The sequence below is a fragment of the Grampus griseus genome (assembly GCF_964374135.1).
Source record: "Grampus griseus genome assembly, chromosome: 6".
NCBI classification, from domain to species: Eukaryota; Metazoa; Chordata; class Mammalia; order Artiodactyla; family Delphinidae; genus Grampus; species Grampus griseus.
This window is the reverse complement of record NC_139000.1, coordinates 90,610,100-90,730,219: the sequence shown is the minus strand read 5'-3', so window position 1 is coordinate 90,730,219 and position 120,120 is coordinate 90,610,100. Positions and strand designations below refer to the sequence as shown.

General features: G+C 45.0%; 1 protein-coding gene, 3 long non-coding RNA genes and 2 pseudogenes across 7 annotated transcripts; all 6 read left to right on the top strand.

The window, feature by feature from the left end:
- The first annotated feature begins 4,672 nt into the window (after positions 1 to 4,672).
- On the top strand, positions 4,673 to 40,290 carry LOC309823886. Its single transcript, XR_014296881.1, has 9 exons — positions 4,673 to 5,027; positions 19,720 to 19,847; positions 21,525 to 21,631; positions 22,657 to 22,732; positions 23,718 to 23,848; positions 26,837 to 26,960; positions 35,711 to 36,029; positions 38,728 to 38,818; positions 39,797 to 40,290. It is a non-coding gene; the product is annotated as an uncharacterized lncRNA (long non-coding RNA).
- A 1,015-nt stretch (positions 40,291 to 41,305) lies between these two features.
- Positions 41,306 to 45,367, top strand: LOC309824197 (uncharacterized protein; the record flags this gene model as incomplete). Its single annotated transcript, XM_082656917.1, has 6 exons — positions 41,306 to 42,258; positions 42,675 to 42,874; positions 43,346 to 43,478; positions 43,907 to 44,459; positions 44,554 to 44,637; positions 45,325 to 45,367. The coding sequence occupies exons 4-6, from the start codon at positions 44,095 to 44,097 to the stop codon at positions 45,365 to 45,367; spliced, it is 492 nt and encodes a 163-aa protein (XP_082513043.1). The 5' UTR covers positions 41,306 to 42,258; positions 42,675 to 42,874; positions 43,346 to 43,478; positions 43,907 to 44,094.
- An 18-nt stretch (positions 45,368 to 45,385) lies between these two features.
- LOC309824196 (serine/arginine-rich splicing factor 3-like) lies at positions 45,386 to 49,985 on the top strand (annotated as a pseudogene). The gene is made up of 2 exons: positions 45,386 to 45,503; positions 49,169 to 49,985. The product of its transcript is annotated as a serine/arginine-rich splicing factor 3-like (transcript).
- Positions 49,986 to 56,824: 6,839 nt separating this feature from the next.
- LOC309823686 lies at positions 56,825 to 79,101 on the top strand. The gene is made up of 6 exons (XR_014296855.1): positions 56,825 to 57,183; positions 71,935 to 72,062; positions 73,744 to 73,850; positions 74,878 to 74,953; positions 75,939 to 76,069; positions 79,057 to 79,101. It is a non-coding gene; the product is annotated as an uncharacterized lncRNA (long non-coding RNA).
- An 8,536-nt stretch (positions 79,102 to 87,637) lies between these two features.
- On the top strand, positions 87,638 to 97,600 carry LOC309823685. Of its 2 annotated transcripts, XR_014296854.1 has the most exons (7): positions 87,638 to 88,249; positions 90,948 to 91,038; positions 92,017 to 92,274; positions 94,895 to 95,094; positions 95,566 to 95,698; positions 96,127 to 96,857; positions 97,545 to 97,600. It is a non-coding gene; the product is annotated as an uncharacterized lncRNA (long non-coding RNA). The 2 variants fall into 2 exon arrangements; XR_014296853.1 differs by lacking the exon at positions 92,017 to 92,274.
- Positions 97,601 to 97,605: 5 nt separating this feature from the next.
- LOC309824194 (serine/arginine-rich splicing factor 3-like) lies at positions 97,606 to 102,197 on the top strand (annotated as a pseudogene). The gene is made up of 2 exons: positions 97,606 to 97,723; positions 101,381 to 102,197. The product of its transcript is annotated as a serine/arginine-rich splicing factor 3-like (transcript).
- Positions 102,198 to 120,120: the final 17,923 nt, after the last annotated feature.

The window sequence follows — 120,120 nt, the reverse complement described above, 5'->3', positions numbered from 1 at the left end:
TGGGGTGCATGTATCTTTTCTTTCTTTCTTTTCTTTCTTTCTTTTTCTTTCTTTCTCTCTTTCTTTATTTTTTTGTCACACAGTATGTGGGATCTTAGTTCCCTGGCCAGAGATGGAACCCATGCTCCCTGCACCAGAAGCACAGAGTCTTAACCACTAGACCACCAGGGAAATCCCAGGGGTGTATGTATATTTTTGAATTAGAGTTTTCTCCAGATCTATGCCCAGGAGTGGAATTGCGGGACCCTATGGCAGCTGTATCTGTTCTCTGCACGTCTCACATCAACCACCTGCACTCCACTGCTTGCTCTCAACGTCATCTTCGGGGAACACAACCTGCGACAGGGACCTTGACAAGAAGAAATGGCTCAGGGAAAAGCTACCTGCACAGGGAGGAGATAGAGGCCATCGACCCTGGGGTGCGGCGGGGAGAGTGGGCACGGAGATTTGTCATTTCATCCCTGATACTCAGCCCTCCTGGCTGCCCCACTCTAGGTCACCTCGGGATACAGAGGTGACCCGGTTAGAGTCCCAGCCTGTGCAGGAATCTAGGGGCACCAGCGGGTCTGAATAATATTAGTGCAGGGTCTCCCCCATGGCACTGGGGTTATTTGGGGCGGGTCATTCTCTGCTGGGGGCCCCTCCTGGGCACTGTGTGGGGTTCAGCAGCATCCCTGTCCCCACCCATTTGATTCCAGGGGCCCCTTCCCCCCCAGTTGTGACAACCACAGATTTTCCCCAGACATCACCGAAGAACTGGGTGAGGCAGAAGCAGGATGGCCCTGGGTGAGGAGCTGTGTTGAAGCAGCTGTGTTGAAGCAACCAGCCTGGCTTAGGGCAAGGTCTGCCCCGGTCCCGTCTGAGCCTGCATTTAGAACTGCCCCTTCCCTCTCCCACCTCCCATGCCCTGCAGTGGTCTCCGAGACATCATCCCCGTGTAACAAATCACACCTTCTCAGTTTACTGTCCCCAGCACCTAGAAGAGTGTCTGCTATGTAGTAGATGCTTCCTAAATACTTGCTGAATAAAGGAGTTGAATAAAGGGATAAGTGGATGAATGAATGAAGGTTACCATGGAAGGAGGGGGCAGATTCCCTTTCTGGCTCTCGGGGGTTGGGATATCAAGTGAAAGATCCATCCTAAATAGGCTGACCAGCCTTCTGGGGTTCCCCGGAAATGAGGGTTTCCCCACAGTTCCAGCGCTCAAACCTGAGCGGTCCTGGGCAAACTGGGGGCGGGTGTTGGTCACCCTGTGTAAACACAGTAACAATTGCAACTGCAATAGCAATGGCCGAGGACCTCTACGGTCTTATTGACCAGGCCCAGTTCTTTACCTGGCGGGGAAGGGTGGGCCGGGATTGGAATTCCAGTGATCCAGGGTGGGCGGGTGAGGGCACACCCCGGGCTTGTGTAGGGGAGTCCAGGAAGGTTCTGGAGGAAGTGACAGTGACACAGGAGGGAGGGAGGAGTCTAAGGAAGAACATCCCACACGACAACGTGTGCCAATGGCCCTGGGCCCAAGGTCACACCTGACCAGGGCTTGCTTTTTTTCTTTTTTTTCTAATTTACTTTTTCCCACATGGATATGCAATTGTCCTAATGCCATTTATTGAAAACTCCTTAATTTCCCCACTTTCTGTCATATCAAGTTCTCATCTATCTGTTTCTGGACCTTTATTCTCTACCATAGAGGAATACGTCCCATCCTTGCACCACTAGGGCTGTTTCATCACTATAACTTTATTTTTTATTCATTTATTTCTTTGGCCATGCCGGGCAGCATGTGGGATCTTATTTCCCTGACCAGGGATCGAACCCGCACCCCTTGCAGTGGAAGCTCAGAGTCTTAATCGCTGGACCTCCAGGGAAGTCCCCAGGGCTTGCTTTGACATCCATCGAATGGTGGCGGGTGGGCACGGGGAGCAGCTGTCTGTGAGCCATCCTGTGTAGAAATGCAGGGTGGAGGGCAGGAGAGCTGGAGCGGGAGGGGAAGAGGCGGAGGAGGGAGGGAGGGATGGCGGGCGGGCGAGAGACAGACAGACAGTTTCCGGAGACACTAGCTCTGGCCGTGTCCTAGGGCATGAAAGCTGAAAATAGCTCCTAGTGCCGGGAGCCTTGGAGCCGGAGCCTGGGAGCCAGGGTGACTGGCTCTCCTCCCTGGTGTGTGTGTGGGGGGGGAGGGGGGTGGGCTCCGGACTTCTCAGGCTGGGAATGGGGTGCACGGAGCAGGGACGGAGCAGGGACCCTTCTCTCTGGGACCTCGCGGGCCATCCTTAGCTCACAAAGCTGAGCCACTCCTGGCCCTACGAGTGGGGGGCTTATCCTCCCTGTCCCCTGGATCACACCCCCTCACACACAACTTCCCCTTGTGTGCTCCCAGCAACCAAGATAATCTGTTTTTAAAAGATTTGGGGGAGGGGGGTAAACATACAAACAAGAGCAGAATGGATACTTTTTCAGAATGGGAATGGCTCTGTGTAACCCCATCCCCAAGGTAACCAGAGTCCTGACCTCTAACACCCTTGACGAGTCAGCCTTGGTCTGGGCTTGCAGACCCACGGAAACTTCCTCATCCCCTCCTTCAGACCCCGTCTCTCCCTCGGCGTCTTTGTGAGAGGCACCCGGGGAAGTGGGACTGCTAGGCTGTACTGCTGCTAGAACTCCACCTGGGCTCCACCAGGCTCCAGCCCCCCGCCCTGTGCACCTCTCTGACCCTGAGGCACCTCAACTGGTAGGAGCGGCATCACCTTCCCTCCCGGGACTTGTGACACTTAAGGGAGACACAGAAAGGACAAGCGTTTGGCTCCCTGGCTGGCAAAGAGCAGGTGCTCAATTGTCATAAGTGTCCGTATCAGTGAGGGTTCTCCAGACAAACAGAATCCATAGCCTCTGTGTGTATATACACACACACGTACACATGTACACGCATACAAAAATATACAGCTGTGTATATATGCAGTACGCATACAGACATATACACATATAGTATATGCAATACGCAAAGACATATATACACACATATATATAATGCATAGTTTGTATATATACAGTATGTCTACACACATATACACATAATATATACAATAGACACATACATATACACTATACATACACACATATGAAATGCATAGTTTGTATATATATATACAGTATGTACACATTCGTATAAGATATGCAATATACACACCTAGGTTCGTCTATATCATACATATATACACACATACAAAGATATTTAGGTGTGTATATATACAGTATACATACATACACATATAATATATGCAATACATACACGTACATACATATAGACACACATATACACCTACATATAAAAGCATGTAGAATAAAAATATATGTACTGCTTCTATAAATTCGTCGTATATATACATACACATATCATATATAGGATACATACACATACATATATACAATGTATACACACACACCTATATGTAAATATGTGCATGTACATACACATATAAGTACACACGCAAGTGTGTATATAGAGTACATACATATATACATATAATACCTATACACATACAGGTATACAACATACATACACACCTATATATCAATATACACTGTATACATACATACATACAGTGTACATATACTGTACACATACACACCCATATATCAATACATGGGTGTGTGTATATATACAGCATGTTCACCTTCATAATATGTATACTGTATATATACACATACATACATGTATACAATATATACACACAAATATATAGGCTTGTATGTATACTGTATATAGTACTTACACATAGACTACAAACGCATGCACATATAAACATGTGTATACATATATATATCATATCTATACACACATATACAAATTAATAGGCTTGTATATATTCAATATTTTTACATATATAGTTTCGTTTTAAGGAGTTGACTCTTGTGACCGTGAGGCAGGCAAGTCAGGGCAGGACTCTGGGCTGGAGACACAGGGAAGAGCTGATGTGCCAAGTCCATTGGAGGAAAACTTCCCTCTTTCTAGGGCACCTCATTTTTCTCTCCAGTCCTTCAACTGATGGACGAGGCCCACCCACGCCGCGGCATTGACAATCTCCTTTACGCAAAGTGGACCAATTTCAGTGTTAATCTCTTCTGAAGAATACCTTCCTGGCCACATCTGGAATAATGTTTGTGGTTGCCGGGGCCCCACGCAGTGCGCACATGAGATTAACCATCCCCGTGGCGATGATGACACTTTATTTTCTCCCTTGACCATTGTCACTACTATTCCAATTAAAATGGCAGTGCTATGAGGGCAGGGCATTTCCTTTTTTGCCAGTACTGAGCGTCCGCGGTCTGGTGCCTAGCATAGGCTAAATACACGGCATTTTTGTGAACAGAAGCCGGGATTCCAGCTGTCATATTTAATAGGAATTATAGTCTTATTACTGTGTGTGTGTGTGCGTGCGTGCGTGCGTGCGTGCGTGTGTGTGTGTGTGTGTGTGTGTGTGTGTGTGTGTGTGTGTGTCACGGTATGTCGAGGTCAGGAGTCGAACCCGCCACCACTGGCCCTGAGAGGTTTGGCCGGGTCCCCACTTCGGGCCGGTGGGTGTGGCCAGGGGCAGCCGATGACGTGCGTGCGTGCGTGCGTGCGTGCGTGCGTGGGAGCGTGCGTGCGTGTGAGCGTGCGAGTCCAGGAGGCGGGCCGCGCGGGCCGTGAGTGTTTCAGTCCGGCCCCCGGCTCACTGTGCTCGCCTCACGCCGGCCCGAGTTCGCAGCAGCGCTGGGGGCCCCGGGCCTGTGACCACAAAGAGGGAGCCGGGGCCCGGACGGGAGCGCGGCGGCGGCAGCTGAGGCCCAGGCCAGGCCCCGTCCCTTCAGCCGCCCGCCTGCCCGTCTGCCCCGCCCCCGCCGGCGGCGCCGCGCCCCTCCCCCAAGCGCCAGACTAGCGCGGTGCGGGGACCGCGCGCGAAGACATGGGGGAGAAGCTGGAGCTGAGGCTGGAGTCGCTCTTGGGGACCGAGCCCGCCGTCTACCCGTGGCCGCTGCCGGTCTACGTAAGTGCCGCCCGTCCCCTCCTCCCGGACCCCCGCCCCTCTTCCCCCACGGCGCGCGCTGAGCCCACCGAGAAACGGAGCGACTCGAGTCGCCAGACCCTCTTTGGAGCCCTCCTTCCCGCCCCGCCGTGGTTCTCCGCGGCAGTTTCCAGCCCCCGCGCGCAGAGTGGGCAGAGGGGAGCCGGCGCCGGCCGGGGGCGTCGACTCGGCCGCGGGGACCCCGCGTTTCTGCGGGACGCCCGAGCCGGTCTGCGGTTGGCTCTGCAGGGCTGGGGACCCCGGTCCCCCCGGGCCTGGAATGTCGGCGGACTTGCCCTTCTGTACTTTAGGATCTGACATGTAGGGTTTCTTTTTCCTGGTAGTTTATTCTTAGCGGTATCAACGTGCTTAGTTTTCTTTTTTTTTTTCAGGGCACCCTTTCCTCCCTCTCTCCAGTTTTTTTGTGTTTCTGTTTTGTTTTGTTTTAGTTAGGCATTTTGTCCCTCTGATATTGAGTGGGTGGGCTGGCAGGACACTTGGAGAGGAGGCGTTCTGTCCCCTGACCTTGAGTGGCCTTTGGAAAATGACAGGCCAGACGGAAATTTAACTTAATTGATATATAATATTGTATCTGTCCAAGGTGTACAATGTGATGATTGGTATATATATAGTGTGTGAAATGATTACCACAATAAGTTTAGTTAACCTTAATTCACATAATTACAAATGTTATCTTTGTGATGAGGACTTTCAAGATGTACTCTCTTAGCAACTTTCAAACATAAAATACGGTATTGTTAACTGTAGTGACCGAGCTGTACATTACATCACCATTACTCCCTTGTCTTATAACTAGAAGTTTCTACCTTTTGATCGTCTTCCCTCATTTTCCTCACCTCCAACCCCCAGCTCTGGCAACCGTCATTCCATTCTATCATGAGTTCAGTATTTTAGATTTCACATATGAGATCATAAAGTATTTATCTTTCTCTGTCTGACATTTCATTTAGCATAATGCCCCCCAAATCCACCCATGTGGTCACAAATAGGCAGGTTTCCTTCTTTATCACGGCTGAATAATAGTAGGTTGTATGCATCCCATTTTCTTCATCCATTCATCCACAAAAAAACACTGAGGTTGTTTCCATGTCTTGGCTTCTGTATTGGGTTGGCCAGAAAGTTCATACAGTTAATGAATACACTGTTCAATAAAACTTGGTGAAAATGAGTCTTTCATTTTTACTTAAAATAAATCTTTGACAAAGCCAGCTAGGCATCCCTTTGCGTAATGGCTTATACCACATTGAAATATTTTAAACATATGAACAGTAATAGCTGAAATGACAAATGTTACTAATATTGACACAATTTATCAAGGAGAATATGTTAGAATATGTTAAAATGCAGATGGACAGTGAAAGAACAAATATAACTTTTAACTAAATATTGTCTTGATATTTAGACCATTGGTTAAAATCATGATAACAGGTTTCATCCATTTCAAGAAAGCAGAATATTTGCAGATCACTTAACATTTACTAGGTATGTTCTCAGTCTGGAAGGATATATTTCACTGACATGTGTCATTTAATTTAACCACATCCCTCTGTAATAGATAGTGTTATCCCTATTTGCAGATAGGAAACAGGCTCAGAAAGATTAAGAATGTTACCTAATTCTAGTAAGCAGCCAAACCTAAACTGATCTAATTCCAGGGCAAAGCTCTTTCTGACACATCAGTGTGGGTCTTTATCTCTTTGAGAATTGTTGAACATTAAAAGCCTTCTTCCAGTTAAATGCATAAAGAAACAACATGAGCAATGACATAACAATACAAGTCTCACGAAATAATTGGTGTGTTTGGCCTTGCTTTTGTTGATTGATCTTTTGCAAAATTGCTTTTCTCTTGAGATATTTAAAGTGGACTTTAACTATTTTCTTGGAAGACTTTCCTAAATTATACCTATCAGAAAGCTGCTTTGCTTTAAGGCTGAAGAAAAATGAAAGCTTACTTAACTACACTTAGGTGCCAGGGTCATACTATGAGCTCTACACCTGCCAGGATTCACGCTAAGATAGATAGGGTGGCTCAGCAAACTGTCCATAGTCCTGTGATTCCTTTCTGATATTCTGAAGTAGAAATAATTTAATAACTGTTCACAAAAGAGAGAAACACTGTTTCTTGGTCCTCAATATCATGCTGCTGTAGGCTAATTCTTTCTCTCTTCTGTCGCCCCTTAGTATAGAGAGTGTGTTTTGGGGACCCTCCTTCACGATCTTCTGCATTCCAAGAGCATCTTACATAAATCCAGGACTTCTCAAGCAGCCAGTTTTGCCAGATGGTCTTAGGGTTGGTTGTACCCCTATATGTATAATCCTGAACTTCTCAAGTAAGGTCCTTAGAGAGCATAATGGCTAAGAGAATTGGTGCTGATACCAGACCTGAGTCCAAATACTGCCTATGCCCCTAACTAGCTGTGTAACCTTGGAGAAGTAACTTAAGCCCCTTAAAGGGATTAGATTTCTCACCCGGAAAATGGTATAATAAATGCATCTACCTCATATGGTTAGTGTGTAAATTAATGTAACTTGAGATGGTGCATGTTAAGCATTAGCACAGTGCCTGTCTCTTGTTAGTAGTACCTGCTTTTATTATTAATTATTCTCTTTATATTCCCAGTTCCAGCTAGGTGCCTAACATATAATAGTTGTTCAGCACATATTTACTGGATTGAACCAGCTCTGAAATTTAAGCATTGGGTCAACAGCAAAGTAGTCACCCCACCATCATTTCTCCCAGAGAAAGGGAGAATAGATGGAAGCCAGCCATCATACTTTCTTTTCTTATTCTAAACTTCCCATCCAGCCCCAGCAATAAAATAATCTTCCTGAACCCCAACAATTTCAAGAATTTTTCAAATCACACTATTTGAAAATAGTTGGGTTGCCCAGATCTAATATGTCCCAGGACCCCAAGGTCACCAAGCTTATATTAATGAAGTCTAGTTAAGATAAATGATTACAGTTAGTAAACCAACTGCTTATGAGCTCATTGGGCTTTTTAAAATTTACTATCTGCGCTTCATAGAGACACAAGTATTTTGCTTTTGTAGGACGCTCAACAGTCAAAGTAGTCTTTTAAAAAGCACAAATCAGATGCTATTATTGCACCGCTTCTAACCTCTAAAGGCTATCTATTGTAAAGAGATTAAATTTTCAACTACTTAGCCAGGCTCACAGAGACCATGTGCTCTGGTCACTTACTACATCTTTCCCTGACCTTCATGGGGTTCGAGGCACAGTTGTCTTTTTCAGTCCCTCAGATGCAACAAGCTCTACTTCTTGCTCTCCCAGCTTTAGATTGGCTAATCCATGTACCCAGACCAATTTCCCTCTTATCATTAAGGTCTCGGTTCAAACGCCACCACTGCTATCTTGACCAAAGAGACCTGCCTCCTCAGTGCCTCTCCATCCCTTTGTCCAGTCGTATTTCTGTCACCGTACAACATTTATTTACATGTTTACTCTGTCTTCCTCCACCACTGGACATTTGCTTAAGAGCAGGGACTTTGTAATTTTTTGCTCACCACTGAATCTTCCAAGGCTTGCAGCACACACTGGCACATAGGTGTGTAGGAAATGTGTGTCTAATAAAGAATAAATACGTGAATAAAAAAAAAACTGTGAAACACTAACACAAGAATATTCTTCTTTCAAAAGAATAATGAAAAATAATTTCATTCAATAAGAGTCATTCTTAGTTACTGATACGTGACTTAGTAGATCCCATTCAATTTAAAATGTTCCCTTTTTTTCTGATACTTTCACAAGTCATTGATTAAATGTTGCTCACTTTTAAGGCCAATCTGTGAGACATTATTTAACTTGTCTACTCTAAAGTTCCAGCATTAACTCAGGCGGGGCTTCACCAAGTACTGACCATGTGACCTTGGCCTCTCATTGCCTCAGTTTTCTCATTTGTAACATGGGTATAATAATCGGCTTATTTCATACGCCTATGAGGAGGAGAACTTTACATATATGTGTGTGTGTGTGTGTGTGTCTATATATATGTATTTAAACAGTGTCTTAGAATAGTGTCTGGCACATGATAAGCATTATAGAAGTATTGACTGCTGCTACTAGTACTGTTATTATGAGAACTAACTGTTGAGAATAATCCTTCATATAGTGGTTTATTCCACTGAAGATAAAGGAAACTCATAGAATATTAGAAATCAGATTAAACACAGAAAGCCAGTAAAATATACCAGGACAGAAGATGATGAGAGTGTGAAAGCATAGAGGAAAAAACATGGTTTTTGTATTTCTTTTTCTTTTTTAAAGAAGGAAAGAGCCTAGAAATAGGACAAAAACTATTCATTGGCTATACTGACATGGAGACCCCTGGTGACCTTCATAAGTAAAATTTCAGGACAGTGGGCAGAGAGATTACGGTGAGAGAAGTCAGGTGGATGTAAATTATAGAGTAAGTGGGACGTGAGGAAATGGAAACAATACATGATGATAACAATTTTGAAAAGTTCAGACATGAATTGGCTAAAGAAGATATGCAGGGATTAGAGGAGGAGGGAGGCTTTCGTGTTACACGTACAGTTTTCAACATTTTAAGTTGGAGTTACTAGTCTAGAGTGAGGTTGAATTTTGGCAAGAATCATGCATAAGGAGTAGAATGGGTTGTAGAAAATGCAGTGCTGTGAAGTAGTTGAGAAGATGAGAGAAAATGAAATGCTGTCTGTAGTGCACGTGGCCTTTGAACTTGAACTCCTGTAGTGAAAGGGAATACAAAGATCAATGCAAATGCTAATGAATTAACGGATTTGGCAGTGGACTATTTACTGACTTCTGTGTTCCTAATGAGTTAGGAAGCGCCTCACCAGCTCAGAGTGAAGGAAGTAGAGAGGATGGAGGAAAATTTGAGGAGGGTAGGGAAAGCTTCTAAGAAAATAGTCCTTAAGGAGAATTAGAAAGAACTTACTGTAAGTCAGAGCAATATTTCCAGTCTCGAAAATCCATTTGGAGTTGGTGATTATTAATTTATTGGAATACCAATTTGCCCTGCCACATGAGTTTTCTCCGGCTACCTGGATATAAGTTACACAGAGGCAGAAAAGAATGAGAGATAACAATCGAGGGAAAATACAATTAGTATTTTTGTTTACCGTTTTCCACTTCCCCGCTCCAACTCTGGGGAGCCTTCATGGACATGGCTGCCCTCCCAGCCTCCAGCAGCACTCTGTTATCAAAGAATTCAAAGAAATGGAACATAGGTTTCCAACTTATTAATTTAGCAAAATCAAAAATTGTGTATAATGTTTTCTGTTGGCAGAGATTTTTGCAATATAATTTGGTTCCGTCTTTTGACAAGTAATTTGGCAATGTCTAGCAAGATAAAAATGTTAATAGCTTTTTACACGTTAACTCTAATTCTGGAAGCTTATGCCGATAAATAATTTATAATCCAGAAAATTATTATATAAAGATGCTCATTGTCATGTCATTTGTAATAACAAAAAATTGGAAACACCTTTAATTGTTAACAATAGGAAAACAGTTTAGGAAATTATATCCACTTAGTAGAAAGTGACACAGTTACTATATTATAATTACACGATGATGGAGCAAAATAAAATAATGCTTACTAAAGAAAGAATGAAGAAAGCTGACCTAAAATTGTGTCTTCCTTGTGACAGTAATTATGTAAACATATCAATATTTATTAAAACTTAAAACCAAAATAAAGTTTTAAAAGCTCTGTACCAGTAATGGGGATTTTATGTTTGTTTCAAAATATTTTTTAACATAACTCGTATAATTTTGTTTTGTCTACTCCTTTTCTTAAGAATTTCTGACTCTTACCTCATTTTTCATTTCATAGTTTCAAATAAAGTCAGCAATTTTATCATCAGAGAAGATTAGACTTATTTGACAGTTCATAATTCCAAGTTATTTGGTATAAAAAGACCATATACACTTGTAGGTGCTTTCAAAATAAAATTTCGAGAATTTTTTTTTTTTGCTTAGTCTTTCCTAGTATGGAGATGAAGCAAACTACCTAAAATTGCTAGCCGTTCTTTTTTCATTTTTCTCATTTTATTGATTTATCTTGCCCTTCACAGAAATGATAACAAATGAGTCTGCAGTTGCATCTGCCAATTTCTTAAATCCTCTATTATCCACATTATGAAATCATACTAGTATGAATGCTTCCAGTATTTTCAGAGCTCTTTAGTTAGTATACTTTAGCATTCTGTATGAAGTATCTTATGTAAGTGTAAAATTTAGACTCAACTTCTGGAAGCTTTGATTTCTTAGTTCAAAAGTGAGAGATCCTTAGTTCAGCCATATGATTAACAATTACTTGTATAGTAAGAAGCTCCTAATTTATTGTTTTATGGATACCTGGCAGTTTTCTTGCCATTTCTCGGAAGTTCTCTATTAAACACATTCTCTCTCTGTCTCTCTCTGTCTCTCTCTGTCTCTCTCTGTCTCTCTGTCTCTGTCTCTCTCTCTCTCTCTCTCTCTCTCACACACACACACACACACACACACACACACACACACACACACACACACACACACACACACACACACACACACACACACGGTGATTAAAAGCACAGATTTTGGCATTATGAAATCTAAGGTTCAATTTCCAGTTCTGTAGTTTCTGGGCCACTTCACTTTAGGCAAGTAACCTAATGTCTCTGAACCTTGTTGTTTTCATCTGTAAAATAGAAATTATAATTATATCAGACAATCCTCAAAACATCCGTAATGATTTTAGAGTTTCAGAGTCAGGTAAAAGCAGGCACTCAGTAAATGGCTAGTGCTTTTATTACTTTATTATTATTTCGGTCTTGGTTTTCCTTGAGTCTGTGAGTCCCCATAATGAAATGTAATTTCCAGTAGATTGAGTAACACCTGTTTTCACCAAAAATTTTAACTGAGTTCATTACTTTCTGTGCAACCCAGATTAGTTTTCTGCCTCTTTTTCTGTGCCGTATGTAGGTGTTCAGTAGATTTATTTAATAAATGTATGAATGCTTGAACGCGTAGATGAATTTTTAAATGCTTCTTTTTGAGAAGGTAGAACAAATGTGACACAGTAGAACACATAAGAAAATAATCCATGGAAAAAATGGCAAAGTCTGTATGTGCCCAGGGCCAGCCTAAGAAGAATTGCTTTTTTTTTAGGAAAAATGTGTTGAATAGCTTATTTTAATTATTTTTAGAAGTTAAGTACAGGGACTTCCCTGGCGGTCCAGTGGTTAAGACTTCGCCTTCCAATGCAGGGAGTGTGGGTTCAATCCCTAGTCGGGGAGCTATGGTCCCACATGCCTCGCAGCCAAAAAACCAGAACATAAAACAGAAGCAGTATTGTAACAAATTCAATAAAGACTTTAAAAAGTGATCCACATCAAAAAAAAAAAAGTTAAGTACAAAAATTTGCTGATGATTTACATATTTAGGACCAATAAAATAATGTGAGATTAGCTGTACTAAAACAGAATGTTGAGCTACATTCACATTAAGTGACATTATATAGTCTAAATTTATGGAAAACTTCTGAGATGGTGAGTGACCTTTGAGCAGAAAAAGACAGAAGGGGAAATGGCCTTTTCTACATTCTATTGTGCCTCTAAGTAAAATGCTTGGTAATCTAGCTACAAAACTCTCTGTCATTTGGCTTTAGGCACCTACTGTGATTTACCTTGTGAAGATCAGATTTTGCCATGGAGAGGATTTGTAAAAGTATCACACGTTCCAGTACCGTTGGCAACCACAGCTACCAAAAACTCCCATTTAAATTGATGAACCTAATATCAGATGATAGTATCATTTCCTTGTGGGTGTTCTGGGGAAAGGTGGGTAAGAAATGTATACAAGTGAATACTTTATTGACTGAAATAACAATTCATCATTTTGAAAACATAAAATACATTAAAGTTGTTATAGCATCATCCATTAATATTTCACTGTAGTTTAGACATGGCCTACAATCAATGTTTTCTGCCCTTTGAAACAGAACCATGCTTGTGGTATGCATTAATCATATAAAAGATGAAACACTGAAAAGAAATTCAGCCTTTAAAGACAATTTGCTTTGATTTATTCAGTGGGTTCTCCTAAAAAGTTAATACCAAGAATTATTGCTTGTTAAATTGGAGTTAGAAATTCTTTCAGAGTTACTTAGTATTTTCTTTAATATCAGTATCAAGGAAGGCAAAGCAAATTTGCATATTTATTAGGAAATACAGGCACATAATCATAAAACAAGAAAACACAACGTTTTTATAGACTTTATTTTTTAGAAGTGTTTTAATTTTACAGAAAAATTGAGAAGATAGTATAAAGTGTTTCCATATACACTATACCCATTTCCCTCTCTGATGATCAATTTATATTAGTATGTTCCATTGTTACAATCAATGAACAAATATTGATACATTATTGTTTACTATAGTCCATACATTAGTCCAGTTCCTTAGTTTTTACCTAATGTCCTTTTTCTATTCCAGGATTTCATCCAAAACATCACATTATATTTAGTTGCCATGTTTCCTTAGGCTCCTCTTGGGTTTGATAGCTTCTCAGATTTTCCTTGCATGACCTTGGCAATTTTGAGTAGTTAGGTTTGTGTAGGATGCCCACTACTAGAATTTGTTTGATGCATTTTTCATGATAATATTGGGATTATGTGTTTTGGGGAGGAAGACCACAAGAGTAGAAGGGTTATTTTGTCAGATCACATCAAGTGTACAAAGTATCAATATGCATTATGAATGCTGAGGTCGACCTTGATCACCAGGCTGAGGTAGTGTTTTTCAGGTTTCTCCATTGTAAAATTACTGTTTTCCCTTCTCCATATTGTACTTTTTGGAAGGAAGTGAATATGCTCAGCCCACAACTAAGGAATGGAGAGTTATGCTTAAGATGGAGTACTACATAAACTATTTGGAATTCTTTTGCACTGGAGATTTATCTATTCTCCCGCATTTATTTACATATCCAATCATTTATTTATATCAGAAGAACTCATGGATTTTTATTTTATACTTTGGGTTATAATCTAATTCTACGTTAGTTACTTTGTTCCTCAAATTGCTCTAGTCCTGACCCTTGTGAACTCTTTTCAGTTCAGTGGCTCGTGTGCCACTCTGAGGTATCCCCATCCTATATATTTTTTTGGAACTTCCTTACTTTCTGACACTATAAGATGGTCTTGTATATAAATCTTGTATATTTACTGCCCCAGTCCTAGAATCAGCTACTTCTTCAAGGATAACCAGGTCTTTTTAGTGGAGCACAGTATTAGACAGCAGGATCTGGGTGTGGGGTGTGCTGATTGCTGCCCGGATGTCATTGTTTCTAGATCTTCTCAGCTGACAGAGCAAAGAGATAACATGTGTGTACATTACCCATGTATATGCACACATCTATAAGTATCTCTCTACATAACCATGTGTATTAAGGTAATATGAAGCAATATTAAGCTAAACATGAATGTATATTGATGTTTCCAACTTTAATCTGTTACCACATAGACCATCTTAGCCTCATCTCTTGCTTATCTTTAAATTTCAACTCCAGCAAAACACTTGACTTTTAGAAGTATGGAAATCAAATTGTAGCTACTTTGGGAAGCCACATCATCTAGCAGAATAATTCTGAAAGGGCAAGGTGTATATCATCAAATTTTAATTTACAGTCAGCAGCACTTTGTAACATCCATAGGCCTCCAGACCTCTGCTTCCAAGAAGATGAAGTAGCCCATTTCTCCCAGGTTCTTCCACTTAAAACTAAAACCCTGAACATAACAACAGACAAACATAGGAAGACACTGAAAGGTGGAAATGAGAAGGCAGACTTAACTAGGGACTTTGGGACTTGAGGAATAACATGGTGATGAGTCCCCTGTGTTTCCTGTTGCTTCCCATACATCCTGGAGAGGGTATACAGGAACCCCCAATCAATAACCACCAACAGAACAACAGACGAAAAAGCTTCAAAAAAGAAAACACAAAACCCCCGTTCCCCCTAGCCAAGGTGTGAGGAAAGGGGTTGCCAAAGAGAGAAAAGCATTTGGGCAATAATATACACACTACTCGAGCCAAGTGCCAGTGGAATATTGCACCCGTCCCCTATGTCCTGTGGTTTCAGTTGGGCCAAGCTAGGATTTGATCTTCCACACCACCCCACTCCTGCCCTCCAGAAGAGGCAGCGCTCTGATTCGCCACCAGGGCTGTTTCAGTATGGTGCAGTGGTGAGCTGAGCCTCCACCCCTTTGCATTAGCAAAGAGACTTTCAAAGGTGGTGCCTGACAGGCTAGTTAACACTGGGCTGCCCTCACACAGTCGTGGGGTCCAATGGTGGGACCTAGCCTCCGTCTCTCCCTGACATCGGTAAGAATAGGATGTTACAGGTTGGAGGGAGTAGGCACCCCACTAACCCCCAACACATGGTGCCAGTGAGACCCAATGGGGTGCTGAATCCTCATAACCGTCCTGAGGCAGTAAGACAGAATGAGATGGCACAAGCAGGGCTAGTTGGCAGTTCTCTTCCTCTTACCCTGGTGTCAGTGGGGCCAGCAGGTAGCTGACCCTCTACCCACACCCGGCATCAACAAGAAGGAATGAAGTGGGAGGAAGGACAGCAAACACTTCACTTCTCCCTTCCCCTGGTGTCAAGAAATCTACTGGGGAGATGAACTTCCACTCCTACTAAAAGGCAACACAATGACATTAATGTTCCCACTTTTGGGGGGAAGGTGTCAGGAGGGCCAATAGGATAGCTGAACTTCTACTTGATCTGTCTGCAGTGAGAGAATGTAAGTGCCCACTTTTGCTGGGGTATTGACAGTAGGGCCCAATGGAAATCTGTACGTAACCCCCCAGTCCTCATACTACACCTCCAATAGGATGACTTCCTTCTAAAAAGTAATAATAAAATTAAGTGGGATACAGAGTCATGTAATAACTCACAATGTTTAGAATCCAATTGAAAAATACTCATGGCACCAAGAGCCAGGAAATCACAGAATAAATGAGAAAAGACAATAAACCTACACCAGCACTGAGATAAAACATCTATTGAAATTATCAGACAGGGATTTTAAATAAGCTGTCACATAAATGCTTCAGTTAGCAATTATGTGTTCCTTGACGGAAATGGGAAAAATAGAAAATGTAAACAAAGACCTAGAAGTTATAAAAATAAAAACAAATGAGAACAGTAGAACTGAAAAATACAACAATCAAAAAACTTTGCTCAAGAGTAGACTGGAGATTACAAAGCATAGGATCATGAACTTCGAAGAGATCAATACAGTGTACCAAATGTACAGAGAAAAATAGGCTGAGGGGTAGAGATGGGAGAAAGAACAGGATCTCAAGAACCTGTAAACAGTAACAAAAGCACTAACATTCATATCATCAAAGTTCCAGAATGAAAAAAGAGAGCACGTAGGACTGACAAAGTATTCAAAGAAATAATGACTAAAACGTTCCCAATTTTTTAGAAGACATAAGTACACATTCAAGAATCTGAGCAAATCCAAAGAGGAAAACCACAAAGGTATCCTTGTCAAGACGCGTCGTAATTAAACTTCTGAAAAGTAGAGACAAAACAAATCTCGAAAGTGGACAGGCAGAAACGATGCATCACTTATTGAGAAACCAGTTCCAATGACAGCATATTTCTTGTCTAAAATTATGGAGTCAGAAGCATTGACATAACATTTTTCAAGTAGTAAAAGAAAAGAACTCTCAGCCACAAATTCACACTTTTTATATCCACTTTCTTGTGTGACTTATATTAATGGACTACTAACTCATCTTTCTATATCCGGGTCTGCCATCACACTTCTCCAAAAATCTAGTCACAGTATTTCCAGAGTGATCTTTCTGAAAAAGAAGCAAATTTTTCTTATAAAAATACCTGACTGTGTTATGAAACTTTTCTCTCTTCTAAGTTACCAGGTAAAACCCTTCAACGGATTCCCATCTTTCTTGGAGTAAAAGCTCCCATCCAAACTCTCTTTGTCCTTTTGGGCTGCTGTAAGATTATCCTGCAGCTTGGGTGGCTCCTAAACAACAGGAATTTTTTTTTCTCACGGTTCCGGAGGCTGCAAGTTCAAGAATAGGGTGCCAGTATGGTCAGATGAGGGCCCTCTTCTGAATCACAGACTTCTCATTGTATCCTCACATGGCAGAAGAGCTTAGGGAGCTCTGTGGGGTCTCTTTTATAAGAGCACTAATACCATAATCATTTCCCAAAGGCCCCACCTACTAATACTATCAGCTACGGAAATTAAGATTTCAATGTATGAATTTGGAGGGGAACACAAAGACTAGACCATAGCACTTACTATACATACATGGACCATGCATGATCTGGCTTCTACCACACTCTCCATTGTCTTCTTTTCCTACACTCCAGTGAGCATTTCTCTGTTTTTTTTTTTTTTTTTTTTTTTTTTTTTTTGCGGTACACGGGCCTCTCACTGTTGTGGCCTCTCCCGTTGCGGAGCACAGGCTCCGCACACGCAGGCTCAGTGTCCATGGGTCACGGGGCCTAGCCTCTGCGCAGCATGTGGGATCTTCCCGGACCGGGACACGAACCCGTGTCCCCTGCATCGGCAGGCGGACTCTCAACCACTGCGCCACCAGGGAAGCCCCAGTGAGCATTTCTTATACTGATTATGAATGGAACTCCTTTCTGGACTGATCCTTAACCATTCATTTTCTGGCAACCGTGAATTTATCTTCTCTTTTCCTCAAAACTTCACCCTTCCTTCATGTTACATATCCATTTCAATTGCCTTCTACAGGAAGCCCTACTGATATCGCCCATATACTACTGTCCACAGCGTGAATTAAGGTCTTACCGTGTCTTCCTGTAGCACTCTGTAATATCTTGTACGGTAACTATGGATTTTCTTATTTGAGTGTCACAGTACATTGAATTCTAGGTGGCACTCTAATGATTTTAGTAACAGTAACACTGGTGCCTAGTTTAACCCGTGACATACTTTAGGTGTTCAATAAATGTTTGTTGAATGAGTGAATGAATGAATGGTCAATTTGAAATCTTAATCATGTTACCTTTCCAAAATCTGTTAAAAGATACCACCGTTTTCCAGAAGATTAGGGATTGAGGACCTTAAACTTGATTTAACAGAGGAAATTTTTACTCATACATCATGCTTAAATACCTCAAAGTAAAACCATAAACCCAGGAATTTAAGGTTATCCATTTGGACTTTCTAGCCAATAACTGATATCTCCTGCCCCGACTGTATTAGATGGTTTTGATGCTCCACTCATATCTCCCCAGCACTCATCCTTCCAGTATATGCTGATAGAATCATGCTGCCACCTGCAATTATCCACCTTAGGGCAGGCCAGAAGTGTACAGGAGTTAATGTATCTGGGTGTAGCTTTCAACCAAGGACAGAGGGGACTGGAAGATAGGTACTTCAAGTTTCTCACCGATTCTTGGGATAACTCTGAGACATGTTCTGTAGAGTTTCACAGAACTCCCCTGAAGTACTGGCAGCAGTTCCCTGCAGGAGTAATTTTTATTCGGTAATGCACCTCTGTTGGCTGCCTTCCATGCCTCCATTCTCAATTCCCACTCCACTTCTGAGTTTTCTGAAAGCACCTCCCAGATAAGCAGTTTGCACTCAAATTATTGCCTCAAGTTCTGCTTCTAGGGGAATTCAATTGATAGCCTCCTAACAACCCAGTGCTGCTTACACAGCCGTCACTGGTACAAGTACCAAGGCACGGCACATTATGTATCACTCCTCCTAAATCCTAATATTTTTAAACAGATAGGAAAGAGCATGACCTTGAAGAGAAAAAGAGTTTATATGAGGACGGCCAATGGATAAAGGGAAGGAGAGACAGTGCCATTTGTTTTCCATTAATGATGGTGTGAAATGTATGGGCAGATGGTCTAACAGGTGTGACTATAATTTGAGGAGCCTGCTCCCTTGGTTACAGAAGACTGCTGTTGTTATTATTATGGAACCACAACCTCATGACTTTATTGTTTCACTTGATGTAACCTTCTCCTTTACCCTTAAATCTTTCTACATCACTGAATTGCAGCCAATAGATTTATTTTCTCCCTATGGCTCCATCACAAAAAAAGACACACATGTGCGCGCGCGCACACACACACACACACACACACACACACACACACACAGAGTTTTGTGTATGCCAGTGCTAGAAAAGACAAGCTCATGGTGCATGTATGCAATGGATATTGTACATTACACGTCTGTGTGAAATAGTCTTCTGCAGGTTCCTATGTTTATTTTATGAATAATTAACTTTAGTAAAGTTAATTTCCTGAAGATCTTGTTGAAGACTGAAGAAAGCAAGTAAATTGTAAAGAAAAAGACTTTGACACTTGCCCTTTTTGCCCTCTCTTTGTGTCTTAATGAACAAAGGATAACTGGGCCTTTTTTGAAGCCTTTGCTTGAGTTGAAGACACAAAATGCAACCTGTACTCTTATCGTAATATGTTCAGTTCATGAGTACACAAACTTATAAACCGTGAATTTCCCTAAAGTTATTATACCATTTAGAAGATGTTTGCTTGGACGTTTACTTAAAACCAAACAATTGAGGTCTATATGTCCAAATAATTTCCTTCTCTCTTGCTGTCTCCATTTCAGTTTCCTGAGTTTCTGGGAAGGCCTGGTTTCCCCAAAGGAACGATTTCTGGTAGAAGTCTGAAGGTCTGACCCAAGAAAAACAAATCCAGTACAGCCAATGAATTGAGGACAAGAAGGTTTCCAATCAGGTAGGAACATTTAATCTCATACATTACGATCACCTTAAGTAAGGTGTGCTGATAGCTGGATATGATTTAACTGCTTGGAAAAAGATGCATATATATTATATAACCTACCCCACAAGGAAGCTGTTCTCAATTCCCTTAGAGGTTGTGGTGCTTATCAGAGAGTGCCTTGGGGGAAAATGAATACAATAACAGTATGATGCTTTTTTTTTTTAATTTTTAGCTCATTGTTGCCAAGTACACTTGGTGATCTTGGTGCCTGTGGTTGAATCCCAGGAGGTTAGACATGTGGAACAGCACATTAACCCACTTTAGTATTTTCTCCCAAGACAAATCATTTTTATAGGTTGTCTCCATGGTCTTCTAGTTGCTTATCAAAATTAAGCATCAAGTCTTCTAAGTGAGCAATAGCCCCAGTCAGTGTGAGGAAATCAGCTTGGTTCTTATTGGGGCACAGCTTCTTGGTCTTGGCACAAAGTGAGTTCACATAGGGAGTTAGAAGGAGGAGAATGGGGCATGTGAAAGGGGAGTTCTGTGTTCTCATTGACCTATGCATGTTGAAACTCCACTAACAGCTTTATTTTCATTAGCAATTTGTGATAAAAACTTAGGGTAAAGGGAATAATGAAGCTGTCCCATTATATGGCAGGACAAAAGATAGTAGTGACATCAAAATCAGGGCCTATCCATCTCGTTTGCAGTTATATACTGAGTGTTTAGCATAGCATTTGACCCCTCATCAGTATTCAATAAGAAGATGCGTGTTGAATGACTTAGGGATGAATTAATGAACGAAAAAATTTAATATGGTAGAAAATGTGTTTTATCCTTGTATTTTCGTGTGTTGACTTCAGTGCACAACCTAGAAATTGAGAATTACGTTTTATGTGGAGGACATACTGAGGACTGAAATCAGGAGACAGCCTCTCAGATAGCTGTGAAGAGGTAAGGGAGGGCGCAGGGTATTTAGAGGTTCTTCCAAAAAAAAAAACCAGGTAGTTGGAACATCAAAAGATTACTGTTAATTAAAGAAACTAGACATCTTAAGTTAATAAATGTAGCACTTTTCTATATATGGTGAGATGCAAGAATCTGGTCTCCTGGAAATCAGTCCCTTGATGTTCACTTTAATTATCTAGGGCCAGTATCCTGTTTTCTCCATCCTGAATCCCCTCAGGGTGCGGCTTTGGGTGTGGCTTCAGTGGCTGATGGCTTGATGGCTATAACATCCTGTGTTACCGATAAGGCTGGCTACATTCTTTGTCTACATAAATGACTTGAATATGGATAGCAAATCTGTGGATTTGTGTAATTCTTGGAGCACTTTTATAAGGACAAAGTTAAGGCAATTTCAGAATCACTAGCGGCTACAATTGCTACTTACACTTTTCCACTGGTAGGTAGTCATCTGCTGTTGCTGTCTTCAGTAATCTGCTGTTGCTGTATTCCCAAGGGATAACAAAAGCCATTTAATTCAAGAAAGATGTAAAATTTAGCACAATGCAGCTTCCACAAAACCAAACACACAAACACACACCCAACTCTCGCAGATATGAAGTAGTAATCTAAAATAGAATCCTGGAACTAATTGCAAAACAAGAGCAAATGTACTCATATTGGATCATTTTATTCTTTTATTAATGTTTGATACATATATGTATTTATTATTAAAATTCAAAGTTGCTATATGGGCCGCGCGCGAAGACATGGGGGAGAAGCTGGAGCTGAGGCTGGAGTCGCTCTTGGGGACCGAGCCCGCCGTCTGCCCGTGGCCGCTGCCGGTCTACGTAAGTGCCGCCCGTCCCCTCCTCCCGGAACCCAGCTCCTCTTCCCCAACGGCGCGCGCTGAGCCCACTGAGAAACGGAGCGACTCGAGTCGCCAGACCCTCTTTGGAGCCCCCCTTCCCGCCCCGCCGTGGTTCTCCGCGGCAGTTTCCAGCCCCCGCGCGCAGGGTGGGCAGAGGGGAGCCGGCGCCGGCCGGGGGGCACAGACTCGGCCGCGGGGACTCCGCGCTTCTGCGGGGCGCCCGAGCCGGTCTGCGGTTGGCTCTGCAGGGCTGGGGACCCCGGTCCCCCCGGGCCTGGAATGTCGGCGGGCTTGCCCTTCTGTACTTTAGGATCTGACATGTAGGGTTTCTTTTTCCTGGTAGTTTATTCTTAGCGCTGTCAACGTGCTTAGTTTTTTTTTGTTGTTGTTTTTTTCAGGTCACCCTTTCCTCCCTCTCTCCAGTTTTATTGTGTTTCTGTTTTGTTTTGTTTTAGTTAGGCATTTTGTCCCTCTGATCTTGAGTGGGTGGGCTGGCAGGACACTTGGAGAGGAGGCGTTCTGTCCCCTGATCTTGAGTGGCCTTTGGAAAATGACAGGCCAGACGGAAATGTACACAGGCGTCCGGTGATTCCAGAAATGCAGCGTGTCCGGCTAGGTGGGCGCCCGGCCTCTCGTCCCCCGTGGCGGTGTGGTGCGCGTGTTCCTTGTGTCAGGGTTTACGCTTGGGCCCCGCAGCCCACCTTCCGAAGGGAAAGCGCAGCGGGCGCCTTGGGCCGGCGCCTTTGGGGCGCCCTTTCGTGCGCTCGGCTTGCGGGGGACCGGCCTCCAGGCGACCCGGCGGGGAGGCCCGCGCGACCCGGCCCTCGCGCGGGCTCCGTGTGTGTCAGTTTGTGGAAAGTGTGTCGCGGCCGGGGTCGGGGTCGGGACGCTGGGACCACCTGGGAGCCGATGTAGAGGGATATGATTTCCATTTTCAAGGCGCATTCATCCTATGCAGGGAAACAGCCTAACATACAATTTGCCTAACAAAAAATATATTAACAGGTGGAAAGACTATCTCCCAGTTGAACAGCGGATGCCTGGGACTCGTTTCACTGCTTTCAAAGTTCCTTTAAAAAAGGTGAGCAAAAGTTAATACCGTATTCTTCCAGAAATCTGAATTCACCATATAGAGCCCTGGCTCTCAACCCTGTCGTACTCCATTTTCCCTTTTTATAGCAAATACTTTTTAATACCTCTTTTACTATCCAGAAATGGGATTCATAGACAAATACAACCAACTTTTGTACTTAATTAAAAAACAAAAAAAACAATGCAATGCCCTAACTATAAATAAAGAATAAAGTAATTTATAAGAAAGTAATATGTATCTCAGTATGTAAATGTTTGGGGATGACTATACTAGAAATAAAGAAATAGTCAGTTACTTGTACCATGAATGCAATAAACTATGGACTTTGATTGGTAATGATGTGTCAGTGTTGGTTCATGAATTCTAACAAATGAAGCACACTGGTATGGCATGTTGATAATGGGGAAGGCTGTGTGGGGTGAAGGAGAGAGGGTGTAAGTGGGAACTGTGTACATTTTGCTCAGTTTTGCTGTGAATCTCAAACTGCTCTAAAACGAGTCTACTAATTTTAAAAAAAGTGTGTGTTGCTGACACTTGAATAACCAAAGAGATCAATGGAACAGGGTACATGTATAAGCCAAATACATGAAAGAATATTTAGCAGTGAAAGCCATCCTTCCTATATGTAGATATTCAAGAAGTATTTATTTCTGTGTCTTATTTTCAGGCACTCTGCTTGGAGCTGGCAATACAGTGGTAGGCAAAATGGATGTGGTCCCTGCCTTCTGGGAGTTTAGAGTCAGGTTAGGAGACCAACATGAAATAAACAAACACAGAAATAACTCTATAGAAGTGAGCTTATTTTCTTCCGTCTAATCTCTCTGGAAGAAAGGATTGTAATATCGCTTGTAAACTCCAGAGGAGGAAACTTTACTTTGAATCTCATATGTTAGCATCACAGGGTTTGAATAAATGGATAATGTAGTAAAGGATTTTAAACATATGTTCTTCCTTATTTTATTCTTTCTGACAGAGTTTTGAAAAGAATCTTGCTCCAGAAGAACGTTTCTCCCCCTTGGATCTCTTAACAAAATCCAAGGACAGAATGAAGAACTTGGGCTGATTATTGACTTAACAAATACTCGCCGCTATTACAAGCCAGAGGTAAATGGAAGCCGTAATTGAAAATGACCTTCTTTCTGATACTGTAATAATTCATGGTAGTTCAGTAATTATCATCTTATGCTAAGGTGAATCCTGGCCTTCTCTCGTGGGTTCAAAAAGGGAAGCTAGTGGTTTCCTTAAATACACATTTGTAATTGCTGTTTCAAAATGAGATTAAAGATATGAATTGAACTATAGTATTTGGCAGTAGGCTCTAGATATGCTTAAGAAATTCTATAAGCTTCCATGTTCTATATTTTGAAAATGAAGTAAACTTTTAGTAGTTACAGTAGTATCCTAAAAGGAAAGGTATGTCCATTATGTCTTTAGCACTTACTTTAAGCAGTTGCTTGAGCGTGTTTAAGCATCACTGTAAAAGACAATTGTTCTCTAAGTTTTATGCTTCCTTTTCCTAATGCCTTCTGATATAGTACAGAAACCCATAGATTCTCTTGGCCCATGTAGGACATTCCAGTGCAAAAGAATTATCCTTCTTCTGACCTGTTCCATGGCCTTGGGAGACAGTAACACCTAATGTCTTTTAATATTTGTAGAGCAGTTTGCCATTTAGAAAGTTCTTTCATATCCATTGACTTAGTTAATCTTCACAGCAATCCTTTGTTCTTGAAGTGGAAGTAGTACTGCTATCTCCTACTGAGTGCTTACCCTGCACTAAGCTCAGAGGATAGACAACTACAATTACTAATTTTACAGACGATGAAACTGACTCTCGGAAAAGGAAGAATTGAAATTTCAGCTCTGTTATTCCTTTTTTTTTATTGTGGTAAAATATAGAGAAATCATATTTATTTTAACCATTTATAAATATGCAGTTCAGTGGCATTAAGTACAGTTACAGTGTTGTGTAACCATCACCGCTGTCTATAACCAAAACTTTTTCATCATCCTCGACAAAAACTCTGTAACCATCAAACAGTAACAACCCCATTTTCCCTCCCACCAACCCTTGGTAACCTCTATTCTATTTTCTGTCTCTGTGAATTGGCCTATTCTAGGTACCTCGTGTAAGTGGAATCTGCAGTATTTGTCCTTCTGTGTCTGGCTTATTGCACTAAACATCATGTTTTCAAGGTTTATCCATGTTATAGCACGTAACGAAATGCCGTTTCTTTTTTGGCTTAGAAAATCGCATTGTGTGTATATAGACCATAGTTTGTTATTCAACGGTTGATTGACACTTGGTTGTTTTCCACCTTGTAGGTATTGTGAATCATGCTGCTATGATCATTGGTGTACAGATATTTGTTCAAATCCCTGCTTTCAGTTCTGTTAGATGTGCAGCGCAGGTAGTAGCAGAGTTGTTGGATCATACGGTAGCTCTACACTTAACCTTTGAGAAAGTGCCAAACTGTTTTCTACAGGGTCGTCTTGTTTTTAAACAATTATCACAAATTTTAAGCATATACAAAAGTATAAAAGTACTGTGAGTGTTCCTTGTATACCCATGAACTCATCCAGCTTTCTTATTTACCAACTGATGGCTGTCATGTTTTATCTGTACCCCCACCTGTTTCACCCCATTCCATATTATCTTGAAGCAGCTCCGAGACAGCATGTAATTACACCTGTACGTTTTTGGTACGTGCATTTAAAATATAGGACTTTTATTCCTTAATATCATTTTTAATATTAAATACCCAGGGAGTGCTCAAATTTGCAGTTGTCTCCTAAACGTCATAAAAAATGGTTTATAAGAATTTTGAATTAGATCCCAATAAGGTCCACACTTTGCCGTGGATTGTTAGGTCTCTGAAGTCTTGTTTAATCTATAGGTTCTCCCTCCATGTCTCTCTCACTTTTTTTTCCTCCTTGAATTTTGTTTTTAAAGAAACCAGGTAATCTTTCCCATCTAGATGTCGATGATTACATTCCATGTGTTGGTAACATATTCTTCAGTCCTTTTATTTCCTGTAAATTGGTAGTTGATCCGAATGAAGCTTGCATGTTTTGTTTTGGCGAGACAGTTTCATAGGTGATGATGTGTTCTTCCATGGAGACATATATAATTGTGTCTTTCTGTGGTGTTAGCAGTCACTGATGATTCATAGCTACATCCATTAATTCAGTTGAGGCTTCAAAGAATGGTGAATTCTGTTGTTCTTTTTTTCACTTATTAGCTGGGTATATTTGTACGAGGAGAAGATTCCCCTCATCAGCTGTTTGGTTGCCCAGTTGTAGAGGCATGATTCTCTTCTTTTATTTAACAGTTTTCAGAATAATGAGTTGATTCACAAATATCCTCCAGTGGTGAGCAGTTTTGTAAAATTTTATTTATTCCTATCACCGTGGACTCCGTTACAGTTATTATTCTAACTGAGGCCCTGTCTTTGGCCAGTTGGAGCTTCTCGGTGACTCCTGAGTCCTTTTGACATGACATCAGTTGTTTCTAGACTTTTTCAGTGGTCAGAGCTAGGAACTATGTATGTTTGTTTTTAATATTTTTAAAATACGTCATAGGTTCCTGCTGCTACTTTCCATTTAAATTCAGAACTAGAGAATTTTCACTTATCCTTTTCTGTCTTCTATTGATAGTCTACTTTCTCCCACCTCAAGAATACCAGTTCTCAACAATGCCTGAAATTGCCTCTATTTCCTAATTCGAATCCAAGTTCTTCCGACTCTGTTCTACTACTCTCCTTAAATCACAGCCGCTTTATGGCCCTTGAAATGTAAGATAGAACATAAGTGTAGGTAGACCTCTTTATATCATTTTGAGTTACATGTGCATTCATTCACATAGATTTGCTTTTCCTTTTGCATGCCTGGTAACTGTCCGTTCTGCAGTTTTAATGAAAATCAAGTGATAATTACTGGTTAAAGCAGCTTTGGAAAAAATGGCTCTCATCAGAATGACTGACATACAAAGTTTAATGTACTCTCCTGGTTTATAGTCTGCCTTCTCTAATTAATTTTTTATTCTTTCCCTACAAAGGAAATAATACATATTTTCATGGTTTTGCCTTATAGGACTTACCAGAAACTATTCCTTATTTAAAAATTTGTACAATTGGGCATCAGGTGTCAGATGACGACGCTAGTTTTAAATTCCAGTGTGCTGTTAATGGGTTTCTGAAAGAACATAAAGATAACGGTGAGTTGCTTTTGTTTTTGTTTTTGTTTTTCCTTTACCTGAACTTTGGTATGCATTTTGAGTGGGCTTGGGGGTTTTTAACATTTTTAATAGTTCTGACATTAGTGTCAAGTTGTGTTTGGTAACATTAAGGTGGAAATGTCAGATGGTGCTAATAGAGTACGGTGTTTTTCCTGTTTATGGTCACAAACAATTTAGTTTAGTTTGGAAAGTGATTTTTGTGAGAAATATGAACGGAGCTAGCTTACTTATCTCTTTTTTAAAAATTTGAATGGAAAATACATAAAAACATAAAAATGTTCTTGTGTCCTATTTATTGGTTGAGAGGTGGAAGAAAAGGTTAAGACTCTCGGGTTCTTAGCGTACATAAAAGAGAAAACAAAAAGCAAAGGTTCCGAGTGAGACAGATCCCTAGAAGCAAAACAAAACAGAGTGGACCAGAAGAGCGGCTTCCTCATCATATATGTGTTGAAGATATTTTTGCCGCTTTTACACTTCGGTGCAAGTGAGGAAGAACACTACCACCTCTTATTCTTATCTTCAGACAGGAAGAACTTAAAAGGCTGGTGTTTTCTTGTTTCCGCTTTAAGATCTACTCTGTTGATAGTAGGTCTTAATAGCGTGTGAATTTTAAGGATCCACTTGCCTTTTTCTAGCATCTAACTATCAGAAGGAACGTGGTGTTTGCCATGTTTTAAGGCTGAGGAATCTTTTGTCTTTGGAACACCACTGACGCCCATGCGAAAGTGTTCATTTTGTCCTCTTTCTAAATTTAGCCTGAGGAGTGTGCACTTTATTAAATAAACGTAACAGACAGTAAATATTCCATGTATATATAAAATGATGCACGTATATACATAAAACAGGGAGTAGGGGAGAAGGAATAGAGATGGAGGTGGGAAGATAGGGGATAGGAGGCGAGAGAGAGAGGGAGAGACAGGCATTTCAAGATAAATTTTCATTCTATAACCTGGTTGCTTAATGCAGGTACTAGCTCTTAAATATCTTAAGCCCTCTTCACAGATCTTCCGTGTACTTTAGCTTTAAAACTTGAGAGGCTTGGCCTGTCCTGTGATAACCAGGGTGTCTAGAAAGGAGGCGAATTATCTGATTTGTTTAAACTGTAGTCACAGAAATGTTCCCTCTTAAGATGTTAGGGCGCAGCTGCCGGCCTACTCACTTCCTCCAGGCTCCTTTGTGTGTGTTCTGTCTGTTCCGCGTGGGCTAGAAGATCCTTACAAGTGCATGAGAACACGTTTGTAAACCTTGATTGTTCACATGTTATACCAAGTGTAGTCCATTGCATATGCTGACTCCTCTGTGGGTCTTCTGCATGCAGTGGGCTAACTTCACCATGCTGTCTGCCATTGCAGTCTCAGGACCTTAGTTATGATCCATTGGTGACTCTCCTCTGCTGTAAGGCCCTCCCACAGGTGCCAGGCTCACTGATAATGAGGAGGAGACTATACTATGCACTCCCTAGGATTGGTAGAGACTCAGAAAATAAATTGTTTCAGTAAACACCGAGAGCCTTATAGGTTTGTTGTTAGGGCACGGGGATACAGAGGTGAGTAGAAGTCTTTGTTCAGTAGCAACTTACAGTTATCTAGGAAGAGAAACATGTAGTGAGTATAAGTGGGTTAATTATGATAAAAGAATCAAGTGCAGCAGGAACATAGAGGAGAAAGTGAGGAAGGCCTGACTGAGGAGACAGCGTTTGAGCTGGGCTTGGGGGAAGAGGATTTTGCCGGAATGAGGAAAGGACAGCCCAGGTATTGGGGACAGGTACAGAAGGCACAGGGCTTGAACTTGTGCTCTGGAGGGGCAGCCTCTGGTGTGACTAGAGGGTAGTGTGAAAGGGCAAAGAAGTCATACATTGATTTTCAGCAAATAGTTGTATAACACCTTCTAAATTGAAGGCACTGTTCTAGGAAGTAGGAAGAGAACAAAGTTCTTGCCCTTATGTACTTTCCATTCTAGTGGGGGAGAGAGATGAATAAATAAGTCAATATATGGAGTGTCAAGCGGTGGTAAGTGCTTTGGAGAATAACAAAAGAAGATGAAGAGGTGAGGGAATGTGGTAGGTGATCAGGGAAGTCCCCTCTATTAAGATGTCGATTGAGCAGAGCCTTGAAGTGAGAAACAAGCCATTGGCTATCTGGGAGAGTGGAGATGGGGTGGGAGGGTGTGTTCTGGGAGAGTGGAGATGGGGTGGGAGGGTGTGTTCTGGGAGAGTGGAGATGGGGTGGGAGGGTGTGTTCTGAAGCAGAAGGAATAGTAGGTGCAAAGTCCCTGAGGCACGACTGTGCTTGGCATGTTTGAGGAATAGTAAGGAAGCCAGTGTGGCTGGACAGGGGAAAGTGAGTGAGGGCAGGGCAGTAGAGAATGAGATCAGGGGAGGCTGGCAGGGCAAAGGAGGGAGGTGGATGATGTAGGTCCTTGGAAGTCATAGTTTGAACTTCTAATTCAGTTGGAGAGACAGACTGATACTTGTTTATAAAGAGTTCTCAATGCTATGCTAACAACCTGGGCTGTATTCTGTGCTAAGTGAAGATGTTCAAGCAACAGAGCAATCCAGCCAAGTTTATATTTTAGAAAGATAACAGCGTCACTATCCAAGACACATTGTAGACTATGTATATAGTATGTGTCTAGTGTGCTGCTCTTCTATAAACTACAGGATACCTGTTACGTACCAATACTTACATACAAGATACAAGTGTGAATGTAAGCACTTGGGAAATATCTGGAAGAACCACACAAGGAACTGGGAGAGTCGGACAACTTTCCATGTCCCGTATGATTGGAATTCTGAAGGGTACACACACGAACTAATGGACGTGTGCTCCCAGCCTCCGGCTAAGGAGGGAAATCGCAGGCATCAGAATCCTCTTTACCAATCAAGCGCGTTAATCCGCCTGCGTGCTGAGAGTCATCTCGAGACGCCCCGCGGTGGCGCATGCGCGGTAGGAGGAGGTCCGCGAGCTGCGTGGGCTTGTGCCTAGGCGCCTGTGGTTCGTGGCCTTGTGCTGGCACCGGGGAGGCCGGGTTGGCGACTTTGGCAGTCCTGGCGTTGGGTGGGCGGTATCTTGGGGGTGACATGAGCCAGTTCGTCGGCCACGAGGAAGGGCGGGAAGCACATCCCGGAAAGGTAATACGCCTTGGCCCCTGGGCGTTGCCGGTGGAGCTCAGAGCCCCTGGGCCTGGGCTTCGTCTCTTGTGCTGTCGCCTGTCACAGTGGCCCCCGCGCGCTGGCCCGTCCGCGCTGTGCTAGGGGGTACTGGTCGTCTCGCGGCTCAGTTCACAGTAGCTGAAAGGGACAGTGTGTGATGTTCTGGTTTCTCCCCATCGTTTTAAAAGGGAGGCTCTGGCCATTGCTCCTCGGGTAAAATGCAGGGGGACTGCTTTTTAAGATGGGACTGTCAGTGTTGGGGACCCTCCTTAATTACCAGGATGGAATCCCCTTCAGTTCCTCAAGCTGTGTTGTTTAGGCACAGAAAATGTGAGTAATAGTCACTGGAACTAAGTTTGAGTGAAAAAAGGCACCGGTACCGCCGAATTTTCCATCGCAACAGTTGATCTGTGTCGTCTCTTGGAATTATAAAGGGCGTACAGTTGCTTCCTAACCGGTGTCCTTTGAGAGCTCTACCTCTGTACGTTCAAAGGATTAATTTTGAGGCTTTGCTCATACATGTAGTAAACCCTTTAATTCCCTAAGACCTTCCTTTCCTCCATCTCATACCCCATTAAGCCCGCTTCAGTTTATCTCCTGAATTTCTTCTGAATCTGTCAACTCTTCCTCAACATCCTAATACCGAACTTGCCTGTCTGTTGCAATGAGGTCCTAACCAGTGTCCATATATCTTGTTTCCTTCCAATCCATTCTTCACACAAGAAACCTTAAAAGCAAGTTGGGACATTGCTCATAAACATGGCTCAAAAACATTGTTTTGAGAATAGAAAACAAACTGTTGGCCTTTAACACTCTGCGTGGTCTAGAATCCTGTCTGCTTCTCTGCTACGTGGACTCCAGCTTGGTGCCTCTCCAACTTTACTATGGGTATGCCTCTCTTGTGGATCTTGTTAAATGCAGGCTGTAATTCAGTAGTTCTGGGTGGGGCCTGGATTCTGTGCTTCTAACGAGCTCCTAGGTGACGGTGACCCTGAGAGCAAGGGTCCAGCTCCTGCCTTTCTCCCTTCTTTCTGGAAGAGCAGGACGTCTGCCCCCCCACCCCGGGAGGAGAAAACATCCGCAACGTGACTACTAGTAACCAGCTTCCCTCACAGGCAAGGGACCTTTACCACAGCTCCCTACCATTTTGTCTGAGGCGCAGCAAGCCAAAACACTGACACGCTGAGGTTTGCAGCAAAGAGGAGGTTTATTCACAAGGCAGCCAAGCGAGGAAGTGACGTGACAATAGGTCTCAAATCCGCCTCCCCAAAGGCAAGGGGCTTGGGGTATCTATGGGATAAAGAATAAAGAAGCAGGGCAGTATGAGGCATAGGGAGCATGAGGAAAGGTGATTGGAAAAAGGTGTGCTCGTCATTGTTCTGAGCTGGCGTAACTAGGCTACGGGGCTCAGCACATTCTCAGGCTGTAGTTTTCGGCCCTCTGATGGCAGGAGGTCAAAAGGCACTGGCCCAGGTGGAAGATCGGTGGTCCTCTCCAGTCTCAACCAGCTCAGCCTAACTAGACACAGCTGATTCCAAGTTCCTGGCCAATACCCGGGGCAAACATCTTATTGCTTATGCTACATGTTATTTGGAGGACGTGCAAGTGTTCAAGCTACCTTGAGGATTGAAGACAGGATTTGACTAATCCTTACACATGGGTTCGCCTCCAGATGAGCAGAAGAGGCCTGTAGGCTGAATCTGGCTCCTGGCACCTGGAATTGGAGGCAGATGGTTTAAAAACAGGCTCTCCCACCCTCTGTGTTATCTTAGGTAGATAGACTATTGAACCTTCCTGTGCCTGTTTCTCCACCAGCAGCATGGGGACACTCAGGGTCCCTCTCTTGGGGGCTGTTATGGGGGTTCAGTGAGATATAGATGCATGCACAGGCACACGGGAGACACCCAGTGTGTGTTAGCTTCATGCTTACCTTTATTAGGAGACCAGTATTGTTAGAAGATTTCTGGTTTGGACAACAAATTAGATAGGTGGTCATTACTATAGTTTATGCGACAGCAATTCACATTACCATTTGCAAAAAAGCAGTTGGTTGTCCAGTGGGGATTATAAACATCCATTTACCATGAGCTACTGAACAGATACTTTACACAGTAACTACTTCAAGTACTATTTAAGATCAATTCTCTATGTTGTCTTAAGCAGTTGTTAACCCCCAATTTCGTGAATAGTCCCAAGTAAGTCACTTGAACATCAGCTAGAGCAATCTATTTCACTTAGCAAGCCTAAAGTTATAGTTCAACAATTTTATTTACTGTTCTATGACAAAAATTACTCTCAACAGCTATGCCCTGGATAAGTAATCAGCTAAAGCTAGTTTGACTGACCAAATCTGATTTACTGAGTTAATAATAAGCCAGTTGATTTAGAAAGGTCTAACGTATATTTCTCATCCATTCAGCATTAAACTGTTTCCCATGCCTAAAATGTCTTTTTTCCCATTCGTACCTATCCAAATTCCTACTTCTGTGCCGTAGGGCTTGGCTGAACTACAACTGCCTTTAGTGACACTTTTCTCACCTGCACAATTGGAGATAATTTTAGTCTCCTCAAGACTCCCACGGGGTTACCTCTGTTGTGACACTTGACGATTTGGTGGCATATTTTATTTTATTTTATTTTACTTTAAATAGCCTTCCATTACTCCGTGCACATCAAACAGTAAATGCTTTCTCCTAGTAAAGGTGCATAACAATTTTCTGAACTCTTCTGCTCTGGGCAAGATTCATAAATACACCAGGCAAACATAGTGAAAGAGGAGACAGTACTTGTGTTATATTCAGTTGGGTCTTGATACCTAAGTGTGACTCTTAACCAAGGATTATGCAGTAATTAAGGACACAGGTTAAAGTTGTTTAGAGTGTGTCCTAAAGTCTCACTGGCAGAATTTAAATCTCTACTCTGGAAATTGTAGACCTGAGACAAATTACTTCCCTAAACTTCATTTCCTACATCTGAGGAAGATAATAGTATCTACCTTGTAGTAGACTGAATAGTACCATTGCCCCCAAATGTCCACCTTCTAATCCCCAGAACCTGTGAATGTCACCTTAAATGGCAGAAGGGACTTTGCCAATGGGATGAAAGTAAGGGTTTTGAGATGGGGAGATTCTTCTGGCCTACCTGGATGGACCCAGATGTAACCACTGGTGTTCTCGTAAGAGAGAGGCAGAGGGAGTTTTTACTCCAAAGAGAATGTGATGATGAAGTTGGGGTTGGATTGATGTGGCCAGAAGTCAAGGAATGCTGTCAAGGAAACAGATTCTCCCTTAGAGCCTCTAGAAGGTGGATGGACGGCCTTGTCAACTCCTGGTTCCAGCCCAGGGAAACTGGTTTTGGACCTCTGTCTTCCAGAACCATAAGAGAATGAGTGTGTTTTGTTTTACGCAAGCTCATTGGTAGTAATTTGTTACAGCAGCCATAGGGAACTAATGCGTACCTCATAGGAACTATTTCTCCAATTAAAATGTGTGACTGGAAACACACTTGGTGGCATGTCTGACACACGGTAGGTGTGCTACTGTGGGTAGTTCTTGGAAACTAAAGCCTTGGTTTTTGAGGAATCATCAAAACCAGTACAATGGTTGCCATGTTCCTCCTTGTTCATCCTGGTGACAAACCTGTAGAGAGAGCTCCATCCTTTCCCACAGGACACCCACCCGTAGTACTTACAGGGAAGAGGTTATGTCTCACTTCAGGCACCTTCCTCTTTTCCTTTCTACTTTTTTTTTTCATTAATCTTCATCCAACTGGCCTTTCTAAGTTAAAAAAAAAAAAACAAGACAAAACCATTTCTCAATGGATTCAGATACTACCCCAAGTTAATAATCCAACCATGTTCTTGTTCTTCCGGGTCTCATCACCAGAAATTTCTGAGCTGAAATCCTCTCTAGTTTCTAGGATCAGTCACTTTCTAATTTCTCCCTTCTCAAGTTCAGAGTCTTGTCAGTTTAGTCCCTTCCCTAACCACAACATCTATTAAGGTGACACAGCAAAGTGATGAAAGTCTCGACGGTCTGGTTTTCATCCTGGGTTTCTGCCCGCTACTTACTGTGTGGCATTAGACAAGCTATTCAACCCCTCTGGGCCTCAGTTTCCCCCCAAAAAGGTGAATATTATGAACATTACCTACCTATAGGGTTGCCATTATGAGGATTAAGTGAGTTAATATTTGCTAAGCACTTAGAAGATTACTTGTTATAGTCTAAGCACTACAGTTGTGCTTGTTAATAATAATAAATGCAATTCCAAGCGTATAACTTACTCAACTTTCTGTCATAACTTTGAAGTGTTGGTCTATCTGTTGGCCAGCGTTGCAGGTAAATGAGTCGAGGCATGGGCTGAGGCATTGCTACCAGTGAGTGGTGTGTTCCCAGAACTAGGAACAGCCGTGTGAAATAGGTAGCGGTTCTACGTGGAGACAGGGCAGACTGGAAAATAAGAGCGCTGGGAAGGAGGTGTGGTGTCCATAGGTTTGGTGTCAGAGCTGCTGCCTGCTGAAGCACCGATGCCGGCCTAAGCCGTAAATAGGGGGGGGCTGGGGAAAACAGGGGCAGAATAGAAAGGGAAAAGAGGGGAAGAACGGAGAAAGATAGCCTAGGGAGGAGGTGTGGTGTCCATAGCTTCGGGGTCAGAGGTGCTGCCTGCTGCAGCACCGATGACACCCGAAGCCGTAAATGGGGTGCTGGGGAAAAGGGGGGCAGAATGGAAAGGGACAACAGGCGCAGAACGGAAAACGATAGCCTGGGAAGGAGGTGTGGTGTCCATAGCTTCGGGGTCAGAGGTGCTGCCTGCTGCAGCACCGATGACACCCGAAGCCGTAAATGGGGTGCTGGGGAAATGGGGGGCAGAATGGAAAGGGACAACAGGGGCAGAACGGAAAACGATAGCCTGGGAAGGAGGTGTGCTGTCCATAGCTTCGGGGTCAGAGGTGCTGCCTGGTGCAGCACCGATGACACCCGAAGCCGTAAATGGGGTGCTGGGGAAAAGGGGGGCAGAATGGAAAGGGACAACAGGGGCAGAACGGAAAACGATAGCCTGGGAAGGAGGTGTGGTGTCCATAGCTTCGGGGTCAGAGGTGCTGCCTGCTGCAGCACCGATGACACCCGAAGCCGTAAATGGGGTGCTGGGGAAAAGGGGGGCAGAATGGAAAGGGACAACAGGGGCAGAACGGAAAACGATAGCCTGGGAAGGATGTGTGGTGTCCATAGCTTTGGGGTGAGATGGGCTGCCTGCCTGATCTGAGAAAAGCGAGTGAAAGTGGGAGAGCTTCTCCCTAGCTGCTAAGTCTTCTCAAGGTCTAGCACGCACTGAACACTGGCCAGCTCAGCCTGGGTGTTGACATTGCACTGTACGTGTCACAGAGCAAGGGCGGGTCAGGGGGTGGTATGGGGGCCCCACACAAGCCCAGCCCCTGGAGAAACCCGGCCCGAGGGCAAAGAGCCCGACCCCTTGTGGGCTTTCTAGCGGCTGGGACTTGTCGCTGTGGGTGGCAGGTGTTTGGCACCGGATGGGCCACCATGCGGAGACTGTTGGGGACTGTGGAAGTCTTCTCCTCCAGAGCTCACCCTGCCTGGGCACCGGCTCTGCAGACCCCTCAGCCCTGGCTATGTATCGGCCAGCCCTTCCCCGCAACGGGGCCCAGAGGCCAGAGCCTGCCCAGAGCTGAGTGGAGGAGGCACCCAGAGTTTGCCAGGCTGTGGCCCGCCACCTCCGTGGACCTCCCCAGCTTGTCCGCGAGCCCTGGAGACAGGAGCGCCTTCTCCAGGGCTGCTGAGCTGCCAGCATCACCATGAGCCAGGCGGTGAAGGTTTCTGAGCAGGGGATGCAGAGCCCTGACGCGACTGGATGCTGCACCCCACGATGTCCCTTCCTGGCAGGTAGGTTCTTTCTTCACTTGTTTTTCGAAATTTGGTAAAAGAACATTTAAACCTTCGACTGTTCTTCAGGGTATACAGATGGTAGTGGCTTAGCCGGGATTCGAAGCAAGCCTGTGTGATTCCAGAGCTCGTGCTCTGGACTCTGGTGCCTCCTTATCATATATGCTTCATGTGTTACTTTTAGCCCTAAGTGCCATACCTGTAATGAACACATACACTGCCCTGTAGGAGGTGTTCTTTTGTTCAACGCGTGAATTGGTCATCCACCACACTGGGTTCTAATCTCAGAAGATAGGTCAGGGACCACCAGTTGTCAGCATAGCACCATCCCACATTTCTGATTGAGGCTTGCAGCCTAGATTTGTCCCTTTGGTCTAGTTTGAAGGATCCAGGTATGTAAGGCTTATATTCTAGATAAATCAGGGGCTCTCCTGAAAGGAATTCATCAATGAATTATTCTGTATGGATTAGAAGCCAGTTTCTCTGGCCTTCCTGGAGTATATCCAGTAAGGCATCTCATTCATGTCTAGAAAGCAAATATATCATTGATTGCAACTTCAGCATGGAGCGATGTATTGGTTTAAAATAAAGTACGATCAACACAATTTGGTCATTGTGAGTATGCCGGCTGGGTCCACTCTTTACTACACATATGTAACTCTAGAGCTTCTTAGGCCCCATAGAGGAGACATACTCTTGTGTGTCTAGGACAAGGGAAACATGTGTTGTTATTCAGGAGCTGGAAGCTACAGCATGACAGGAAAGAACTGAAAAATCCTGGTCTTGGTCTACACATCACTTTACCTTGTTCGAATCTTGTTTCTTTGGCTTGCTTCATTGGAGTGTCTTCTCTCTCCTGGGACTGACATTGTGTGTTATATATCAGGCATGTAACATGTAGAAGTTTCAGAACCCAGAATCATATAGATCAGTGAAAATTTATATATTTTTGTTTAAAATCTATTTAAAATCACACTGGGCATAATTCATATATTCCAAAAGTAGTTTGACCCTCTGCTCATGAGATTCTTTTTATGGTATGTCAAAGCAAATTTGGACTTCCATCCCCAATAAACTTTGAGGTTGGAGGACACAAAAGCTTTTGCTCAGACCTAAATCCTGTCTGAAGAAAAAGGGTAACTATTATAAGCCCTTTCTAACCTCTCCAGGAGCAGAAATGATTTACAGCTATGGCATTGAACCATAATTTCTTGATCTCATTTGAGAAGAGCTCAGTAAGAAACCGTGTCTTGATTTTTGTTTGTTGGTTCCCTGTTTTCTTGTCTTGCTTACCAACAATCCACTGTAATCCATGAGTGAGTATGGCAGCAGGCTGAGTGTTCCCTGGAGCTCATTAAGTGAACGTTTTTTCCTAAAATGACTTTTGTCTCCTTGTTTTCAGCCCCTCTTCTTTCCTCTGTCCTTTACTATAACCAGGGCTCAGCAAAAGCTGCCTGGCTTTGTGCAGACCCTACTTAGGGTAGTCTTTTCTTCCTTATTTTATTCATGGCCCCTCCATTTCATTGTTTGCCTTCTCGAAATGTGTTGAAATCTTTCTGTGGTTGATGACTTCCACAATGTCTTGGCTTTTATTGGTTGATTAATTTTGGTATTTCTGCAGTTTTATTTAAACATGGTTTCAGGAGGACCAGAAAGTAAATATATTTCCTAGTCTGCCATCTTGAGCTGAAAATCCCTGTGGATTTTAGCATCCAATGTTCCCATGGGTAAAAAACCCAACCTTGGCATTAATAGATGTACACTCAAGATTTCAGCTTTTCTTGAGCAATCACTAAGGATTTAATATGCGGTCACTTCTAATGGGAAAATAATAACTATCTCATGGCGTTGATTTGAGGATTAACTTAGATAATGGACAAGAAAATGCTTTGTAAGGTTTTAAAATCTATAAAAAATGTTTTTGTTATTATTTGATTTGTTGCTATTTCACCTTTAGCTGACAGTTGTTTGTGACCTTGCTTATGTGAGAAAATGCCTTCTGGTTTATTGTTTTGAAAGCCAGATGATATTTTTCAATAGCTCAATGGAAATGGCATCATTTGTGAAGTTGAAGGGTGAAGGCATAAATGTTTCTTGACATTTGAATCAACTATTGGTCTTCTGGGGCTTGTCCTTATTCTCCTGCAGTCTCTAATCAACATGGCATCCAGAGAGATCCTGTTAAAACATACGTCAGATCATGTCACTCAAGTCTCTTCAATGGCTTCTTCACAGGAAAAGCAAAGTCCTCAAAGTGCCTCCACAGCCCTAGAAATCTGGGCCTCTGTTTCCTCTCTGACTGTTTCCTTCTCCTCTCCACTTTGCGCCCTCTGTTTTCCACACACTGACATCCTTTCTGCTCCTTGGATACTCCAAGCCCACTCTTGCCTCATTGCCTTTCCATCTGACTGTTCCCTCTGCTTGTACTATTCACTTCCCAGATATGCACCTTGCTCCCTCTCACAACCTTAGGTTCCCTCGTAAATTTTATCTTCCCCAGAAAGCCCTCAGTGATCACTTAGTTTCCGATCGCAGCCTCCTCCTACCAGCTAACCATCTCCATCCGCCTTCCCTGCTTGCTGTTTTTCTCCAGCACTTACCTGATATACTAGTTATTCTACCCATTTATTCAATTTTTATTTACGTATTTACACTTATGATTTTATATTTGCTTCTTTACTTTTGTCTCTCCCCTCAGCTCGAGAGAGGCTATATTCATCTGTGTTAATCACTGCTGTGTTTCCTGAACATGCCTAGAAAACATCCTGAAGAAGGGTGCCTGAAATTTGGTAAGGGATCCATCAGTTTTCTTGGCTGAATGAAGAAATATGTTCATAAATTACTGAACAAATCTCTGGGGTTTCTGAATTAAGGACTAATGGGAAGAGGAAGGCAAATGGTTGGGCCAGGGTACTGCAAGAAGTAGTATTTGGAGTACTCTGATAGCTATCCTAATAGATAACATTTTGTTCATTTAAATAGTTTGAACGAGAGAGCCGGGAACTAGGGACACACAGCATCGAGGTTTTATAATGCATTCCGTAGAGTTCTTTTCAAGTGTGTTCAAATATCATTGAAAATATATGCATGCATATAAACCTCTGTTACTTGATTTAGTGCTTTACAAGAGCCCCTCAAGGAAGGGGTAGTAGCAACTCTCAGTATCCTTCCTTTACGATGAGCTTACGTTATTCAAAATTACATCGTAATTTATTTGTAACTGTGAAACTAGCCTTAGTTATTTAGTAGACCCCCCCTAGAAACCTATGACGTTAATAAAACCAACAAAAATGTGTTCAGTTTCCAGTGATACACACACTACAGACTCAATTATGTGTCATCCATCTTAATGAGGGGAAGAAGTGATTTAACAAACACAGAGCAAACAGAATATGAAGTTTTGTCCTCCATTAATATTAGTAATGGATAAAGTGGGCTCCAACGCCTTCAAGGTAGCTTGAGACCCATCATCTGTGTGTCATGGGCAGGGGGATGCTCGGCCAGGATGTCTTTCTCTGTCACTGAGAAAAATTTCCATAATATATAATGATACTTACTGAAACAGATATGGGGCATTTGGGTAATTAGGAATCCGTTAGCATATTTTTCCAGAAGCCTTGACTACAAAACGAAGATAGTAGATTTGGACACTTCCAGCTATGCAGAAGTTGTTTGGGTATTCATCTTTATGCCGAATGCAGTAAGCTTATTTCACCTCTGCAGCTTCCCATATACCATTTTCCCACCTCTGTTTTGTGTTTGGAAAGACTTTCAGAAATTAAAACTCAAGTTAAAAAGTGAGTGACGGGCTTCCCCAGTGGCTCAGTGGTTGAGAGTCCGCCTGCCGATGCAGGGGATACGGGTTCGTGCCCCAGTCCGGGAAGATCCCACATGCCGCGGAGCGGCTAGGCCCGTGAGCCATGGCCGCTGAGCCTGCGCGTCCGGAGCCTGTGCTCCGCAACGGGAGAGGCCACAGCAGTGAGAGGCCCGTGTACCGCAAAAAAAAGAAAAGAAAAGAAAAGAAAGTGAGTGACAACTTAAATGATATATGGACTATTTTGCTGACTTACAAGAGCATGCAGAATTAAATATGACCCAGTTGAAATGTTAATTTTATTTTAATGTGTATATTGGGGTGGAGTCTTAAAGGTGCCAGAAAACAAGCATTCACCCGTCCTGTTTGGAACTGCAGCACACAGGCACCTTCAGTTACCAGTTCTGTTCATTCCACAGAATCATCTTGGGAAAACATAACTGTTTTTTATGTACCTGGTATATACCTTAATTAGTTTGAAGAATTTCCCAAATACCTGTTAATATGTAGTTCTCCAATTCCAATCTTGCCACGTCCTGTACCAGTGACACAGCACATAGGAGTTTTATTTCTCTTTCTTTCTCTGGGTTGCTGAGAACCCAACGAGAGAACAATGGAATGGCATCAAAGAGATCAGGGTTCCTGACTCAGATTTGCCATAAAATAATAGTGTCCTCTTGGGAAAATTATAGTTATTCTAGGCCCCTTTGCTTTTCTTTACTTTGACAGAGCTGCACTAGATGACCCCAAGTAACACTGCACTCTTTGCAGTAGTAGCTTAGACGTTATTGGTTTTCTGAAACAAATGAAGACAGTGACACAGGAAACTGTGCAACATCTCTGTAACTATGTTTTCTTAGAGTTGCCTCCATTTTACAGATGATAAGGTGGCTGAGCACAGAAGTAGGTGTTTTGACCAGAGGTTCCAGAGTAGATGGAACTGAACCACAAGTTTCCTTCATTCCTGAAGCTCACTTAGCCAAAACATAGGCTTCTGAATATTAAGCTGTAAAGCATATTATCAGTATGCTTTAAAAGAAGCGGTTCTTCTAGGATTTCTAATTACTAGCAGGCGGTTTTGAAATTCTTAGAAGATCATCTAATTTTGTGAGATTTACAGCTCTCTTTTCCTGTCAAGCAAGTTGTATTAGTGCCAGACAATCACCTGAGCTTCTGGATGCTTCTCTGAACCTCTTGAATTTTTCTTCTTGCTATCTGAAATTCATGCCAGATAAGCCTTTTTGTAGAGAGCATGTACAGACTTGTCTATTTTCATATAAGAAAGCGATGCAGTGAGCCAGGTCGGGGCTTAAGCCCTCATTCTCAGAGTGGTGTTGAGCTCCTGGTGAAATATTATCATCATTTCCTCAGAATAGAAAAGCAGTTATCTCAAGTTTTTAATGCCATTAACTATTTATACATTTATGTATAATACATATATTTATTGTACCTACGAGGTGTGCTCTCTTTGGGAAGTACAAAGCTATTTGAGACGTAAGTTGTTCGTTTGTTTGTTTTCCCACAAATACTGTGACCCTTTGAGCAGGAAGGTCTATGTTTTACTAACATCTAGAACAAGCAGCTAACACGGTGTCTAAGATGTAGTCAATAAATATGAAATAGGTAAATGAACACATTTCTAAGGAAGGGCCAGGACATGAACAAATAGAAAATTTTCATTTTCAGTCACAAAGCCACAACAGACATAAAAATGATACAGACAACAAAGTGCTACGGTCATTCAAAGAAGGCATAGAGTTGATACAACAAGGATCTCCTCTATGGCACAGGGAACTGTACTCAATATTTTGTAATAACTTATAAGGGAAAAGAATCTGAAAACGGAATCACTGTGCTGTACACCTGAAACGGACACGACATTGAAAATCAACTATATTTCAATTAAAAACCAAACCAACAGACAACAGCAACAACAAAAAACCAGAGAGGTCATAGAAGTTCTTATGAGATTCCAGAAGAGAAGCGAAGCCAGATGAGGACGGGAGAGGAGGCTTTTGAATCAGTTCAGAGGAGAAGTCACAGAGGAACTAGTCTTTGATCTGAACTTGAGATTAAGATTAAGATGAATTAATCTGAATTAATTAAGATTGCAACACAGGGATATTACAGATGAAGGTAATCACATAAACTTACTCTACTGAAACTTGCAGAGGTTATGAGTGTTGTTCAAGATCCCAAAGCAAGTGCATTGTGGAATCAGAATTTTAAGTGAGGCCTAATGAACTAAAAACAAAGAAACACAGAAACAAGCCCTTCCTGTGACACCACGTTGCCTTTGAAGTCGTTTTTCTTTGGCGGGTTGGCAGAAACTGGTTCCAGTGTTTCTTGCAGGAATGACTGGCCACAGGACTGGGCGTCGTAGCTTCCTGCCAGGCGGCCGAAGGTCGCAGGCAGGTGGGTCACTGGGACACACGCGGAGGGGCTCCTGCCCGGCTCCCTGGCCGCTCAGTGCCCCTGCCCCAGAGCGGGGGTGGGGGCCCCAAAGCAGCCTTGTCTGAGTCCCCTGCCACTAGAGAGAGTATTGGCCCAACACTTGTAGAAAACGGGGACCTTGCTGGCAGTTCAGTGGAGGGACACAAATAAATCTTTGCCGACTTTCTGCTGAAGCTCACGAGGGTTCACTCCTAAGCCTCTTACAAGGTCAGCTGCCGAGGCTGCGAGAGATGAGTCGGGGCTCGCGCTCCACCACGGGGAGATCGCTGGTTAAAGCGCTCACGAGGGAGTGAACCGCGTGTCCGCACCGACACGCACGGGCAGACCTCGTCGATGCCTTCTGTTCGGGGTATGAAGCCCTCTCCTGCCTCTTCCAGGCTCTCTAGAAAGCATGTGCAGAGCCTCCCACCCCACCCTCGGACTCCGCGGGCCACAGCTGGAGGGACCAGCCAAGGAACCGTGGCAGGAAGAGGCCAGAGGTCAGCGGGCCTCGGCCGGAGCCCGTCAGTCGGTCCCCATTCACACACCACCAGACGATCCTCTTGACCTGGGCAGTAGCCGCCAACCGACCGCTGAGGTGAGCCCGGTGCGCGCTTGGCTACCTGGCATGGCTGGGAACCCCAGGATCTCCTGGCAGAGGCGGGCATTCTCCTGGGCCGGGTCCGCGGGCGTCTGCGTGTGCAGGGCCTGAACCACCTTGGCCAGGACGATCTGGCACAGGTTGAAGAGGCCTGGGGGGCGGGAGAAAGGAGACGGGGGGCTGGCACCGTGTCCAGGCCGCGCTTTCCAGCCAGGCAGACCGGAAGCCCCCTTCCCTTCCCTCGGTCCGGCCGCATCTGGGTTGGCCTCCCGGGACTTGATGAGCTTGTCCAGCAGCTCCTGAGGGACGGTGCTGCCCATGCCCCACCAAGACTGGCAGCAGCGCCAGGGCCTCCCAGGGCACGGCGCCCCCGGCCCCAGAGCCTTCCCTCTGGTTCTCGTCACCGGCTGTCACCAGACTTGCATGCAACGTTCTTTTCTTTTCTCTTGTCGTCTTTACGTCCCTCAGCCACGCAACGCGGTGAAGCCCTGACGCTCGCTGCCGCGTCGATACACCCCGAGAACACGATGCTCAGCGAGAGAAGTCATACACAGAAGGACACACAGGGCGTGACCCCACTGAGGAGAAACGTCCAGAGCCGGTAGATCCACAGAGTCAGCGAGTGGGTTCCTGGTTGCCAGGGGCTGGCGAGGGGACGGAGTGATAGCTAAGGGCGTGAGGGACATTTTCGGGGTGACGGAAATGGTCCAAAGCAGTAGTGACGTCTGTACAGCTCAGTAAACTGTCCCCACACGCCCCGGTGCAGCCTGTGAGAGCATCGCGCTCAGGATGAAGGGCTGACCACAGGAAGACTGAACGAGCAGTGGGTCCTGGGCCCAGACGCTCAGCTGGCGCCCCCCACGTGGGGAAGTCACGGGGACTTGCTGAGCCTCCACGGAGACTGGCAGCAGCCCCCGAGCTCACAGGGCACTGCGCCCCCGGCCCCAGAGCCTTCCCTCTGGTTCTCATCACTGGCTGTCAGCAGACTTGCAGGCAACATTCCTTTCTTTTCTTTTGTCTTTTTCCAAGGCAACTCTTGAGTGCATGTATTTAACATGCAGGGAACCAGCCCTGACTCCTTGATCTGGGTCTTCCAGCCTCTAGAGCCTCGAGGACATCCATTTCCGTTATTTACGCGCCCAGTGCCTGGGGTCTGATGATGGAAGCTGACACCGAGGGCGTCACCACGTGCGGGGTGATGTCAGTGGAAGAATCCCATGGCGAGGGCCTGCCTGAGGACCACGCACGCCCGGGCCCTCCCCGCCCCCTGCCTGCAGCCCTGCGCCTGGGAGCGGAGCTGGTGCATCGCGTGCCCGACGTCGTGGAAGTTGGTCTCCCGCTCATCATGCTGCAGCAGGGAGGGCAGGTTGGGCGTAGGCTTGGTGAAGTTGGCCACCATGGCCGCGATGGCGATCTGGCAGCTCCCATCGTGCTGTAGGCAGCCCGGCTGCAGGCCGAAGCAGGCCGCGTGCCCGGACTTCCCCACCCTGCGGAGGGACGTGGATGGGGCCCCGCTTCCACAGAGGAGCCCCGGCCCACGGCCGACAGGTTCCCCCACACACGCACCGAGGATAGAGATCAGGTAGAACTTGCCGATGGATGACCTTGCCCGAGGCCGCGTCCCAGACCGTTTAGAGCCTCACGTCTTCGTGACACATGCTGGTGCCCTCCTCCAGGTCGAAGGTCAGCCCCAGCAGCTCCTGGGAGATGCCCAGCAGCCCGCGTGTGAGCGCCTGCATGGGGAAAGCCTCATTGAGCAGGTACTGGTTCACGTGGTAGCGCGTCTCCTCCCCCGCTTCATGTAGTAGCGCAGGTCCCAGGCGTTGATGGGGCCCTCAAAGTGCAGGCCCCGCCTCTGGCACTCGGCCTTCTTTAGCTCCAGGATCACGGCCGCTCCTGCTCCCCGAGGGGCTTCAGCTTCTGGGCCAGCTCACCTGCGGGCGGAGGGGAGAGGCGCGGCTACGTCCCTGGGGCGGCCCCCCAGCCACCCCCGACCCCGCGCCCCTCGAGGCAGAATGAAGGGTCTGGGAAGGTGACCCCCAAGGACTGACACAGTGGGGTCTCCGGTCAAGGTCCGCCTGACCCCGTCCCCACTGGGACTCAGGGGGAGGCGGTGTTACCTAGGACAGTGGCCACCACCTGGCTGGTCTTGTCCATGTTCATCTCCAGCACGGAGTCGGCATGCGTGCGGAACCCCAGCAGGCGGGACTTCAGGGCCTGCAGCCTCACCAGCTCCCTGAGGATCACACAGTTCTCCTGGAACCCAGAGACGGAAGGCGCTGGGGACCGAGGGCCACGGCCTCCCCGCGGGCCCCGGGCCAGGTCTCTGCAGGCGGGCAGGGCTCCCAGGCCACTGGCGGGCACAGCCAATCCCCCTCCCTCCTCCTCCTGGCCCGGATTTCTAGACACTTTGGTGCTGTCCTAACACATGGTCTTTATTAACACAGGTCCTTTTGGAACCAGAAACGGCATGAACGTGATGGGCTCTAAGGCCAAGGGCAGGACGAAATGCGGCCAGTCTTTCCAGGAGCCACCAAGGGGCCTCCCCGGGCTCAACAAGACAAACACGGCTGCCGTGCAGACAGTGGCTCAACCCCACGGCGCCCGAACACCCAGCCCCTGGACGGTGAGACAGCTGTTGCTGCAGGTGGCCCGTGGCTCACTGATGAGGCCCGGCCCCAGGCGTACGCCACCTTCTCTGGGGCCACCTCTCCGGTCTGCAGTGGGGTTCTCCTGGGAGCCCCCAGTCACCACGGGACCAGCGTGGCCTGTCTGTAGCCCAAGAAGGTGGGGACACAAGACTGTCCCCCGTGCCCCCCGCATCACCCGCGAGGCCGAGCGAGCACCAGTGGTGTCTGCGGGGAAGATGAAGGGCTCACGCACAGCCCCCATCTACAGAAGCACAGACTGCAGCCACCTGCGCTATGGAACAAACACAAGTGTCCACGCAGGACCCGATGTCTGACTGTCAAGGCCATGCCCGGGCCACGGTGAGAAGGTGCATCCCCCATGCAAGCCACAGAGAGGGGATGGGGGGGCCATCTGCGATTCTGAGCTCATCGGGCATCACCCCAGAGGGAGAGGGAGAGGGAGAGAGGTAGACAGAAGTACAGAGGGAGAGAAAGAGAGAGGGAGGGAGAGACGTCTCTCCCTTCCCTGGGGGTTCTCTAGTGCAGCCAAGGCTGAAAACCACTGCATTTTGGGAGATGGGTCCTCGTGGAAGAGTTAGATAGTAGCTCAATGGCATTATCGACACATACTAAAAAGGCCCCAAATCTTGGGGAGTCAGGGAGGGGAGTGTCGGCTGCCTCGTAAACGGGGAGAGATTGGGCATCAGGGGAGGTGCCTGTGCAGCCTGCGCCCAGGGCCCCGCAGACTTCATCTCCCAGCGGTGGTCCTGGGCTGGAAGTCAGCGGGGAGGTCAGGCTGTCCAAGCATCAACGTTGACTTCAGGGCTGATCTAAAAGGCGCCTGGTGTTTGTTGAAGCAGAAAAAAGAGAAAGCAGTAGGGAGAGGATGGGAGTGGGAGGGGGAGGGAGCCCCCCTCCTCAGCACTTCTACCGCTCTCCCTCTCTCTCTCCCTTTCTCCCTCTCTCCCTCTACCTCGCTGCCTCTCCCTCTCCCTCCATCTCTCCCCCTGCCTCTCTCCCTCCCTCTCTCCCTGTCCCTCTTTCCCTGTCCCTCTCTCTCCCTCTTTCCCTCCCCCTCTCCCTCTCCCCCTTTCCCTCTCCCTCTCCCCCTCTCCCTCTCTCCCTTTCTCTCTCCCTGTCCCTGTTTCCCTGTTCCGCACGCTCTGGCTCTACCTCTTTCCCTCTCCCTCTCCCTCCACCTCCTTCCCTCTCTGGAGAGGGAAGGAGGTGGAGGGAGAGGGAGAGAGAGATGGAGAGGGAGGGGGGAGAGGGAGAGAGAGATGGAGAGGGAGGGGGGAGAGGGAGAGACAGATGGAGAGGGAGGGGGGAGAGGGAGAGAGAGGGGGGAGAGGGAGAGAGTGATAGAGGGAGGGAGCGAAAGATGTCTCTCCCTCCCTCCCTCTCTCCCTCCCTCTCTCCCTCTCCCTCCCTCCTTCTCCTCCCTCTCCCTCTCGCTCCAACTCTCCTTCTCCCTCCGTCTCTCCATCTCCCTCACTCCCTCCCAGAGAGGCAGAGATAAGGCAGAGGGAGAGAGGGAGAGGGAGAGATGGAGGGAGAGGGAGAGGGAGGAAGAGGTAGAGGGAGGGAGAGGGAGAGAGGGAGAGAGAACGAGGTCTCTTCCTCCCTCCCTCTCCCTCTCTCCTCCTTCTCTCCCTCTCTCCCTCTCCCTCTCTCTCTCCCTGTCCCTGTTTCCCTGTTCTGGTCTCCCTCTCCCTCTCTCCCTCTCCCTTGTCTCTGCCTCTCCCTCCATCTCTCCCTCTCTGAGAGGGAGTGAGGGTGAGGGAGAGATGGAGGGAGAGGGAGTGACAGAGGGAGGAAGAGGGAGAGAGGAAGGGAAAGGGCGAGGGAAGGAGAGGGGGAGACGGAGGGAGGGTGAGAGAGGGAGAGTCGGAGGAGAGAGGGAGAGGGAGGGAAGAAGAGACCATATTCCCTCTCCCGGTCTCCCTCTCTCTCTCTCTCTCTCTCTCTCTCTCTCTCTCTCTCTCTCTCTCTCTCTCTCTCTCCCCCGCCCGTCCCTCTCTCTCTCATCCTCTCTCCCTCTCCCTCCATCTCTCCCTCTCCCTCTCTCCCTCTCCCTTATCTCTGCCTCTCCCTCCATCTCTCCCTATGTGGGAAGGAGTGAGGGAGATGGAGACATGGAGGGAGAGGGAGAGTTGGTGGAAGAGAGAGAGGGAGGAGAAGGAGAGAGGGAGGGAGGGAGAGAGGGAGAGACATCTTCGCTCCCTCCCTCTATCCCTCTCTCCCTTTCCCCCCTCTCCCTCCCTCTCCTCCCTCCCTCTTGTGCTCTCCCTCTCCCTCTTTCCCTTGCCCTCTCCCTCCACCTTCTTCCGTCTCTGGAGAGGGAAGGAGGTGGAGGGAGAGGGAGAGGGAAAGAGGGAGAGGGAGAGCGGAACAGGGAAACAGGGACAGGGAGAGAGGGAGGGAGAGGGAGAGAAGGAGGACAGAGGGAGAGGGAGGGAGGAAGAGACCTCTTTCCCTCTCCCTCTCCCCCCCCCTCCTCTCCATATCTCTCTCCCTCTCTTCCTCTCCGTCCCTGTCCCTCCATCTCTCCCTCTCCCTCTCTCCCTCTCCCTTGTCTCTGCCTTTCCATCTCTCCGTCTCTGGGAGAGAGTGAGGGAGATGGAGAGATGGAGGGAGCGGGAGAGTTGGAGGGAGAGGGAGAGGGAGGAGAAGGAGGGAGGGAGAGGGATAGAGGGAGGGAGAGGGAGAGAGGGAGAGGGAGGGAGAGAGGGATAGAGGGAGGGAGGGAGAGAGGGATAAAGGGAGGGAGGGATAGAGGGAGGGAGAGACGTCTTTCGCTCCTTCCCTCTATCCCTCTCTCCCTCTCTCTCTCTCTCCCCCCCTCCTGCTCTCTCTCCCTGTCCCTCCACCTCCTTCCCTCTCCAGAGAGGGAAGGAGGTGGAGGGACAGGGAGAGGGAAAGAGGTAGAGGGAGGGCGTGCGGAACAGGGAAACAGGGACAGGGAGAGAGGAAGGGAGAGAGGGACAGGGAAGAGGGACGTGGGATGTGGGAAGAGGGAGGGGGGAGGCGGGAGAGAGACGGGGGAGACAGAGGAGGTAGAGGGAGGGGGAGGGGAGAGGGAGAGGGATGTGGGAGAGTGAGGGGGAGACGGAGGTGGAGAGGGAGTTGGGAGAGGGTCGAGGAGAGGGACGGGGAGGGGGGAGAGGGAGGGGGGAGGGAGAGAGGGAAAGAGAGTGACGCAGAGGAAAGAGGGAGAGGGAAGAGAGAGAGAGAGGGGGACAGAGGGAGAGGGAGAGAGGGAGGGGGAGAGGGACGAGAGGAAGCAGGGAGAAAAGAGAGAAAGAACACACCATGTACATTTCTGTCAAATGACACCGGGGATCCTTACACAACCAGGAGAAAATAACACAGCGAGGCTCTTTCTCAGCTGGAACTGGAACTGCAGATGGGGCGAAACACCACCAGGGTGGCCACACATGTCCAGCTGCCGCCCCAGCCCCCTGAGTCTGGTCACCAGGGCTCTGAGTGTTTGCTCCAGGGACCTGGGGTTCACCCTGTCACCCTGGAGGTCGGGCCTAGACAGCAGGGCCCCGGGCTGGACACATAGGGGGAAAAGCATCCCCACAGGACAGCTTGTGCGAGCCGATTCAGCTGCGAGATTCTAGAGGCCCGGGATCACCCTGTGGCCCATGAAACCCAGGAGCCAGGAGGGTCTTGCATCGGGATTCCTGTCCGTTGGACTGTAACGTTTATGTAAGGAATCTTGGAAACAGTGGTAACAAGAGTGAATTCGAACGAGCTTTAGGATATTATGGACCACTCCGAAGTGTGTGGGTTGCTAAAAACCCTCCCGGCTTCGCTCTTGTTGAAAATGAAGATCCCCGAGATGCAGCGGATGCTGTCTGAGAACTAGACGGGAGAACACTCTGTGGCTGCCGAGTAAGAGTGGACCTGTCCAATGGGGAAAGGAGAAGTCGAGATCGTGGCCGCCTCCTTCTTGGGGTCGTCGCCCTCGAGATGATTATCGGAGGAGGAGTCCTCCCCCTCACCACAGATGTCCAAGACGGAGAAGCTTCTCCCGCAGCCAGAGCAGGTCCCTTTAGTAGATATAGGAGAAGAGAGAGATCACTGTCCCAGGAGAGAAATCGCAAGCCGTCCCGATCTTTCTCTAGGTCTCCTAGCCGATCCAGGTCAAATGAAAGGAAATAGCAGACCACTTTGCAAGAGGAGTGGTGCACAGGAAATAACTTCATTTGACAGGAGTATGTACAGAAAATTCAAGTTTCGTTTGAGACTTCCGAAGCTTGATGCACTTTTTAAATGTTTTAGCTGTTCACATTTGTTTGTCTCTTGGGACAGTGACACATAAAGGTGTCATTCTCTATGGTTTGAAATGGGTCATATGAGGCATGTAATATGCAGAATTGTTTCTTTACAATGTTCTCTTAAGCAAAATTGAATTTGCTTTGAATTTTTGGTCTTGCCTAGACTGAGAATAAAACTCTAACTCCTGCCCACCTAAAGTGTGATGTTTATTATTATGGAAGCAACACTGGCAAACATTGAAAAGACTTTCTGTAGCTGGGATATGGTATGCAGCTGTAGTTAAGCAAGCAGTCTTTAAAAGGTGCTGTGAACACAAGCCAGCAGGTAGAAATGAAAGCCGCACCCTTACCCTAGATTAGAGGTTTAAGAGTTCCACTAGTCTTCACACTGGACAAGAGGTTGTCCAGTGAGTTTAGAATCTAAGAAGTTTCAAGGAAGTTAGTTTCCCTTTGAGTTAGGTCATAAGTCCCCTCTGTGATTGCCGTACATGAATACATAGCTCTTTGTAATGTTTTTTGGAAGTTGAGATGATCAAGATACCAATGTCTTGCCAGATGAAGAGTATATTATAGAGCTGAACTTTGAGTTACTGTGCAATTTTTTTTCATGCTGTCATTCGTAATATGTTTTGTGAGACTCCTTGGGATTAAAGTTTTGGTTCCAAAAGGAACAAAGAAAAAAAAAAGGATCCACCTGCCAATGCAGGGGACACGGGTCCGAGCCCTGGTCCGGGAAGATCCCCTGTGCCGCAGATCAACTAAGCTCATGGGCCACAACTATTGAGCCTGTGCTCTAGATCCTGGGAGCCACAACTACAGAAGCCCGCACAGCTAGAGCCCGTGCTCCGAAACAAAAGAAGCCACTGTAATGAGAAGCACGTGCCCGCAACAAAGAGGAGCCCCTGCTCGCCGCAACTAGAGAAAGCCCGTGTGCAGCAATGAAGACCCAACGCAGCAAAAAAAAAAAAAAAAAGACGATACCGGCCAGGTGATCAAGGGTAAAATTGTTTGTCACAAGTCCCGTTGATGGGGTGTATCCTTGATGTGTGTATCCTTGATGGTGTGTATCCTTGATGATGTGACCTGAGGAGAATGACATTTTTATCTGTGTCTGGATCTTCCGCCCCAAACCCCGTAACTCCAGCCCAACCATAAGAAAAACATCAGAAAACCAACAGACAAACAAATTGAGGGACAAAATACCTGACCAGTCCTCCTCAAAACTTTCAAGGTATTAAAACCCAGGGATGTCTGAGAAATGTCACAGCCCAGAGGAGACTGGGACAGAAAAAGGATGTTAGGGGAAAGCTAGGGAAATTCTAGTAAAGTGTGGACTTTAGTTAATAATAACGTATCCATCTCGGTTCCTTAGTTGGATAAGCATGTCGTACTAACGTACTAAAGTACTAACGTGTTGGAAATAGGGGTACTGGGTCGGGGGTCCACAGCACTCTGTACACTCTGTACAGATCTTTGCAACTTTTTTGTAACTCTAAGCTATTCTAAAATTAAGCAACTACTAAACAGAGATAAGAATGTTATTTCCCTGATTTGAACATGCCTGAGTTTGTTTTCATGGTCACATTTGTGCTATCTGGATGTGTCTTGGAATCAGTAGCAAAGGAGAGTTGCCAGCCCCTGGGAAGATGCGGCTGGTTTGCAGGTGGCTTGCTCTGGAGCTGAAGACCACGGTGGGAAGTCTGCAGCCTCGGGCTGCACTTAGAACCATGGGAGGGGATGGGCCAGCTCAGTTAGGGATGGAACCTATAAATAAAACTCTTTTTCTTTTCCATTATGGCTTATCACAGGATATTGAATATAGTTCCCTGTGCTAGACAGTAGGACCTTGTAGCTTATCCATCCTATATTTAATAGTTTGCCTCTGCTAACCCCAAACTCCCAATCCAACCCTCCCTCCCTCTTTCTCCCCCTTGGCAACCACAAGTCTGTTCTCTATGTCTGTGAGTCTGTTTTTGTTTCGTAGACAAGTTCATTTGTGTCGTATTTTGGATTTCACATATAAGAGAGATCATATATGTGTCTTTCCCTGCTGACTTACTTCACTTAGTATGATGATCTCTAGGTCCATCCACGACGTTGCTGCAAATAGCATTATTTCATTCTTTTTATGGCTGAATATATTCCATTGTATATATGTACCACATCTTCTTTATCCATTCATCCATCAGTGGACATTTAGGTAGCTTCCACATCTTGCCTATTATAAATAGTGATGCAATGAACATTGGGGTGCATGTATCTTTTCTTTCTTTCTTTTCTTTCTTTCTTTTTCTTTCTTTCTGTCTTTCTTTATTTTTTTGTCACACAGTATGTGGGATCTTAGTTCCCTGGCCAGAGATGGAACCCATGCTCCCTGCACCGGAAGCACAGAGTCTTAACCACTAGACCACCAGGGAAGTCCCAGGGGTGTATGTATATTTTTGAATTAGAGTTTTCTCCAGATCTATGCCCAGGAGTGGAATTGCGGGACCCTATGGCAGCTGTATCTGTTCTCTGCACGTCTCACATCAACCACCTGCACTCCACTGCTTGCTCTCAACGTCATCTTCGGGGAACACAACCTGCGACAGGGACCTTGACAAGAAGAAATGGCTCAGGGAAAAGCTACCTGCACAGGGAGGAGATAGAGGCCATCGACCCTGGGTTGCGGCGGGGAGAGTGGGCACGGAGATTTGTCATTTCATCCCTGATACTCAGCCCTCCTGGCTGCCCCACTCTAGGTCACCTCGGGATACAGAGGTGACCCGGTTAGAGTCCCAGCCTGTGCAGGAATCTAGGGGCACCAGCGGGTCTGAATAATATTAGTGCAGGGTCTCCCCCATGGCACTGGGGTTATTTGGGGCGGGTCATTCTCTGCTGGGGGCCCCTCCTGGGCACTGTGTGGGGTTCAGCAGCATCCCTGTCCCCACCCATTTGATTCCAGGGGCCCCTTCCCCCCCAGTTGTGACAACCACAGATTTTCCCCAGACATCACCGAAGAACTGGGTGAGGCGGAAGCAGGATGGCCCTGGGTGAGGACAGCTGTGTTGAAGCAACCAGCCTGGCTTAGGGCAGGGTCCGCCCCAGTCCCGTCAGAGCCTGCATTTACAACTGCCCCTTCCCTCTCCCACCTCCCATGCCCTGCAGTGGTCTCCGAGACATCATCCCCGTGTAACAAATCACACCTTCTCAGTTTACTGTCCCCAGCACCTAGAAGAGTGTCTGCTATGTAGTAGATGCTTCCTAAATACTTGCTGAATAAGGGAGTTGAATAAAGGGATGAGTGCATGAATGAATGAAGGTTACCATGGAAGGAGGGGGGAGATTCCCTTTCTGACTCTCGGGGGTTGGGATATCAAGTGAAAGATCCATCCTAAATAGGCTGACCAGCCTTCTGGGGTTCCCCGGAAATGAGGGTTTCCCCACAGTTCCAGCGCTCAAACCTGAGCGGTCCTGGGCAAACTGGGGGCGGGTGTTGGTCACCCTGTGTAAACACAGTAACAATTGCAACTGCAATAGCAATGGCCGAGGACCTCTACGGTCTTATTGACCAGGCCCAGTTCTTTACCTGGCGGGGAAGGGTGGGCCGGGATTGGAATTCCGGTGATCCAGGGTGGGCGGGTGAGGGCACACCCCGAGCTTGTGTAGGGGAGTCCAGGAAGGTTCTGGAGGAAGTGACAGTGACACAGGAGGGAGGGAGGAGTCTAAGGAAGAACATCCCACACGACAACGTGTGCCAATGGCCCTGGGCCCAAGGTCACACCTGACCAGGGCTTGCTTTTTTTCTTTTTTTCTAATTTACATTTTCCCACATGGATATGCAATTGTCCTAATGCCATTTATTGAAAACTCCTTAATTTCCCCACTTTCTGTCATATCAAGTTCTCATCTATCTGTTTCTGGACCTTTATTCTCTACCATAGAGGTATACGTCCCATCCTTGCACCACTAGGGCTGTTTCATCACTATAACTTTATTTTTTATTCATTTCTTTCTTTGGCCGTGCCGGGCGGCATGTGGGATCTTATTTCCCTGACCAGGGATCGAACCCGCACCCCTTGCAGTGGAAGCTCAGAGTCTTAATCGCTGGACCTCCAGGGAAGTCCCCAGGGCTTGCTTTGACATCCATCGAATGGTGGCGGGTGGGCACGGGGAGCAGCTGTCTGTGAGCCATCCTGTGTAGAAATGCAGGGTGGAGGGCAGGACAGCTGGAGCGGGAGGGGAAGAGGCGGAGGAGGGAGGGAGGGATGGCGGGCGGGCGGGCGAGAGACAGACAGAGAGTTTCCGGAGACACTAGCTCTGGCCGTGTCCTAGGGCATGAAAGCTGAAAATAGCTCCTAGTGCCGGGAGCCTTGGAGCCGGAGCCTGGGAGCCAGGGTGACTGGCTCTCCTCCCTGATGTGTGTGTGGGGGGGGAGGGGGTGGGCTCCGGACTTCTCAGGCTGGGAATGGGGTGCACGGAGCAGGGACGGAGCAGGGACCCTTCTCTCTGGGACCTCGCGGGCCATCCTTAGCTCACAAAGCTGAGCCACTCCTGGCCCTACGAGTGGGGGGCTTATCCTCCCTGTCCCCTGGATCACACCCCCTCACACACAACTTCCCCTTGTGTGCTCCCAGCAACCAAGATAATCTGTTTTTAAAAGATTTGGGGGAGGGGGGTAAACATACAAACAAGAGCAGAATGGATACTTTTTCAGAATGGGAATGGCTCTGTGTAACCCCATCCCCAAGGTAACCAGAGTCCTGACCTCTAACACCCTTGACGAGTCAGCCTTGGTCTGGGCTTGCAGACCCACGGAAACTTCCTCATCCCCTCCTTCAGACCCCGTCTCTCCCTCGGCGTCTTTGTGAGAGGCACCCGGGGAAGTGGGACTGCTAGGCTGTACTGCTGCTAGAACTCCACCTGGGCTCCACCAGGCTCCAGCCCCCCGCCCTGTGCACCTCTCTGACCCTGAGGCACCTCAACTGGTAGGAGCGGCATCACCTTCCCTCCCGGGACTTGTGACACTTAAGGGAGACACAGAAAGGACAAGCGTTTGGCTCCCTGGCTGGCAAAGAGCAGGTGCTCAATTGTCATAAGTGTCCGTATCGGTGAGGGTTCGCCAGACAAACAGAATCCATAGCCTCTGTGTGTATATACACACACACGTACACATGTACACGCATACAAAAATATACAGCTGTGTATATATGCAGTACGCATACAGACATATACACATATAGTATATGCAATACGCAAATACATATATACACACATATATATAATGCATAGTTTGTATATATACAGTATGTCTACACACATATACACATAATATATACAATAGACACATACATATACACTATACATACACACATATGAAATGCATAGTTTGTATATATATATACAGTATGTACACATTCGTATAAGATATGCAATATACACACCTAGGTTCGTCTATATCATACATATATACACACATACAAAGATATTTAGGTGTGTATATATACAGTATACATACATACACATATAATATATGCAATACATACACGTACATACATATAGACACACATATACACCTACATATAAAAGCATGTAGAATAAAAATATATATGTACTGCTTCTATAAATTCGTCGTATATATACATACACATATCATATATAGGATACATACACATACATATATACAATGTATACACACACACCTATATGTAAATATGTGCATGTACATACACATATAAGTACACACGCAAGTGTGTATATAGAGAGAGTACATACATATATACATATAATACCTATACACATACAGGTATACAACATATATACACACCTATATATCAATATACACTGTATACATACATACATACAGTGTACATATACTGTACACATACACACCCATATATCAATACATGGGTGTGTGTATATATACAGCATGTTCACCTTCATAATATGTATACTGTATATATACACATACATACATGTATACAATATATACACACAAATATATAGGCTTGTATGTATACTGTATATAGTACTTACACATAGACTACAAACGCATGCACATATAAACATATGTGTATACATATATATATCATATCTATACACACATATACAAATTAATAGGCTTGTATATATTCAATATTTTTACATATATAGTTTCGTTTTAAGGAGTTGACTCTTGTGACCGTGAGGCAGGCAAGTCAGGGCAGGACTCTGGGCTGGAGACACAGGGAAGAGCTGATGTGCCAAGTCCATTGGAGGAACACTTCCCTCTTCCTAGGGCACCTCATTTTTCTCTCCAGTCCTTCAACTGATGGACGAGGCCCACCCACGCCGCGGCATTGACAATCTCCTTTACGCAAAGTGGACCAATTTCAGTGTTAATCTCTTCTGAAGAATACCTTCCTGGCCACATCTGGAATAATGTTTGCGGTTGCCGGGGCCCCACGCAGTGCGCACATGAGATTAACCATCCCCGTGGCGATGATGACACTTTATTTTCTCCCTTGACCATTGTCACTACTATTCCAATTAAAATGGCAGTGCTATGAGGGCAGGGCATTTCCTTTTTTGCCAGTACTGAGCGTCCGCGGTCTGGTGCCTAGCATAGGCTAAATACACGGCATTTTTGTGAACAGAAGCCGGGATTCCAGCTGTCATATTTAATAGGAATTATAGTCTTATTACTGTGTGTGTGTGGGGTGTGGGTGTGTGTGTGTGTGTGTGTGTGTGTGTGTGTGTGTGTGTGTGTGTGTGTGTGTGTGTGTGTGTGTGTGTGTGTGTGTGTGTGTGTGTGTGTGTGTGTGTGTGTGTGTGTGTGTGTGTGTGTGTGTGTGTGTGTGTGTGTGTGTGTGTGTGTGTGTGTGTGTGACGGTATGTCGAGGTCAGGAGTCGAACCCGCCACCACTGGCCCTGAGAGGTTTGGCCGGGTCCCCACTTCGGGCCGGTGGGTGTGGCCAGGGGCAGCCGATGACGTGCGTACGTGCGTGGGAGCGTGCGTGCGTGGGAGCGTGCGTGCGTGGGAGCGTGCGTGCGTGGGAGCGTGCGAGTCCAGGAGGCGGGCCGCGCGGGCCGTGAGTGTTTCAGTCCGGCCCCCGGCTCACTGTGCTCGCCTCACGCCGGCCCGAGTTCGCAGCAGCGCTGGGGGCCCCGGGCCTGTGACCACAAAGAGGGAGCCGGGGCCCGGACGGGAGCGCGGCGGCGGCAGCTGAGGCCCAGGCCAGGCCCCGTCCCTTCAGCCGCCCGCCTGCCCGTCTGCCCCGCCCCCGCCGGCGGCGCCGCGCCCCTCCCCCAAGCGCCAGACTAGCGCGGTGCGGGGACCGCGCGCGAAGACATGGGGGAGAAGCTGGAGCTGAGGTTGGAGTCGCTCTTGGGGACCGAGCCCGCCGTCTACCCGTGGCCGCTGCCGGTCTACGTAAGTGCCGCCCGTCCCCTCCTCCCGGACCCCCGCCCCTCTTCCCCCACGGCGCGCGCTGAGCCCACCGAGAAACGGAGCGACTCGAGTCGCCAGACCGTCTTTGGAGCCCCCCTTCCCGCCCCGCCGTGGTTCTCCGCGGCAGTTTCCAGCCCCCGCGCGCAGAGTGGGCAGAGGGGAGCCGGCGCCGGCCGGGGGCGTCGACTCGGCCGCGGGGACCCCGCGCTTCTGCGGGGCGCCCGAGCCGGTCTGCGGTTGGCTCTGCAGGGCTGGGGACCCCGGTCCCCCCCGGGCCTGGAATGTCGGCGGGCTTGCCCTTCTGTACTTTAGGATCTGACATGTAGGGTTTCTTTTTCTTGGTAGTTTATTCTTAGCGGTATCAACGTGCTTAGTTTTTTTTTTTTTTTCAGGGCACCCTTTCCTCCCTCTCTCCAGTTTTTTTGTGTTTCTGTTTTGTTTTGTTTTAGTTAGGCATTTTGTCCCTCTGATCTTGAGTGGGTGGGCTGGCAGGACACTTGGAGAGGAGGCGTTCTGTCCCCTGACCTTGAGTGGCCTTTGGAAAATGACAGGCCAGACGGAAATTTAACTTAATTGATATATAATATTGTATCTGTCCAAGGTGTACAATGTGATGATTGGTATATATATAGTGTGTGAAATGATTACCACAATAAGTTTAGTTAACCTTAATTCACATAATTACAAATGTTATCTTTGTGATGAGAACTTTCAAGATGTACTCTCTTAGCAACTTTCAAACATAAAATACGGTACTGTTAACTGTAGTGACCGAGCTGTACATTACATCACCATTACTCCCTTGTCTTATAACTAGAAGTTTCTACCTTTTGATCGTCTTCCCTCATTTTCCTCACCTCCAACCCCCAGCTCTGGCAACCGTCATTCCATTCTATCATGAGTTCAGTATTTTAGATTTCACATATGAGATCATAAAGTATTTATCTTTCTCTGTCTGACATTTCATTTAGCATAATGCCCCCCAAATCCACCCATGTGGTCACAAATAGGCAGGTTTCCTTCTTTATCACGGCTGAATAATAGTAGGTTGTATGCATCCCATTTTCTTCATCCATTCATCCACAAAAAAACACTGAGGTTGTTTCCATGTCTTGGCTCCTGTATTGGGTTGGCCAGAAAGTTCATACAGTTAATGAATACACTGTTCAATAAAACTTGGTGAAAATGAGTCTTTCATTTTTACTTAAAATAAATGTTTGACAAAGCCAGCTAGGCATCCCTTTGCGTAATGGCTTATACCACATTGAAATATTTTAAACATATGAACAGTAATAGCTGAAATGACAAATGTTACTAATATTGACACAATTTATCAAGGAGAATATGTTAGAATATGTTAAAATGCAGATGGACAGTGAAAGAACAAATATAACTTTTAACTAAATATTGTCTTGATATTTAGACCATTGGTTAAAATCATGATAACAGGTTTCATCCATTTCAAGAAAGCAGAATATTTGCAGATCACTTAACATTTACTAGGTATGTTCTCAGTCTGGAAGGATATATTTCACTGACATGTGTCATTTAATTTAACCACATCCCTCTGTAATAGATAGTGTTATCCCTATTTGCAGATAGGAAACAGGCTCAGAAAGATTAAGAATGTTACCTAATTCTAGTAAGCAGCCAAACCTAAACTGATCTAATTCCAGGGCAAAGCTCTTTCTGACACATCAGTGTGGGTCTTTATCTCTTTGAGAATTGTTGAACATTAAAAGCCTTCTTCCAGTTAAATGCATAAAGAAACAACATGAGCAATGACATAACAATACAAGTCTCACGAAATAATTGGTGTGTTTGGCCTTGCTTTTGTTGATTGATCTTTTGCAAAATTGCTTTTCTCTGAGATATTTAAAGTGGACTTTAACTATTTTCTTGGAAGACTTTCCTAAATTATACCTATCAGAAAGCTGCTTTGCTTTAAGGCTGAAGAAAAATGAAAGCTTACTTAACTACACTTAGGTGCCAGGGTCATACTATGAGCTCTACACCTGCCAGGATTCACGCTAAGATAGATAGGGTGGCTCAGCAAACTGTCCATAGTCCTGTGATTCCTTTCTGATATTCTGAAGTAGAAATAATTTAATAACTGTTCACAAAAGAGAGAAACACTGTTTCTTGGTCCTCAATATCATGCTGCTGTAGGCTAATTCTTTCTCTCTTCTGTCGCCCCTTAGTATAGAGAGTGTGTTTTGGGGACCCTCCTTCACGATCTTCTGCATTCCAAGAGCATCTTACATAAATCCAGGACTTCTCAAGCAGCCAGTTTTGCCAGATGGTCTTAGGGTTGGTTGTACCCCTATATGTATAATCCTGAACTTCTCAAGTAAGGTCCTTAGAGAGCATAATGGCTAAGAGAATTGGTGCTGATACCAGACCTGAGTCCAAATACTGCCTATGCCCCTAACTAGCTGTGTAACCTTGGAGAAGTAACTTAAGCCCCTTAAAGGGATTAGATTTCTCACCCGGAAAATGGTATAATAAATGCATCTACCTCATATGGTTAGTGTGTAAATTAATGTAACTTGAGATGGTGCATGTTAAGCATTAGCACAGTGCCTGTCTCTTGTTAGTAGTACCTGCTTTTATTATTAATTATTCTCTTTATATTCCCAGTTCCAGCTAGGTGCCTAACATATAATAGTTGTTCAGCACATATTTACTGGATTGAACCAGCTCTGAAATTTAAGCATTGGGTCAACAGCAAAGTAGTCACCCCACCATCATTTCTCCCAGAGAAAGGGAGAATAGATGGAAGCCAGCCATCATACTTTCTTTTCTTATTCTAAACTTCCCATCCAGCCCCAGCAATAAAATAATCTTCCTGAACCCCAACAATTTCAAGAATTTTTCAAATCACACTATTTGAAAATAGTTGGGTTGCCCAGATCTAATATGTCCCAGGACCCCAAGGTCACCAAGCTTATATTGATGAAGTCTAGTTAAGATAAATGATTACAGTTAGTAAACCAACTGCTTATGAGCTCATTGGGCTTTTTAAAATTTACTATCTGCGCTTCATAGAGACACAAGTATTTTGCTTTTGTAGGACGCTCAACAGTCAAAGTAGTCTTTTAAAAAGCACAAATCAGACGCTATTATTGCACTGCTTCTAACCTCTAAAGGCTATCTATTGTAAAGAGATTAAATTTTCAACTACTTAGCCAGGCTCACAGAGACCATGTGCTCTGGTCACTTACTACATCTTTCCCTGACCTTCATGGGGTTCGAGGCACAGTTGTCTTTTTCAGTCCCTCAGATGCAACAAGCTCTACTTCTTGCTCTCCCAGCTTTAGATTGGCTAATCCATGTACCCAGACCAATTTCCCTCTTATCGTTAAGGTCTCGGTTCAAACGCCACCACTGCTATCTTGACCAAAGAGACCTGCCTCCTCAGTGCCTCTCCATCCCTTTGTCCAGTCGTATTTCTGTCACCGTACAACATTTATTTACATGTTTACTCTGTCTTCCTCCACCACTGGACATTTGCTTAAGAGCAGGGACTTTGTAATTTTTTGCTCACCACTGAATCTTCCAAGGCTTGCAGCACACACTGGCACATAGGTGTGTAGGAAATGTGTGTCTAATAAAGAATAAATACGTGAATAAAAAAAAACTGTGAAACACTAACACAAGAATATTCTTCTTTCAAAAGAATAATGAAAAATAATTTCATTCAATAAGAGTCATTCTTAGTTACTGATACGTGACTTAGTAGATCCCATTCAATTTAAAATGTTCCCTTTTTTTCTGATACTTTCACAAGTCATTGATTAAATGTTGCTCACTTTTAAGGCCAATCTGTGAGACATTATTTAACTTGTCTACTGTAAAGTTCCAGCATTAACTCAGGCGGGGCTTCACCAAGTACTGACCATGTGACCTTGGCCTCTCATTGCCTCAGTTTTCTCATTTGTAACATGGGTATAATAATCGGCTTATTTCATACGCCTATGAGGAGGAGAACTTTACATATGTGTGTGTGTGTGTGTGTGTGTGTGTGTGTGTGTCTATATATATGTATTTAAACAGTGTCTTAGAATAGTGTCTGGCACATGATAAGCATTATAGAAGTATTGACTGCTGCTACTAGTACTGTTATTATGAGAACTAACTGTTGAGAATAATCCTTCATATAGTGGTTTATTCCACTGAAGATAAAGGAAACTCATAGAATATTAGAAATCAGATTAAACACAGAAAGCCAGTAAAATATACCAGGAGAGAAGATGATGAGACTGTGAAAACATAGAGGAGGAGAAAAATAGTTTTTGTATTTCTTTTTCTTTTTTAAAGAAGGAAAGAGCCTAGAAATAGGACAAAAACTATTCATTGGCTATACTGACATGGAGATCGCTGGTGACCTTCATAAGTAAAATTTCAGGACAGTGGGCAGAGAGATTACGGTGAGAGAAGTCAGGTGGATGTAAATTATAGAGTAAGTGGGACGTGAGGAAATGGAAACAATATATGATGATAACAATTTTGAAAAGTTCAGACATGAATTGGCTAAAGAAGGTATGCAGGGATTAGAGGAGGAGGGAGGCTTTCGTGTTACACGTACAGTTTTCAACATTTTAAGTTGGAGTTACTAGTCTAGAATGAGGTTGAATTTTGGCAAGAATCATGCATAAGGAGTAGAATGGGTTGTAGAAAATGCAGTGCTGTGAAGTACCTGAGAAGATGAGAGAAAATGAAATGCTATCTGTAGTGCACGTGGCCTTTGAACTTGAACTCCTGTAGTGAAAGGGAATACAAAGATCAATGCAAATGCTAATGAATTAACGGATTTGGCAGTGGACTATTTACTGACTTCTGTGTTCCTAATGAGTTAGGAAGCGCCTCACCAGCTCAGAGTGAAGGAAGTAGAGAGGATGGAGGAAAATTTGAGGAGGGTAGGGAAAGCTTCTAAGAAAATAGTCCTTAAGGAGAATTAGAAAGAACTTACTGTAAGTCAGAGCAATATTTCCAGTCTCGAAAATCCATTTGGAGTTGGTGATTATTAATTTATTGGAATACCAATTTGCCCTGCCACATGAGTTTTCTCCGGCTACCTGGATATAAGTTACACAGAGGCAGAAAAGAATGAGAGATAACAATCGAGGGAAAATACAATTAGTATTTTTGTTTACCGTTTTCCACTTCCCCGCTCCAACTCTGGGGAGCCTTCATGGACATGGCTGCCCTCCCAGCCTCCAGCAGCACTCTGTTATCAAAGAATTCAAAGAAATGGAACATAGGTTTCCAACTTATTAATTTAGCAAAATCAAAAATTGTGTATAATGTTTTCTGTTGGCAGAGATTTTTGCAATATAATTTGGTTCCGTCTTTTGACAAGTAATTTGGCAATGTCTAGCAAGATAAAAATGTTAATAGCTTTTTACACGTTAACTCTAATTCTGGAAGCTTATGCCGATAAATAATTTATAATCCAGAAAATTATTATATAAAGATGCTCATTGTCATGTCATTTGTAATAACAAAAAATTGGAAACACCTTTAATTGTTAACAATAGGAAAACAGTTTAGGAAATTATATCCACTTAGTAGAAAGTGACACAGTTACTATATTATAATTACACGATGATGGAGCAAAATAAAATAATGCTTACTAAAGAAAGAATGAAGAAAGCTGACCTAAAATTGTGTCTTCCTTGTGACAGTAATTATGTAAACATATCAATATTTATTAAAACTTAAAACCAAAATAAAGTTTTAAAAGCTCTGTACCAGTAATGGGGATTTTATGTTTGTTTCAAAATATTTTTTAACATAACTCTTATAATTTTGTTTTGTCTACTCCTTTTCTTAAGAATTTCTGACTCTTACCTCATTTTTCATTTCATAGTTTCAAATAAAGTCAGCAATTTTATCATCAGAGAAGATTAGACTTATTTGACAGTTCATAATTCCAAGTTATTTGGTATAAAAAGACCATATACACTTGTAGGTGCTTTCAAAATAAAATTTCGAGAATTTTTTTTTTTTTTGCTTAGTCTTTCCTAGTATGGAGATGAAGCAAACTACCTAAAATTGCTAGCCATTCTTTTTTCATTTTTCTCATTTTATTGATTTATCTTGCCCTTCACAGAAATGATAACAAATGAGTCTGCAGTTGCATCTGCCAATTTCTTAAATCCTCTATTATCCACATTATGAAATCATACTAGTATGAATGCTTCCAGTATTTTCAGAGCTCTTTAGTTAGTATACTTTAGCATTCTGTATGAAGTATCTTATGTAAGTGTAAAATTTAGACTCAACTTCTGGAAGCTTTTGATTTCTTAGTTCAAAAGTGAGAGATCCTTAGTTCAGCCATAAGATTAACAATTACTTGTATAGTAAGAAGCTCCTAATTTATTCTTTTATGGATACCTGGCAGTTTTCTTGCCATTTCTCGGAAGTTCTCTATTAAACACATTCTCTCTCTGTCTCTCTCTGTCTCTCTCTCTCTCTTTCTTTCTCTCTCTCTCACACACACACACACACACACACACACACACACACACACACACACACACACACACACACACACACACACACACACACACACACACACACACACACACACACTCTTGGTGATTAAAAGCACAGATTTTGGCATTATGAAATCTAAGGTTCAATTTCCAGTTCTGTAGTTTCTGGGCCACTTCACTTTAGGCAAGTAACCTAATGTCTCTGAACCTTGTTGTTTTCATCTGTAAAATAGAAATTATAATTATATCAGACAATCCTCAAAACATCCGTAATGATTTTAGAGTTTCAGAGTCAGGTAAAAGCAGGCACTCAGTAAATGGCTAGTGCTTTTATTACTTTATTATTATTTCGGTCTTGGTTTTCCTTGAGTCTGTGAGTCCCCATAATGAAATGTAATTTCCAGTAGATTGAGTAACACCTGTTTTCACCAAAAATTTTAACTGAGTTCATTACTTTCTGTGCAACCCAGATTAGTTTTCTGCCTCTTTTTCTGTGCCGTATGTAGGTGTTCAGTAGATTTATTTAATAAATGTATGAATGCTTGAACGCGTAGATGAATTTTTAAATGCTTCTTTTTGAGAAGGTAGAACAAATGTGACACAGTAGAACAGATAAGAAAATAATCCATGGAAAAAATGGCAAAGTCATGTATGTGCCCAGGGCCAGCCTAAGAAGAATTGCTTTTTTTTTAGGAAAAATGTGTGGAATAGCTTATTTTAATTATTTTTAGAAGTTAAGTACAGGGACTTCCCTGGCGGTCCAGTGGTTAAGACTTCGCGTTCCAATGCAGGGGGGTGTGGGTTCAATCCCTAGTCGGGGAGCTATGGTCCCACATGCCTCGCAGCCAAAAAACCAGAACATAAAACAGAAGCAGTATTGTAACAAATTCAATAAAGACTTTAAAAAGTGGTCCACATCAAAAAAAAAAAGTTAAGTACAAAAATTTGCTGATGATTTACATATTTAGGACCAATAAAATAATGTGAGATTAGCTGTACTAAAACAGAATGTTGAGCTACATTCACATTAAGTGACATTATATAGTCTAAATTTATGGAAAACTTCTGAGATGGTGAGTGACCTTTGAGCAGAAAAAGACGGAGAAATGGCCTTTTCTGCATTCTATTGTGCCTCTAAGTAAAATGCTTGGTAATCTAGCTACAAAACTCTCTGTCATTTGGCTTTAGGCACCTACTGTGATTTACCTTGTGAAGATCAGATTTTGCCATGGAGAGGATTTGTAAAAGTATCACACGTTCCAGTACCGTTGGCAACCACAGCTACCAAAAACTCCCATTTAAATTGATGAACCTAATATCAGATGATAGTATCATTTCCTTGTGGGTGTTCTGGGGAAAGGTGGGTAAGAAATGTATACAAGTGAATACTTTATTGACTGAAATAACAATTCATCATTTTGAAAACATAAAATACATTAAAGTTGTTATAGCATCATCCATTAATATTTCACTGTATTTTAGACATGGCCTACAATCAATGTTTTCTGCCCTTTGAAACAGAACCATGCTTGTGGTATGCATTAATCATATAAAAGATGAAACACTGAAAAGAAATTCAGCCTTTAAAGACAATTTGCTTTGATTTATTCAGTGGGTTCTCCTAAAAAGTTAATACCAAGAATTATTGCTTGTTAAATTGGAGTTAGAAATTCTTTCAGAGTTACTTAGTATTTTCTTTAATATCAGTATCAAGGAAGGCAAAGCAAATTTGCATATTTATTAGGAAATACAAGCACATAATCATAAAACAAGAAAACACAACGTTTTTATAGACTTTATGTTTTAGAAGTGTTTTAATTTTACAGAAAAATTGAGAAGATAGTATAAAGTGTTTCCATATACACTATACCCATTTCCCTCTCTGATGATCAATTTATATTAGTATGTTCCATTGTTACAATCAATGAACAAATATTGATACATTATTGTTTACTATAGTCCATACATTAGTCCAGTTCCTTAGTTTTTACCTAATGTCCTTTTTCTATTCCAGGATTTCATCCAAAACATCACATTATATTTAGTTGCCATGTTTCCTTAGGCTCCTCTTGGGTTTGATAGCTTCTCAGATTTTCCTTGCATGACCTTGGCAATTTTGAGTAGTTAGGTTTGCGTAGGATGCCCACTACTAGAATTTGTTTGATGCATTTTTCATGATAATATTGGGATTATGTGTTTTGGGGAGGAAGACCACAAGAGTAGAAGGGTTATTTTGTCAGATCACATCAAGTGTACAAAGTATCAATATGCATTATGAATGCTGAGGTCGACCTTGATCACCAGGCTGAGGTAGTGTTTTTCAGGTTTCTCCATTGTAAAATTACTGTTTTCCCTTCTCCATATTGTACTTTTTGGAAGGAAGTCAATATGCTCAGCCCACAACTAAGGAATGGAGAGTTATGCTTAAGATGGAGTACTACATAAACTATTTGGAATTCTTTTGCACTGGAGATTTATCTATTCTCCCGCATTTATTTACATATCCAATCATTTATTTATATCAGAAGAACTCATGGATTTTTATTTTATACTTTGGGTTATAATCTAATTCTACGTTAGTTACTTTGTTCCTCAAATTGCTCTAGTCCTGACCCTTGTGAACTCTTTTCAGTTCAGTGGCTCGTGTGCCACTCTGAGGTATCCCCATCCTATATATTTTTTTGGAACTTCCTTACTTTCTGACACTATAAGATGGTCTTGTATATAAATCTTGTATATTTACTGCCTCAGTCCTAGAATCAGCTACTTCTTCAAGGATAACCAGGTCTTTTTAGTGGAGCACAGTATTAGACAGCAGGATCTGGGTGTGGGGTGTGCTGATTGCTGCCCGGATGTCATTGCTTCTAGATCTTCTCAGCTGACAGAGCAAAGAGATAACATGTGTGTACATTACCCATGTATATGCACACATCTATAAGTATCTCTCTACATAACCATGTGTATTAAGGTAATATGAAGCAATATTAAGCTAAACATGAATGTATATTGATGTTTCCAACTTTAATCTGTTACCACATAGACCATTTTAGCCTCATCTCTTGCTTATCTTTAAATTTCAACTCCAGCAAAACACTTGACTTTTAGAAGTATGGAAATCAAATTGTAGCTACTTTGGGAAGCCACATCATCTAGCAGAATAATTCTGAAAGGGCAAGGTGTATATCATCAAATTTTAATTTACAGTCAGCAGCACTTTGTAACATCCATAGGCCTCCAGACCTCTGCTTCCAAGAAGATGAAGTAGCCCATTTCTCCCAGGTTCTTCCACTTAAAACTAAAACCCTGAACATAACAACAGACAAACATAGGAAGACACTGAAAGGTGGAAATGAGAAGGCAGACTTAACTAGGGACTTTGGGACTTGAGGAATAACATGGTGATGAGTCCCCTGTGTTTCCTGTTGCTTCCCATACATCTTGGAGAGGGTATACAGGAACCCCCAATCAATAACCACCAACAGAACAACAGACGAAAAAGCTTCAAAAAAGAAAACACAAAACCCCCGTTCCCCCTAGCCAAGGTGTGAGGAAAGGGGTTGCCAAAGAGAGAAAAGCATTTGGGCAATAATATACACACTACTCGAGCCAAGTGCCAGTGGAATATTGCACCCGTCCCCTATGTCCTGTGGTTTCAGTTGGGCCAAGCTAGGATTTGATCTTCCACACCACCCCACTCCTGCCCTCCAGAAGAGGCAGCGCTCTGATTCGCCACCAGGGCTGTTTCAGTATGGTGCAGTGGTGAGCTGAGCCTCCACCCCTTTGCATTAGCAAAGAGACTTTCAAAGGTGGTGCCTGACAGGCTAGTTAACACTGGGCTGCCCTCACACAGTCGTGGGGTCCAATGGTGGGACCTAGCCTCCGTCTCTCCCTGACATCAATAAGAATAGGATGTTACAGGTTGGAGGGAGTAGGCACCCCACTAACCCCCAACACATGGTGCCAGTGAGACCCAATGGGGTGCTGAATCCTCATAACCGTCCTGAGGCAGTAAGACAGAATGAGATGGCACAAGCAGGGCTAGTTGGCAGTTCTCTTCCTCTTACCCTGGTGTCAGTGGGGCCAGCAGGTAGCTGACCCTCTACCCACACCCGGCATCAACAAGAAGGAATGAAGTGGGAGGAAGGACAGCAAACACTTCACTTCTCCCCTCCCCTGGTGTCAAGAAATCTACTGGGGAGATGAACTTCCACTCCTACTAAAAGGCAACACAATGATATTAATGTTCCCACTTTTGGGGGGAAGGTGTCAGAAGGGCCAATAGGATAGCTGAACTTCTACTTGATCTGTCTGCAGTGAGAGAATGTAAGTGCCCACTTTTGCTGGGGTATTGACAGTAGGGCCCAATGGAAATCTGTACGTAACCCCCCAGTCCTCATACTACACCTCCAATAGGATGACTTCCTTCTAAAAAGTAATAATAAAATTAAGTGGGATACAGAGTCATGTAATAACTCACAATGTTTAGAATCCAATTGAAAAATACTCATGGCACCAAGAGCCAGGAAATCACAGAATAAATGAGAAAAGACAATAAACCTACACCAGCACTGAGGTAAAACATCTATTGAAATTATCAGACAGGGATTTTAAATAAGCTGTCACATAAATGCTTCAGTTAGCAATTATGTGTTCCTTGACGGAAATGGGAAAAATAGAAAATGTAAACAAAGAACTAGAAGTTATAAAAATAAAAACAAATGAGAACAGTAGAACTGAAAAATACAACAATCAAAAAACTTTGCTCAAGAGTAGACTGGAGATTACAAAGCATAGAATCATGAACTTCGAAGAGATCAATACAGTGTACCAAATGTACAGAGAAAAATAGGCTGAGGGGTAGAGATGGGAGAAAGAACAGGATCTCAAGAACCTGTAAACAGTAACAAAAGCACTAACATTCATATCATCAAAGTTCCAGAATGAAAAAAGAGAGCACGTAGGACTGACAAAGTATTCAAAGAAATAATGACTAAAACGTTCCCAATTTTTTAGAAGACATAAGCACACATTCAAGAATCTGAGCAAATCCAAAGAGGAAAACCACAAAGGTATCCTTGTCAAGACGCGTCGTAATTAAACTTCTGAAAAGTAGAGACAAAACAAATCTCGAAAGTGGACAGGCAGAAACGATGCATCACTTATTGAGAAACCAGTTCCAATGACAGCATATTTCGTGTCTAAAATTATGGAGTCAGAAGCATTGACATAACATTTTTCAAGTAGTAAAAGAAAAGAACTCTCAGCCACAAATTCACACTTTTTATATCCACTTTCTTGTGTGACTTATATTAATGGACTACTAACTCATCTTTCTATATCCGGGTCTGCCATCACACTTCTCCAAAAATCTAGTCACAGTATTTCCAGAGTGATCTTTCTGAAAAAGAAGCAAATTTTTCTTATAAAAATACCTGACTGTGTTATGAAACTTTTCTCTCTTCTAAGTTACCAGGTAAAACCCTTCAACGGATTCCCATCTTTCTTGGAGTAAAAGCTCCCATCCAAACTCTCTTTGTCCTTTTGGGCTGCTGTAAGATTATCCTGCAGCTTGGGTGGCTCCTAAACAACAGGAATTTTTTTTTCTCACGGTTCCGGAGGCTGCAAGTTCAAGAATAGGGTGCCAGTATGGTCAGATGAGGGCCCTCTTCTGAATCACAGACTTCTCATTGTATCCTCACATGGCAGAAGAGCTTAGGGAGCTCTGTGGGGTCTCTTTTATAAGAGCACTAATACCATAATCATTTCCCAAAGGCCCCACCTACTAATACTATCAGCTACGGAAATTAAGATTTCAATGTATGAATTTGGAGGGGAACACAAAGACTAGACCATAGCACTTACTATACATACATGGACCATGCATGATCTGGCTTCTACCACACTCTCCATTGTCTTCTTTTCCTACACTCCAGTGAGCATTTCTCTGTTTTTTTTTTTTTTTTTTTTTTTTTTTTTTGCGGTACACGGGCCTCTCACTGTTGTGGCCTCTCCCGTTGCGGAGCACAGGCTCCGCACACGCAGGCTCAGTGTCCATGGGTCACGGGGCCTAGCCTCTGCGCAGCATGTGGGATCTTCCCGGACCGGGACACGAACCCGTGTCCCCTGCATCGGCAGGCGGACTCTCAACCACTGCGCCACCAGGGAAGCCCCAGTGAGCATTTCTTATACTGATTATGAATGGAACTCCTTTCTGGACTGATCCTTAACCATTCATTTTCTGGCAACCGTGAATTTATCTTCTCTTTTCCTCAAAACTTCACCCTTCCTTCATGTTACATATCCATTTCAATTGCCTTCTACAGGAAGCCCTACTGATATCGCCCATATACTACTGTCCACAGCGTGAATTAAGGTCTTACCGTGTCTTCCTGTAGCACTCTGTAATATCTTGTACGGTAACTATGGATTTTCTTATTTGAGTGTCACAGTACATTGAATTCTAGGTGGCACTCTAATGATTTTAGTAACAGTAACACTGGTGCCTAGTTTAACCCGTGACATACTTTAGGTGTTCAATAAATGTTTGTTGAATGAGTGAATGAATGAATGGTCAATTTGAAATCTTAATCATGTTACCTTTCCAAAATCTGTTAAAAGATACCACCGTTTTCCAGAAGATTAGGGATTGAGGACCTTAAACTTGATTTAACAGAGGAAATTTTTACTCATACATCATGCTTAAATACCTCAAAGTAAAACCATAAACCCAGGAATTTAAGGTTATCCATTTGGACTTTCTAGCCAATAACTGATATCTCCTGCCCCGACTGTATTAGATGGTTTTGATGCTCCACTCATATCTCTCCAGCACTCATCCTTCCAGTATATGCTGATAGAATCATGCTGCCACCTGCAATTATCCACCTTAGGGCAGGCCAGAAGTGTACAGGAGTTAATGTATCTGGGTGTAGCTTTCAACCAAGGACAGAGGGGACTGGAAGATAGGTACTTCAAGTTTCTCACCGATTCTTGGGATAACTCTGAGACATGTTCTGTAGAGTTTCACAGAACTCCCCTGAAGTACTGGCAGCAGTTCCCTGCAGGAGTAATTTTTATTCGGTAATGCACCTCTGTTGGCTGCCTTCCATGCCTCCATTCTCAATTCCCACTCCACTTCTGAGTTTTCTGAAAGCACCTCCCAGATAAGCAGTTTGCACTCAAATTATTGCCTCAAGTTCTGCTTCTAGGGGAATTCAATTGATAGCCTCCTAACAACCCAGTGCTGCTTACACAGCCGTCACTGGTACAAGTACCAAGGCACGGCACATTATGTATCACTCCTCCTAAATCCTAATATTTTTAAACAGATAGGAAAGAGCATGACCTTGAAGAGAAAAAGAGTTTATATGAGGACGGCCAATGGATAAAGGGAAGGAGAGACAGTGCCATTTGTTTTCCATTAATGATGGTGTGAAATGTATGGGCAGATGGTCTAACAGGTGTGACTATAATTTGAGGAGCCTGCTCCCTTGGTTACAGAAGACTGCTGTTGTTATTATTATGGAACCACAACCTCATGACTTTATTGTTTCACTTGATGTAACCTTCTCCTTTACCCTTAAATCTTTCTACATCACTGAATTGCAGCCAATAGATTTATTTTCTCCCTATGGCTCCATCACAAAAAAAGACACACATGTGCGCGCGCACGCGCACACACACACACACACACACACACACACACACACACACACACACACACACACACACACACACACACACACACACACACACACAGAGTTTTGTGTATGCCAGTGCTAGAAAAGACAAGCTCATGGTGCATGTATGCAATGGATATTGTACATTACACGTCTGTGTGAAATAGTCTTCTGCAGGTTCCTATGTTTATTTTATGAATAATTAACTTTAGTAAAGTTAATTTCCTGAAGATCTTGTTGAAGACTGAAGAAAGGAAGTAAATTGTAAAGAAAAAGACTTTGAAACTTGCCCTTTTTGCCCTCTCTTTGTGTCTTAATGAACAAAGGATAACTGGGCCTTTTTTGAAGCCTTTGCTTGAGTTGAAGACACAAAATGCAACCTGTACTCTTATCGTAATATGTTCAGTTCATGAGTACACAAACTTATAAACCGTGAATTTCCCTGAAGTTATTATACCATTTAGAAGATGTTTGCTTGGACGTTTACTTAAAACCAAACAATTGAGGTCTATATGTCCAAATAATTTCCTTCTCTCTTGCTGTCTCCATTTCAGTTTCCTGAGTTTCTGGGAAGGCCTGGTTTCCCCAAAGGAACGATTTCTGGTAGAAGTCTGAAGGTCTGACCCAAGAAAAACAAATCCAGTACAGCCAATGAATTGAGGACAAGAAGGTTTCCAATCAGGTAGGAACATTTAATCTCATACATTACGATCACCTTAAGTAAGGTGTGCTGATAGCTGGATATGATTTAACTGCTTGGAAAAAGATGCATATATATTATATAACCTACCCCACAAGGAAGCTGTTCTCAATTCCCTTAGAGGTTGTGGTGCTTATCAGAGAGTGCCTTGGGGGAAAATGAATACAATAACAGTATGATGCTTTTTTTTTTTAATTTTTAGCTCATTGTTGCCAAGTACACTTGGTGATCTTGGTGCCTGTGGTTGAATCCCAGGAGGTTAGACATGTGGAACAGCACATTAACCCACTTTAGTATTTTCTCCCAAGACAAGTCATTTTTATAGGTTGTCTCCATGGTCTTCTAGTTGCTTATCAAAATTAAGCATCAAGTCTTCTAAGTGAGCAATAGCCCCAGTCAGTGTGAGGAAATCAGCTTGGTTCTTATTGGGGCACAGCTTCTTGGTCTTGGCACAAAGTGAGTTCACATAGGGAGTTAGAAGGAGGAGAATGGGGCATGCGAAAGGGGAGTTCTGTGTTCTCATTGACCTATGCATGTTGAAACTCCACTAACAGCTTTATTTTCATTAGCAATTTGTGATAAAAACTTAGGGTAAAGGGAATAATGAAGCTGTCCCATTATATGGCAGGACAAAAGATAGTAGTGACATCAAAATCAGGGCCTATCCATCTCGTTTGCAGTTATATACTGAGTGTTTAGCATAGCATTTGACCCCTCATCAGTATTCAATAAGAAGATGCGTGTTGAATGACTTCGGGATGAATTAATGAACGAAAAAATTTAATATGGTAGAAAATGTGTTTTATCCTTATATTTTCGTGTGTTGACTTCAATGCACAACCTAGAAATTGAGAATTACGTTTTATGTGGAGGACATACTGAGGACTGAAATCAGGAGACAGCCTCTCAGATAGCTGTGAAGAGGTAAGGGAGGGCGCAGGGTATTTAGAGGTTCTTCCAAAAAAAAAAAAACCAGGTAGTTGGAACATCAAAAGATTACTGTTAATTAAAGAAACTAGACATCTTAAGTTAATAAATGTAGCACTTTTCTATATATGGTGAGATGCAAGAATCTGGTCTCCTGGAAATCAGTCCCTTGATGTTCACTTTAATTATCTAGGGCCAGTATCCTGTTTTCTCCATCCTGAATCCCCTCAGGGTGCGGCTTTGGGTGTGGCTTCAGTGGCTGATGGCTTGATGGCTATAACATCCTGTGTTACCGATAAGGCTGGCTACATTCTTTGTCTACATAGATGACTTGAATATGGATAGCAAATCTGTGGATTTGTGTAATTCTTGGAGCACTTTTATAAGGACAAAGTTAAGGCAATTTCAGAATCACTAGCGGCTACAATTGCTACTTACACTTTTCCACTGGTAGGTAGTCATCTGCTGTCGCTGTCTTCAGTAATCTGCTGTTGCTGTATTCCCAAGGGATAACAAAAGCCATTTAATTCAAGAAAGAAATGTAAAATTTAGCACAATGCAGCTTCCACAAAACCAAACACACAAACACACACCCAACTCTCGCAGATATGAAGTAGTAATCTAAAATAGAATCCTGGAACTAATTGCAAAACAAGAGCAAATGTACTCATATTGGATCATTTTATTCTTTTATTAATGTTTGATACATATATGTATTTATTATTAAAATTCAAAGTTGCTATATGGGCCGCGCGCGAAGACATGGGGGAGAAGCTGGAGCTGAGGCTGGAGTCGCTCTTGGGGACCGAGCCCGCCGTCTGCCCGTGGCCGCTGCCGGTCTACGTAAGTGCCGCCCGTCCCCTCCTCCCGGAACCCAGCTCCTCTTCCCCAACGGCGCGCGCTGAGCCCACTGAGAAACGGAGCGACTCGAGTCGCCAGACCCTCTTTGGAGCCCCCCTTCCCGCCCCGCCGTGGTTCTCCGCGGCAGTTTCCAGCCCCCGCGCGCAGGGTGGGCAGAGGGGAGCCGGCGCCGGCCGGGGGGCACAGACTCGGCCGCGGGGACCCCGCGCTTCTGCGGGGCGCCCGAGCCGGTCTGCGGTTGGCTCTGCAGGGCTGGGGACCCCGGTCCCCCCGGGCCTGGAATGTCGGCGGGCTTGCCCTTCTGTACTTTAGGATCTGACATGTAGGGTTTCTTTTTCCTGGTAGTTTATTCTTAGCGCTGTCAACGTGCTTAGTTTTTTTTTTGTTGTTTTTTTTTTTCAGGTCACCCTTTCCTCCCTCTCTCCAGTTTTATTGTGTTTCTGTTTTGTTTTGTTTTAGTTAGGCATTTTGTCCCTCTGATCTTGAGTGGGTGGGCTGGCAGGACACTTGGAGAGGAGGCGTTCTGTCCCCTGATCTTGAGTGGCCTTTGGAAGATGACAGGCCAGACGGAAATGTACACAGGCGTCCGGTGATTCCAGAAATGCAGCGTGTCCGGCTAGGTGGGCGCCCGGCCTCTCGTCCCCCGTGGCGGTGTGGTGCGCGTGTTCCTTGTGTCAGGGTTTACGCTTGGGCCCCGCAGCCCACCTTCCGAAGGGAAAGCGCAGCGGGCGCCTTGGGCCGGCGCCTTTGGGGCGCCCTTTCGTGCGCTCGGCTTGCGGGGGACCGGCCTCCAGGCGACCCGGCGGGGAGGCCCGCGCGACCCGGCCCTCGCGCGGGCTCCGTGTGTGTCAGTTTGTGGAAAGTGTGTCGCGGCCGGGGTCGGGGTCGGGACGCTGGGACCACCTGGGAGCCGATGTAGAGGGATATGATTTCCATTTTCAAGGCGCATTCATCCTATGCAGGGAAACAGCCTAACATACAATTTGCCTAACAAAAAATATATTAACAGGTGGAAAGACTATCTCCCAGTTGAACAGCGGATGCCTGGGACTCGTTTCACTGCTTTCAAAGTTCCTTTAAAAAAGGTGAGCAAAAGTTAATACCGTATTCTTCCAGAAATCTGAATTCACCATATAGAGCCCTGGCTCTCAACCCTGTCGTACTCCATTTTCCCTTTTTATAGCAAATACTTTTTAATACCTCTTTTACTATCCAGAAATGGGATTCATAGACAAATACAACCAACTTTTGTACTTAATTAAAAAACAAAAAAAACAATGCAATGCCCTAACTATAAATAAAGAATAAAGTAATTTATAAGAAAGTAATATGTATCTCAGTATGTAAATGTTTGGGGATGACTATACTAGAAATAAAGAAATAGTCAGTTACTTGTACCATGAATGCAATAAACTATGGACTTTGATTGGTAATGATGTGTCAGTGTTGGTTCATGAATTCTAACAAATGAAGCACACTGGTATGGCATGTTGATAATGGGGAAGGCTGTGTGGGGTGGAGGAGAGAGGGTGTAAGTGGGAACTGTGTACATTTTGCTCAGTTTTGCTGTGAATCTCAAACTGCTCTAAAACGAGTCTACTAATTTTTAAAAAAGTGTGTGTTGCTGACACTTGAATAACCAAAGAGATCAATGGAACAGGGTACATGTATAAGCCAAATACATGAAAGAATATTTAGCAGTGAAAGCCATCCTTCCTATATGTAGATATTCAAGAAGTATTTATTTCTGTGTCTTATTTTCAGGCACTCTGCTTGGAGCTGGCAATACAGTGGTAGGCAAAATGGATGTGGTCCCTGCCTTCTGGGAGTTTAGAGTCAGGTTAGGAGACCAACATGAAATAAACAAACACAGAAATAACTCTATAGGAGTGAGCTTATTTTCTTCCGTCTAATCTCTCTGGAAGAAAGGATTGTAATATCACTTGTAAACTCCAGAGGAGGAAACTTTACTTTGAATCTCATATGTTAGCATCACAGGGTTTGAATAAATGGATAATGTAGTAAAGGATTTTAAACATATGTTCTTCCTTATTTTATTCTTTCTGACAGAGTTTTGAAAAGAATCTTGCTCCAGAAGAACGTTTCTCCCCCTTGGATCTCTTAACAAAATCCAAGGACAGAATGAAGAACTTGGGCTGATTATTGACTTAACAAATACTCGCCGCTATTACAAGCCAGAGGTAAATGGAAGCCGTAATTGAAAATGACCTTCTTTCTGATACTGTAATAATTCATGGTAGTTCAGTAATTATCATCTTATGCTAAGGTGAATCCTGGCCTTCTCTCGTGGGTTCAAAAAGGGAAGCTAGTGGTTTCCTTAAATACACATTTGTAATTGCTGTTTCAAAATGAGATTAAAGATATGAATTGAACTATAGTATTTGGCAGTAGGCTCTAGATATGCTTAAGAAATTCTATAAGCTTCCATGTTCTATATTTTGAAAATGAAGTAAACTTTTAGTAGTTACAGCAGTATCCTAAAAGGAAAGGTATGTCCATTATGTCTTTAGCACTTACTTTAAGCAGTTGCTTGAGCGTGTTTAAGCATCACTGTAAAAGACAATTGTTCTCTAAGTTTTATGCTTCCTTTTCCTAATGCCTTCTGATATAGTACAGAAACCCATATATTCTCTTGGCCCATGTAGGACATTCCAGTGCAAAAGAATTATCCTTCTTCTGACCTGTTCCATGGCCTTGGGAGACAGTAACACCTAATGTCTTTTAATATTTGTAGAGCAGTTTGCCATTTAGAAAGTTCTTTCATATCCATTGACTTAGTTAATCTTCACAGCAATCCTTTGCTCTTGAAGTGGAAGTAGTACTGCTATCTCCTACTGAGTGCTTACCCTGCACTAAGCTCAGAGGATAGACAACTACAATTACTAATTTTACAGACGATGAAACTGACTCTCGGAAAAGGAAGAATTGAAATTTCAGCTCTGTTATTCCTTTTTTTTATTGTGGTAAAATATAGAGAAATCATATTTATTTTAACCATTTATAAATATGCAGTTCAGTGGCATTAAGTACAGTTACAGTGTTGTGTAACCATCACCGCTGTCTATAACCAAAACTTTTTCATCATCCTCGACAAAAACTCTGTAACCATCAAACAGTAACAACCCCATTTTCCCTCCCACCAACCCTTGGTAACCTCTATTCTATTTTCTGTCTCTGTGAATTGGCCTATTCTAGGTACCTCGTGTAAGTGGAATCTGCAGTATTTGTCCTTCTGTGTCTGGCTTATTGCACTAAACATCATGTTTTCAAGGTTTATCCATGTTATAGCACGTAACGAAATGCCGTTTCTTTTTTGGCTTAGAAAATCGCATTGTGTGTATATAGACCATAGTTTGTTATTCAACGGTTGATTGACACTTGGTTGTTTTCCACCTTGTAGGTATTGTGAATCATGCTGCTATGATCATTGGTGTACAGATATTTGTTCAAATCCCTGCTTTCAGTTCTGTTAGATGTGCAGCGTAGGTAGTAGCAGAGTTGTTGGATCATACGGTAGCTCTTCACTTAACCTTTGAGAAAGTGCCAAACTGTTTTCTACAGTGTCGTCTTGTTTTTAAACAATTATCACAAATTTTAAGCATATACAAAAGTATAAAAATACTGTGAGTGTTCCTTGTATACCCATGAACTCATCCAGCTTTCTTATTTACCAGCTGATGGCTGTCATGTTTTATCTGTACCCCCACCTGTTTCACCCCATTCCATATTATCTTGAAGCAGCTCCGAGACAGCATGTAATTACACCTGTACGTTTTTGGTACGTGCATTTAAAATATAGGACTTTTATTCCTTAATATCATTTTTAATATTAAATACCCAGGGAGTGCTCAAATTTGCAGTTGTCTCCTAAACGTCATAAAAAATGGTTTATAAGAATTTTGAATTAGATCCCAATAAGGTCCACACTTTGCCGTGGATTGTTAGGTCTCTGAAGTCTTGTTTAATCTATAGGTTCTCCCTCCATGTCTCTCTCACTTTTTTTTCCTCCTTGAATTTTGTTTTTAAAGAAACCAGGTAATCTTTCCCATCTAGATGTCGATGATTACATTCCATGTGTTGGTAACATATTCTTCAGTCCTTTTATTTCCTGTAAATTGGTAGTTGATCCGAATGAAGCTTGCATGTTTTGTTTTGGCGAGACAGTTTCATAGGTGATGATGTGTTCTTCCATGGAGACATATATAATTGTGTCTTTCTGTGGTATTAGCAGTCACTGATGATTCATAGCTACATCCATTAATTCAGTTGAGGCTTCAAAGAATGGTGAATTCTGTTGTTCTTTTTTTCACTTATTAGCTGGGTATATTTGTACGAGGAGAAGATTCCCCTCATCAACTGTTTGGTTGCCCAGTTGTAGAGGCATGATTCTCTTCTTTTATTTAACAGTTTTCAGAATAATGAGTTGATTCACAAATATCCTCCAGTGGTGAGCAGTTTTGTAAAATTTTATTTATTCCTATCACCGTGGACTCCGTTACAGTTATTATTCTAACTGAGGCCCTGTCTTTGGCCAGTTGGAGCTTCTCGGTGACTCCTGAGTCCTTTTGACATGACATCAGTTGTTTCTAGACTTTTTCAGTGGTCAGAGCTAGGAACTATGTATGTTTGTTTTTAATATTTTTAAAATACGTCATAGGTTCCTGCTGCTACTTTCCATTTAAATTCAGAACTAGAGAATTTTCACTTATCCTTTTCTGTCTTCTATTGATAGTCTACTTTCTCCCACCTCAAGAATACCAGTTCTTAACAATGCCTGAAATTGCCTCTATTTCCTAATTCGAATCCAAGTTCTTCTGACTCTGTTCTACTACTCTCCTTAAATCACAGCCGCTTTATGGCCCTTGAAATGTAAGATAGAACATAAGTGTAGGTAGAACTGTTTATATCATTTTGAGTTACATGTGCATTCATTCACATAGATTTGCTTTTCCTTTTGCATGCCTGGTAACTGTCCGTTCTGCAGTTTTAATGAAAATCAAGTGATAATTACTGGTTAAAGCAGCTTTGGAAAAAATGGCTCTCATCAGAATGACTGACATACAAAGTTTAATGTACTCTCCTGGTTTATAGTCTGCCTTCTCTAATTAATTTTTTATTCTTTCCCTACAAAGGAAATAATACATATTTTCATGGTTTTGCCTTATAGGACTTACCAGAAACTATTCCTTATTTAAAAATTTGTACAATTGGGCATCAGGTGTCAGATGACGATGCTAGTTTTAAATTCCAGTGTGCTGTTAATGGGTTTCTGAAAGAACATAAAGATAACGGTGAGTTGCTTTTGTTTTTGTTTTTGTTTTTCCTTTACCTGAACTTTGGTATGCATTTTGAGTGGGCTTGGGGGTTTTTAACATTTTTAATAGTTCTGACATTAGTGTCAAGTTGTGTTTGGTAACATTAAGGTGGAAATGTCAGATGGTGCTAATAGAGTACGGTGTTTTTCCTGTTTATGGTCACAAACAATTTAGTTTAGTTTGGAAAGTGATTTTTGTGAGAAATATGAACGGAGCTAGCTTACTTATCTCTTTTTTAAACATTTGAATGGAAAATACATAAAAACATAAAAATGTTCTTGTGTCCTATTTATTGGTTGAGAGGTGGAAGAAAAGGTTAAGACTCTCGGGTTCTTAGCGTACATAAAAGAGAAAACAAAAAGCAAAGGTTCCGAGTGAGACAGATCCCTAGAAGCAAAACAAAACAGAGTGGACCAGAAGAGCGGCTTCCTCATCATATATGTGTTGAAGATATTTTTGCCGCTTTTACACTTCGGTGCAAGTGAGGAAGAACACTACCACCTCTTATTCTTATCTTCAGACAGGAAGAACTTAAAAGGCTGGTGTTTTCTTGTTTCCGCTTTAAGATCTACTCTGTTGATAGTAGGTCTTAATAGCGTGTGAATTTTAAGGATCCACTTGCCTTTTTCTAGCATCTAACTATCAGAAGGAACGTGGTGTTTGCCATGTTTTAAGGCTGAGGAATCTTTTGTCTTTGGAACACCACTGACGCCCATGCGAAAGTGTTCATTTTGTCCTCTTTCTAAATTTAGCCTGAGGAGTGTGCACTTTATTAAATAAACGTAACAGACAGTAAATATTCCGTGTATATATGAAATGATGCACGTATATACATAAAACAGGGAGTAGGGGAGAAGGAATAGAGATGGAGGTGGGAAGATAGGGGATAGGAGGCGAGAGAGAGAGGGAGAGACGGGCATTTCAAGATAAATTTTCATTCTATAACCTGGTTGCTTAATGCAGGTACTAGCTCTTAAATATCTTAAGCCCTCTTCACAGATCTTCCGTGTACTTTAGCTTTAAAACTTGAGAGGCTTGGCCTGTCCTGTGATAACCAGGGTGTCTAGAAAGGAGGCGAATTATCTGATTTGTTTAAACTGTAGTCACAGAAATGTTCCCTCTTAAGATGTTAGGGCGCAGCTGCCGGCCTACTCACTTCCTCCAGGCTCCTTTGTGTGTGTTCTGTCTGTTCCGCGTGGGCTAGAAGATCCTTACAAGTGCATGAGAACACGTTTGTAAACCTTGATTGTTCACATGTTATACCAAGTGTAGTCCATTGCATATGCTGACTCCTCTGTGGGTCTTCTGCATGCAGTGGGCTAACTTCACCATGCTGTCTGCCATTGCAGTCTCAGGACCTTAGTTATGATCCATTGGTGACTCTCCTCTGCTGTAAGGCCCTCCCACAGGTGCCAGGCTCACTGATAATGAGGAGGAGACTATACTATGCACTCCCTAGGATTGGTAGAGACTCAGAAAATAAATTGTTTCAGTAAACACCGAGAGCCTTATAGGTTTGTTGTTAGGGCACGGGGATACAGAGGTGAGTAGAAGTCTTTGTTCAGTAGCAACTTACAGTTATCTAGGAAGAGAAACATGTAGTGAGTATAAGTGGGTTAATTATGATAAAAGAATCAAGTGCAGCAGGAACATAGAGGAGAAAGTGAGGAAGGCCTGACTGAGGAGACAGCGTTTGAGCTGGGCTTGGGGGAAGAGGATTTTGCCGGAATGAGGAAAGGACAGCCCAGGTATTGGGGACAGGTACAGAAGGCACAGGGCTTGAACTTGTGCTCTGGAGGGGCAGCCTCTGGTGTGACTAGAGGGTAGTGTGAAAGGGCAAAGAAGTCATACATTGATTTTCAGCAAATAGTTGTATAACACCTTCTAAATTGAAGGCACTGTTCTAGGAAGTAGGAAGAGAACAAAGTTCTTGCCCTTATGTACTTTCCATTCTAGTGGGGGAGAGAGATGAATAAATAAGTCAATATATGGAGTGTCAAGCGGTGGTAAGTGCTTTGGAGAATAACAAAAGAAGATGAAGAGGTGAGGGAATGTGGTAGGTGATCAGGGAAGTCCCCTCTATTAAGATGTCGATTGAGCAGAGCCTTGAAGTGAGAAACAAGCCATTGGCTATCTGGGAGAGTGGAGATGGGGTGGGAGGGTGTGTTCTGGGAGAGTGGAGATGGGGTGGGAGGGTGTGTTCTGGGAGAGTGGAGATGGGGTGGGAGGGTGTGTTCTGAAGCAGAAGGAATAGTAGGTGCAAAGTCCCTGAGGCACGACTGTGCTTGGCATGTTTGAGGAATAGTAAGGAAGCCAGTGTGGCTGGACAGGGGAAAGTGAGTGAGGGCAGGGCAGTAGAGAATGAGATCAGGGGAGGCTGGCAGGGCAAAGGAGGGAGGTGGATGATGTAGGTCCTTGGAAGTCATAGTTTGAACTTCTAATTCAGTTGGAGAGACAGACTGATACTTGTTTATAAAGAGTTCTCAATGCTATGCTAACAACCTGGGCTGTATTCTGTGCTAAGTGAAGATGTTCAAGCAACAGAGCAATCCAGCCAAGTTTATATTTTAGAAAGATAACAGCGTCACTATCCAAGACACATTGTAGACTATGTATATAGTATGTGTCTAGTGTGCTGCTCTTCTATAAACTACAGGATACCTGTTACGTACCAATACTTACATACAAGATACAAGTGTGAATGTAAGCACTTGGGAAATATCTGGAAGAACCACACAAGGAACTGGGAGAGTCGGACAACTTTCCATGTCCCGTATGATTGGAATTCTGAAGGGTACACACACGAACTAATGGACGTGTGCTCCCAGCCTCCGGCTAAGGAGGGAAATTGCAGGCATCAGAATCCTCTTTACCAATCAAGCGCGTTAATCCGCCTGCGTGCTGAGAGTCATCTCGAGACGCCCCGCGGTGGCGCATGCGCGGTAGGAGGAGGTCCGCGAGCTGCGTGGGCTTGTGCCTAGGCGCCTGTGGTTCGTGGCCTTGTGCTGGCACCGGGGACGCCGGGTTGGCGACTTTGGCAGTCCTGGCGTTGGGTGGGCGGTATCTTGGGGGTGACATGAGCCAGTTCGTCGGCCACGAGGAAGGGCGGGAAGCACATCCCGGAAAGGTAATACGCCTTGGCCCCTGGGCGTTGCCGGTGGAGCTCAGAGCCCCTGGGCCTGGGCTTCGTCTCTTGTGCTGTCGCCTGTCACAGTGGCCCCCGCGCGCTGGCCCGTCCGCGCTGTGCTAGGGGGTACTGGTCGTCTCGCGGCTCAGTTCACAGTAGCTGAAAGGGACAGTGTGTGATGTTCTGGTTTCTCCCCATCGTTTTAAAAGGGAGGCTCTGGCCATTGCTCCTCGGGTAAAATGCAGGGGGACTGCTTTTTAAGATGGGACTGTCAGTGTTGGGGACCCTCCTTAATTACCAGGATGGAATCCCCTTCAGTTCCTCAAGCTGTGTTGTTTAGGCACAGAAAATGTGAGTAATAGTCACTGGAACTAAGTTTGAGTGAAAAAAGGCACCGGTACCGCCGAATTTTCCATCGCAACAGTTGATCTGTGTCGTCTCTTGGAATTATAAAGGGCGTACAGTTGCTTCCTAACCGGTGTCCTTTGAGAGCTCTACCTCTGTACGTTCAAAGGATTAATTTTGAGGCTTTGCTCATACGTGTAGTAAACCCTTTAATTCCCTAAGACCTTCCTTTCCTCCATCTCATACCCCATTAAGCCCGCTTCAGTTTATCTCCTGAATTTCTTCTGAATCTGTCAACTCTTCCTCAACATCCTAATACCGAACTTGCCTGTCTGTTGCAATGAGGTCCTAACCAGTGTCCATATATCTTGTTTCCTTCCAATCCATTCTTCACACAAGAAACCTTAAAAGCAAGTTGGGACATTGCTCATAAACATGGCTCAAAAACATTGTTTTGAGAATAGAAAACAAACTGTTGGCCTTTAACACTCTGCGTGGTCTAGAATCCTGTCTGCTTCTCTGCTACGTGGACTCCAGCTTGGTGCCTCTCCAACTTTACTATGGGTATGCCTCTCTTGTGGATCTTGTTAAATGCAGGCTGTAATTCAGTAGTTCTGGGTGGGGCCTGGATTCTGTGCTTCTAACGAGCTCCTAGGTGACGGTGACCCTGAGAGCAAGGGTCCAGCTCCTGCCTTTCTCCCTTCTTTCTGGAAGAGCAGGACGTCTGCCCCCCCACCCCGGGAGGAGAAAACATCCGCAACGTGACTACTAGTAACCAGCTTCCCTCACAGGCAAGGGACCTTTACCACAGCTCCCTACCATTTTGTCTGAGGCGCAGCAAGCCAAAACACTGACACGCTGAGGTTTGCAGCAAAGAGGAGGTTTATTCACAAGGCAGCCAAGCGAGGAAGTGACGTGACAATAGGTCTCAAATCCGCCTCCCCAAAGGCAAGGGGCTTGGGGTATCTATGGGATAAAGAATAAAGAAGCAGGGCAGTATGAGGCATAGGGAGCATGAGGAAAGGTGATTGGAAAAAGGTGTGCTCGTCATTGTTCTGAGCTGGCGTAACTAGGCTACGGGGCTCAGCACATTCTCAGGCTGTAGTTTTCGGCCCTCTGATGGCAGGAGGTCAAAAGACACTGGCCCAGGTGGAAGATCGGTGGTCCTCTCCAGTCTCAACCAGCTCAGCCTAACTAGACACAGCTGATTCCAAGTTCCTGGCCAATACCCGGGGCAAACATCTTATTGCTTATGCTACATGTTATTTGGAGGACGTGCAAGTGTTCAAGCTACCTTGAGGATTGAAGACAGGATTTGACTAATCCTTACACATGGGTTCGCCTCCAGATGAGCAGAAGAGGCCTGTAGGCTGAATCTGGCTCCTGGCACCTGGAATTGGAGGCAGATGGTTTAAAAACAGGCTCTCCCACCCTCTGTGTTATCTTAGGTAGATAGACTATTGAACCTTCCTGTGCCTGTTTCTCCACCAGCAGCATGGGGACACTCAGGGTCCCTCTCTTGGGGGCTGTTATGGGGGTTCAGTGAGATATAGATGCATGCACAGGCACACGGGAGACACCCAGTGTGTGTTAGCTTCATGCTTACCTTTATTAGGAGACCAGTATTGTTAGAAGATTTCTGGTTTGGACAACAAATTAGATAGGTGGTCATTACTATAGTTTATGCGACAGCAATTCACATTACCATTTGCAAAAAAGCAGTTGGTTGTCCAGTGGGGATTATAAACATCCATTTACCATGAGCTACTGAACAGATACTTTACACAGTAACTACTTCAAGTACTATTTAAGATCAATTCTCTATGTTGTCTTAAGCAGTTGTTAACCCCCAATTTCGTGAATAGTCCCAAGTAAGTCACTTGAACATCAGCTAGAGCAATCTATTTCACTTAGCAAGCCTAAAGTTATAGTTCAACAATTTTATTTACTGTTCTATGACAAAAATTACTCTCAACAGCTATGCCCTGGATAAGTAATCAGCTAAAGCTAGTTTGACTGACCAAATCTGATTTACTGAGTTAATAATAAGCCAGTTGATTTAGAAAGGTCTAACGTATATTTCTCATCCATTCAGCATTAAACTGTTTCCCATGCCTAAAATGTCTTTTTTCCCATTCGTACCTATCCAAATTCCTACTTCTGTGCCGTAGGGCTTGGCTGAACTACAACTGCCTTTAGTGACACTTTTCTCACCTGCACAATTGGAGATAATTTTAGTCTCCTCAAGACTCCCACGGGGTTACCTCTGTTGTGACACTTGACGATTTGGTGGCATATTTTATTTTATTTTATTTTACTTTAAATAGCCTTCCATTACTCCGTGCACATCAAACAGTAAATGCTTTCTCCTAGTAAAGGTGCATAACAATTTTCTGAACTCTTCTGCTCTGGGCAAGATTCATAAATACACCAGGCAAACATAGTGAAAGAGGAGACAGTACTTGTGTTATATTCAGTTGGGTCTTGATACCTAAGTGTGACTCTTAACCAAGGATTATGCAGTAATTAAGGACACAGGTTAAAGTTGTTTAGAGTGTGTCCTAAAGTCTCACTGGCAGAATTTAAATCTCTACTCTGGAAATTGTAGACCTGAGACAAATTACTTCCCTAAACTTCATTTCCTACATCTGAGGAAGATAATAGTATCTACCTTGTAGTAGACTGAATAGTACCATTGCCCCCAAATGTCCACCTTCTAATCCCCAGAACCTGTGAATGTCACCTTAAATGGCAGAAGGGACTTTGCCAATGGGATGAAAGTAAGGGTTTTGAGATGGGGAGATTCTTCTGGCCTACCTGGATGGACCCAGATGTAACCACTGGTGTTCTCGTAAGAGAGAGGCAGAGGGAGTTTTTACTCCAAAGAGAATGTGATGATGAAGTTGGGGTTGGATTGATGTGGCCAGAAGTCAAGGAATGCTGTCAAGGAAACAGATTCTCCCTTAGAGCCTCTAGAAGGTGGATGGACGGCCTTGTCAACTCCTGGTTCCAGCCCAGGGAAACTGGTTTTGGACCTCTGTCTTCCAGAACCATAAGAGAATGAGTGTGTTTTGTTTTACGCAAGCTCATTGGTAGTAATTTGTTACAGCAGCCATAGGGAACTAATGCGTACCTCATAGGAACTATTTCTCCAATTAAAATGTGTGACTGGAAACACACTTGGTGGCATGTCTGACACACGGTAGGTGTGCTACTGTGGGTAGTTCTTGGAAACTAAAGCCTTGGTTTTTGAGGAATCATCAAAACCAGTACAATGGTTGCCATGTTCCTCCTTGTTCATCCTGGTGACAAACCTGTAGAGAGAGCTCCATCCTTTCCCACAGGACACCCACCCGTAGTACTTACAGGGAAGAGGTTATGTCTCACTTCAGGCACCTTCCTCTTTTCCTTTCTACTTTTTTTTTTCATTAATCTTCATCCAACTGGCCTTTCTAAGTTAAAAAAAAAAAAACAAGACAAAACCATTTCTCAATGGATTCAGATACTACCCCAAGTTAATAATCCAACCATGTTCTTGTTCTTCCGGGTCTCATCACCAGAAATTTCTGAGCTGAAATCCTCTCTAGTTTCTAGGATCAGTCACTTTCTAATTTCTCCCTTCTCAAGTTCAGAGTCTTGTCAGTTTAGTCCCTTCCCTAACCACAACATCTATTAAGGTGACACAGCAAAGTGATGAAAGTCTCGACGGTCTGGTTTTCATCCTGGGTTTCTGCCCGCTACTTACTGTGTGGCATTAGACAAGCTATTCAACCCCTCTGGGCCTCAGTTTCCCCCCAAAAAGGTGAATATTATGAACATTACCTACCTATAGGGTTGCCATTATGAGGATTAAGTGAGTTAATATTTGCTAAGCACTTAGAAGATTACTTGTTATAGTCTAAGCACTACAGTTGTGCTTGTTAATAATAATAAATGCAATTCCAAGCGTATAACTTACTCAACTTTCTGTCATAACTTTGAAGTGTTGGTCTATCTGTTGGCCAGCGTTGCAGGTAAATGAGTCGAGGCATGGGCTGAGGCATTGCTACCAGTGAGTGGTGTGTTCCCAGAACTAGGAACAGCCGTGTGAAATAGGTAGCGGTTCTACGTGGAGACAGGGCAGACTGGAAAATAAGAGCGCTGGGAAGGAGGTGTGGTGTCCATAGGTTTGGTGTCAGAGCTGCTGCCTGCTGAAGCACCGATGCCGGCCTAAGCCGTAAATAGGGGGGGGCTGGGGAAAACAGGGGCAGAATAGAAAGGGAAAAGAGGGGAAGAACGGAGAAAGATAGCCTAGGGAGGAGGTGTGGTGTCCATAGCTTCGGGGTCAGAGGTGCTGCCTGCTGCAGCACCGATGACACCCGAAGCCGTAAATGGGGTGCTGGGGAAAAGGGGGGCAGAATGGAAAGGGACAACAGGCGCAGAACGGAAAACGATAGCCTGGGAAGGAGGTGTGGTGTCCATAGCTTCGGGGTCAGAGGTGCTGCCTGCTGCAGCACCGATGACACCCGAAGCTGTAAATGGGGTGCTGGGGAAATGGGGGGCAGAATGGAAAGGGACAACAGGGGCAGAACGGAAAACGATAGCCTGGGAAGGAGGTGTGCTGTCCATAGCTTCGGGGTCAGAGGTGCTGCCTGGTGCAGCACCGATGACACCCGAAGCCGTAAATGGGGTGCTGGGGAAAAGGGGGGCAGAATGGAAAGGGACAACAGGGGCAGAACGGAAAACGATAGCCTGGGAAGGAGGTGTGGTGTCCATAGCTTCGGGGTCAGAGGTGCTGCCTGCTGCAGCACCGATGACACCCGAAGCCGTAAATGGGGTGCTGGGGAAAAGGGGGGCAGAATGGAAAGGGACAACAGGGGCAGAACGGAAAACGATAGCCTGGGAAGGATGTGTGGTGTCCATAGCTTTGGGGTGAGATGGGCTGCCTGCCTGATCTGAGAAAAGCGAGTGAAAGTGGGAGAGCTTCTCCCTAGCTGCTAAGTCTTCTCAAGGTCTAGCACGCACTGAACACTGGCCAGCTCAGCCTGGGTGTTGACATTGCACTGTACGTGTCACAGAGCAAGGGCGGGTCAGGGGGTGGTATGGGGGCCCCACACAAGCCCAGCCCCTGGAGAAACCCGGCCCGAGGGCAAAGAGCCCGACCCCTTGTGGGCTTTCTAGCGGCTGGGACTTGTCGCTGTGGGTGGCAGGTGTTTGGCACCGGATGGGCCACCATGCGGAGACTGTTGGGGACTGTGGAAGTCTTCTCCTCCAGAGCTCACCCTGCCTGGGCACCGGCTCTGCAGACCCCTCAGCCCTGGCTATGTATCGGCCAGCCCTTCCCCGCAACGGGGCCCAGAGGCCAGAGCCTGCCCAGAGCTGAGTGGAGGAGGCACCCAGAGTTTGCCAGGCTGTGGCCCGCCACCTCCGTGGACCTCCCCAGCTTGTCCGCGAGCCCTGGAGACAGGAGCGCCTTCTCCAGGGCTGCTGAGCTGCCAGCATCACCATGAGCCAGGCGGTGAAGGTTTCTGAGCAGGGGATGCAGAGCCCTGACGCGACTGGATGCTGCACCCCACGATGTCCCTTCCTGGCAGGTAGGTTCTTTCTTCACTTGTTTTTCGAAATTTGGTAAAAGAACATTTAAACCTTCGACTGTTCTTCAGGGTATACAGATGGTAGTGGCTTAGCCGGGATTCGAAGCAAGCCTGTGTGATTCCAGAGCTCGTGCTCTGGACTCTGGTGCCTCCTTATCATATATGCTTCATGTGTTACTTTTAGCCCTAAGTGCCATACCTGTAATGAACACATACACTGCCCTGTAGGAGGTGTTCTTTTGTTCAACGCGTGAATTGGTCATCCACCACACTGGGTTCTAATCTCAGAAGATAGGTCAGGGACCACCAGTTGTCAGCATAGCACCATCCCACATTTCTGATTGAGGCTTGCAGCCTAGATTTGTCCCTTTGGTCTAGTTTGAAGGATCCAGGTATGTAAGGCTTATATTCTAGATAAATCAGGGGCTCTCCTGAAAGGAATTCATCAATGAATTATTCTGTATGGATTAGAAGCCAGTTTCTCTGGCCTTCCTGGAGTATATCCAGTAAGGCATCTCATTCATGTCTAGAAAGCAAATATATCATTGATTGCAACTTCAGCATGGAGCGATGTATTGGTTTAAAATAAAGTACGATCAACACAATTTGGTCATTGTGAGTATGCCGGCTGGGTCCACTCTTTACTACACATATGTAACTCTAGAGCTTCTTAGGCCCCATAGAGGAGACATACTCTTGTGTGTCTAGGACAAGGGAAACATGTGTTGTTATTCAGGAGCTGGAAGCTACAGCATGACAGGAAAGAACTGAAAAATCCTGGTCTTGGTCTACACATCACTTTACCTTGTTCGAATCTTGTTTCTTTGGCTTGCTTCATTGGAGTGTCTTCTCTCTCCTGGGACTGACATTGTGTGTTATATATCAGGCATGTAACATGTAGAAGTTTCAGAACCCAGAATCATATAGATCAGTGAAAATTTATATATTTTTGTTTAAAATCTATTTAAAATCACACTGGGCATAATTCATATATTCCAAAAGTAGTTTGACCCTCTGCTCATGAGATTCTTTTTATGGTATGTCAAAGCAAATTTGGACTTCCATCCCCAATAAACTTTGAGGTTGGAGGACACAAAAGCTTTTGCTCAGACCTAAATCCTGTCTGAAGAAAAAGGGTAACTATTATAAGCCCTTTCTAACCTCTCCAGGAGCAGAAATGATTTACAGCTATGGCATTGAACCATAATTTCTTGATCTCATTTGAGAAGAGCTCAGTAAGAAACCGTGTCTTGATTTTTGTTTGTTGGTTCCCTGTTTTCTTGTCTTGCTTACCAACAATCCACTGTAATCCATGAGTGAGTATGGCAGCAGGCTGAGTGTTCCCTGGAGCTCATTAAGTGAACGTTTTTTCCTAAAATGACTTTTGTCTCCTTGTTTTCAGCCCCTCTTCTTTCCTCTGTCCTTTACTATAACCAGGGCTCAGCAAAAGCTGCCTGGCTTTGTGCAGACCCTACTTAGGGTAGTCTTTTCTTCCTTATTTTATTCATGGCCCCTCCATTTCATTGTTTGCCTTCTCGAAATGTGTTGAAATCTTTCTGTGGTTGATGACTTCCACAATGTCTTGGCTTTTATTGGTTGATTAATTTTGGTATTTCTGCAGTTTTATTTAAACATGGTTTCAGGAGGACCAGAAAGTAAATATATTTCCTAGTCTGCCATCTTGAGCTGAAAATCCCTGTGGATTTTAGCATCCAATGTTCCCATGGGTAAAAAACCCAACCTTGGCATTAATAGATGTACACTCAAGATTTCAGCTTTTCTTGAGCAATCACTAAGGATTTAATATGCGGTCACTTCTAATGGGAAAATAATAACTATCTCATGGCGTTGATTTGAGGATTAACTTAGATAATGGACAAGAAAATGCTTTGTAAGGTTTTAAAATCTATAAAAAATGTTTTTGTTATTATTTGATTTGTTGCTATTTCACCTTTAGCTGACAGTTGTTTGTGACCTTGCTTATGTGAGAAAATGCCTTCTGGTTTATTGTTTTGAAAGCCAGATGATATTTTTCAATAGCTCAATGGAAATGGCATCATTTGTGAAGTTGAAGGGTGAAGGCATAAATGTTTCTTGACATTTGAATCAACTATTGGTCTTCTGGGGCTTGTCCTTATTCTCCTGCAGTCTCTAATCAACATGGCATCCAGAGAGATCCTGTTAAAACATACGTCAGATCATGTCACTCAAGTCTCTTCAATGGCTTCTTCACAGGAAAAGCAAAGTCCTCAAAGTGCCTCCACAGCCCTAGAAATCTGGGCCTCTGTTTCCTCTCTGACTGTTTCCTTCTCCTCTCCACTTTGCGCCCTCTGTTTTCCACACACTGACATCCTTTCTGCTCCTTGGATACTCCAAGCCCACTCTTGCCTCATTGCCTTTCCATCTGACTGTTCCCTCTGCTTGTACTATTCACTTCCCAGATATGCACCTTGCTCCCTCTCACAACCTTAGGTTCCCTCGTAAATTTTATCTTCCCCAGAAAGCCCTCAGTGATCACTTAGTTTCCGATCGCAGCCTCCTCCTACCAGCTAACCATCTCCATCCGCCTTCCCTGCTTGCTGTTTTTCTCCAGCACTTACCTGATATACTAGTTATTCTACCCATTTATTCAATTTTTATTTACGTATTTACACTTATGATTTTATATTTGCTTCTTTACTTTTGTCTCTCCCCTCAGCTCGAGAGAGGCTATATTCATCTGTGTTAATCACTGCTGTGTTTCCTGAACATGCCTAGAAAACATCCTGAAGAAGGGTGCCTGAAATTTGGTAAGGGATCCATCAGTTTTCTTGGCTGAATGAAGAAATATGTTCATAAATTACTGAACAAATCTCTGGGGTTTCTGAATTAAGGACTAATGGGAAGAGGAAGGCAAATGGTTGGGCCAGGGTACTGCAAGAAGTAGTATTTGGAGTACTCTGATAGCTATCCTAATAGATAACATTTTGTTCATTTAAATAGTTTGAACGAGAGAGCCGGGAACTAGGGACACACAGCATCGAGGTTTTATAATGCATTCCGTAGAGTTCTTTTCAAGTGTGTTCAAATATCATTGAAAATATATGCATGCATATAAACCTCTGTTACTTGATTTAGTGCTTTACAAGAGCCCCTCAAGGAAGGGGTAGTAGCAACTCTCAGTATCCTTCCTTTACGATGAGCTTACGTTATTCAAAATTACATCGTAATTTATTTGTAACTGTGAAACTAGCCTTAGTTATTTAGTGGACCCCCCCTAGAAACCTATGACGTTAATAAAACCAACAAAAATGTGTTCAGTTTCCAGTGATACACACACTACAGACTCAATTATGTGTCATCCATCTTAATGAGGGGAAGAAGTGATTTAACAAACACAGAGCAAACAGAATATGAAGTTTTGTCCTCCATTAATATTAGTAATGGATAAAGTGGGCTCCAACGCCTTCAAGGTAGCTTGAGACCCATCATCTGTGTGTCATGGGCAGGGGGATGCTCGGCCAGGATGTCTTTCTCTGTCACTGAGAAAAATTTCCATAATATATAATGATACTTACTGAAACAGATATGGGGCATTTGGGTAATTAGGAATCCGTTAGCATATTTTTCCAGAAGCCTTGACTACAAAACGAAGATAGTAGATTTGGACACTTCCAGCTATGCAGAAGTTGTTTGGGTATTCATCTTTATGCCGAATGCAGTAAGCTTATTTCACCTCTGCAGCTTCCCATATACCATTTTCCCACCTCTGTTTTGTGTTTGGAAAGACTTTCAGAAATTAAAACTCAAGTTAAAAAGTGAGTGACGGGCTTCCCCAGTGGCTCAGTGGTTGAGAGTCCGCCTGCCGATGCAGGGGATACGGGTTCGTGCCCCAGTCCGGGAAGATCCCACATGCCGCGGAGCGGCTAGGCCCGTGAGCCATGGCCGCTGAGCCTGCGCGTCCGGAGCCTGTGCTCCGCAACGGGAGAGGCCACAGCAGTGAGAGGCCCGTGTACCGCAAAAAAAAGAAAAGAAAAGAAAAGAAAGTGAGTGACAACTTAAATGATATATGGACTATTTTGCTGACTTACAAGAGCATGCAGAATTAAATATGACCCAGTTGAAATGTTAATTTTATTTTAATGTGTATATTGGGGTGGAGTCTTAAAGGTGCCAGAAAACAAGCATTCACCCGTCCTGTTTGGAACTGCAGCACACAGGCACCTTCAGTTACCAGTTCTGTTCATTCCACAGAATCATCTTGGGAAAACATAACTGTTTTTTATGTACCTGGTATATACCTTAATTAGTTTGAAGAATTTCCCAAATACCTGTTAATATGTAGTTCTCCAATTCCAATCTTGCCACGTCCTGTACCAGTGACACAGCACATAGGAGTTTTATTTCTCTTTCTTTCTCTGGGTTGCTGAGAACCCAACGAGAGAACAATGGAATGGCATCAAAGAGATCAGGGTTCCTGACTCAGATTTGCCATAAAATAATAGTGTCCTCTTGGGAAAATTATAGTTATTCTAGGCCCCTTTGCTTTTCTTTACTTTGACAGAGCTGCACTAGATGACCCCAAGTAACACTGCACTCTTTGCAGTAGTAGCTTAGACGTTATTGGTTTTCTGAAACAAATGAAGACAGTGACACAGGAAACTGTGCAACATCTCTGTAACTATGTTTTCTTAGAGTTGCCTCCATTTTACAGATGATAAGGTGGCTGAGCACAGAAGTAGGTGTTTTGACCAGAGGTTCCAGAGTAGATGGAACTGAACCACAAGTTTCCTTCATTCCTGAAGCTCACTTAGCCAAAACATAGGCTTCTGAATATTAAGCTGTAAAGCATATTATCAGTATGCTTTAAAAGAAGCGGTTCTTCTAGGATTTCTAATTACTAGCAGGCGGTTTTGAAATTCTTAGAAGATCATCTAATTTTGTGAGATTTACAGCTCTCTTTTCCTGTCAAGCAAGTTGTATTAGTGCCAGACAATCACCTGAGCTTCTGGATGCTTCTCTGAACCTCTTGAATTTTTCTTCTTGCTATCTGAAATTCATGCCAGATAAGCCTTTTTGTAGAGAGCATGTACAGACTTGTCTATTTTCATATAAGAAAGCGATGCAGTGAGCCAGGTCGGGGCTTAAGCCCTCATTCTCAGAGTGGTGTTGAGCTCCTGGTGAAATATTATCATCATTTCCTCAGAATAGAAAAGCAGTTATCTCAAGTTTTTAATGCCATTAACTATTTATACATTTATGTATAATACATATATTTATTGTACCTACGAGGTGTGCTCTCTTTGGGAAGTACAAAGCTATTTGAGACGTAAGTTGTTCGTTTGTTTGTTTTCCCACAAATACTGTGACCCTTTGAGCAGGAAGGTCTATGTTTTACTAACATCTAGAACAAGCAGCTAACACGGTGTCTAAGATGTAGTCAATAAATATGAAATAGGTAAATGAACACATTTCTAAGGAAGGGCCAGGACATGAACAAATAGAAAATTTTCATTTTCAGTCACAAAGCCACAACAGACATAAAAATGATACAGACAACAAAGTGCTACGGTCATTCAAAGAAGGCATAGAGTTGATACAACAAGGATCTCCTCTATGGCACAGGGAACTGTACTCAATATTTTGTAATAACTTATAAGGGAAAAGAATCTGAAAACGGAATCACTGTGCTGTACACCTGAAACGGACACGACATTGAAAATCAACTATATTTCAATTAAAAACCAAACCAACAGACAACAGCAACAACAAAAAACCAGAGAGGTCATAGAAGTTCTTATGAGATTCCAGAAGAGAAGCGAAGCCAGATGAGGACGGGAGAGGAGGCTTTTGAATCAGTTCAGAGGAGAAGTCACAGAGGAACTAGTCTTTGATCTGAACTTGAGATTAAGATTAAGATGAATTAATCTGAATTAATTAAGATTGCAACACAGGGATATTACAGATGAAGGTAATCACATAAACTTACTCTACTGAAACTTGCAGAGGTTATGAGTGTTGTTCAAGATCCCAAAGCAAGTGCATTGTGGAATCAGAATTTTAAGTGAGGCCTAATGAACTAAAAACAAAGAAACACAGAAACAAGCCCTTCCTGTGACACCACGTTGCCTTTGAAGTCGTTTTTCTTTGGCGGGTTGGCAGAAACTGGTTCCAGTGTTTCTTGCAGGAATGACTGGCCACAGGACTGGGCGTCGTAGCTTCCTGCCAGGCGGCCGAAGGTCGCAGGCAGGTGGGTCACTGGGACACACGCGGAGGGGCTCCTGCCCGGCTCCCTGGCCGCTCAGTGCCCCTGCCCCAGAGCGGGGGTGGGGGCCCCAAAGCAGCCTTGTCTGAGTCCCCTGCCACTAGAGAGAGTATTGGCCCAACACTTGTAGAAAACGGGGACCTTGCTGGCAGTTCAGTGGAGGGACACAAATAAATCTTTGCCGACTTTCTGCTGAAGCTCACGAGGGTTCACTCCTAAGCCTCTTACAAGGTCAGCTGCCGAGGCTGCGAGAGATGAGTCGGGGCTCGCGCTCCACCACGGGGAGATCGCTGGTTAAAGCGCTCACGAGGGAGTGAACCGCGTGTCCGCACCGACACGCACGGGCAGACCTCGTCGATGCCTTCTGTTCGGGGTATGAAGCCCTCTCCTGCCTCTTCCAGGCTCTCTAGAAAGCATGTGCAGAGCCTCCCACCCCACCCTCGGACTCCGCGGGCCACAGCTGGAGGGACCAGCCAAGGAACCGTGGCAGGAAGAGGCCAGAGGTCAGCGGGCCTCGGCCGGAGCCCGTCAGTCGGTCCCCATTCACACACCACCAGACGATCCTCTTGACCTGGGCAGTAGCCGCCAACCGACCGCTGAGGTGAGCCCGGTGCGCGCTTGGCTACCTGGCATGGCTGGGAACCCCAGGATCTCCTGGCAGAGGCGGGCATTCTCCTGGGCCGGGTCCGCGGGCGTCTGCGTGTGCAGGGCCTGAACCACCTTGGCCAGGACGATCTGGCACAGGTTGAAGAGGCCTGGGGGGCGGGAGGAAGGAGACGGGGGGCTGGCACCGTGTCCAGGCCGCGCTTTCCAGCCGGGCAGACCGGAAGCCCCCTTCCCTTCCCTCGGTCCGGCCGCATCTGGGTTGGCCTCCCGGGACTTGATGAGCTTGTCCAGCAGCTCCTGAGGGACGGTGCTGCCCGTGCCCCACCAAGACTGGCAGCAGCGCCAGGGCCTCCCAGGGCACGGCGCCCCCGGCCCCAGAGCCTTCCCTCTGGTTCTCGTCACCGGCTGTCACCAGACTTGCATGCAACGTTCTTTTCTTTTCTCTTGTCGTCTTTACGTCCCTCAGCCACGCAACGCGGTGAAGCCCTGACGCTCGCTGCCGCGTCGATACACCCCGAGAACACGATGCTCAGCGAGAGAAGTCATACACAGAAGGACACACAGGGCGTGACCCCACTGAGGAGAAACGTCCAGAGCCGGTAGATCCACAGAGTCAGCGAGTGGGTTCCTGGTTGCCAGGGGCTGGCGAGGGGACGGAGTGATAGCTAAGGGCGTGAGGGACATTTTCGGGGTGACGGAAATGGTCCAAAGCAGTAGTGACGTCTGTACAGCTCAGTAAACTGTCCCCACACGCCCCGGTGCAGCCTGTGAGAGCATCGCGCTCAGGATGAAGGGCTGACCACAGGAAGACTGAACGAGCAGTGGGTCCTGGGCCCAGACGCTCAGCTGGCGCCCCCCACGTGGGGAAGTCACGGGGACTTGCTGAGCCTCCACGGAGACTGGCAGCAGCCCCCGAGCTCACAGGGCACTGCGCCCCCGGCCCCAGAGCCTTCCCTCTGGTTCTCATCACTGGCTGTCAGCAGACTTGCAGGCAACATTCCTTTCTTTTCTTTTGTCTTTTTCCAAGGCAACTCTTGAGTGCATGTATTTAACATGCAGGGAACCAGCCCTGACTCCTTGATCTGGGTCTTCCAGCCTCTAGAGCCTCGAGGACATCCATTTCCGTTATTTACGCGCCCAGTGCCTGGGGTCTGATGATGGAAGCTGACACCGAGGGCGTCACCACGTGCGGGGTGATGTCAGTGGAAGAATCCCATGGCGAGGGCCTGCCTGAGGACCACGCACGCCCGGGCCCTCCCCGCCCCCTGCCTGCAGCCCTGCGCCTGGGAGCGGAGCTGGTGCATCGCGTGCCCGACGTCGTGGAAGTTGGTCTCCCGCTCATCATGCTGCAGCAGGGAGGGCAGGTTGGGCGTAGGCTTGGTGAAGTTGGCCACCATGGCCGCGATGGCGATCTGGCAGCTCCCATCGTGCTGTAGGCAGCCCGGCTGCAGGCCGAAGCAGGCCGCGTGCCCGGACTTCCCCACCCTGCGGAGGGACGTGGATGGGGCCCCGCTTCCACAGAGGAGCCCCGGCCCACGGCCGACAGGTTCCCCCACACACGCACCGAGGATAGAGATCAGGTAGAACTTGCCGATGGATGACCTTGCCCGAGGCCGCGTCCCAGACCGTTTAGAGCCTCACGTCTTCGTGACACATGCTGGTGCCCTCCTCCAGGTCGAAGGTCAGCCCCAGCAGCTCCTGGGAGATGCCCAGCAGCCCGCGTGTGAGCGCCTGCATGGGGAAAGCCTCATTGAGCAGGTACTGGTTCACGTGGTAGCGCGTCTCCTCCCCCGCTTCATGTAGTAGCGCAGGTCCCAGGCGTTGATGGGGCCCTCAAAGTGCAGGCCCCGCCTCTGGCACTCGGCCTTCTTTAGCTCCAGGATCACGGCCGCTCCTGCTCCCCGAGGGGCTTCAGCTTCTGGGCCAGCTCACCTGCGGGCGGAGGGGAGAGGCGCGGCTACGTCCCTGGGGCGGCCCCCCAGCCACCCCCGACCCCGCGCCCCTCGAGGCAGAATGAAGGGTCTGGGAAGGTGACCCCCAAGGACTGACACAGTGGGGTCTCCGGTCAAGGTCCGCCTGACCCCGTCCCCACTGGGACTCAGGGGGAGGCGGTGTTACCTAGGACAGTGGCCACCACCTGGCTGGTCTTGTCCATGTTCATCTCCAGCACGGAGTCGGCATGCGTGCGGAACCCCAGCAGGCGGGACTTCAGGGCCTGCAGCCTCACCAGCTCCCTGAGGATCACACAGTTCTCCTGGAACCCAGAGACGGAAGGCGCTGGGGACCGAGGGCCACGGCCTCCCCGCGGGCCCCGGGCCAGGTCTCTGCAGGCGGGCAGGGCTCCCAGGCCACTGGCGGGCACAGCCAATCCCCCTCCCTCCTCCTCCTGGCCCGGATTTCTAGACACTTTGGTGCTGTCCTAACACATGGTCTTTATTAACACAGGTCCTTTTGGAACCAGAAACGGCATGAACGTGATGGGCTCTAAGGCCAAGGGCAGGACGAAATGCGGCCAGTCTTTCCAGGAGCCACCAAGGGGCCTCCCCGGGCTCAACAAGACAAACACGGCTGCCGTGCAGACAGTGGCTCAACCCCACGGCGCCCGAACACCCAGCCCCTGGACGGTGAGACAGCTGTTGCTGCAGGTGGCCCGTGGCTCACTGATGAGGCCCGGCCCCAGGCGTACGCCACCTTCTCTGGGGCCACCTCTCCGGTCTGCAGTGGGGTTCTCCTGGGAGCCCCCAGTCACCACGGGACCAGCGTGGCCTGTCTGTAGCCCAAGAAGGTGGGGACACAAGACTGTCCCCCGTGCCCCCCGCATCACCCGCGAGGCCGAGCGAGCACCAGTGGTGTCTGCGGGGAAGATGAAGGGCTCACGCACAGCCCCCATCTACAGAAGCACAGACTGCAGCCACCTGCGCTATGGAACAAACACAAGTGTCCACGCAGGACCCGATGTCTGACTGTCAAGGCCATGCCCGGGCCACGGTGAGAAGGTGCATCCCCCATGCAAGCCACAGAGAGGGGATGGGGGGGCCATCTGCGATTCTGAGCTCATCGGGCATCACCCCAGAGGGAGAGGGAGAGGGAGAGAGGTAGACAGAAGTACAGAGGGAGAGAAAGAGAGAGGGAGGGAGAGACGTCTCTCCCTTCCCTGGGGGTTCTCTAGTGCAGCCAAGGCTGAAAACCACTGCATTTTGGGAGATGGGTCCTCGTGGAAGAGTTAGATAGTAGCTCAATGGCATTATCGACACATACTAAAAAGGCCCCAAATCTTGGGGAGTCAGGGAGGGGAGTGTCGGCTGCCTCGTAAACGGGGAGAGATTGGGCATCAGGGGAGGTGCCTGTGCAGCCTGCGCCCAGGGCCCCGCAGACTTCATCTCCCAGCGGTGGTCCTGGGCTGGAAGTCAGCGGGGAGGTCAGGCTGTCCAAGCATCAACGTTGACTTCAGGGCTGATCTAAAAGGCGCCTGGTGTTTGTTGAAGCAGAAAAAAGAGAAAGCAGTAGGGAGAGGATGGGAGTGGGAGGGGGAGGGAGCCCCCCTCCTCAGCACTTCTACCGCTCTCCCTCTCTCTCTCCCTTTCTCCCTCTCTCCCTCTACCTCGCTGCCTCTCCCTCTCCCTCCATCTCTCCCCCTGCCTCTCTCCCTCCCTCTCTCCCTGTCCCTCTTTCCCTGTCCCTCTCTCTCCCTCTTTCCCTCCCCCTCTCCCTCTCCCCCTTTCCCTCTCCCTCTCCCCCTCTCCCTCTCTCCCTTTCTCTCTCCCTGTCCCTGTTTCCCTGTTCCGCACGCTCTGGCTCTACCTCTTTCCCTCTCCCTCTCCCTCCACCTCCTTCCCTCTCTGGAGAGGGAAGGAGGTGGAGGGAGAGGGAGAGAGAGATGGAGAGGGAGGGGGGAGAGGGAGAGAGAGATGGAGAGGGAGGGGGGAGAGGGAGAGACAGATGGAGAGGGAGGGGGGAGAGGGAGAGAGAGGGGGGAGAGGGAGAGAGTGATAGAGGGAGGGAGCGAAAGATGTCTCTCCCTCCCTCCCTCTCTCCCTCCCTCTCTCCCTCTCCCTCCCTCCTTCTCCTCCCTCTCCCTCTCGCTCCAACTCTCCTTCTCCCTCCGTCTCTCCATCTCCCTCACTCCCTCCCAGAGAGGCAGAGATAAGGCAGAGGGAGAGAGGGAGAGGGAGAGATGGAGGGAGAGGGAGAGGGAGGAAGAGGTAGAGGGAGGGAGAGGGAGAGAGGGAGAGAGAACGAGGTCTCTTCCTCCCTCCCTCTCCCTCTCTCCTCCTTCTCTCCCTCTCTCCCTCTCCCTCTCTCTCTCCCTGTCCCTGTTTCCCTGTTCTGGTCTCCCTCTCCCTCTCTCCCTCTCCCTTGTCTCTGCCTCTCCCTCCATCTCTCCCTCTCTGAGAGGGAGTGAGGGTGAGGGAGAGATGGAGGGAGAGGGAGTGACAGAGGGAGGAAGAGGGAGAGAGGAAGGGAAAGGGCGAGGGAAGGAGAGGGGGAGACGGAGGGAGGGTGAGAGAGGGAGAGTCGGAGGAGAGAGGGAGAGGGATGGAAGAAGAGACCATATTCCCTCTCCCGGTCTCCCTCTCTCTCTCTCTCTCTCTCTCTCTCTCTCTCTCTCTCTCTCTCTCTCTCCCCCGCCCGTCCCTCTCTCTCTCATCCTCTCTCCCTCTCCCTCCATCTCTCCCTCTCCCTCTCTCCCTCTCCCTTATCTCTGCCTCTCCCTCCATCTCTCCCTATGTGGGAAGGAGTGAGGGAGATGGAGACATGGAGGGAGAGGGAGAGTTGGTGGAAGAGAGAGAGGGAGGAGAAGGAGAGAGGGAGGGAGGGAGAGAGGGAGAGACATCTTCGCTCCCTCCCTCTATCCCTCTCTCCCTTTCCCCCCTCTCCCTCCCTCTCCTCCCTCCCTCTTGTGCTCTCCCTCTCCCTCTTTCCCTTGCCCTCTCCCTCCACCTTCTTCCGTCTCTGGAGAGGGAAGGAGGTGGAGGGAGAGGGAGAGGGAAAGAGGGAGAGGGAGAGCGGAACAGGGAAACAGGGACAGGGAGAGAGGGAGGGAGAGGGAGAGAAGGAGGACAGAGGGAGAGGGAGGGAGGAAGAGACCTCTTTCCCTCTCCCTCTCCCCCCCCCTCCTCTCCATATCTTTCTCCCTCTCTTCCTCTCCGTCCCTGTCCCTCCATCTCTCCCTCTCCCTCTCTCCCTCTCCCTTGTCTCTGCCTTTCCATCTCTCCGTCTCTGGGAGAGAGTGAGGGAGATGGAGAGATGGAGGGAGCGGGAGAGTTGGAGGGAGAGGGAGAGGGAGGAGAAGGAGGGAGGGAGAGGGATAGAGGGAGGGAGAGGGAGAGAGGGAGAGGGAGGGAGAGAGGGATAGAGGGAGGGAGGGAGAGAGGGATAAAGGGAGGGAGGGATAGAGGGAGGGAGAGACGTCTTTCGCTCCTTCCCTCTATCCCTCTCTCCCTCTCTCTCTCTCTCCCCCCCTCCTGCTCTCTCTCCCTGTCCCTCCACCTCCTTCCCTCTCCAGAGAGGGAAGGAGGTGGAGGGACAGGGAGAGGGAAAGAGGTAGAGGGAGGGCGTGCGGAACAGGGAAACAGGGACAGGGAGAGAGGAAGGGAGAGAGGGACAGGGAAGAGGGACGTGGGATGTGGGAAGAGGGAGGGGGGAGGCGGGAGAGAGACGGGGGAGACAGAGGAGGTAGAGGGAGGGGGAGGGGAGAGGGAGAGGGATGTGGGAGAGTGAGGGGGAGACGGAGGTGGAGAGGGAGTTGGGAGAGGGTCGAGGAGAGGGACGGGGAGGGGGGAGAGGGAGGGGGGAGGGAGAGAGGGAAAGAGAGTGACGCAGAGGAAAGAGGGAGAGGGAAGAGAGAGAGAGAGGGGGACAGAGGGAGAGGGAGAGAGGGAGGGGGAGAGGGACGAGAGGAAGCAGGGAGAAAAGAGAGAAAGAACACACCATGTACATTTCTGTCAAATGACACCGGGGATCCTTACACAACCAGGAGAAAATAACACAGCGAGGCTCTTTCTCAGCTGGAACTGGAACTGCAGATGGGGCGAAACACCACCAGGGTGGCCACACATGTCCAGCTGCCGCCCCAGCCCCCTGAGTCTGGTCACCAGGGCTCTGAGTGTTTGCTCCAGGGACCTGGGGTTCACCCTGTCACCCTGGAGGTCGGGCCTAGACAGCAGGGCCCCGGGCTGGACACATAGGGGGAAAAGCATCCCCACAGGACAGCTTGTGCGAGCCGATTCAGCTGCGAGATTCTAGAGGCCCGGGATCACCCTGTGGCCCATGAAACCCAGGAGCCAGGAGGGTCTTGCATCGGGATTCCTGTCCGTTGGACTGTAACGTTTATGTAAGGAATCTTGGAAACAGTGGTAACAAGAGTGAATTCGAACGAGCTTTAGGATATTATGGACCACTCCGAAGTGTGTGGGTTGCTAAAAACCCTCCCGGCTTCGCTCTTGTTGAAAATGAAGATCCCCGAGATGCAGCGGATGCTGTCTGAGAACTAGACGGGAGAACACTCTGTGGCTGCCGAGTAAGAGTGGACCTGTCCAATGGGGAAAGGAGAAGTCGAGATCGTGGCCGCCTCCTTCTTGGGGTCGTCGCCCTCGAGATGATTATCGGAGGAGGAGTCCTCCCCCTCACCACAGATGTCCAAGACGGAGAAGCTTCTCCCGCAGCCAGAGCAGGTCCCTTTAGTAGATATAGGAGAAGAGAGAGATCACTGTCCCAGGAGAGAAATCGCAAGCCGTCCCGATCTTTCTCTAGGTCTCCTAGCCGATCCAGGTCAAATGAAAGGAAATAGCAGACCACTTTGCAAGAGGAGTGGTGCACAGGAAATAACTTCATTTGACAGGAGTATGTACAGAAAATTCAAGTTTCGTTTGAGACTTCCGAAGCTTGATGCACTTTTTAAATGTTTTAGCTGTTCACATTTGTTTGTCTCTTGGGACAGTGACACATAAAGGTGTCATTCTCTATGGTTTGAAATGGGTCATATGAGGCATGTAATATGCAGAATTGTTTCTTTACAATGTTCTCTTAAGCAAAATTGAATTTGCTTTGAATTTTTGGTCTTGCCTAGACTGAGAATAAAACTCTAACTCCTGCCCACCTAAAGTGTGATGTTTATTATTATGGAAGCAACACTGGCAAACATTGAAAAGACTTTCTGTAGCTGGGATATGGTATGCAGCTGTAGTTAAGCAAGCAGTCTTTAAAAGGTGCTGTGAACACAAGCCAGCAGGTAGAAATGAAAGCCGCACCCTTACCCTAGATTAGAGGTTTAAGAGTTCCACTAGTCTTCACACTGGACAAGAGGTTGTCCAGTGAGTTTAGAATCTAAGAAGTTTCAAGGAAGTTAGTTTCCCTTTGAGTTAGGTCATAAGTCCCCTCTGTGATTGCCGTACATGAATACATAGCTCTTTGTAATGTTTTTTGGAAGTTGAGATGATCAAGATACCAATGTCTTGCCAGATGAAGAGTATATTGTAGAGCTGAACTTTGAGTTACTGTGCAATTTTTTTTCATGCTGTCATTCGTAATATGTTTTGTGAGACTCCTTGGGATTAAAGTTTTGGTTCCAAAAGGAACAAAGAAAAAAAAAAGGATCCACCTGCCAATGCAGGGGACACGGGTCCGAGCCCTGGTCCGGGAAGATCCCCTGTGCCGCAGATCAACTAAGCTCATGGGCCACAACTATTGAGCCTGTGCTCTAGATCCTGGGAGCCACAACTACTGAGCCCCCATGCCACAACTACAGAAGCCCGCACAGCTAGAGCCCGTGCTCCGAAACAAAAGAAGCCACTGTAATGAGAAGCACGTGCCCGCAACAAAGAGGAGCCCCTGCTCGCCGCAACTAGAGAAAGCCCGTGTGCAGCAATGAAGACCCAACGCAGCAAAAAAAAAAAAAAAAAAGACGATACCGGCCAGGTGATCAAGGGTAAAATTGTTTGTCACAAGTCCCGTTGATGGGGTGTATCCTTGATGTGTGTATCCTTGATGGTGTGTATCCTTGATGATGTGACCTGAGGAGAATGACATTTTTATCTGTGTCTGGATCTTCCGCCCCAAACCCCGTAACTCCAGCCCAACCATAAGAAAAACATCAGAAAACCAACAGACAAACAAATTGAGGGACAAAATACCTGACCAGTCCTCCTCAAAACTTTCAAGGTATTAAAACCCAGGGATGTCTGAGAAATGTCACAGCCCAGAGGAGACTGGGACAGAAAAAGGATGTTAGGGGAAAGCTAGGGAAATTCTAGTAAAGTGTGGACTTTAGTTAATAATAACGTATCCATCTCGGTTCCTTAGTTGGATAAGCATGTCGTACTAACGTACTAAAGTACTAACGTGTTGGAAATAGGGGTACTGGGTCGGGGGTCCACAGCACTCTGTACACTCTGTACAGATCTTTGCAACTTTTTTGTAACTCTAAGCTATTCTAAAATTAAGCAACTACTAAACAGAGATAAGAATGTTATTTCCCTGATTTGAACATGCCTGAGTTTGTTTTCATGGTCACATTTGTGCTATCTGGATGTGTCTTGGAATCAGTAGCAAAGGAGAGTTGCCAGCCCCTGGGAAGATGCGGCTGGTTTGCAGGTGGCTTGCTCTGGAGCTGAAGACCACGGTGGGAAGTCTGCAGCCTCGGGCTGCACTTAGAACCATGGGAGGGGATGGGCCAGCTCAGTTAGGGATGGAACCTATAAATAAAACTCTTTTTCTTTTCCATTATGGCTTATCACAGGATATTGAATATAGTTCCCTGTGCTAGACAGTAGGACCTTGTAGCTTATCCATCCTATATTTAATAGTTTGCCTCTGCTAACCCCAAACTCCCAATCCAACCCTCCCTCCCTCTTTCTCCCCCTTGGCAACCACAAGTCTGTTCTCTATGTCTGTGAGTCTGTTTTTGTTTCGTAGACAAGTTCATTTGTGTCGTATTTTGGATTTCACATATAAGAGAGATCATATATGTGTCTTTCCCTGCTGACTTACTTCACTTAGTATGATGATCTCTAGGTCCATCCACGACGTTGCTGCAAATAGCATTATTTCATTCTTTTTATGGCTGAATATATTCCATTGTATATATGTACCACATCTTCTTTATCCATTCATCCATCAGTGGACATTTAGGTAGCTTCCACATCTTGCCTATTATAAATAGTGATGCAATGAACATTGGGGTGCATGTATCTTTTCTTTCTTTCTTTTCTTTCTTTCTTTTTCTTTCTTTCTGTCTTTCTTTATTTTTTTGTCACACAGTATGTGGGATCTTAGTTCCCTGGCCAGAGATGGAACCCATGCTCCCTGCACCGGAAGCACAGAGTCTTAACCACTAGACCACCAGGGAAGTCCCAGGGGTGTATGTATATTTTTGAATTAGAGTTTTCTCCAGATCTATGCCCAGGAGTGGAATTGCGGGACCCTATGGCAGCTGTATCTGTTCTCTGCACGTCTCACATCAACCACCTGCACTCCACTGCTTGCTCTCAACGTCATCTTCGGGGAACACAACCTGCGACAGGGACCTTGACAAGAAGAAATGGCTCAGGGAAAAGCTACCTGCACAGGGAGGAGATAGAGGCCATCGACCCTGGGGTGCGGCGGGGAGAGTGGGCACGGAGATTTGTCATTTCATCCCTGATACTCAGCCCTCCTGGCTGCCCCACTCTAGGTCACCTCGGGATACAGAGGTGACCCGGTTAGAGTCCCAGCCTGTGCAGGAATCTAGGGGCACCAGCGGGTCTGAATAATATTAGTGCAGGGTCTCCCCCATGGCACTGGGGTTATTTGGGGCGGGTCATTCTCTGCTGGGGGCCCCTCCTGGGCACTGTGTGGGGTTCAGCAGCATCCCTGTCCCCACCCATTTGATTCCAGGGGCCCCTTCCCCCCCAGTTGTGACAACCACAGATTTTCCCCAGACATCACCGAAGAACTGGGTGAGGCGGAAGCAGGATGGCCCTGGGTGAGGACAGCTGTGTTGAAGCAACCAGCCTGGCTTAGGGCAGGGTCCGCCCCAGTCCCGTCAGAGCCTGCATTTACAACTGCCCCTTCCCTCTCCCACCTCCCATGCCCTGCAGTGGTCTCCGAGACATCATCCCCGTGTAACAAATCACACCTTCTCAGTTTACTGTCCCCAGCACCTAGAAGAGTGTCTGCTATGTAGTAGATGCTTCCTAAATACTTGCTGAATAAAGGAGTTGAATAAAGGGATGAGTGCATGAATGAATGAAGGTTACCATGGAAGGAGGGGGGAGATTCCCTTTCTGACTCTCGGGGGTTGGGATATCAAGTGAAAGATCCATCCTAAATAGGCTGACCAGCCTTCTGGGGTTCCCCGGAAATGAGGGTTTCCCCACAGTTCCAGCGCTCAAACCTGAGCGGTCCTGGGCAAACTGGGGGCGGGTGTTGGTCACCCTGTGTAAACACAGTAACAATTGCAACTGCAATAGCAATGGCCGAGGACCTCTACGGTCTTATTGACCAGGCCCAGTTCTTTACCTGGCGGGGAAGGGTGGGCCGGGATTGGAATTCCGGTGATCCAGGGTGGGCGGGTGAGGGCACACCCCGAGCTTGTGTAGGGGAGTCCAGGAAGGTTCTGGAGGAAGTGACAGTGACACAGGAGGGAGGGAGGAGTCTAAGGAAGAACATCCCACACGACAACGTGTGCCAATGGCCCTGGGCCCAAGGTCACACCTGACCAGGGCTTGCTTTTTTTCTTTTTTTCTAATTTACATTTTCCCACATGGATATGCAATTGTCCTAATGCCATTTATTGAAAACTCCTTAATTTCCCCACTTTCTGTCATATCAAGTTCTCATCTATCTGTTTCTGGACCTTTATTCTCTACCATAGAGCTATACGTCCCATCCTTGCACCACTAGGGCTGTTTCATCACTATAACTTTATTTTTTATTCATTTCTTTCTTTGGCCGTGCCGGGCGGCATGTGGGATCTTATTTCCCTGACCAGGGATCGAACCCGCACCCCTTGCAGTGGAAGCTCAGAGTCTTAATCGCTGGACCTCCAGGGAAGTCCCCAGGGCTTGCTTTGACATCCATCGAATGGTGGCGGGTGGGCACGGGGAGCAGCTGTCTGTGAGCCATCCTGTGTAGAAATGCAGGGTGGAGGGCAGGACAGCTGGAGCGGGAGGGGAAGAGGCGGAGGAGGGAGGGAGGGATGGCGGGCGGGCGGGCGAGAGACAGACAGAGAGTTTCCGGAGACACTAGCTCTGGCCGTGTCCTAGGGCATGAAAGCTGAAAATAGCTCCTAGTGCCGGGAGCCTTGGAGCCGGAGCCTGGGAGCCAGGGTGACTGGCTCTCCTCCCTGATGTGTGTGTGGGGGGGGAGGGGGTGGGCTCCGGACTTCTCAGGCTGGGAATGGGGTGCACGGAGCAGGGACGGAGCAGGGACCCTTCTCTCTGGGACCTCGCGGGCCATCCTTAGCTCACAAAGCTGAGCCACTCCTGGCCCTACGAGTGGGGGGCTTATCCTCCCTGTCCCCTGGATCACACCCCCTCACACACAACTTCCCCTTGTGTGCTCCCAGCAACCAAGATAATCTGTTTTTAAAAGATTTGGGGGAGGGGGGTAAACATACAAACAAGAGCAGAATGGATACTTTTTCAGAATGGGAATGGCTCTGTGTAACCCCATCCCCAAGGTAACCAGAGTCCTGACCTCTAACACCCTTGACGAGTCAGCCTTGGTCTGGGCTTGCAGACCCACGGAAACTTCCTCATCCCCTCCTTCAGACCCCGTCTCTCCCTCGGCGTCTTTGTGAGAGGCACCCGGGGAAGTGGGACTGCTAGGCTGTACTGCTGCTAGAACTCCACCTGGGCTCCACCAGGCTCCAGCCCCCCGCCCTGTGCACCTCTCTGACCCTGAGGCACCTCAACTGGTAGGAGCGGCATCACCTTCCCTCCCGGGACTTGTGACACTTAAGGGAGACACAGAAAGGACAAGCGTTTGGCTCCCTGGCTGGCAAAGAGCAGGTGCTCAATTGTCATAAGTGTCCGTATCGGTGAGGGTTCGCCAGACAAACAGAATCCATAGCCTCTGTGTGTATATACACACACACGTACACATGTACACGCATACAAAAATATACAGCTGTGTATATATGCAGTACGCATACAGACATATACACATATAGTATATGCAATACGCAAATACATATATACACACATATATATAATGCATAGTTTGTATATATACAGTATGTCTACACACATATACACATAATATATACAATAGACACATACATATACACTATACATACACACATATGAAATGCATAGTTTGTATATATATATACAGTATGTACACATTCGTATAAGATATGCAATATACACACCTAGGTTCGTCTATATCATACATATATACACACATACAAAGATATTTAGGTGTGTATATATACAGTATACATACATACACATATAATATATGCAATACATACACGTACATACATATAGACACACATATACACCTACATATAAAAGCATGTAGAATAAAAATATATATGTACTGCTTCTATAAATTCGTCGTATATATACATACACATATCATATATAGGATACATACACATACATATATACAATGTATACACACACACCTATATGTAAATATGTGCATGTACATACACATATAAGTACACACGCAAGTGTGTATATAGAGAGAGTACATACATATATACATATAATACCTATACACATACAGGTATACAACATATATACACACCTATATATCAATATACACTGTATACATACATACATACAGTGTACATATACTGTACACATACACACCCATATATCAATACATGGGTGTGTGTATATATACAGCATGTTCACCTTCATAATATGTATACTGTATATATACACATACATACATGTATACAATATATACACACAAATATATAGGCTTGTATGTATACTGTATATAGTACTTACACATAGACTACAAACGCATGCACATATAAACATATGTGTATACATATATATATCATATCTATACACACATATACAAATTAATAGGCTTGTATATATTCAATATTTTTACATATATAGTTTCGTTTTAAGGAGTTGACTCTTGTGACCGTGAGGCAGGCAAGTCAGGGCAGGACTCTGGGCTGGAGACACAGGGAAGAGCTGATGTGCCAAGTCCATTGGAGGAACACTTCCCTCTTCCTAGGGCACCTCATTTTTCTCTCCAGTCCTTCAACTGATGGACGAGGCCCACCCACGCCGCGGCATTGACAATCTCCTTTACGCAAAGTGGACCAATTTCAGTGTTAATCTCTTCTGAAGAATACCTTCCTGGCCACATCTGGAATAATGTTTGCGGTTGCCGGGGCCCCACGCAGTGCGCACATGAGATTAACCATCCCCGTGGCGATGATGACACTTTATTTTCTCCCTTGACCATTGTCACTACTATTCCAATTAAAATGGCAGTGCTATGAGGGCAGGGCATTTCCTTTTTTGCCAGTACTGAGCGTCCGCGGTCTGGTGCCTAGCATAGGCTAAATACACGGCATTTTTGTGAACAGAAGCCGGGATTCCAGCTGTCATATTTAATAGGAATTATAGTCTTATTACTGTGTGTGTGTGGGGTGTGGGGTGTGTGTGTGTGTGTGTGTGTGTGTGTGTGTGTGTGTGTGTGTGTGTGTGTGTGTGTGTGTGTGTGTGTGTGTGTGTGTGTGTGTGTGTGTGTGTGTGTGTGTGTGTGTGTGTGTGTGTGTGTGTGTGTGTGTGTGTGACGGTATGTCGAGGTCAGGAGTCGAACCCGCCACCACTGGCCCTGAGAGGTTTGGCCGGGTCCCCACTTCGGGCCGGTGGGTGTGGCCAGGGGCAGCCGATGACGTGCGTACGTGCGTGGGAGCGTGCGTGCGTGGGAGCGTGCGTGCGTGGGAGCGTGCGTGCGTGGGAGCGTGCGAGTCCAGGAGGCGGGCCGCGCGGGCCGTGAGTGTTTCAGTCCGGCCCCCGGCTCACTGTGCTCGCCTCACGCCGGCCCGAGTTCGCAGCAGCGCTGGGGGCCCCGGGCCTGTGACCACAAAGAGGGAGCCGGGGCCCGGACGGGAGCGCGGCGGCGGCAGCTGAGGCCCAGGCCAGGCCCCGTCCCTTCAGCCGCCCGCCTGCCCGTCTGCCCCGCCCCCGCCGGCGGCGCCGCGCCCCTCCCCCAAGCGCCAGACTAGCGCGGTGCGGGGACCGCGCGCGAAGACATGGGGGAGAAGCTGGAGCTGAGGTTGGAGTCGCTCTTGGGGACCGAGCCCGCCGTCTACCCGTGGCCGCTGCCGGTCTACGTAAGTGCCGCCCGTCCCCTCCTCCCGGACCCCCGCCCCTCTTCCCCCACGGCGCGCGCTGAGCCCACCGAGAAACGGAGCGACTCGAGTCGCCAGACCGTCTTTGGAGCCCCCCTTCCCGCCCCGCCGTGGTTCTCCGCGGCAGTTTCCAGCCCCCGCGCGCAGAGTGGGCAGAGGGGAGCCGGCGCCGGCCGGGGGCGTCGACTCGGCCGCGGGGACCCCGCGCTTCTGCGGGGCGCCCGAGCCGGTCTGCGGTTGGCTCTGCAGGGCTGGGGACCCCGGTCCCCCCCGGGCCTGGAATGTCGGCGGGCTTGCCCTTCTGTACTTTAGGATCTGACATGTAGGGTTTCTTTTTCTTGGTAGTTTATTCTTAGCGGTATCAACGTGCTTAGTTTTTTTTTTTTTTTCAGGGCACCCTTTCCTCCCTCTCTCCAGTTTTTTTGTGTTTCTGTTTTGTTTTGTTTTAGTTAGGCATTTTGTCCCTCTGATCTTGAGTGGGTGGGCTGGCAGGACACTTGGAGAGGAGGCGTTCTGTCCCCTGACCTTGAGTGGCCTTTGGAAAATGACAGGCCAGACGGAAATTTAACTTAATTGATATATAATATTGTATCTGTCCAAGGTGTACAATGTGATGATTGGTATATATATAGTGTGTGAAATGATTACCACAATAAGTTTAGTTAACCTTAATTCACATAATTACAAATGTTATCTTTGTGATGAGAACTTTCAAGATGTACTCTCTTAGCAACTTTCAAACATAAAATACGGTACTGTTAACTGTAGTGACCGAGCTGTACATTACATCACCATTACTCCCTTGTCTTATAACTAGAAGTTTCTACCTTTTGATCGTCTTCCCTCATTTTCCTCACCTCCAACCCCCAGCTCTGGCAACCGTCATTCCATTCTATCATGAGTTCAGTATTTTAGATTTCACATATGAGATCATAAAGTATTTATCTTTCTCTGTCTGACATTTCATTTAGCATAATGCCCCCCAAATCCACCCATGTGGTCACAAATAGGCAGGTTTCCTTCTTTATCACGGCTGAATAATAGTAGGTTGTATGCATCCCATTTTCTTCATCCATTCATCCACAAAAAAACACTGAGGTTGTTTCCATGTCTTGGCTCCTGTATTGGGTTGGCCAGAAAGTTCATACAGTTAATGAATACACTGTTCAATAAAACTTGGTGAAAATGAGTCTTTCATTTTTACTTAAAATAAATGTTTGACAAAGCCAGCTAGGCATCCCTTTGCGTAATGGCTTATACCACATTGAAATATTTTAAACATATGAACAGTAATAGCTGAAATGACAAATGTTACTAATATTGACACAATTTATCAAGGAGAATATGTTAGAATATGTTAAAATGCAGATGGACAGTGAAAGAACAAATATAACTTTTAACTAAATATTGTCTTGATATTTAGACCATTGGTTAAAATCATGATAACAGGTTTCATCCATTTCAAGAAAGCAGAATATTTGCAGATCACTTAACATTTACTAGGTATGTTCTCAGTCTGGAAGGATATATTTCACTGACATGTGTCATTTAATTTAACCACATCCCTCTGTAATAGATAGTGTTATCCCTATTTGCAGATAGGAAACAGGCTCAGAAAGATTAAGAATGTTACCTAATTCTAGTAAGCAGCCAAACCTAAACTGATCTAATTCCAGGGCAAAGCTCTTTCTGACACATCAGTGTGGGTCTTTATCTCTTTGAGAATTGTTGAACATTAAAAGCCTTCTTCCAGTTAAATGCATAAAGAAACAACATGAGCAATGACATAACAATACAAGTCTCACGAAATAATTGGTGTGTTTGGCCTTGCTTTTGTTGATTGATCTTTTGCAAAATTGCTTTTCTCTGAGATATTTAAAGTGGACTTTAACTATTTTCTTGGAAGACTTTCCTAAATTATACCTATCAGAAAGCTGCTTTGCTTTAAGGCTGAAGAAAAATGAAAGCTTACTTAACTACACTTAGGTGCCAGGGTCATACTATGAGCTCTACACCTGCCAGGATTCACGCTAAGATAGATAGGGTGGCTCAGCAAACTGTCCATAGTCCTGTGATTCCTTTCTGATATTCTGAAGTAGAAATAATTGAATAACTGTTCACAAAAGAGAGAAACACTGTTTCTTGGTCCTCAATATCATGCTGCTGTAGGCTAATTCTTTCTCTCTTCTGTCGCCCCTTAGTATAGAGAGTGTGTTTTGGGGACCCTCCTTCACGATCTTCTGCATTCCAAGAGCATCTTACATAAATCCAGGACTTCTCAAGCAGCCAGTTTTGCCAGATGGTCTTAGGGTTGGTTGTACCCCTATATGTATAATCCTGAACTTCTCAAGTAAGGTCCTTAGAGAGCATAATGGCTAAGAGAATTGGTGCTGATACCAGACCTGAGTCCAAATACTGCCTATGCCCCTAACTAGCTGTGTAACCTTGGAGAAGTAACTTAAGCCCCTTAAAGGGATTAGATTTCTCACCCGGAAAATGGTATAATAAATGCATCTACCTCATATGGTTAGTGTGTAAATTAATGTAACTTGAGATGGTGCATGTTAAGCATTAGCACAGTGCCTGTCTCTTGTTAGTAGTACCTGCTTTTATTATTAATTATTCTCTTTATATTCCCAGTTCCAGCTAGGTGCCTAACATATAATAGTTGTTCAGCACATATTTACTGGATTGAACCAGCTCTGAAATTTAAGCATTGGGTCAACAGCAAAGTAGTCACCCCACCATCATTTCTCCCAGAGAAAGGGAGAATAGATGGAAGCCAGCCATCATACTTTCTTTTCTTATTCTAAACTTCCCATCCAGCCCCAGCAATAAAATAATCTTCCTGAACCCCAACAATTTCAAGAATTTTTCAAATCACACTATTTGAAAATAGTTGGGTTGCCCAGATCTAATATGTCCCAGGACCCCAAGGTCACCAAGCTTATATTGATGAAGTCTAGTTAAGATAAATGATTACAGTTAGTAAACCAACTGCTTATGAGCTCATTGGGCTTTTTAAAATTTACTATCTGCGCTTCATAGAGACACAAGTATTTTGCTTTTGTAGGACGCTCAACAGTCAAAGTAGTCTTTTAAAAAGCACAAATCAGACGCTATTATTGCACTGCTTCTAACCTCTAAAGGCTATCTATTGTAAAGAGATTAAATTTTCAACTACTTAGCCAGGCTCACAGAGACCATGTGCTCTGGTCACTTACTACATCTTTCCCTGACCTTCATGGGGTTCGAGGCACAGTTGTCTTTTTCAGTCCCTCAGATGCAACAAGCTCTACTTCTTGCTCTCCCAGCTTTAGATTGGCTAATCCATGTACCCAGACCAATTTCCCTCTTATCGTTAAGGTCTCGGTTCAAACGCCACCACTGCTATCTTGACCAAAGAGACCTGCCTCCTCAGTGCCTCTCCATCCCTTTGTCCAGTCGTATTTCTGTCACCGTACAACATTTATTTACATGTTTACTCTGTCTTCCTCCACCACTGGACATTTGCTTAAGAGCAGGGACTTTGTAATTTTTTGCTCACCACTGAATCTTCCAAGGCTTGCAGCACACACTGGCACATAGGTGTGTAGGAAATGTGTGTCTAATAAAGAATAAATACGTGAATAAAAAAAAACTGTGAAACACTAACACAAGAATATTCTTCTTTCAAAAGAATAATGAAAAATAATTTCATTCAATAAGAGTCATTCTTAGTTACTGATACGTGACTTAGTAGATCCCATTCAATTTAAAATGTTCCCTTTTTTTCTGATACTTTCACAAGTCATTGATTAAATGTTGCTCACTTTTAAGGCCAATCTGTGAGACATTATTTAACTTGTCTACTGTAAAGTTCCAGCATTAACTCAGGCGGGGCTTCACCAAGTACTGACCATGTGACCTTGGCCTCTCATTGCCTCAGTTTTCTCATTTGTAACATGGGTATAATAATCGGCTTATTTCATACGCCTATGAGGAGGAGAACTTTACATATATGTGTGTGTGTGTGTGTGTGTCTATATATATGTATTTAAACAGTGTCTTAGAATAGTGTCTGGCACATGATAAGCATTATAGAAGTATTGACTGCTGCTACTAGTACTGTTATTATGAGAACTAACTGTTGAGAATAATCCTTCATATAGTGGTTTATTCCACTGAAGATAAAGGAAACTCATAGAATATTAGAAATCAGATTAAACACAGAAAGCCAGTAAAATATACCAGGACAGAAGATGATGAGAGTGTGAAAGCATAGAGGAAAAAACATGGTTTTTGTATTTCTTTTTCTTTTTTAAAGAAGGAAAGAGCCTAGAAATAGGACAAAAACTATTCATTGGCTATACTGACATGGAGACCCCTGGTGACCTTCATAAGTAAAATTTCAGGACAGTGGGCAGAGAGATTACGGTGAGAGAAGTCAGGTGGATGTAAATTATAGAGTAAGTGGGACGTGAGGAAATGGAAACAATACATGATGATAACAATTTTGAAAAGTTCAGACATGAATTGGCTAAAGAAGATATGCAGGGATTAGAGGAGGAGGGAGGCTTTCGTGTTACACGTACAGTTTTCAACATTTTAAGTTGGAGTTACTAGTCTAGAGTGAGGTTGAATTTTGGCAAGAATCATGCATAAGGAGTAGAATGGGTTGTAGAAAATGCAGTGCTGTGAAGTAGTTGAGAAGATGAGAGAAAATGAAATGCTGTCTGTAGTGCACGTGGCCTTTGAACTTGAACTCCTGTAGTGAAAGGGAATACAAAGATCAATGCAAATGCTAATGAATTAACGGATTTGGCAGTGGACTATTTACTGACTTCTGTGTTCCTAATGAGTTAGGAAGCGCCTCACCAGCTCAGAGTGAAGGAAGTAGAGAGGATGGAGGAAAATTTGAGGAGGGTAGGGAAAGCTTCTAAGAAAATAGTCCTTAAGGAGAATTAGAAAGAACTTACTGTAAGTCAGAGCAATATTTCCAGTCTCGAAAATCCATTTGGAGTTGGTGATTATTAATTTATTGGAATACCAATTTGCCCTGCCACATGAGTTTTCTCCGGCTACCTGGATATAAGTTACACAGAGGCAGAAAAGAATGAGAGATAACAATCGAGGGAAAATACAATTAGTATTTTTGTTTACCGTTTTCCACTTCCCCGCTCCAACTCTGGGGAGCCTTCATGGACATGGCTGCCCTCCCAGCCTCCAGCAGCACTCTGTTATCAAAGAATTCAAAGAAATGGAACATAGGTTTCCAACTTATTAATTTAGCAAAATCAAAAATTGTGTATAATGTTTTCTGTTGGCAGAGATTTTTGCAATATAATTTGGTTCCGTCTTTTGACAAGTAATTTGGCAATGTCTAGCAAGATAAAAATGTTAATAGCTTTTTACACGTTAACTCTAATTCTGGAAGCTTATGCCGATAAATAATTTATAATCCAGAAAATTATTATATAAAGATGCTCATTGTCATGTCATTTGTAATAACAAAAAATTGGAAACACCTTTAATTGTTAACAATAGGAAAACAGTTTAGGAAATTATATCCACTTAGTAGAAAGTGACACAGTTACTATATTATAATTACACGATGATGGAGCAAAATAAAATAATGCTTACTAAAGAAAGAATGAAGAAAGCTGACCTAAAATTGTGTCTTCCTTGTGACAGTAATTATGTAAACATATCAATATTTATTAAAACTTAAAACCAAAATAAAGTTTTAAAAGCTCTGTACCAGTAATGGGGATTTTATGTTTGTTTCAAAATATTTTTTAACATAACTCTTATAATTTTGTTTTGTCTACTCCTTTTCTTAAGAATTTCTGACTCTTACCTCATTTTTCATTTCATAGTTTCAAATAAAGTCAGCAATTTTATCATCAGAGAAGATTAGACTTATTTGACAGTTCATAATTCCAAGTTATTTGGTATAAAAAGACCATATACACTTGTAGGTGCTTTCAAAATAAAATTTCGAGAATTTTTTTTTTTTGCTTAGTCTTTCCTAGTATGGAGATGAAGCAAACTACCTAAAATTGCTAGCCGTTCTTTTTTCATTTTTCTCATTTTATTGATTTATCTTGCCCTTCACAGAAATGATAACAAATGAGTCTGCAGTTGCATCTGCCAATTTCTTAAATCCTCTATTATCCACATTATGAAATCATACTAGTATGAATGCTTCCAGTATTTTCAGAGCTCTTTAGTTAGTATACTTTAGCATTCTGTATGAAGTATCTTATGTAAGTGTAAAATTTAGACTCAACTTCTGGAAGCTTTGATTTCTTAGTTCAAAAGTGAGAGATCCTTAGTTCAGCCATATGATTAACAATTACTTGTATAGTAAGAAGCTCCTAATTTATTGTTTTATGGATACCTGGCAGTTTTCTTGCCATTTCTCGGAAGTTCTCTATTAAACACATTCTCTCTCTGTCTCTCTCTGTCTCTCTCTGTCTCTCTCTGTCTCTCTGTCTCTCTCTCTCTCTCTCTCTCTCTCTCACACACACACACACACACACACACACACACACACACACACACACACACACACACACACACACACACACACGGTGATTAAAAGCACAGATTTTGGCATTATGAAATCTAAGGTTCAATTTCCAGTTCTGTAGTTTCTGGGCCACTTCACTTTAGGCAAGTAACCTAATGTCTCTGAACCTTGTTGTTTTCATCTGTAAAATAGAAATTATAATTATATCAGACAATCCTCAAAACATCCGTAATGATTTTAGAGTTTCAGAGTCAGGTAAAAGCAGGCACTCAGTAAATGGCTAGTGCTTTTATTACTTTATTATTATTTCGGTCTTGGTTTTCCTTGAGTCTGTGAGTCCCCATAATGAAATGTAATTTCCAGTAGATTGAGTAACACCTGTTTTCACCAAAAATTTTAACTGAGTTCATTACTTTCTGTGCAACCCAGATTAGTTTTCTGCCTCTTTTTCTGTGCCGTATGTAGGTGTTCAGTAGATTTATTTAATAAATGTATGAATGCTTGAACGCGTAGATGAATTTTTAAATGCTTCTTTTTGAGAAGGTAGAACAAATGTGACACAGTAGAACACATAAGAAAATAATCCATGGAAAAAATGGCAAAGTCATGTATGTGCCCAGGGCCAGCCTAAGAAGAATTGCTTTTTTTTTAGGAAAAATGTGTTGAATAGCTTATTTTAATTATTTTTAGAAGTTAAGTACAGGGACTTCCCTGGCGGTCCAATGGTTAAGACTTCACCTTCCAATGCAGGGGGTGTGGGTTCAATCCCTAGTCGGGGAGCTATGGTCCCACATGCCTCGCAGCCAAAAAACCAGAACATAAAACAGAAGCAGTATTGTAACAAATTCAATAAAGACTTTAAAAAGTGGTCCACATCAAAAAAAAAAAAGTTAAGTACAAAAATTTGCTGATGATTTACATATTTAGGACCAATAAAATAATGTGAGATTAGCTGTACTAAAACAGAATGTTGAGCTACATTCACATTAAGTGACATTATATAGTCTAAATTTATGGAAAACTTCTGAGATGGTGAGTGACCTTTGAGCAGAAAAAGACGGAGAAATGGCCTTTTCTGCATTCTATTGTGCCTCTAAGTAAAATGCTTGGTAATCTAGCTACAAAACTCTCTGTCATTTGGCTTTAGGCACCTACTGTGATTTACCTTGTGAAGATCAGATTTTGCCATGGAGAGGATTTGTAAAAGTATCACACGTTCCAGTACCGTTGGCAACCACAGCTACCAAAAACTCCCATTTAAATTGATGAACCTAATATCAGATGATAGTATCATTTCCTTGTGGGTGTTCTGGGGAAAGGTGGGTAGGAAATATATAAAAGTGAATACTTTATTGACTGAAATAACAATTCATCATTTTGAAAACATAAAATACATTAAAGTTGTTATAGCATCATCCATTAATATTTCACTGTATTTTAGACATGGCCTACAATCAATGTTTTCTGCCCTTTGAAACAGAACCATGCTTGTGGTATGCATTAATCATATAAAAGATGAAACACTGAAAAGAAATTCAGCCTTTAAAGACAATTTGCTTTGATTTATTCAGTGGGTTCTCCTAAAAAGTTAATACCAAGAATTATTGCTTGTTAAATTGGAGTTAGAAATTCTTTCAGAGTTACTTAGTATTTTCTTTAATATCAGTATCAAGGAAGGCAAAGCAAATTTGCATATTTATTAGGAAATACAAGCACATAATCATAAAACAAGAAAACACAACGTTTTTATAGACTTTATTTTTTAGAAGTGTTTTAATTTTACAGAAAAATTGAGAAGATAGTATAAAGTGTTTCCATATACACTATACCCATTTCCCTCTCTGATGATCAACTTATATTAGTATGTTCCATTGTTACAATCAGTGAACAAATATTGATACATTATTGTTTACTATAGTCCATACATTAGTCCAGTTCCTTAGTTTTTACCTAATGTCCTTTTTCTATTCCAGGATTTCATCCAAAACATCACATTACATTTAGTTGCCATGTTTCCTTAGGCTCCTCTTGGGTTTGATAGCTTCTCAGATTTTCCTTGCATGACCTTGGCAATTTTGAGTAGTTAGGTTTGCGTAGGATGCCCACTACTAGAATTTGTTTGATGCATTTTTCATGATAATATTGGGATTATGTGTTTTGGGGAGGAAGACCACAAGAGTAGAAGGGTTATTTTGTCAGATCACATCAAGTGTACAAAGTATCAATATGCATTATGAATGCTGAGGTCGACCTTGATCACCAGGCTGAGGTAGTGTTTTTCAGGTTTCTCCATTGTAAAATTACTGTTTTCCCTTCTCCATATTGTACTTTTTGGAAGGAAGTCAATATGCTCAGCCCACAACTAAGGAATGGAGAGTTATGCTTAAGATGGAGTACTACATAAACTATTGGGAGTTCTTTTGCACTGGAGATGTATCTATTCTCCCGCATTTATTTACGTATCCAATCATTTATTTATATCAGAAGAACTCATGGATTTTTATTTTATACTTTGGGTTATAATCTAATTCTACGTTAGTTACTTTGTTCCTCAAATTGCTCTAGTCCTGACCCTTGTGAACTCTTTTCAGTTCAGTGGCTCATGTGCCACTCTGAGGTATCCCCATCCTATATATTTTTTTGGAACTTCCTTACTTTCTGACACTATAAGATGGTCTTGTATATAAATCTTGTATATTTACTGCCTCAGTCCTAGAATCAGCTACTTCTTCAAGGATAACCAGGTCTTTTTAGTGGAGCACAGTATTAGACAGCAGGATCTGGGTGTGGGGTGTGCTGATTGCTGCCCGGATGTCATTGTTTCTAGATCTTCTCAGCTGACAGAGCAAAGAGATAACATGTGTGTACATTACCCATGTATATGCACACATCTATAAGTATCTCTCTACATAACCATGTGTATTAAGGTAATATGAAGCAATATTAAGCTAAACATGAATGTATATTGATGTTTCCAACTTTAATCTGTTACCACATAGACCATCTTAGCCTCATCTCTTGCTTATCTTTAAATTTCAACTCCAGCAAAACACTTGACTTTTAGAAGTATGGAAATCAAATTGTAGCTACTTTGGGAAGCCACATCATCTAGCAGAATAATTCTGAAAGGGCAAGGTGTATATCATCAAATTTTAATTTACAGTCAGCAGCACTTTGTAACATCCATAGGCCTCCAGACCTCTGCTTCCAAGAAGATGAAGTAGCCCATTTCTCCCAGGTTCTTCCACTTAAAACTAAAACCCTGAACATAACAACAGACAAACATAGGAAGACACTGAAAGGTGGAAATGAGAAGGCAGACTTAACTAGGGACTTTGGGACTTGAGGAATAACATGGTGATGAGTCCCCTGTGTTTCCTGTTGCTTCCCATACATCCTGGAGAGGGTATACAGGAACCCCCAATCAATAACCACCAACAGAACAACAGACGAAAAAGCTTCAAAAAAGAAAACACAAAACCCCCGTTCCCCCTAGCCAAGGTGTGAGGAAAGGGGTTGCCAAAGAGAGAAAAGCATTTGGGCAATAATATACACACTACTCGAGCCAAGTGCCAGTGGAATATTGCACCCGTCCGCTATGTCCTGTGGTTTCAGTTGGGCCAAGCTAGGATTTGATCTTCCACACCACCCCACTCCTGCCCTCCAGAAGAGGCAGCGCTCTGATTCGCCACCAGGGCTGTTTCAGTATGGTGCAGTGGTGAGCTGAGCCTCCACCCCTTTGCATTAGCAAAGAGACTTTCAAAGGTGGTGCCTGACAGGCTAGTTAACACTGGGCTGCCCTCACACAGTCGTGGGGTCCAATGGTGGGACCTAGCCTCCGTCTCTCCCTGACATCAATAAGAATAGGATGTTACAGGTTGGAGGGAGTAGGCACCCCACTAACCCCCAACACGTGGTGTCAGTGAGACCCAATGGGGTGCTGAATCCTCATAACCGTCCTGAGGCAGTAAGACAGAATGAGATGGCACAAGCAGGGCTAGTTGGCAGTTCTCTTCCTCTTACCCTGGTGTCAGTGGGGCCAGCAGGTAGCTGACCCTCTACCCACACCCGGCATCAACAAGAAGGAATGAAGTGGGAGGAAGGACAGCAAACACTTCACTTCTCCCCTCCACTGGTGTCAAGAAATCTACTGGGGAGATGAACTTCCACTCCTACTAAAAGGCAACACAATG